Source organism: Crinia signifera, chromosome 1 (genome assembly GCF_055691185.1).
Source record: "Crinia signifera chromosome 1, ASM5569118v1, whole genome shotgun sequence".
In the NCBI taxonomy this organism is placed as follows: Eukaryota; Metazoa; Chordata; class Amphibia; order Anura; family Myobatrachidae; genus Crinia; species Crinia signifera.
Genome location: NC_139217.1, coordinates 324,133,250 through 324,247,936, shown reverse-complemented (window position 1 = coordinate 324,247,936; position 114,687 = coordinate 324,133,250). Strand labels below are relative to the sequence as shown.

At 42.9% G+C, this 114,687-nt stretch overlaps 2 protein-coding genes across 4 annotated transcripts; both read right to left on the bottom strand.

Annotated features, from left to right (window-relative positions):
• Positions 1-3,217: 3,217 nt before the first annotated feature.
• Positions 3,218-90,744, bottom strand: IPO4 (importin 4). Of its 2 annotated transcripts, XM_083188023.1 has the most exons (32): positions 90,543-90,744; positions 83,611-83,697; positions 82,379-82,458; positions 81,940-81,981; positions 80,459-80,588; positions 79,319-79,498; positions 79,136-79,201; positions 76,787-76,888; positions 64,720-64,803; positions 63,155-63,322; positions 63,017-63,070; positions 59,524-59,633; positions 51,839-51,947; positions 48,489-48,618; positions 48,074-48,187; positions 47,724-47,837; positions 47,450-47,573; positions 37,876-37,987; positions 32,165-32,274; positions 29,791-29,868; positions 29,355-29,412; positions 27,791-27,896; positions 27,087-27,280; positions 26,967-27,014; positions 23,589-23,801; positions 12,901-13,026; positions 11,809-12,017; positions 10,532-10,664; positions 9,928-10,032; positions 4,412-4,481; positions 3,647-3,798; positions 3,218-3,445 (listed from the first exon to the last, which is right to left on the bottom strand). In XM_083188023.1, exons 1-31 carry the CDS (start codon positions 90,606-90,608, stop codon positions 3,668-3,670), a joined length of 3,453 nt encoding a protein of 1,150 aa, XP_083044149.1. In that variant the 5' UTR covers positions 90,609-90,744; the 3' UTR covers positions 3,218-3,445; positions 3,647-3,667. The 2 variants fall into 2 exon arrangements, with proteins under 2 accessions (XP_083044149.1, XP_083044158.1); XM_083188032.1 differs by lacking the exon at positions 23,589-23,801 and having other exon boundaries at positions 90,543-90,742.
• Positions 90,745-104,774: 14,030 nt separating this feature from the next.
• TM9SF1 (transmembrane 9 superfamily member 1) lies at positions 104,775-110,309 on the bottom strand. 2 transcript variants are annotated; one of them, XM_083187991.1, is made up of 6 exons: positions 110,194-110,309; positions 108,771-109,087; positions 107,255-107,855; positions 106,958-107,143; positions 106,468-106,741; positions 104,775-105,873 (listed from the first exon to the last, which is right to left on the bottom strand). In XM_083187991.1, exons 2-6 carry the CDS (start codon positions 109,083-109,085, stop codon positions 105,480-105,482), a joined length of 1,770 nt encoding a protein of 589 aa, XP_083044117.1. In that variant the 5' UTR covers positions 109,086-109,087; positions 110,194-110,309; the 3' UTR covers positions 104,775-105,479. The 2 variants fall into 2 exon arrangements, with proteins under 2 accessions (XP_083044117.1, XP_083044109.1); XM_083187983.1 differs by lacking the exon at positions 110,194-110,309 and adding an exon at positions 109,720-110,094.
• Between the last annotated feature and the right edge of the window lie 4,378 nt (positions 110,310-114,687).

Sequence of the window (114,687 nt, the reverse complement as noted above, 5' to 3'; positions counted from 1 at the left end):
GAAGGAAATAGGACTCGAACAAGATAATAGTCAGACGATGACCACATTTGAGAGAATCAAAAATCCCAATCAGAAGAGTAGTCCTGGTTAGAGAGATGAGGAGAGAAAAAATGGATATGGGGTTTAGCCAAAAAATGTGAAAAGAACTAACAATAAAAATAGTATAAAAAGGGGGTGCGAGCTGGGGAAATAAAGTAAAAAAGATAGGGTAGCATTGAAGAGGAGTAGAAAGGAAAGAAAAGTAAAAGTTAAAAAGCGAGGGTAGTGGAAACAGAGAGCAAGTGGTCAGAAAGGGCCAAGAGGGGCTACACCTAAAGACCCATACCATGGCGAACATACTGCAAGAAACTTGTTCTCCATTTAGGGACTTTCTCCTCATTCTCAATGATCATTAATCAAAATGATCAATTTAACTGCCTTGATCAGGGCCACTACATATAAAAACTCATCTGAAACAACCTCAGAAGTAACAAACATGTCTGTCTCTGAGTCAAATAAGAAATCCAGCCTAGGGCATAGAGCTTTAGAGGGTCCGCTGGAAAGCTGACATCTGCGCCAAACCCTGCACAGTCTGCAAAAAATGACCACATCCAGGTTGGTTTTATGGGAACTGGTTGCACGTGCATTGGCATAACCCATGTCAGACTGGACCCCTGTAGCTAGACTATTCACCAAATATGATATCATGCAATGAATGTGGTGCCCCAAACCATGAAAAATGAGATTCAGCTGCAGGGACTACTTAAAATATCTATAACCGGACAACCAACAGTAGACAGAAAATTGTTGAAGAGAGAGACACCAGGAGAGCCTGTGTGACCCAAAGGGGAGAAGCATCAAAGGCTGCCTCCATAGAAGTTCTCCCATTGCCAGCATTCCTGGTGGTCTAGTGTGCATATGGGTGACCTGGATACCCCTTTCTTCACGCCACTGGTGGTCTCCAAACTGGTAGTGACAGACGCTGCAAGCAGGAAGCCACTTCATCTGGTCCAAATGTAGTGCCTGGCTTCAGCTGAGAATCCCCAAGGCCAAAGACAATAACCCACTTACCTGCGCTTCAGGTAAAGGTGCGCCATTGTGAGCATTCTACAAATGGTGCTAAAATATAAATAAATTATTGAAATAAAAGTAGAGTCCCCCCTAAAAGCAGTACCCTCTTCTGCAAGCACCAACCTAAAACTGGAGGCCTGAGGCTATGTGCGGGGTATAGGTCAAGCGCTCTGGGCTGCTGGGAATAAAAGATTATCTATTTGGTGCCCAGTCCTTTCTGCACTACCTATGCCCCTAGCCAGCTGGTGTCCCCTCTGGATGAAGGGTGAAATAATGATATATTGAAATAGCATATACTAACAAACAGCTCCAGCTACTGGAATACAAGGAGAGCTACTGATCCTGACCATAGGTAAAAAAACTTGCACGCCTATTGGTTTTGGTTGTTTATTAAGAGTAGGCTACATTTTCTGTAATAGGGGGCCGATGGCAGGGGGGCGCGGTGGTCATGCTGCAGCCACAGCATGGCCATCGTGAACATGGACCTCAGTCATCTGAACATGCTTAGACATCGTCAACATGGACCTCCCTCATCTGAACATGCTCAGACAAGGGAGGGGGTAGTTAATGACACGTGGGAGCACATTGTTAAAATGACACGGAGTGTTCAAAATATCGCTCAGAAAGCCCTGAGAACAACGTTGCCTATTGTGTTTGGGGCTTTACAGTGACCACAAATGGTAAATATTTTTACTTAAAAGAACTATTGAGAATAATGTACAATCAGATTACTATATATTACATATAGTTCCCAGTGTACCAATCGCTGCAACCTTTAGTAATGTATATAAAAAGTGTGAAGTTATCACCAAACATGTATACAAATACAATTAATCTAAATATAACAGTAAAGACTCCAAATAAATCAGGTGGCTGCAAAAGTGCTTCTAGTACCTTGTTTAGTGAAGCTTACAAGGATGCTGGATATACAAATAAATACTGTATATAAAAATTGGTACTTTGCTGCCACCATGTGGTATACATACATACATACAGTATACATTAATATATACATAATATTGCGAAATAATGTAATAATGTACATTGATAAGAAGATTAAAAAAAAAAAAATGATTCCTCACATTTATTTTCCTGTTCAGTTGGCTTATTTTCTATGCTACCACCACACAAACAGTTAGCAGAACATGAAACACGAATATACCAGGAAGCTTGCCCTATACCAGTGGTTCCCAAACTGTGTGCCTAGGCACCCTGGGGTGCCTCAGGACACTTGCAGTGGTGCCTTGGGTTGGTGGACCAAGATCAATTCATATTATTTATGGTCAATGTACCAGGCAAAACCAGTGCTAGTGGCTGCCAATCATAATGTATGTGGACAAACAGAAGCAAATGCCGGATGACTCCTCGGATCTCTAAGCAAATTATACTGTACATTTAAACAAATTTCTCAGACCCCTCGGATTGCTGGCTGAGAGATTAGAGGAGACATTAGCCTGATGGTCACCAACATTGAGTCGCAACCCCATGCTGAGATGGTCTGGACCGACTTTGACTAAGGCAGCGGTTCTCAAATTGTGGGTCACAACCCCACAGTCAGCAGTTGCGAACACAGTCTAATTTTGAAGACAGAGGTGCTGGGGGCATGGCCAGTGGCTCACAGAGCTGCTGGTCATGCCCTCACTGTGGCAAAAATGCCCCCAAAAGCATCAGGATAGCGCTTCCGGTCCTCCACAAGGATTCGGTATGAAATCCCGTCAGGGTCAAAATCCCGACATATAAAATCCCGACAAGGTCAAAATACCGACATATAGAATGTACAGGTGAAACAGTCAACATGACTGTGTCGACAGGTCTCGAGGTCAACATGGGTTTTTTCACCTTTTATTTTACCCGAATGTCGATATGGACACAGTTGGAAGTGAACCGCAGCCCCTCGCATCGCTCGCAATGCTTCGGGCACGGTGCCTCGCTGCGCTCGGCACACTATTTTATTCTCCCACCACTCCCCAGTGGATGGTAGGGCATGAAATACCGCCTGTCAGCACATGTCGGGTCAAAAAACAGTGAAAAAAACCACGTCAACCTCGCGGCCTGTCGACACAAAGTCATGTTGACTGTTTCACCTGTATGTTGGGATTTTGACTGCATCCCATTCACAAGTTGGGAGGTATAGTTTTACTCGCAAATAAATATCCAAAGACCTGAACAGAATAGATCACGTTTATTGCTTCAGGTTGAATGCAACAGACACGGCCTTGTGGCAATGTAAATTCATTAAACTCAACTCCATCAAAGAAGTTGAAACTCATGCCTCTTTAAAAAAACTAAAGTACAGTCCCAAACAACAGGTCTTATACAGTCTTCTGTGTCCAATGTGAAGCTCCAACAATAAACTGCAACATTAACAGCATTTGAAAGCATCCTGGGAATTGTCCTGAGATTAAGAAAAACATGGGAGGTAAAAGATAGTGGTTAAAAATAAAAATTGAAGATGAGGAACTTATTTAAGAAGAGACTGAGCAAGATAAAATAGAACAAAAGGGAGTAAGCAAGCAGAAGCATGATGGTGACAGGGAACGCAGGAGAGGTTGAAAAAGAAAAAACATAAGAGGTGAACAGAATTGGGAAAACTCACCTAAACATGCAAAGATGCTCCTCACGCTAAGCTTAGGACTGATCTAAGTTTTGAAGCAGTTTCATCCGGAAGTGACATCACAGCATTCCAAAAATCCTGAGGGAAACTCTGTGTCATGCTTCTTAATAGCACAAGTATAATATCTTCTGTGTCTGCCATTGGTAGCGGAGTTAGGAAGAAAAAAAAAAAAAAAAATTTTTCAGAATCGTCAAACATGCTCATCGTCCAACATACACAATGTGAGAACGCAGAAAACAGCTCAGCAGTGGCAGAACTCTGGGAGGACATTGAACATTGGCCTCCAGATGGTAGCTGTCAGGGGGGGGGGGGGGGGGGGGGCACATATAAATACATTTATAACACACAGTGGGTATATGGATATATCTGTGTGGCAAATAATGGTGACATTCTGGTAAAAAAAAATAATTTTGATTGAGCTATACATTCGAGATGTCAGTACATCAGGCACCAAGAGTAGAGATAGGGGAGTGGGTACTTTTGACCCGGAACGGTTGAATGGACAGGTAGCTTCACTTTAAGCAGGGACACAGAAGAGTTTGTTGGGGGGAGGGGTGGCAGGATTGCTGGAACATTACGACCTCTTTTGCCTGAGATCCCCCCCCCCTCTCCATACTCTGCTACTGCAAGAAGGGGGAGCACTACCAGTTATATTATCTGCAGGCATCTGCTATGAACGTTTTGGCTTAGCAACAATATGGTGTTAAGTAACAAAAACAAATAACTGATTTAGGTTAATAATTGTACCTGGCTTAATTTCTTTGGTCCCCAATACATGGCCAAATATTCTAGCAAGGTCAGGGATGTGTGTGGCAACCTGCATTACAGAAACATACTTTACACAAGGGAAGGCATACATTAAACAGAGATGTAAGGTATGAGGATCCTATATAGATTCTTGGATATAGCTGTCACATTATCTATCTATATATGAAATATAGCTATACACACACACACGTTACTTTGTGTAGGCTTTTTTTTTAAATCTTTGCCCTGCAGAGAACTACAATCAATTGTGGCACAGTATAAATAAATGACAATAATAATAGTGTTCCATACAAATTGCAAGATAAAGGTAATACTTGGCAGTACGCACAGTGTAATAGACCATACACACTTGCCGATTATGCCCAGCGTGTATGGACAGCGATGACCTTTGTCATCGCTGGGTGAAAAGCAGCTCAGTGCATAGACAGTGAGCCGCTTTCCCCCTGCCCCGCGCTGTCAGCGGGACAGGCGGCTTTGCATAGCGCAACGCTATGTAAAGACGTCTACAAAGCTGCTCATCTACTGGTAATTCAAGCAGATGAGCGGCTTTCCCGGCAATGATAGGGGAGCGCGTATCGCCGGGCCATACACACTGGGAGACTTTGAGCTGAAAGCCACTCAAACTTGGTGTTTTGAGCGTCTTTCAGCTCAAAATCGCCCAGTGTGTATGGGTCTTTATGGTTAACATTACTGCCTCACATCGCTGAGGTCATGAGTTAGATTCCCACTATGGGCGGTATTCAATGAGCCTGATTCGCCAGGTTTTTATGGTGAATTTGTGCTGTTTGGCGAATTTCTGACTAAAAGGGTGAATCACCCTAGTCAATGACCAGTTGGCGAATACATTTGAAGGTTTTGGTCACCATGATTCACCGAGCAGCAATCGTTATCTTTTTATGGTGAAGTGGAATGTGAACTTTTAAAATAAAGTGTTCTGTTTTTTACATTTGGTGTCAAAAAATCAGGAATTTTCTTCTGAGGAGGGGCATGCTATTTTTATTCATGTGCTGTAAGCACATGAATATATATTTAATTTTAAAAATAATATTTTTTTTTATTATTTTTTTTTACACAGCAGCCAGCAGGTGGCGCCAGAGCGGAGCCGCTCATTACATATTCATATATTCACTGCACGATCATTACGATCCTGTGTAGTGAATATACGCTTGCCTGCTGGCAGCCCCGGGGGGGCAGCCTGTGCTGCCTGGCACCCGGGGAGCACACCTAACCCCCCACAAAGGTCTGGGCTAGGCAGAGAGACTACCATCTCTCTGCCTGGCACCGTCCTGAGGCTCCCTGCGGCAATCGCCGCAGGAGCTCATATTCGCCTGTCAGGGGCAGCGAGCCCCTGACACGTTGAATACCGGAGCCCGCTGGCTCCGGAACGTGGCGAATGTGCAGCGAATCCTAAAAAGGATTCGCTGCACCTCGCAGGTATTCACATTGAATACCGCCCTATGGCTCTAACTGTGTGGAGTTTGTATATTCTCCCGTGCTTGCGTGGGTTTTCTCCAGGTGCTCCAATTTCCTCCCACAATCCAAAAATAAACTCGTAGGTTAATTGGCTCCCAACAAATTAACTTGTATGTGTGTATGTGTGTGTGTGTGTGTGTGTGTGTGTGTGTGTGTGTGTGTGTGTGTGTGTGTGTGTGTGTGTGTGTGTGTGTGTGTGTGTGTGTGTGAACATGTGGTAGGGAATATAGACTGAAAAGACAAAGATTTTATGAACAATCCAATCAGTCACCCAATTTCCCTTGAAATCCAGAACACTACTGCCCAAATTTATTTATTTATTTATTAACAGTTTCTTATATAGCGCACACAGATTAGATTCCGCAGCGCTTTACAGAGCATAGTTATAATCAAAAACACATAACAAATTACAGTACAAGACAGTTTAGGACAAGTACATGGTTAATATGGATAGTTGCATCAGGGGACAGGACACTGAAGCAATCATCAGGGTGGCAGTGGTTTATATATTCTAAGAAAGGCACAAGAGGAGAGAAGGCCCTGCTCGTGAGAGCTTACATTCTAAAATGGGAGGGTTAGACAGACTGGGGTGACACAGAAGGCGAAGAAGTGAGCTTAAACAGGTTAGGTTGAGAGATTGTCAGGTTTTATGCAGGAGAGTGGGAAGAGGTCAGCTTAGTCTTTAATATTTTAAGTCTAAAAAAGCGCTGGGTCATCCAGGAGTAGACAGCAGAGAGACAGTTGGAGATATGAGTGAGGATATAGGGAGAGAGATCAGGAAATGATAAATGAAATGATATAATGCACACACCCAGAGCGACCAGAGTGTGCAAACGATCAGAGAATTTGATAGGTCACTTAACGTCTGCAAATCATTAACACATCATTCATCATGACTATACATGGAACATTGGGGCAGATGTATTAAGACTTAGCAAGAGATAAATGCAAGGGTGATAGAGAGATAAACGTCTAGCCAATGCCATGTTACAGGCGGTTTTGAAAAAAGTCAGTTAGGAGGTGATTGGCTGGATGTTTATCTCTTGTTAAGGCTTATACATCTGCCCCATTATGTGCCAAATCCTGCAAAACACGTCATTATCTTTCTGCATGCTGAAGGGATCAACAAGCAAGATGAACGACCAGCTGGTACATGCATTGCGTTGTTATCATGCCCCCACACGGACAGTTTTAAAATGATAGGTCATCACAACAGGTTGAAAACTGCCATATATCATTTAAAAAAAACCTGGGATCTGATCTTTCATCATTATTTAGAACATGCTACACCTTTGCACATCTATGGGAGAAACAGGAAAAAGGGGTGTAGTCAAGTGGAGGTTTATAAGCCCCCACCTGGCTTCACAGTCCCGGCGCTTGTTTAAATTTTTGGTAACCAAACACTAATGGTGTTTCATATATAGTAAACTAGCTGCAGCAGGCATCCAATGAGTTCACCACAAACTCATCAAAAAGACAGAAAAAGCTCAAACAAAAAAGGGTACTTGTTTCCTAGCAGGGCGCCCATCGCGGGCATCGCATGCCATTATAATGACATGCGATGCGACCGACGCGATGACCGCGATTTTACATAGGGAACAATGTTAAATGTCCCAATTGACCCGATTTCACATAGGGAACAATGTTAAATGTCCCAATTGACCCGATTTCACATAGGGAACAATGTTAAATGCCCCCCCCCCCCCCCAATTGTTAACGCCACTCCACGATCAACGTCAACCCGAAGCGTGGCGAGCGCAGCGAGCGGCGGCGGTACGCGTCCTCCGACCTTTTCATACCCCTACTATCCACTAGGGCGTGGAGTGAGAATAGAATAGTGTGGCGAGCGCAGCGAGCCACCGAGCCCTCGCGTGGCGAGCGCAGCAACCCAGCGCTCCAGCGCTACGGCGCATCTTGCTCCGTGAGTATCAAGGATAAAAGCTAACACCTTGCTTTGTACCGGTGACTAACCTTACAGCCCTCATAACTTTTATTTGCGTGTTACTTTACATGCTAATGGACTGGCTTTACACCCAATTACCGGCTCATTTAACTGCCCTATACAACATCGAGGCAATTACGGATCATACTATTGCTCCCTAGACTTGTCATTTTACTGCTGCTAACCCATCTTTGGTTAATATAGATTATTAATAATTGAAGACTCCATTGATACTAATATCACAGTGTTGCTTAATATATAGCTCTATTTTAAAGCCATTTGTTGTATTTATTTTTACTATATTAATTTTTATGTAATAAATTGTATGCTTTTTGATATTTTCATAAATCAGTGTGTCAGGCTTCATCTTTTCTGTTCAGCAGACGGTCCTTTACATTAATAGCAGTGCAGTGCATCAACACTTTTTTGTTTGACCTTTGCACCCTCTGCAGCAAGCATCCCTCCTAGGCGAACCTTTTTCTATATGAATGCTTGTGCTGTGACAAAGCAAAAAGAAATGAAAGATGCAACACTGCTTGGTGCTGCTCACTTGCACTTACTGAGGGTAGAACAATGAGGAAACATATTTGTACGAATCGTGCAAGTACCAAATATACTAGTCCAAAAAAAACCAACAACTTAAGCATTAAAACAATTGTACATACTGTATCCATATTATATAAAATGGAATAGTGCATTTGAGGTAGATAAAAGAAGGTGCACACCTGACACATAGATAGGGTAGAGTGGGCCCTGCCCTTACTTTCTACAGTCTGATATTAATTCCCCAATGTTTGCATACCATTTCAAATGTCTATATTTAATTAATGACAGAGTCTATTTGAATAATGACAACTGTTTGCCCTGCCAGTCCCGGTGTAGTGTACATGTGTGTGGTGAAAGCGGTTACAATGCCAATGCTTTTCTGTCTCCTGATTCAGCTGTGCTTTTTAAACTATGGAGAATAATGGCATTTGTGTACCTGGAAGCCTGAAGTTGGCAATACTTGGACGCAAGATTTATTGACTTAATTCGTTGTTTGTTTATATTACTTGTAGTGATGAGTGACTGTTTAAAAGCATTTGCTACCATACTTATTTCACACACTATGGGCCGTATTCAATGAAAATATTCTCCGTGCATGGCGAGCGTTTTTTTTCGCTCGCCATACACTCGCCGTGTTTTTGCGGAGATTCTCCATGTTTGGAGATTCTCCGCCACGGCACTTTAGATAGTATTCAATGTGACTGATACTCGCCACCCCTCGCGGCGAGTATCAGCCAACCCGGCGTATGAGGTGATGCCGCAGGGAGCCTTAGGACGGCGGCAGGCAGGGAGATGGAAGTCTCCCTGCCTGCCCCAGAACGAATGTGGGGGGGGAAGGTGGGCTCCCCGGGAGCCAGGCAGCACAGGCTGCCCCCCCCCTGGAGAGCCAACAGGGGGCCGGGTATTCACTGCACCCGATCGTGCATATGTAATGATCGGGTGCAGTGAATATATGAATATCTAATGAGCGGCTCAGCTCCCGGCCCCCTGCTGGCTGCTCTGTGTAGAAAGAAAAAAATATATAATTAAAATTAAATATATATTCATGTGCTATAAGCACATGAATAAAAATAGCATGCCCTTTCACAGATTAAAATTCCTGATTTTTTTACACCAAAATTAAAACAAAAAACCTTTTATTGTAAAAGTTCATATTCCACTTCTCCATGAAAAGATGGAGAATTGCTACACGGAGAGACACGGCGAAAATCACTTAAAAAGACGGCGAGAAGTGCACCTTGAATAGGGTTGCTCGCTTTTTGAGAGCAAAAGTCTCCGTCCAAGGCGAGAAAAGCACAAACTCGCCATAAAACACGGAGAATTTTTCTCATTGAATACTGCCCTATGACTTGATCTGCAGGTCACTTCATGTTCATGCTGCCAGTGTCACTAACCTGGGGGTAGGGTAGCAATGTGACACTGCCAAATTATGCAGCTCTTAGATATTTCCATGTCACACAGTACCTGCATAACTTGCTTTGACTTTTATGCTATGCTATGTGACATCTACATTAATTGCTCTCGTATAGAATACCTGTAATGGTTTATTCTCATACAGAAATGCAATGCATTTAAACACTATACAGTTCTCCTCAAAATCTTCTTTAAGTGGCAGAGAGCGGAGCATCACTGGAAATACCTAGAATGGGTTAACACAGAAAATTAGTAAAACAAATCAAGTTATGACTACCTATAAAACATAGTAAAACAATGAATTGGGAAGAGCTAAGTTGCAGATGAGCGGTGGTAGCCGGCATCAGTGCTCACCGCTGGCACAAACACAGTGGGCGGTTTTTGTACAGGAAGCAGTTCAAGCGGCAAAAAACATCACCCAGCGTGTATGGGCCTTAAGAGTGTGAGTGTGTGTGTGTGTGTGTGTGTGTGAGTGTGTGTGTGTGGAGTGAATATGATATACGTTTGAGAAACTGCTGATTTCTCCGATTTTGATGCCGATTTAAAAATGACCATGTTAAGTCCAGCATTAGAATGACTTCATATTATTAAGAAAAGTCAGGCTACCTGGGCAATCAGATCTAAAATGTTTGTGGACAAGGTTATTCAGAATGACAAGTAGACAGTGGGGGACATTCTACTTTATCCTGTGACCTGTAATGTGTGCCGCATTCATGATCCCCTACCTGTTCCACAGGTACCCCTGCTGGGTCGCTCAAGATCATCCGACTCACTGCTCCACAAACATTGTCTTGAGCAAGTGGGTTTTTTTCAGAGCTGATTATAGAGGACAGAACAGAAAGTAGCTTGGGGTAATGTCTTCAGATGTGTCAAGGAAAAAAGTATTTAATATATATGATTAAATATAGCAAAACCTGAAATATATATATACACACATACATACAGTATATATATATATATATATATATACATATACATACAGTATATATATATATATATATATATATATATATATATGGAAAACGCATAGGTAAGCAGTGCATCTGGTACCCTTAATGTTATTGTATTTGCTTTTTTAACTAGTTTATGTTGCGGTTCTGAATGAGGCGGTGCCTCCTTATTGTTCCAAAAACAGCATAAATAATCCATTTCAAAATGTTATTACTGGGAGTAGTGGATAGCTTTGTCCCATGTTCTGCATACCGCATACAACTGATTTTCTGCTCTTTAAGAGAAACGAATTACTGGCCTGGCAAACGGACAGAGCAATGTGCCAGTGATGTCAGCGCTGGTGGCTGTGCATGTCCGGACAAAGCAAAACTAGAATTGCTCTGTTGGGTGCCATCTAGTGGCCGCTGGTGCTCACAACACTTACATTCCCCTTATGGTGCCCACACACGCACCGATCCCGGCGGTGCGATGCTGAACGATGGGGTGCGCGCTCCCGTGGCACCTCATCGTACAGTACAAAAAGTATGTGCTGCACATACTTTTTGTACAAGCTTTTTCTAGCATAGCATCGCATGCACATCGTATTCACAAGGCATACGATGCGATGCTATGTGTGCTAGTTAAGCCCACAACGCACGCCGGGATCGGTGCGTGTGTGGGCACCTTTACATAGATGTGAGGAGCTGTGTTAGCCTTTAATTATATGGTGATTGCCTATACATAGAAACAACTTACTGTAACCGTAACCCTTATTCAGAAACCAGAACATTCAATTATATAAATTCACATTCATTTATACGGAGCTAAATGAATGAGGGACTGAGGGACTTACCCTACTATAAAGTCCCTGTTGGTTTAAATATGTTCACAAGTACCAGAAATGTACAACATAATATGGGCAATTAAATATTTGGAGGTCTCGGATTTTTTAGATATTCTCGACATTATCATGGAATACAAGAGTCACATCAACAAAAATCAAAATCTGCATATAAAAAGGTAAGAGGAGAGTAGCCGTAAACAGCATGAACACAGACATTATGCAGGATACTTGTGCACGGCAGTGCCCCCATGCTCTGCCAGGACACCAAGTCCATACACAGAATTACTTCGGACTTCATCATCTTCATCATGTGCTCCAGAGAGGAGTGCAGGCAGTAACTGTGGTACAAACTGAACAGTTGCTTCACCCAGACCTACTATGGATTCAGCCAGAGTACCTCCAGCAAATGACTTCTCAGCAGGACTGCAACTGGACTTCTGTGTGGAGAAGAACATTTAGAACAAATAAAAATGGTTATCACAGCAGTATAAGGATATAACCAATGGAATTACGGTTTAGATTGAAAAAGGATGTACATCTTCAAACAAAACTTTATCCTACAGTATGTGCAGCAGTCATGTGTACTTTCCCTCAATATTTCTGAATGCCTCCAATAAAGACTAACAAATCCCAAACAGGTGCAGGGAAAGAAGTGCTTTGATCATTTTGGTCCCGGTTTATAGATTGACAATCAATGGGTCAACCCCAAAAGGTCAAAATGTAGTAGGTCGATATTTGCAAAAAAAAAAAGGTTGATGCGGCAATAATCAACACATGAACAGATTGACATGAGTTTTTCAAATTTCTTTCCTTTTTTGGAGACTCTTTCATGCTTGACGATCCACACGAGTTACAATTGGGAACAGTAAAGTGTGCGGTAGTGGAGCAGGGCACCATGCCCGAAGCATGGCGAGCCATGCGAGGGGGGCGCGTAACACTAATTGGGGTCCATGTCAAAAGATGTTGACATGGACATAAAAAAAAAACCTATGAAAACCTCCTGTCGACCTTTTCCATGTCGACCTAATGACTACCTAGACACTGTAGACCTTTTAATCCACACCCGATCATTCATGTGCCAGGTTTACTGTAACCTTAAACTCAAATGTTAAAATACCCTTTACAAATCTATACTTGATAGTTGGTTAAGCTTATGGAGAAAATGTGAAAGTACCCCGAGACACTACACCACACTAATACCCCAGCGTATCCAGTGACAACAATAGGATGGAAAACTAATAACTTATGCAAAATGCCATACAGACTGTACACATACATACATACATACATACATACATACATACATAGCACATCTCTTACCATTTTATTAAGCAGCAGAGGAAGAAAACCTGCAAAGTATGAAGAGAAAATGACACCCCCAACTGCAGTAGCCACCAAAGGAATCCCCTCTCCTGCATATTCCATCAGCATCGCATCCATCTCTGCCTGTAAGTAAAAGACTGTAATAAGCACATTCTCCTTCTCTAGGCATATACAGGGTACAATATAACGCCATACATTGTATGAGGCATAAATGTGGCTACATGGTCAGAAGGTTCTCCTACTGTAAAGTGCTAGGAAATGTCTCTGGTTATTTCTAGAGAATACAATTAATACAAGTTCTAGGCATATTATAAAACAACAAGTTATTTGACAAAAGTATTGAGGCTACAGAAAACAGTGTAACTGTATAGGTATTGTGGCTGACTATACATTTCCAGGAATGAGCGGGCACATGGAAGTCCTTTCTGAACAGTACCCAGATGTGAAGACGTTTCCCCATATGACTGTCCCAATGACTGGAATGAGAAGGCCCTAACACTAAACACTGGTTTCTATAGCCATTATGGCTTCTTGTCTAACCCACTATAACATTGAATGAATCAGTGAATGGAACCAGTTGAAAGACTGACGTGGCTTTGGAACTTTTAAACAATTCAATGAGGCACTACCTCTGGTGGTGGAACTACAAATGGGTAGCCTGCAACTTTGCAAGATGTGCCACTCACGAGTATACTTATTTGCAGGATTATTTACTTAGGGATGGAAAGAAACATTTGGGCTCATGTCTAGGGAGGTCTACTTTTTAGACATCTGTACATACTGTATCCATTCACTACCTAAGAGAGGTGGCCAGCAGAGACAAATGGGACGCTCAAGTTATCCAAGAGACCTGATCCATGAACAGAGAATTGCATTTTGAATAAGGCCCATAGTGTGTAATGCTGGGTACACACCAGGACGACTAGGGCCCGATCCCCACAATCTAGATCCAATTCCGATCAATTGGATGTAGATTGTGTGCTGATTGGGCCCTTTTCTGACCTGGTGTGGCCCGATACCGATCCGATGCGCGTCCCCGCGGGTCGGTCGGTCGTTATTGAGATCCTACCTGCTGCAGGTAGGATCTCAATGACGACCATACAGCCGGGTGCGGGTCGCCATCGGATCGGACCCGCTCACAGTGCACATCATGAGCGGGTCGTGCCCCCCCGCGTCATCGTGAGCGGGTCGGACGAGACACTGACGACCCGCTCACGATGTGCATCGTGAGCGGGTCGTCCTGGTGTGTACCCCGCATAAGGCATTGCAGTCAGAGGTGGTCTAGTCAGATGGTAGAAAATTAACACCCAGTGAATTCTATCTTTGGATCAAAACAGAAAAGTCCAGTAATATGATAAAGGCTGATGCAGGTAATAAAAATAGGTATCATTTAGGATTCAATCATTTGTCTCCAGCAGTTATACTCTAAAATGGACATGGTAATTGATCACCTTTCTACAGTATGTCAGGCTTCGCAAGATATAAAATAAACAATAGTCCTGACAATGAAGAAACAATGTGATAGATGCCATGAAGATCCACAGAGCTGCCAACATTTTAGGAGGGGAGTAAAAAATGTTGGTAAGAAAAGTCTATGGGGTGGTACCATGGACGGACACCATGTAGGTATCCCGTACACCTGGGTCTACCAGAAATTCTTTTACCCCCATGGCCTCAATCTCTGACTGAAGCAACACTAGAACTGAAACGCTTCCATGAAGGAATGTGTTATGTGCTTTCCAACAAAGTGTCCCGAATGGGCGTAGGAAAAGTTTGGGTACTTATATGCTAGCCCACTAAGCTATTTGCTTAGTTTTACGCGTCCTCTCGCGAGGCTCACTACGCTTCGGGCTCGCCACACTATATAAAATTGACTCCATGCTGACATGGCTAGTGGGGGTATGAGCGTAGTAACTATAGTGGGTGCCCAACTAACATATAAGTACCAAATATTGCCGTAAACTAGAGATGAGCAGAGTTCGGAGCTACACGGTTCTTATTGCCAAATTAACTTAAGTTCGGATTTTTCCGATTGGATATCGGCTGTCACGTGTTTTGGATAGCAAAGAAGACCCACTTTGAGATCCGAGTAAAACTGAACCCGCACATCTCTACGGTATGGATCATATGGTCGATCTAAAGATGGAAGACAGTCATTAGGTCGACATACTGCCACGTTGACATGTGTCAAGGTCGACAGGTCACTACGTCGACACAAGCATGCAGTCGACATGGTCTAGGTCGACAGTGAAATGGTAGACATGGGGTTTTTCACCATGTGAATCGACATGGACACAGGATTAAGTGGCATGCTGCGCTCGGCACACTATTTTATTCACCTACCACGCCCTAGTGGATGGGAGGGCATGAAATACCGCCTGTCAGCACATGTCGGCTCAAAAAGCAGTGAAAAACCACATGTTAAACTTTTGACTGTCGACCTTGTCCCATGTGGACCGAGACACATGTCGACCTTGCAGTATGTCGACCTAATGACTGTCAACCATCTTTAGGTCGACCAACCGACCGTATCCCATCTCCACAGTAAACCCTCTGATGGTCTGGGTCATGGCAGGTGACTGCAAAAGTCAGCAGCACTTAAAGACTCAATTGTTCCAAGTTGCATCAAAAGAATATCTGGTATTATCATATTTTATTTATATAGTGCCATAAAAAATGGAGTTTAAACACAAGAATATGTCAATAGATGAGATAATATAGGATATAAATATACACACCAAAAACAAGGTGGAGAATGGAAGAGACTCCGACTCTACTTCCATAAAGTTTTATAAATGCAGTAATATGTTCATCTTGAACTTATATCAAACACACACATTGTATTACTGAAGAAAACACCCACAAGAGGGGATTAGGGTGGGGGTATATTTAACAGGGAAGGAAGGTGCAGCAAAGATGAAGGATTTCACAGCATTGTGCATAAAGTATTTTGCAGAAAGGTATATGATGCAGCACTAAACACACACTAAAGTAGATATCAGAGCAACATAATGGAGATCTTCACAAAACCAGACACTTTCACAAAAATGCCTTGTTCTGGATTTTCTCACTGACAGGACCGATGAAGTCACCTTCACTGAATTAATGACAGGTTTTTTTGATTTCCTATTTAAATATCTATATTTAATTTTGGCCAAGGTTGCTGCATTAAATAAGATAAGTGAGGAAATCGGGAGAAAAGGATAATGTATGGAAGCAGGTCACTTCGGATAGTCAGCAATGACAATTTACATACAGTATAGAGTATATATGGTATATGAGAAACATCCTTTACAATGTGCTCTATAATAATAAAAAGACAGCCCTAAACAAGCCAACAGAGAGAAGTGGTCCTGCCAAGAAAGTGACAAGTCATTTTATAGTGGAGGAACAATAAATAACTGATAAGAACTGTATGATAGCTTGTAGAACATGGTTTCAGTATGTCCCTGAATAAGGTGTGCTAGGGACATGTAAGTGGGTGTATCCCCAACAGATCACTACAGATGAAGCGTTGCTAAAGACTGCCCTTACCGGATCTTGCAGATTTACCTGCTCTACAGGTTAATTACCTTATGTGCAAATATACACAGAGGATAAAAGACAGTGACAGCAATTTACAAGCGGAATAGAAGCAGAGAACACAACTGCAGAGAATACTCTAAAAACAAAACTCACAACTTTCTCTTTGCAAAGGGGATTTGACCTAGAGAAGGAAAAAAAAACTAGACAAAGAAGTTTGTGTTACAGAACAAAACACAAATGTGAAAGGTGACGCTGAACAAGTAGTGAAAGCACCTGCCTCTGAAGACTATCCCAAATCTAGGAGGGCCTGCCAAATGTAGGAGATGCAAAACAATTGACATTATGCAGAAGCAAGTCTCGCCTTAAGTATTCACAAATGGGTATTCAAGAGCCTATTCTGTGTTTGCTGGCTGGAAAATGCCTCTTCAATTTTCTGCCATTCCTGTGCTTTCCAGGGGCTCACAGTCAAGCGTCTGCTGTTTCCCTACTCATCCTTCTGATGACGGACACATCAATCACAGGTGAGAGCAATGGGTGACCTAGAAGTTTTGTCTGGACTCATGTTACCTGCTGTGTGTACCATAAATACAGTATACAATAGTCTACATCAGGTGTGGACAATAAGTGGCCCTCCAGCTGTTGACAAACTACACATCCCAGCATGCCTTGCCTTAGTTTTGATATTTGGCTATGCTGAAACTAATGCAAGGCATGCTTGGACGTGTAGTTCATCACCAGTTGGAGGGCCGCTTATTGTCCACTCCTGGTCTACATGCTGTATAGTATATATGAAGCAGTGATTTCCCAGGAGGGAAAAGCTGGACTGCCGTGTTCCTTTGTGTATTGTATCTCTCCATTGTGCACAATGAAGGCACCTAAATTTACCTAAATATAAAACACTGACCTGTGCCGCTTGCTATCAGCACTGCAGAAACATTCTGCTTAAAGCATTGTTTCCCAAAATACCTGCATTATCCCTAGGATTTTACAGTCTGTCCACTTTTCAATGCTATTTTGGGTGTGTTCACCCTATACCAGTACCAAACTTTTTTGGATCATGGCATCCTAGAGTATCAGAATTTTCTTCATGGTGCCCCTAGGGCAAAAGTTTCTTATTGAGAAATATAGAAAAAATATGAAATTACGTAAATTGTGTTTATACGGTATCCGTAGTGTCAGTTATGTGGTGAGTAACAGGATTCACTTCTGTTTGTCCACATATGTTCTGACTGGAAGCCATAAGCATTGGTTTTGCGTAATACATTGACCATAACTGATTTCAATTGGTCCTGGACCACCATCCCAGGGCATCCCTGAAAGTGTCCTGAGGCCCCCCAGGGTGCCACGGCACACAGTTTGGGTACCACTGCCCTATATGATGCCATTACCAATGCTGTATGCATTTAGGCACACAACCTGAGAAAACAGTCAATGTAAGTAATGTATCCCTGTGGCAGCTGTTATGTCTCACGAGTAAGTTACTATATATATTTGTATGGTGACATCTTGTTATCCTCAGCAGCTGATAACATTATCTGCGATTATGTAGCCACAGTTGAACATTTTCCTTTAGCACGGAGACCTTGTAGGACGTATGCTTTATGTTCCCCTACCTCCACTATACCCATTTATCTAGTAACACACACTGCTCTGGACTTTGACTCAGGTCTAATCTTTATTGACATATGCACTAGACAGATCTATACCATAGTAACATCAGACAAACAAATTAATTTACATTTCTACATCTGTGCAATTATACTCGAAAAGTGGTGTCAAACTCATGGCCCTACAGCCGTTGTGGAACTACACATCCCAGCATGCCTTGCCACAGTTTTACCAAATCATTATATTAAATCTGTGGCAGGGCATGCTGGGATGTATAGTTTCACAACAGCTGGAGGGCCAGGAGTTTGACACCACTGTACTAGAACATAGCTGTGGTCAAAAACCATCATTGCACGAGTCGCGAAAGCATGCTCCAAAGCAGAATCTAAATATTATTTGCAATTAAAAGCAATCATTAATGTAACTCAAATGTTATATATTGTCCAGGTGCAGTACTAGGACTGTTAAAAAAAAGAGCAATTATTATTAACAAATAGGTGAAGTTTAAAAAGGGGGTTCATGTCAGAAACCAAGTGAAAATAAATATGAGAATTAAAGCACAAGATTTCCAGCAGATACTGAATTGCACACATTTCACAAGGACCCAGGATCAAGGGCGTAACTACCATAGGTGCAAAGGGTGCAGCTGCTATGGGGCCCAGAGCTGAAAAGGGTCCATCTTTTCTGTGTAAGTAATATGGTTTACAAACATTAATCACCATCAGTTGCTAATAAACTTTTGCTATGGGGCCTATGAATATCTAGTTACACCTCTGCCCAGGATTATCTCTAAAGTATTCAATTGTGCACATAATTTGCTCAGGTGTAACCATACAGACTGTCAGCATTAGCTTTTCAGTGAGAGCTCACACTACTTAAACCAACTTTATTGCACTCATTTGAAACAAACGTAAATAAAAATGTTGATATAGAGCCACATCCAAAGATAAGAGTTTCGTTCAGAAAAATATAAAGTGCATAGGGTGTGTCAATATGAGAGATTAGGGGGGTAATATAAAAAAACATGTAAGACTGCCTAATAACTACTTTATACAGTGCTCCTGCAAACCAGTTTCTGCTCCCACAGTACACCAGTTACAATGCAGCACTACCACCTCATACCAGTCTATGACCCCAGATACCAGACTCTGCCTCTAAGTGAAGGTTCATAGAACCCGAGTCTCCACTTATAGAAAACAGTAGTAAGCAAACCTTTGTGCTTCTACATGCAGCACAACTGAACAGAATACCTCAAACCGCTTCATCTGCACCATTCACTGATTAGGATGCATTTTATATTCATCATACTGATCACAGGGGATACTCTTCATAAGAAGATTTTCTAAACAAAATGATATATAGATATGGGATCCCACCTTACAATAACAAAATTAAAGTTACAATATTACATTGATCTTAGGAGGGAGAACAGCAGGTTGAGTTTTCCATATCCATAATGCTCAGGACCAGAAGTATGCTGGGATAGCCTATATTTTCTTATTTGGAATATTTGCATACTATAATGAGATATCTTAAGAGACGGGACCCAAGTCTAAATAAATAACGCATTTGTTTCATATACATCTTAAGGTGCCCACACACAGTGCAATGTGCTTTGTGCAGTTTGTACTAGATCGCATCTAGTTCAAAACCTTGCGATACACTACAACAGCATGCGTATTCAACTAAAAGCGATGTGATCTAGTTCAAAAGGTACTGCCTGTACATTCTTTTTGTGCTTTGCAACATGTGATGCATGCATCGCAAGGTCAAAACTCACTGTGTAAGACATGTAGACTGAAAATTATTTGATAGAATATATAAGTACACAAACACGCACATAATTTATATGAAGTCAAAAGGAATGGCCTGAAGACCTCCAAGACAGGATTGTCTTAAGGCACAAATCTGGGAAAGGGTTCAGAAAAAATATCTGCCATTTTAAAAGTCCCAATAAGTACAGTGGCCTCCATTATCCGTAAATGGAAGAAGTAGTTGAGAACCACCAGGACTCTTCCTGGAGTGATCGGGGAAGAAGGGCCCTAGTCAGGTAGGTGATTAAGAACCCGGTGGTCACTCTGTCAGAGTTACTGCATTCATGTGGAGAGAGGGGAACCTTCCAGAAAGACAACCATCTCTGCAGCAATCCACCAATCAGGACTGAATGGTAGAGCAGCCAGACTCCTTAGTGCAAAAACAAACAAAAAAACACACACAGAAGCCAGCCTGAAGGACTCTCAGACCATGAGAAACAAAATTCTCTGGTCTGATGAGACAAAGATTGAACTCTTTGGCATGAATACCAGGAGTCATGTTTGAAGGAAACCAGGCACCGCTCATCACAACAACAGCCCAGCTTGGATCGGAAGAGTACTCTGTTGTTGGCTTCATCCATCTTGAAAAAGACTTGTTTAGGGTCCAAATGTCGAAAAGTATGTGCTTATCACAATTAACTTGGCCCTTGATTTGCATCTAAATGGTGAGTGCCCTCTTCAACTTCTTTTTGCTGGACTTCAGTTTGAGCATGTAAATATCAGGTTGTAATCTTGATTTCAATCCAGTAGACCTTTAGAAGGGTAAAATGATTCTTAAATTCATGCCAAACACCATATAAAGGTCCAGACACACTAGGCGATTTTGAGCTCAATGTAGCTCACTTTTCCCATTTTGAGCTCCTTTGAGCTAAAAATCTCCTAATGTGTATGGGCAGGAGAGGAGTGCTGATGCGCGGTCCCGCATCATCGCCAGCCAGTATCATCGCCAGCCAGTATCATCGCCAGCCAGTACTACAGGCCAAGTGAGCCACTTTCCACAGTCTCGTACTATGGAAAGTGGTTCATCTCCCGTGAAAAAAATATATAAAAAAAAATCAATCAATAAATCGTTTACATCAGGTGCATTTTTTCTGCTTTGTTTTATGTGTGATAATTACATTTTATTTATAAAGGCACCAAAAGTGGTTTGCAGCACCGTCCATATGGCAGACATACAGGGTGCACAGGACTTAACATAACAGCAACTTAAAAACTAAAACAAAGCACAGGTAACAATCAGCCATACAATTTTCAGTACACAGTACAGCTAAGATGTAGCAAAGCATTCTGCGCATTACAAGGGGCAAGCTGTCATAGGAAGAGAGTAATGGTCACAAGTGAGAAGAGATGCGGGTATAGACGTTAGCTGTCAAAAATAGAGCTGTAATTAAAGTGCTAGAGAAGAGGGCTGTGAGAACAGGAGAGAAGAGGGCCCTGCTCCAAGGAGCTTACAGTCTGGTAATGGTAATGAAAAATGTCACTTGTATAACTCATATTCTTAGGGCAGTATCCAGTGGCGTAACTAGATACATGTGTGCTCCATAGCAAAAGTTTGTAAGAGTCCCTATTAATCACCTGCACCTAAAAATGGATTCACTGGGAGCTTTCCAATTTCCCCCAATGCCGGCACTTATCGTAAATTAGGCTTTAACTTAAGCATTATCCATAATTAGCAGCGCTGAGTGCTGTGGCTGAGCATGGCCAGGGTTATAGGGACAGCGGTAGTGAGCAGTTTTCTAAAATGAGCTTGGCGCCTCAGCTACAGGATCTCACTCTGCATCCCACTTCAGTGACAAGCCTGCCCCAGGGTGAATGAGGACGACGACTCAGCCTGCAGCAATGCATCCAGGTAGGCTGGCGTCTGCACCCTCTCCTGTCTCCCTGAATTAGTGCCATGCTACCTGGCTGAGGCATTGGTGATTATGCCTCAGGCACCCAACAAATAATCTGCGATAACCAGCCGTGATAACACTTGTGATTGGGTACTTAGCCTAGATTTAATTGGATAGCCCGATAATGACCAGACTTTTAGGGAAAATCGGGATATTTGGATTCCGTCATAAAAACAGATACATATAATGGCTGACACTGTTAAACCAGTATTGCAGTTTTCATATATACCACTATTTTGTTTTTATCTACAGTAAAGTTGGTGTGTGGGATTAAATATTGCATTACTGTCAACTGCCAGATCAGCCTGATGAAGTAGAAAATAAACTTAGAGTGTTCTTCATGTCCTTTCATAACAAACATTTTTTATGTTTTGAGGATGTCTGATCTCACTGAAGATAACTTGTACATTTATTTACTCGAAAATTTTTTGACAGAAGTGAAGCATGTGGTTAATTACAGATGTGAAGTATGTGGTTAATTACAGAAGTGAAGTATGTGGTTAAACTGCAATTCAGAACAAGGCTATTTACTATAACCTTGTGTAGCAAAAAAAGAAAAAAAGAAAACTGCAGATATGAAACAGCAAAAAAAAAAAACAATTTCATTCCTGCAGCAGAATCATTTCAATATTGGGGTTGGTTAAGCTCTTATGCCTAATCATAACTTCAATATGAATGCCATTATAGCAAATCTACTTTTAAAGAATGACCTTTCTTAGGCACTGCGATATGATCGGTCTGGGGAAAAAGTAAACTGATTGGAATGGACAGGGATTGGTTAGTGCACCGCAGGCCAAGAGCAAATTGCAAGTGATATTAGCCACATAAATTTCCCTAATTTCAAGCATGGTGGTTGGTAAAAATAGCCCCCGAGAGAATAATGTTTCCTGGGATTGAGAAAACTCCTCTATATCCCAGCAAACTAGCATCTGCAGTCAAACTGCCTGACCTGAAACACCAAACTCTATTTTACATTGAGTACATGGAGAATTGCAGGTTTGGCCCTGTGTCCAGGGTTAAGAACACAGTTCCTTTCTTCATGTGATATAACAGAGCTGTTCACAGAGAACTCAAGAGTGGAGATAATCACTCTTGGAAGATGGCAATCCTTATCCTGGGGAAGGAGTACTGTGAATTATTACCTAAGAATGTAAGGTATATTCTTAAACGTGCCTGGAGCTGACAACACAATTCAGTGACTGCAAAACAGGCAGCACTGGGAGTTAAAGGGATATAGGGCAATAATAATAATAACAACACTAAAAGGACTGCAGATTGTCATAGCAGTGCTAATTGTTCTACAGTAAATGTATGTAGGCATAGGCTACTGCAACATCACTTTTGATATGGATTCCTAAGTACTGATCATGCTCAAATTGTCCAAAGCAAATAATGTATAAGCACTACCCTGCAAGTTATAGAGCATAAAAATATAAAAACCACATATACACTTTCCTAAAAAAAGTGGAGGGTAGAAGAAAGTTGTTAAAACCTGGAACAATTGCTGTTATGGGGCTTCTGGTATAAGCACATACTGGACATTCTGACTACATAGGAAATACGGTTATCCCAGCATTCCTGCTCTGTTAGGTATCCTCTCATTAGTAATTCACTGTGCAGTGGTGCCTTTCAATCTTGAAGGAGACTCTCCGTCCAGTGAATTCGGGGGTTCCCTGAGCTCCAAGGGATGTGTGATTATAAAAGAGCAGGTACTGTAGTTAAGCTCTCTTATAGTGTCTGGGATCAGAGAAACAGGCATGCTTTAGCGGTCTGCAGCTGTACATAACGCCTTCTCAAATATCCAAAACCAAATAAATAATACAAGAGCAGAAAGCCATCGGCATACCTCATATTCCGTGTATTGGAATAATAACGGAGGAGAAGTCAGCTTTACCAGCTTCCTACACATATGCCACCATCTACGTTGAAGTAGAAAAAGAAGTTTCCGTATAAACCGCATAATGGCGATAGGTTCTTTTTTCAACCATTGTGTGCCACACCAGGCAATGGCCAGGTCACGTTTGCGTGGACTAAAACATACGCCACCTCTTGAGCCCACCTTATTGAAATATAAATTAATAATTACACAGAGCCTTCTAAAGCAAAACATATGCTTATTAAATCCAGCCAGTAACAAATACAATTCTGTGTTAGTAATTATATTTTGATCCAAACCTCCCCGCCTCCATACACATAGATACAAAAATGCACACATTTCAAAGATGTAATCCCAATCTTCAAGGCCTTATATTAAGTGAATATACAAGGAGCAAATGTCCTGATTCTATGAGTTGCACCATACACCTAAAATGTTTCCACGGGCCAAGTAACTCATACAATTCAATTTATATCCACTAATAACAATATACACATCAGCAAACATCCAGTCGAGCAACGTACAAAAAAAGACCTCTGCTGTTAAAATCAAAGCTGCCCAAAATGATGCTCACTTCTGGCCAACTGGGCACTAGTGTAAGACTGAGCTCAGTATTGGGCATATTCAATTACCCTGCAGCTAATTGACAAGGAAAATGTGAGGAAAAAGGTATTTAATTAAACTGCTTGTATTTACAACAATAAAGGGCAGGACAAACAACTAGTGACATTCTTTTATCACTCGTTACTAATCTTAAAGAACGCTCAAATTCAGCTCATAACTTAATTTTCAAACACATGACAGTAGCAGGTTGGTGGGAGCGCCATTTGAAATTAGTAACAAGTGATAAAAATCTCAAAAGCTAAAAAGTAAATCACACAAAAAAGGATAAAGCACACTTCTATGCAATCAAAGCAAAGGAATAAGCTGTACGACTGTCTACTTGTTTCAGAAGAAGGGGAACTGAAGTTGCTTTAGTAAAAAGTTTATGCTTTAAACAGAGGTGTCTGCTTTGAAGTTCATAGAAAGTTCTACATAGATAGACAGTAACAGATTCACACATGTACATTATAAAACTTAAAAGGTTTCTTTTTTTTTTTCCACATCAATGTTGGTGCCATCCAGCATTTTTATTGTCTTATAGGTACTTGTTTCCTAGAACGGCGCCCATCGCGGGCATCGCATGCCATTATAATGGCATGCGATGCGACCGATGCGATGTCCGCGATTTTACATAGAAATGCATGGTAAAATGTAAATCGCGTCGGTCGCATCGCATGCGGCCAAAAAATCGCATGCGATGCGACCGACGCGATTACCGATTTTACATAGGGAACAATGTTAAATGGCCCAATTGACCCGATTTCACATAGGGAACAATGTTAAATGGCCCACAGACCCCAAATAGCCACCCTGAAGTGTGAAATGGCCCCCCCTATTGTTAACGCCACCCCACGTTCAACGTCAACCCGAAGCGTGGCGAGCGCAGCGGTACGTGAGGGGCGGCAGTACGCGTCCTCCGACCTTTTCATACCCCCACTATCCACGTCGGCGTGGAGTTAAGAATAGAAAGTGTGGCAAGCGCAGCGAGCCACCGAGATACCTGTGAAGGTATCCGCGTCCGCTCGCCACGCTTCGGGCTCGCCACACTTTCTATTCTCAACTCCACGCCGACGTGGATAGTGGGGGTATGAAAAGGTCGGAGGACGCGTACCGCCGCCGCTCGCCACGATTCGGGTTGACGTTGATCATGGGGTGGCGTTAACAATTGGGGGGGCCATTTCACACTTCAGGGTGGCTATTTGGGGTCTGTGGGCCATTTAACATTGTTCCCTATGTGAAATCGGGTCAATTGGGCCATTTAACATTGTTCCCTATGTAAAATCGCTGTAATTGCGTCGGTCGCATCGCATGCGATTTTTTTGCCGCATGCGATGCGACCGACGCGATTTTTTTCCTTGCGATGCCTAAGATCAATATCGTGGGCGCCGTTCTACGAAACAAGTACCGTCTTATACAATTTATCTGCTGTAATGATGTGTTTGCAAAACAATTTATCAGTATTCCTTTTTTGTAGGGTTTTTGCTGTTTTTATGGTTTGGGGGCTGGACCTCACCTGCCAGCACTGAGACGTTATATCTACGTGTTCTTAGCTTTCAAAATGAGACCTACAGATCTGCCACTCTGCTACTTCCTTGGGTATGCTTCAGTGAAGAGTGGAGTCGATCCCGTATGTGCAGATGGGGTGGCATCCCCAGAGCTGGCGGCAATCTCTTCACACAGTCTTGTCTTCTCAGTCTCACTTGCTGGCTAATTGCTGCTTCATTTGGCAAGCATGTCACATCTGAACTTCTACAAAGTCCACCAGTGTGCGACACCTGGGACTGGAAGTGCCTCATCATGTATATTAATGGACACAGGCCGATTGACTGGTTGGTTCCAGCCATTGGAATTGCTCTTGGTGCCACTTTATTCCATAGCACAATGGAAAACAGAGACTATATTACAAGGACAAAGTTAAATATAGTAAGCCCTCTGAATGAAGTAATAATAGCTCTGCTGCCAAGTATAGGTACTGCAGTATCATTTTATGTCCTGCCTCCATTTATGGCAGTTAATTCATGGTCCATTCTGGCCTTAGACTGTCTCTGTGGCATCTTTTGGGTTCAAACGCCTGAGCCACTAATCACAGTGTACAGTGCAGATGAATGTAATGCACAAGTAATAGCGGACATAGAGATTAATAGACACACGATGATAGTTCCAAAACAGGTGAGGATAACATGACAGAAGTACAATGTTCAATTAAAAAATGTTTTATTGCATAAAGCAAAAGTAATGGCCAAGGTGGAGGATAGATGACAAAGGTAGCAGAAAAGAAGACCGGGAAGTGGAGTGAAAGATGGACAGGGTGTAAGAGAAAAGTGCAATGCACAGAGAGGAACATTAAGTGATACTGCAATGAAATGTTAAATATGATACTTAAGTCGTAAAACGAGAAAGTAGAATTTGCCCTTGGGCACCCAGCTTCAAAGGAAAAGCCCTATGGACACTGACTGGCCAATGCTCTAATATACAAAGGTTATTCTCACTATACCTGTTAATTTCAGTTTGTACACATTTTTTACTGTAATTATTTTAACATGAATATTAATCCAGTAACGTACAGGCTTTTTCACCCCTCCTCCTTCCCTCGTCACCCTGTACCCTATACCGGTGTAAAAATAAACTGAAACTGTTGAATTCATTGTCTTGAAATAATAAAAAGTTTTTCAAAAGAATATTGGTACAGATATTTAGAATGTGGAAAGTCATGGTACAATGTAAAAGAAAGGAGAATATGCCAACCTGCTGCTCGTCCTCTTCATCATCTGCCTCAGGATCTTGACAAGCGGTCTGTGGATAGAGAACTAGGTTATGCTCCATCGTGTCATGGCTGGCCCAGATATCCATGTGTATGTGTTATACCTTGCTCTGCAGTACAGCTTTGATGACCGCACAGATTTTATCTAGCTGCGCCGGCTCTCTCACACATGGGTACTTCACATCTTTCAGTAAATTGTTCAAAGACTCTAGTACAACCATGACCACTTCACGTTCTTTCTCATGCATTGCCGCATGAAGATAGCAGGGGATGAGGAGATCCAACATTTGAAGCAAAACTATAAGAAGCGGCAAAGATGTAAAGTTGAAGGGAGAATAACAAAAAAAACACAACAACAACAACAGAGTTGAATGTTCTTATCAATGCACCTTGTTCTTCTCATCACTGCACGTTTGCATTTCTGCCATGTGACAAACATCTTTTTTATTGTTTGATTCCTCTAGAGCAGTGGTTCTCAAACTCTGTCCTCAGGTCCCCACACAGTTCACATTTTCCAGGTCACCCGGCAGGTGCAATCATCACTCATTGATAAAATATCCACAGGTGGAGCTAATTATTTCATTGATTCAGTGAGGAAACCTGCAAAACGCACTGTGTGGGGTCCTGAGGACTGACTTTGAGAACCTGTGCTCTAGAGCTCCTCTGCTCTGATAGAACGACAATCAGTCCTCTTTCCACTGTGACCTCTATTTTAGGTCCTCTAACAGATTATTAAATGCTTTTCTATTCCTACCACTAATCTTTACTTCCAATGGTGAACAAGCACATATAATACTGAACAACATACTTGCAGCATTACGCTCACTAGGGTTCTTCTGACAAACCAGATTCATTGAGCGAGCAAATTCTCCGAGAGCTTCATAAGCCGATTTCCGGACACTAGTGTGAGGAGACTGAGAAGGAGGAGAAAGACAGAAAAATCACATCCATATAAAAAAAAAAAAAAACAAAAAAAAACACAGAAGAAACCATGTAAAAAAAGAAAAAACACCAAAAGCACTAGAAGGAAACACCTTACAAGGCACAGAGACAGAATAGAGAAACAAATGTAATCCCCTGTGAAGTACATGGGAAACCTAGTTCCAACCACACATCCTTCTCACACAATACTGACATTGGGATCAAATTAGGGGGAGATACTGTTAGGTGCAAGTCACTCACAGCATGAAAACAATTGCAATGCTAAGTCTTATTTAACTCTGAGCGCCAACATCTGTGAGCGATGTGCAAAATATCCGCTAAAAATGCCAGCGTAGCTCACATTTGTTATATAAATGCAAATAAAAATAAGATTATATTACTTATAGAAGGTAAACATTACAGGTCATTATGATGAAAAAAAAAGTTTATTTAGCAATTTTCAATTGACACTCAAAGGGTTAATGGTGCAATGTTCACTGCAGTTCTTCACTGACGTTCAACACCCTCAAAGGGTGGACATGGGTCTAGGTCGACAGGGTCATTATTTCAACATGGGTTTTACATGGTTTTTTTTTTTTTGGGAGCAGACAGGCGGTATTTCATTCAGTACCATCTACTAGGGCGTGGAGGGAGGACAAAATAGTGTACAGGGCGTAGTGAGCCATGCGAGGGGACACTGTTCACCTATATCAGGGATGGGGAACCTTTTTTGTGCCAAGGGCCGTTTGCATGTGAAAAAAATCCTTCTGGGGCCATATGTACAAATTTCTCTTACAAATTGTCCTGCTGCAGCTGTCCCACGCTCCGGCCGCTGCCGCTGAATAGGGCTGACAGTCTCTGGCTGCTGATGATTAAGAGGAATCCCACGGGAACTACTGACCTCTTGTGAAAATTCACCTGTACTTGACTCCCGGCAAAGCCACCGGGTGCGCGGGCCACTCAGAACGGCTACGGGGCCGCATACGGCCCCCGGGCCTGAGGTTCCCTACCCCTGACCTATATGGTGTCCATGTCGACATTTGGAACAAAAATATGAAAAACCCATGTCAACCTTCCCCATTGACTTAATAACTGTCGACGTAGATCCATGTCGACCGTTTGAGGGTGTCCACCTAAGGCCTGTAGACCGTTAGTGGTCGATCCAATGTATGTCGACCTTCCTGTGGTCCACCCAATGATCCTTACCCATTAATTGGGGTAAAATGCTGTGCAAGGTAACTCTCAGCTAATGGACTGGCACCCTGGGAATTTGCTTCAGACTATTATTAACAGATGAATAATTGGAGATAGCATAACCTTACTCATACAGTATGTCCTTTTATTAATATAATAAACTTAAACGTCAGTAGTAAAAGACCATTTAAAAACCAAGTGAGCTGCATCATAGGGAGAAGCGGATTAACCCTGTCAGGAAAAATAGTGGTCCTTACCTCAATATGCTTGTGTACTTCCTGGAAGCATGAGTCAAGATAAAGGAAAAATGAAGAGCTGAAGGAAAAATTGAAAGCAAAACATATATATAAAAAAGAAACCAATAATAGAAAATATATAATGCGCAATGAACCAAATAAATAAATCAAACATTCAATCAAGCAAACGTTACATGTAGAGAAAAAAAAGTAATGAGAGAATGGGAAACTAGTTAGAATGTAGAGATGAGAATGTGTACGTTACACATTACACAGGATAAAGGTCACAGAAGACAATAAAACAAGCGAAACATAATGGAACGGGAAGAAAAACCTTATTACCACTTGCACAGTTCCATCTAGTAAGATTATGAAATAATCTGAAGAAAGGGAGATAGAGCATAAAGGATCACACATAGGTTGTTGAGAAAAGGAGGTGAAGGTGAGCAAATATTACCTGGCGTTTAAGGCAATCTCTCCCAGAGATAAGCATGCTTCTTCTTTCTCATCTACAAAGGCATTCTCCACACTAAACCTGGAGACATGCAATGATCTGAGTAAGACAAGGTGAAACAGCATACAAGCATTTTCCCATATGTTATAGCCATGCTTTAAACAAAGGAAACTCAAGGCAAAGTACACTGAACTAAAACTGGTTTCATACAATGGCCAGCGTAAACAATGCATTTCTATTGAATAGGTTATTTAGATGGCTCAATGAAAACCCCATGTAAGATGTATTTTTAACCATACTGTCCATTTTAAAGTTCTGATCCAAAAAAATTAAATTTAAGGAAGCACTTAACTGAAATTGGTACTTATGTAGTATCTGGGCGTCCGATTTAGAAATCGGATCGGATCGCATCGCATCTCATCGCATGCGACCAAATCGTATGCGATGGTCAAGATTTTTCCATAGGATTCAATGTTAAAATGGTCTGAGTCCATTTTAACATAGAATTCAATGGGAAAAAGGGGTCCTTTTCCTTTCCCCACTATCCAAGTGGGCATGGAGTTGGATATAAACCTGTGGCGAGCGTAGCGAGCCACCGAGCCCGAAGCGTGGCGAGCATAGCGAGCCCCGCGAGGAGACACAGAATACTTTTTAAGAAATATGCGTCCCCTCGCGGGGCTCGCTGCGCTCGCCACGCTATATAAAATCAACTCTATGCCCACTTGGATAGTGGGGAAATGAACAGGACCTTCTTAACATTGAATCCTATGCAAAATCGCATCGCATCTGATTGTATGCCTTAAGGTAAGGCATACAATCAAAAAATCGGCAGCCCAGATACTACATAAGTACCCCGAAATTTAACTCAAATAAAAACAATGCACAGAAAATCATGGTGGTGGTTGGCAAAATCATCTCTTGAGGCAGTGCTGAAGGCCACAATCACATAATTGTTTTCTAGTTTTGCCTCCCTATTCAGTCAAGGAAAAGACCACCACAAGTAAGTACATGTTAGTATCAAACTCCAGTAGTCCAATTTGACAGTAAATGGGGAACAAAACAGGGAGCAAGCCTCACTTGCTTACCTCACTCTCTGTACTATCCAGAGATCAAAAGACTAAAAAGCTCTCCAAAAACAGAAATAGCAGTTTATGAGGAAGAGAGGATCAGACATTAAACATTTCCTTCCTCTAAGGGTGGCCATACATCAGATGGCATGATCATACGACTGATGGCAAATTCCCAGATTTTGGAAAAAAAACTTGGGATTTTTAAATGTGTTATTATCCCCAGTTCCCCAACCCAACTGTTGGGGACCGAAACCCAGGGAGCACTCATAAGCAGGCAGTACGTGTTCACCTTCGATGGTTCCCGTAGCAGGACAGTGAAGCGGGACTTGAAGCTCTCCCCGTTAGACATGGTGCAGCTGGGGGGCGGCAGACCCTCTCACAGTCCGGGAGCTCCCTCCTCCTCTGAAGCTTGGTGCGGGGATCCATCCCTTTGGGGCGGAGATCGCTGTCCCCTCACCTCCACCTCAGAGCCGGGCTCTGCAGTAGTGTTTTGGGCCCCAGCATCATCCTCCACATAGGCCACAGGACACATATACACAGGCTCTCCACTCCCGGCCTGCCCTGGATGAGCCCCGGTGACAGCTGCTGCAGTGCACTGGGAGATTAGGCCTGTGGGGGATATCCTCCACCTCACTATCTTCCACACTGGTACTATTTTTAAATGCTGAATCATTTGTTTGGCTTTTTCCAAATATTGGAACTCATTAGGCTGTGTTCCAGTAGAGATGAAACAAACACTTTCTTAATCAGCAAGCATGTACCCTCAAGGTGGCTCTTGGATGCTCAACAGTGCTCTACTATTCAGTCCAGCGACTGACTATACCAAACCTAGGCAATAAGAGAATTGGGATAGCAGTATGTAGGGTTGAAGAAAAGATCCTATTCATGCTCCTGGGCAATATCGGAGACTCAAATAGTGGAAAAGTAATACTTTTAAGGCTACAAAACACTTGACCCTCATTCTATGTGGAGCACTGAAAAAAAGACTGGAGTAGGATCAGGAGATCAGAGGAGACCATAACCGGGAACTGTCCATTTAAGTGACCCGTCTCCTAGGGGTAAAACACAACTAAGCTCCTCTTACTACTGTATGAGAAATACTCTTTCAGTAATGTCAGGTGGGACACAGACCCTGCCATTACACACTAGAACAAAAAGCTCCCAATTCCTTCAGAAATACCTTTCTCCTTTCTTGTTACTATACCATGGACTTGCTTACAAGTTAACACTGAAGTAGCTTTCCTTTCAGCAGATCTATATTTGCATACATTCCAATAAACAAAAGATATTTAATGATCACAGTATACCCCTCAATGTCAGGATCTTCCTCCTCATCATCATCATCTTCAATTAAAGTATCTTCCTCGTCAGCCTCATCATCAAACAGCATGAAGGAACGATTCTCATTATAATGAAGCTGTTGAATAAGAGAGAAAATGATACTGAGTGTTAGAGTGATTAATATCAGGCCCATAACTGCATGTGCCCTACTAATTACTCAGGATGAGGGGGATATGGGTCACAGTGCCGACTGTATGAAGGTCAAAATACATTCGGTCGACCACTAAAGGTCGACAAAGCTTAAGTCGACACATGTAATAGGTCAACATGGCTAGGGTCGACAGGATCAGAAGGTGGAAACAAGCATTAGAGCAAGATGAGGAAGAGGGGTGAAACTGTGCTGAACCTGCGGCTGGATTAAGGGTTGATGAAGGGGAACCTGGGGTGTACTACAGTCACCCCTAGTATGGAGGTCTAAACAAGAAAAGTGTGGATACTCCTGCGCATACCCTTTCCACTAAATAACAATAAAACACTGTAGTAAATGGTACGTTTATTTACTCCTCCTCAAAGCGGGCTTTGGTAATAAAATGATGCTTTACATATAAAAGAAAAAGAAAGGAGAAGGGAAATTGTGTGGTCTTTTATACCAAGTGACCACAGTGTTTTATTGCTATTTAACAGAAAGGATATGCGCTTGTCATGCTTTGGGCACACTATTATGGTCTTCCTCCATGCCCTAGTGGATGGTAGGTTATGAAATACCGCCTGTCGGCACAAGTAGACTAAAAAAAACGTGAAAAATTCATGCCAATCTTTTGACCTTCCCATTGTCGACCTAATGCTTCTGTCGATCTTCCTACCCATAACATGACAGTTCAGACAAGTAAAACAATGAGAAAATGGTATGCTTCATGGCACACCCTTTAGTAGATACAAGTTTTTGTAGACGTCCTATACTTTATTGAATCATATGAGAAGGCTATATACAATGCCGGAACTACTTTGCATGGAAAAAGATTCTGTGTACATAGTCAAAGATTAAAAACACAAGTGAACTTGGAAAAAGAAAATCTGAAGACGCAGCTTATTCAGATTCAGACTGATTCAAACTGATGTACAAATGTCACATATCATATTGGTGCACATTTTGAGCAAGAAATGTGCCTGGCTTAAGGTGAGGTGCCATTTGGCACAAATAAAGACAGTGTATGAGGGCATCGCTGTAGATAACCTGTACATCTCAAACTGCTGTGGAACTACAAGTCACAGTACTGTATGTCCTGCAAGCAAAAAATGCCGGCTATTGTAAGACTTCCTAGTTTTGTAGTAAATACTAAAAAGACAAAAGGTTCACAACATATATTTTAAACCAAGATAACCACCATAACAATACTCCAACATTTCTACCTAAACTGCTAATCTCCGCTCTCAACAGTTTATCCCTCATGAACTCTGCTTCAGCACAGGTAGTAAGGCCTACCACGTACAGTGCCACATTGTCCACAGATGCAGAAGATGTGTAAAGCCCTGCTGCTCACCATATTATATATGGATATGTCTTTCAGACATTTTAAGTAACATTTTTCCTGTAAAAATTAAAGATTGGCTGTAGCACCCATTAATTAGTGTAATACACCTCCAGCTACTGGACACATCCATAGCTTATTGGGATGCAGTCAATTGGTCTACAGCATTATGGTAGACAGTCATTAGGTCAACACCATTAGGTCGACATGGTTCTAGGTCGACAGGTCATTTATTCGACAGGTCATTAGTTCGTCAGTCTAAAGGTCGACATCCGGTTTTCACTGTTTTTTGGAGCCAACATGTGCCGACAGGCAGTATTTCATGCCCTACCATCCACTACATCATGGTGGGAGAGTAAAATAGTGTACCGAGCGTAGTGTACCATCCCCCACACATTGTGAGCGCAGCAAGCGATGCGGTGCACTTTAAACTGTGTCCATGTCGACTGTGTTGACATTCAGGTAAAAAAACAGTGAAAAACCCCATATCTACCTTTTCACTGTCGACCTAAACATTGTCGAACTAATGACCTGTCGACCTACACCCATGTCAATCTAATGACTGTCTACAGTGCATGTTATGGCTAATGACTGCATGGTGTTAGCATTTCCACTTTTAGTTGTATGTAGATAATATTAAATGTTAGACAAAAGGTAGTTTTGCTTTGACTACTAGAACTGTAAGGTATTTGTGTTGCAACAACAGTGTCAATCACTGTAGGTACCAAGTCTCAGAAAGCAGCCATGTTAATCAGAAGCTGAAATGCTGCCTTTCTCTTCTCTACAGAAAGCTTTTAGTGGCGTTGGAAATCAGAATATGTTTCATTATAAATCTAGACACACAAAGGATTCCCGCACCAGTTTAAATTATTTTCGGACTCTCTTATCTCCAATCAGTGAGCATATCTGGGATCAATGCCTAATTTTTGACTGCAGAGGTGCTACCCACTACTCAGAGCAAATCCACAAGAAAAGTATTAGTGGGTACACTAAAGGTCCTGTATTTCTGTTAATAAAATAGAACTTATTTATTTAAGATGAAATAGGTTAAATATTGAAACCTAGTAAATAGAAGTGAAAAAGAAAAGAATAAGTGTATTAAAATATGTAGGGCCGCTGTCTAATAGACTCCTATATTAGCAGGGATAATATGTCCCTGTGTGTTTCACCTCTGTCCCTGAACCAGCTAATAGCTTGTACAGTATTTGAATCTTCTGTCTCTAATAGACATGCCAAAAATAAAAGAAGTAACAATATGTTTAGTGAAGAGTATTATCAAACAGTTATTTGTATCTTATTTGTATCATTCTCAGCTTATCAGCTGTTTTTTCGAATATGTAGCTATATGTATCCCAATAGAATAGTATTTATTCCTTTTTAAATGGGAGTGTTAATATTTCTTACTGAGAATACACACAACGCTTTAATGAACGGATATAATGTATTGCTGCACTGCAGACTATTTGTAAAGCCTGCAGTTACTTGTGCAGTATTGTAATATTGTTACCAGGTCCCACCCTGAGCAGAAATAGAACGATATGTGATTCCTCAGATATTATGTGATCTGTATGGCCAGTTATATTTGCTGCCTCAGATCACATATTGCAAACAATAGTCATTGATTAATATCAGACTATAAAGCAGGGGTGGCCAAACCTGTCCTCAAGATCTACCAACGGGGAAGCGGTCATCTATTAGAATGAACTTAGGTCTACAGTCATTAGGTCGACCCCACTAGGTCGACTGGCAGGAAGGTCGATCTGACTTAACCCCTTCCCGACATTTGACGTACATTTACGTCATGGTCGGGATGTACTTCCCGACACATGACGTAAATGTACGTCATGACTTCAAAGTGTCACCGCGTCTAGAGACGCGGTGACAGAGGGACGATGTCTGCTGTCCCTGACAGCAGACATCTTCCCTCATTGCCCAGGGGGGGCAGCGATGCCCCCCGCCATGGGCGATCGCTGCGATTGGCTGTTCAAACGTGAACAGCCAAAAGCAGCGTTTACTGTGAGATGTGTAAAATTTAGACTCTGCTGCCCCCTAGTGTCCAAAAAAAATAAAAGAAAGTTGAAATAATGATGTAATAATAAAGTTTAGATATGGTCTATGTTAGTTATTAACTATTTTGAGTGGTATGATTATTTGTCTCACAAGCAGAAAATTTTACATTTTGCAAATAGCAAAATGTTCAATTTTTTTACGACATTTTGGTATTTTTCACAAAAAAAAAAAAAAAAACTGTATCGACCAAAATTTACCACTAATTTAAAGTACAATGTGTCACGAGAAAACAATCTCAAAATCACTGGGATAAGTAAAAGCAAAAAAAAGTTATCCCCACTTAAGTGATACATGTCAGATTTGAAAAAAAGGGCTCTGTCAGGAAGGCAAAAACATGCTGCGTCGGTAAGGGGTTAAGGTCGACATGGGCCAAGGTCGACATGACTTAAGGTCGAATTTGCATAAAGGTCGACATGAGGAAGGTCGACTGGTCATAAGGTCGACATGGGTTTTTCACTGTTTTTTGAGCCGACGTGTGCCGACAGGCGGTATTTCATGCCCTACCATCCACTAGGGCGTGGTGGGAGAATAAAATAGTGTGCCGAGCGCAGCGAGGCACCGTGCCCGAAGCATCGCGAGCGAAGCGAGGGTCCGATTCTCATTGCCAACTGTGTCCATGTCGACTGTGTCGACATTCGGATAAAAAAAAAGTGAAAAACCCATGTCGACCTTATGACCAGTCGACCTTCCTCAGGTCGACCTTTATGCAAATTCGACCTTAAGTCATGTCGACCTTGGCCCATGTCGACCTTAAGTCAGGTCGACCTTCCTGCCAGTCGACCTAGTGGGGTCGACCTAATGACTGTAGACCTAAGTTCATTCTGACAGATGTACCGCTTCCTACCAACGGTACATGTTTCCCAGGCAACCTGGGGATCTATAGTAGGAATGAATGCAGCAGGTTTTAAAATGTGACAGTTAGTAATGACTACAGCTGTGCACCAGCTAGGTAACATGGAAAACGTGGACCGTTGGTAGATCTCGAGGACCGGTTTGGCCACCCCTGCTATAAAGGCTTAGTAATCCCTTGGATATTATAGTAATATCCTACACTTCATTGCCATTATCATTAATACACTCATAAATGGATTCTTTAATAAGATTCACAGATGTACCGTTTAATAAGGTGAGACATTGGTATTCCTAAACACATTAGTATTAGTGTTTCATTTGAGCAACCAATTACATGTCCGCACTGTTCTTCATTAACATTGCCGCTCTTGGATCTCAGCTACTGCGGCATATCTCAAACAGAAAGAGATGAGAGTGAGACTAATGGAACATGTGAGAGGGATTAAGAATGCAGACAGAGACCGAACTAACTTTAAAACCTTAACAAGTGTCTCTAAAACTGCTAACTTATGGATTGGAGAAGGTCCAAATGAACATCAGAGGGGGAGATTTGATGAATGAAGTCCTTAAAAAGGAGTCAAGATGGATATTCTTGATTAATAGTGTAGAACCTTTGGGGATGAACAAATTCTCATCCTTTCTATAAGTTCCAACTACATGGAAACACAAAAGATATTTATCTGAAACTAAATAAAAATGGTATTCAAGAAGGCTGCCAATAAGATCCTACATAGGTCTTTCCCTCCTATATTTCTCCATTATTTCTCCCTCACCTTCCTCTTTCTGTAATCAGTAGGTAACATGTTTTTTTCATATTATCTTAAAACAAGGAAGGAAAATCATATATGAGGAGATAATACCAAACAATATAGGTTCGACTATTCAGGACATATTGCTACAACAAGCTTAGATGAATACACCATTCAAATTTCAGCTGGTTCACGGACAGAGGGAAACAGACAGGCAGAATATCCCTGCTAATATAGAAGTTTATTAGACAGCGGCCCTACATATTTTAATACACTTATTCTTTTCTTTTTCACTTCTATTTACTATGTTTTAATATTTCACCTATTTTATCTTGAATAAATAAAAAGTTATACTTTATTAACAGAAATTCAGGACCATTAGTGCACCCACAAATACTTTTTTTTCCTTGTGGAATAGTTCAATATAAATCCAATTGTATGAGTCTAATTGTTGCAATAATTAACAGTTAAAGCACTGTTACAGACAGTTTTGCAATGGAAAAGAAATAAAAAAAAGAAACATTCACTAGGTCATACCACTATTCCTTCTTTTGATTTCAGGGACAGCAGCATCATTGTTGTCAATTTCTCCAGGTGAATAGAAATACTTTCTTCCATCACCACCGATAGAGCAGCAAACAGGTGGTAGCTGTAACAAAAAGTTTGTTCTCTATTAAAATTTATGGGTTTCTGTGGTTGGGCACTTTTCCTCAGGTGTCTTACCATGATACATACAAAATCAAGGCAAAGGTTTCCCTAAAGAACTTTTGTAACAAAAACTTGCTTTTAGAATAGAGAGGTAGGAACCTCCCACATAACCCCTACATTACCTCCTAAATCTCATCAGCATCTCATAAGCAGAGACAAAACTACAACGTAACTTAGGGGATAGCACAGGTTCTCCATCAGGACCAGACTACGTTTATGATGGGAAAAATCCATGGTTACTCATTTCAGACAGTCCTTGATAGCGCAGAAGAGGGCAAGCATGGTGTCTGTGAATGGCGCCAATGCCTTTGATTCAGCAGAAAGGGGGTACTTTCTAAAGTAAACAGAAAATATAGCAGCGCTACTACTACAACAAAGGACAAAAAAAAAAAATATAATTGCAAAACTTTACTTTAAAGACAAATACCACTTAAAAACATTGAGTGTATAATAACATGAATAAAACATTAAAAAACGGTCTCACAGTCAGGTACCATTTCGGGGAGTATTTGATGCAAAAAAATGGTTAGGTGGATGGGTAAGTGCACTTTACCATAAATTGTGGTGAATGCTTCCAATAGAGGTGGGATGATACCACCCTCAGGGGGGGTGCTAGAGTCCTCTCTTGTATTATGGTATTGGTTGGTAAAACTGCTGGAGGATGTAGATGGAGATGAATGGAACCCCCAAGGAACGGTTACCAGAGTCCTCTCTAGTTTTACAGCATTGGAGATATGCTGGTATGCCTTGATGTAAATTTTGGGGCGTCCTCTCACATGGATGGCTGTAACCAACTTTGGCCGCCAAGAGATGTCCAAGGAAGGAAATTCAAGGGGAGGTCACCAATAAATATTGCACCAAAGTAATGATGAGGAAGCTTTTTCAAACCTACAGCAGGTAGCGAAACGCGTCAGTCGTTTTGGCCTCACTTTCAGGACCAGTCTTTTGCTACAAGGAGCTGATAATTTCCTCATTATTACTTTGGTGCAATATTTATTGGTGACCTCCCCTTGCTTCCATGACCATATATATTTATTTGCGTGTGTGTGTGTGTGTGTGTGTGGGGGGGGGGTCCACATAAACCCCCCATGAAAATGCTGCATTTGCCCCGGCCCAGCAATGTTGGCCAGGAATCAGGAGGAAGAGAAAGTGATGAAAGAGAAAATGTGAGGATGTTTGCACTCATCATCATCTGGAACATTACACAAAGGCATTGGCAAATGTACACAGGTAGAGGTGGTTTTATGTTTTTTTACTTCAGGGCCACTACTAATATAGCAGGGTTACTAACAAGCTAATCCTTGCATGCAGTATCAGATATACATTCAAATTCTTTTCCATTGTTCACAGGACAAATCTCACACCAGTCTGACTCATTTAGATATGAAGCAGTAGCACATTCCATTGTTAATATGTATTGCTTTCCGGGTGCCATTTATTATACAGTTGTCCGATATTACATACATTCTGGTAATTAGATGGACTTTGTTTTAACTAATGATGCGGCAAACAAAGGGCACTAAAATCCTAGGCCTCTGTTCATAAATCTAAGATTGTAGTGCCCTCTAATGGGTTTTATTTAGAACTGTAACTAACATCAGTATAACATATTAGAAACAAGGGTTATCACTCCAACTGCTCATTTGTTGTATTTCACATTTAGGTAAAACTCGAATGTCCTAAAAAGGAGTCCTATATCTAGCACCCTCTACTGGGAATACTTTGCCGTATGGTTTCAGAACCAAGTGGCATTTTAGAAGAAGTGTCTCATAAGAAGGAAGCAAATTTTGCTCCATTAGACATAACACTCCTCTTTCTTCGTTTAAATGGTTTAAATGGTGATTATCCACACAAACTGTGTGCACCAGCACCAACCCTAAAGCACCGAGAAGTGATATTGCTGACAGGTGGTGCAACATGCAGGTCTGTTTTAGTTCTCCATTACAGGAACATGTCCTTATTATACTCAGTCCATATTTGCCCACCACTTCTCTCTCTCCTGTTCCACCTCTACAAGATAAGCAAACACAAGTACCAAATCTGAAAGTAAACATCAGTTGGGTGCAAATTTTTATCTAGATAAACTTAATAGCTATGTTGAACACTTTAAAATAGGTTATGCTACCACTGAGTACTCTGGAATACTCAATTTACTGTACAAGCTAAACATTTGTTGTATATAGTATATATGACAGAGCGCAATATATAGATTAATAACTTAATTTTAGTATAGTATAAAACAAACCAATTAAAATAAACACAAATTAAAATGTTTCACACAGAGTGTCACCCTTTGATTGCACTACCAAAATAGCTGCACTTCTATGGAACCTGGCTGTTAATAGAGGAACAAGTGAAAAGATGAAAGAAAAAGAACATAGAAGTGCGCTCTATGGCATATATTCAATGCCGTGGGCGAGCGGTGACTGCGAGCAGGACTTTTTGCTCGCAGCCACCGCTCACCCTGTCAGTATTCAACTGACCCCCCCTCATTCGCAAATTCCCCCTCGCTCCGTTTTTTGAGCGAGGGGGAATTTGCGAATGTGCCTCCAAAAGCTGCGAGAGCCGAGGCTAATTACAGCGAGTTTGCTGCACTAGCCTCGGCTCTCGCAGTTTAGGGGAATCCTCGCAGTTCTGTGACTGCGAGGATTCCCCCGGAACGTTGCATAGTGCGAGCGGCCGGCGCGGGGGTTAAACTGCGAGGATCACTGGTTTTCTGTGATCCTCGCAGTTTAACCCCCTCGCCGGCCGCTCGCACCGGCATTGAATACTGGCCTAGAGGTTCACCAAACAGTATATACAATGGAAAAATAAAAAGTGTCGGATTATACTTACCAATAATTCCCTTTCTTCCTAGAGATCCCATAGCAGCCATTACTTTGGGATTTCATCCCCTTCCTTGTAGACGGGCTACTTTTTTCCAGGGTCCCTCCCCGAGGGTATAAATCCCAGCTACTCCCTATCCTGTTTTCTTTTTGAGTGTCTGCTTAATTCAACTGGGAAAAAAAGAAAACAAAACATAACAACATGGGAGGGATTATAGCGGCTGCCATGGGATCTCTAGGAAGAAAGGGAATTATCGGTAAATATAATCCGACACTTTCTTCTAAGATCCCCATGGCAGCCGTTACCTTGGGAAATACCAAAGCAAAAAATTGAGGGAGGGACAATATTGAACTGCAACATATTTTTGCTCGTAAAGGACACTCTTGAGGACATGCTCCCCAAACTGAGGTACAGACACATTTAATCCATAATGTCTGGAGAAAGTGTGAACGGAGGACCACATGGCAGCGTTACATAAATCCTTAATTGAAGCTTTCGCCTCCCAGGCCCAAGACATCGCCATAGCCCTAGTAGAGTGTGCCTTAATAATAGATGGAACCTCTTTATCTTCCAATTTGTCTGTTTAGTAGGAGCTAATACTTTCTTGGCTCCTTCTTGTATCACAAACAAATTCTTGTATCTTCTTATTTCCTTACGTCTTTCCAAGTAGATAGTAATACCTCTTACTACTTCAAGTTTGTGCCATAACTCCTCCTCTTCATTTTCAGGGTTAGGATAAAATGCCGGCAAAAAATTTCTTGATTAATGTGAAATGCTGAAACAACTTTGGGTAAAAAAATTTGGGTTGGTTCTTAGAACTACTTTCTCTGGCAGTATCTTCAAATATGGCTCTTCTGCCCAGAGGGCTTGCATCTCGCTCACCCGTCTTACAGATGTTATTGCCACAAGGAAAAAATTTTCCAAGTCAAATGTTTTAGAGATATTTCAGACAGAGGTTCGAATGGGCTCTTCATTAATGCTTTCAACACAAGGTTTAGGTCCCACGGCGCCAATTAAATTATTTACTGGAGGTCTTAATCTCGTTAGCATTATTACATTTTATTATGAGAGATTCTTCTGCCAATTTCCTATCTAATAGGACACTTAGGCCCTTATTCAGATTCGAGCGGTACGGCCCGCGTGCGGCCGTACCGCCGATGTTTTCCGTCTGCACATGCGCAGAGGTCAATCTGCGCATGTGCAGGCGAATTCGCCGCACATAAATTTACTACGCCGCAAAGGGGGCGTATAGGGGAGTGAGGGGCTTCATGCCCTCATTTCCCTATGTATACGCCCCGCGTTTCATGGGCGTTCCCATGCAAACGCGGGGCGTATGCATGGTAATGAGGCTATGACGCCAGTGATGGGGGCGGAAAGCTGACATCGCCGGATGTCAGCTGCCCGCCCCAATACAAGCTTTCACACGGACGATTGTCCGTGTGCTCTAAGCTTGCGTGAGCGGGGGGAGCGTGCGGCCCTGCCTTCGATGGTCATCGACCATCGAATGCAGGGGGCAGCTCCCAACATGGTGGAGGCGTACGCCCCGCCATTTTCATGCGGATCGGCAGCCGTCCGTGTACGGACGGCCGTGCCGATCCGTCTTGTAGGCGGGGATTCGTCTGGTGCGGTCGGAGCCGCATATGCGGCTCGACCGCACCAACCAGAATAAGGGCCCCAGTGCTGAAATTTGTACTTTTAAAGTTGAGATAGCCAGTCCATCAAGGAAACCTTTACTTAAAAATTGAAGAACTTTAGACGTGGGAACTTCATTGACCATCTCCTCTGAACCCCTCCAGTTAAAGAATGCTCTCCAAGGGGGCGTGGCTATGGCGGCAAGAGGATAGGATGTGAAGCGCTGGAGCTCCCCAGACACCCATCCTGATAATTCATCCTGTGCCAGGGTAAGGCTTTTATCTGCCCACACACTTCTACCCCAGTGTTTGCTGCACCCAGTGTACTGTCTGCGCCCCGTGACAGCCGTCCCCGGAGCCCGAAGAAGCGGACTGGGCCTACCTCCTGCAGCGTTCTACACACTTCCGCCCGGACGCGTCCCCTGAGGCTGAAACCGGGAAGATGGGTGTGAGCCGCGAACCGGTGAGTGATAAAGCCTGCCCTGCCTGTCCGCTGAATGGCAGCCTCCACCCCAAGCCGTCCTGTGGTTGCCGCATGATCTGTGGAGCCTCTAAAACACATGAACACCGAGGCTCCGGCGGCCATCTTAGACGCGGTGCGGCTGCATGGAATTGACTGCAGGGGCTACCCACCACTCTGCTGCTCCTGTTTTAGTCATTGTGAATGCATGGATGTGGCTGTAGTCTGCTGCCTGCCCACCTACAGCAGCAGGTGAACAGACCTATACCCTTGGGTGAGTGTTTATACTGCAGAGGTATCTGCTAATTGACATTCAGCATACTATATCCACTATACACAATACTGTGTTGCACCAAAAACAACTGCAACTTTGCCTCTCTCTGCTTACAGTTGTGAGAATAATCCAGCAGGCACACAAGGGGATCTATAATCCTATCTCCATCTAACATGGTGAAACAACATCATCATAATACCCCTGCAGCAAAGCTTGCAAATTGCAAAATAAGCAAGGGGCCCTGAGGCACAGAGCCAGTCTGCATCTAATGCAGCAGATCCACCTGGCCCTGAAGACCCAATCGACCCCAAAGACCTCATTACTGATGCTCCACCTGCACCTGCATCATTTCAGCAAGTCTTAGATGCTATTTCTGGCAGTGAAAAGAGGTTAACAGACAAAATTGAAAAAGTACAGTGTGATCTGTCATTGCTTAGAAAGGATGTGCAACACATCCGTGAGCGGGTGGGAGAAGTGGAAACTCGTGTATCTACATTGGAAGACGTAGTTGACCCCATAAAAAACGAGGTCTCTACCCTGACACAGCAGGTTACCAACATAGAGTAAATGAACATGGAGGGCCGCTTGAGAAGAAACAATGTAAGATTTGTCGGTCTCTCAGAGAAAGAAGAGGTTCAGACGCCTTAAGTCTATTATGGTCCTGAAGCCACCTGTGCTCTTTTCCACCAGGAATAGACTGGAATAAAACCCCTTCTTCTCTTGGGAGATAGGAACTACTTTGATGGCCTTGATGGTAAAAGTTATACAATCTTCCTGAGTTCCTTCCTTTCCACAGGGTATTTCGGCATCCTTGATTATAGGAACTAATTGTTCCTGGATATCTGTAGAAACTCTATTCTGTATCCTTCTTGAACAATGTTCTGTACCCATTTGTCCGCAACCTCCCAGACGGTTGCAAATCGTAAAAGGCGAGCCCCTACTAATCGGGAACTGTGATAGTCATTGTCTTGAGTAACTTATATAGTTCTGTCGAAAGGACTGTCTAGAAGTAGCAAACAGTCCCCTTTGGCTGTAAGGTCTACCCGGTCTATAGGACTTAGCTTCCCTGAACATCTGTCTGGATGAAGCTGGAAACAGGAATTTGTTCTTCTTATCTTGAGGCAATCTGAGAAATTTACCCCCAGTGAGCCTATGAATCAGGGTATCCAACTTAGACCCAAAGAGGAAAGAACCTTAAATGGTAAGGAAACTAGCCTATTTTTAGAATGTGCGTCTGCTGACCAGAACATTAGTCATAAGGCTCTAGGTGTAGCTACTCCAGACCCATAGATCTAGCCGCAAAAGAAGTGACATCCAACGACGCTTCACACAGGAAATCTACCGTCTTCTGAATTGTTTCTAAACTCTTCAATATGTACTGTCTGGAAATCTTCTCCTCTATATCTGTAAGTAGGGTAGAACACCACCTTCTTAATGCTCTGGAAACTGATGCAATAGAGACTCCTGCTTTAAGAGATACCGCTGAGGAATAATGCAATTTCCTGAGTGAGCTCTTCATTCTCCTATCCATAGGATCTTTAAATGAAGCTCCATCCTCTAGTGGAATTGTAGTGCGGGAAGATATTTCAGCAACTGCCGCATCTACTTTTGGTAAATCCCACCATTTCAAACAACTCCTCTTTAAACAGGATACATACGATCCACACGAAACAAGTTCCCTTGCTTCTTCTCTAGATTGACCCATTCTTTAGAAATCAAGTCTTTCATAACCTGATGTTCAGGAGACAAAGGGCTGTACTGTATTTGCTATGTCCTCAAATTACACATCAGCACCTTCCACCTGTGCCAATGCATCCTTTAGGGCTATTTTACACACTCTGGCTTCTGCCGGGCGGCGAAAACCCGCACGGCAAGGAAGCCGTGCCGCACTAAGAAGTTTAGAATGGAGGGGATGGCCACAGCCCGGCAGCCCCGTCCCTTCCGGTTGCAGCCGGATCCCACCACTGGATGGCCGGGCCGTGGCCATCCCGTGTGAATGTCCATTGACAACTACTTTGCATGGCACGGCTTTTGGCCGTGCCGGATTTCGCCGTCCGGCAGGAGCCGCAGTGTGTGAAATAGCCCTTAGATTAATTGTTATATATATATATATATATATATATATATATATATATATATATATATATATATACATACACAGGTCGAGTATCCCGTATCCGAATATCCGTTATCCGAATTATTCCGAAATACGGACATTCCAGAAAGTGAAAAAATTTATTTTTTTTGCTAAAAACTCACTGGGGACATATGTAACAGCATCACTGGGGACATGATATGTAACTGGCACTATATATGTGCAAGACAATGATTGCTTGGCATTCAAATTCAGTGCTGAGATAGTACACACATTTTGTTTCACGTTTTGAAACCTTGTTTTTTGAACAATTAAAATATGTTTGTGTGTATTTTATGTGGTAATAAAATATATTTGTGTGTATATTATGTGTTTATACAGCATAAATGCAAGATACTTCAAAATACATCATTGAAATAATAAAATATTCCGAAATACGGAATAATCCGTTATCCAAAATTCTCCTGGTCCCGAGCATTTTGGATACGGGATACTCAACCTGTATATATATATATATATATATATATATATATATATATATATATATATATATATATATATATATATATATATATATATATATATATTCTTTAATATGTATTCAACAGCCTCAAAATTGAAAGATCAAGCGTCCCCTTTAATTTCTCCAGCTTCATCTGAAGACCCATTGCCGTCCTCCAATAATTCATCAGAGGATACTGCCTCCTCCTCGTCAAAACCAGCTTGATCCGTAGACCTTTTAGGGGTTTGCATTTGTAAGAATTCTTCTTTGGACAAAAATGATTTTTTCATCTAGTCCATAAGATCCAATAACATTTTAGGCTGATCTGTCACAGGTGCAGGCTGAAATTCACAATCATTACAAACAGCAAGGAACTCAAATTTTTCATTGTATATACTGTTTGGGAAACATGTAGGCAAGTAGTCAATGCCTGGGTCGACGGGGACGGAGTGCACTCCTACGTTCTTTTTCTTTCACAAATAAAAATGTCTCTTACGTAGAAGTCATTCCAATCATGGTTTAGGGCAGGCATGTCCAAACTGTGGCCCTCCAGCTGTTGTGAAACTACACATCCCAGCACGCATTGTCATAGTTTTAGCATTCCCAAATTACAAAACTGTGGAAAGGCATGATGGGGCTTGTAGTTTCACAAACAGCTGGAGGGCCATAGTTTGGACATGCCTGGTTTAGGGCCTTGATGGCTAACCTTGACACTCCAGCTAATGTTGAACTACACATCCCAGCATGCCCTGCATCAGTTTTAGCATGGCCAAATAGCAAAACTGTAGCAGAGCATGCTGGGATGTGTAGTTCAACAACATCTGGGGTGTCAAGGTTAGTCATCAAGGGTTTAGGGCTTCAAATGTGTACATATGCACTTTGTGCAGAGATTTGCAGTATTCACTGGTTATAGAAGATGGCATGGTTCAATTGTTCCAAACTGCAAATATGATAATATTGTAGATAAAGTATATATTTAGCAAATAGTCACCAACACAGTGGATGCAATTGTGTATCGCTATGCTCTGCCTCCACTATAGTGCAGGTGACTCAACGTTTTGGTTTTGTGGAATCAGTGCTTTTTGCATATCGGCTGTCACAGTGTTTTTGACAGCCAATAAGATCCCACTTTGAGATTCGAGTAAAACCAAACCCGCTTATCTTGAATATTTACACATTTAAAGAACTAAACCATGATTGAAATGACCTCTACATAAAGATGAGACATTCATTTGTGTTATTTTAAGTGGTTATAGCTTCGGCCTGTGGTTTTTGTTATACAATGTTTATAAACTAATGTTAAATTAAAAATACTAATCTTCTATACAGTATTTTGCGCTCTCATTATATACTAAACATGAAAGAATGCAATTAAAAAGTTATTATAACTATTGATATTTTCTATTTCAAATAATGTAAAAAAGTTAAATTAGGGTATAAATCAATAGATGGAATTTGGAAGCACAAATCACTAAAATGGTATTGGAACATTTAGTTGTATTTGCTGAGTATGGGGTAAAATTTTAATTTTCCTCTGAAAACCAAACGATCATAAATAAATGTTATGTTGGCTATACACCGCTCTACAGCATCTCTCTATTGTATTATGACTTACGCGCAGCTTCTCATATTTGGGTCATCGATGCTGTCACACAGGTTGAGTCCTAGGAGGCAGCAGTCTTCTGCCAAGTTCAGGAAAGATTCTTTACCTAGTGAGTAGACCAGAACACCAAGGGTTTCTGGGAAAGGAAGGGAACAAACGGAGGAAGAATAAATATGAAAATTACAACAAGGATTGAATAACGCTCTTTCCATTTTATTACATCAATATTTAATAACAAACAATGCAACTGGCACAATTGTTTTGTTTATACATTATCTCCCTTTACCCAGACATTGGAGCTGAACAGGTCTTCCCTCTTCTCCTGTCTGCATCAGGTGAACTTTCAACACTTCCATTACAGGTGGGAAATAAGGACGGAGCAATTCTTTTGCGCCTTTGGCTGGGAAAGAGAAAAGCATTGGAGTGGCGAATAAATATGAAGAGTGAAATATGATTTATGAAAGCATAAAACGGACAAAGACAAGTCCCATGGCTACAATTCGCAAAGAAGAGAAGCCACTATTGGTAGACAGAACACTCAGAAGAGAGAAAAAAAAGGAGTACATAAACAGTGTAAAAATAAATAAATAAAAAAATGAGGAGAAAAAAAAAGAATCATAGCATGTGTTCCCTCACCTATAGCACCGAGGGCGCTCACTGACAGCTCCTTAAGTCTGGTATTATCGCCGCTGTTCAGAGTCGTCAAAATCCGTTCCATCAAGGTGGGGAGGTAGGGTTCAATCTTACTGCCTGCAATAAAGTATATCTTCATATTACCAAATACTGAACATTGCCAGGTCATAAATATCCACAAAACGAAACCTCTCATACATTCAATGTAAAACATTCTGAACACCAAGGAAAAACATGCAACTTCTAATTTCAGTAAAAGATACACACTCGACAAATTTGGAAAAGAAGAAATGTACTAATTAATTTGGTCTAATTATTACATTTAAAAAACTCATGCCAATTTTGGCACTTATACACCAATGCAGTGATTTGTACTACCCCCTAATTTATTTTCCTAATCAGTTGTTTCAACCCTTACCAAGGTTCTCCACAAAGTTCTCAAGGGCGTAATAAGCCTTAGTGAGGTGAGCAGTCCGAGATGAATCCACAGCAGACAAATAATCCATGAGCAGTGGAAGTACGGATTCTGCATAGCTACTGATTTCCGGCTAGAAGAGGAAGAGAAGCAAAAGGAAAAAATAACAGTTAGATTTGCTAGAAGGATGTATATATGAGAGATGAACGCAAATTAAGATAAAGGATGAAATTCAATTCCTGGCAAAAATGATCAGGTGAATTTTCCTGATGTTTTTCCATTCTCTTTTTGGTACTTGTGTATTTTGGCGGCGCCCATCGCATCGCATACCATAACGCATACGATGGTATGCGATGCGACGCGATATCGTACGATAGTGCACGATGGCATACAATTTTGAAATTGTATGCCATTGTACATGGCATACAATGCCATACGATGCGATGAGATTAAACATTGTATAAGCACCCTAATGGGTGCTTACAACGTTAAATGCACCCCCACGCCACCCCCCCACTATAAACGTGAACCCGAAGCGTGGCAAGCGCAGCGAGCCCGCGAGGGGCGGCGGTACGCGTCCTACGACCTTTTCATACCCCCACTATCCACGTCGGCGTGGAGTTGAGAATAGAATAGTGTGGCAAGCGTAGCGAGCCACCGCGCCCGAAGCGTGGCGAGCCCCGCGAGGGGACGCGGATACCTGTGAAGCCCGCGAAGGGACGCGTTTACCTGTGAAGGTATCCGCGTCCGCTCGCCACGCTTCGGGCTCGGTGGCTCGCTGCGCTCGCCACACTATTCTATTCTCAACTCCACGCCGACGTGGATAGTGGGGGTATGAAAAGGTCGTAGGACGCGTACCGCCGCCCCTCGCGGGCTCGCTGCGCTCCGGGTTCACGTTTATAGTGGGGGGGTGGTGTGGGGGTGCATTTAACATTGTAAGCACCCATTAGGGGGCTCAAAAGCACCCTTTAGGGTGCTTATACGATTTTTTATCGTATAGGGGGTCAAAATCGCTTCGCATGCCATCGGGTACATGGCATGCGATGCGATACGTTCATCGTACGACGGACATCGGGGGCGCCGCCAAAATACACAAGTACCCTCTTTTTTTCAGGCTTTCAAAAACATAAAAGACATATGGTTTCAGTGAAACCGGTGTATATTTTCACTCGAAAAAGCCCCTTTTTTGTTTTCGGGGATTTTGCTTCCCCTGGTAGAGGTCCTGTGGCGATACAATTACCCCTGATCATTGATCAGAGGTAATTGAATATCAGCCAAAGTAGTTGGAACAGATTAATCTGAACATAGCTTTAATACACCAATAAACTTAAAACACCTGACCCATCAAACAACGTTACCTTTATATACTGGCCTAGAGGTATTAAAACTTAGAGTGCTAAAGTACCAGAAAAATTAGGCCCTAACTGTCATGCCACAGGCTGTGTTTGAAAAATGACAGTTGGAAGCTGTTTGTTGATACTTTATCATTTTTCAAAGCTTAGTAAACCTGCCCCACTATTTATTTTCTTCAGTACCAAATTTTACTTGAAAATTGTTCAGAAAACAAAGTAGAAATGGGAGTGCAAAGACAGCCAAACAGAGATATGCACAAGAGATCAAGATAACAATTATTTGGACAAACTCCAATCGCACACACATGAGAACAAATAGGTGCTAGTAACAATCAATAGAAAGCACAGGAACTATGATCCATGTAACATAGGTTGGGGGCATTGTAGAAGGACCGCCACAGGGAACAGGTGGAGGAACAGAGTGTAGCATTATTATCCACTATACTAGAAATCATTTTCACTTCCGCTATGGAAGTTGGGAGGGGGGCCATCGAGTAATTGGAGTTGAATGCTGGCTCCTACACCTTCATCCTGGATGTTAAGGTCCAAATACACTTGGCGATTTTGCCCAGCGTGTATGGACAATGATGATCGTTTTCATCGCTGGGGGGGGGGGGAAGCTCAGTGCATACACACTGAGCCGCTTTCCACCTGCCCCGCGCCGTCAGCGCAGGGCTATGCAAAGCTGTCCTCAAAGTCACTCATTTGCTGGTATTAACAGCAGATGAGCGGGTTTCCCGGCGATGTTGCGGGAGCGCGCAGCAGCGCTCGTCGCTGGGGCATACACACTGGGCGGCTTTGAGCTGAAAGCTGCTCAAAACATGCTGTTTTGAGCGACTTTCAGTTCAAAGTCGCCCAGTGTGTATGGGCCTTAAGATTTAAGAAGATCTATCTATAATACAGGTTGAGTATAACTTATCCAAATTATTCCTAAAACCATAGGTTTCCACAATGTACTTTTCTATGTTTTTGCTAAACACCTACTCGGGACATGATGGGTAACTGGCACTACTGGGGACATGATATGTAACTGGCACTAATGGGGACATATGTAACTAGCACTAAATATGAGCAAGAAAATTATTGCTTGGAATTCAAATTCAGTGGCTGAACTAGTGCACAAACTTTGTTTCATGCACAAATCAAATATGTATGTGTGTGTGTTTTATCTGTTTGATGTTATTATACTACATGAATGCAAGATACCTCATTGAAATATAAAAATATTCCGAAACACAGAATAATCCGTTATCCAAAATACTTCTGAAGTATTTTGGATAGGGGATCCTCAACCTGTTTATCTTATAAGCATATTTCTTCACCAGCATTAACATAGATGTTTTAGAAACATTCACACATATGTCAGTCCATTTGGGTGGAGGAAATAAGTCCCATTCCCACTAGAGTTCAAACAATGGAATAGGAAGCCGTTTAGGAGAGATTGATTGATTTATCAAAGGTTGGAAAGATATAAAAATTTTAAGAAATAAAATACCAATCAACTTGTAAAGGAGGGTATTCAAACTGTGCCGGGTTTTTCACCAGACAAAAATTAGATTTCATCCTATTCAATCTCCGTGCTTATTTTTTGCCTTAGTGAAAACCACATGGAGCGTCGAATTTGCTGCCGATCCATGTGTTTTGTTGAATTAGCAGGGTTTTTCACCAGCTCGCCCATGCAGATTCTAGAAAAAATGAAGTGAAAATGTACACAAAAACGCCTGTGACTGAATACGGATTGGTGAATCATTGGTGTTTTTTCTCCTGTCAAACCCCCCCCCCCAGCAATTATTGAATACCCCCATAAAAGCCCAGGAGAAAAAATTGGCACAGAGATTGAAAAGGGTGAATCTAATTTGCCCTAAAAACGGGAAAAAACAGGCATGGATTGAATAAAATTAAAATTAAATTAAATAGTACATTTCAAATTATGAAATAGACACAAACAATAAGGAGAAAATAGCTAATAGGTAAATATGGTAAAATAGAATATCACTTTACCTGTAAAAATTCAGAAAACTGCCCCAAAGCAAAGAGTGCGGCATTCCTGACTACATGACTCGGATCAGTTATTCCCTGACAAACCAACTGTAGCATGGACTGGAGATGCCTGCCAAACGTAGAGAAATATTTTGGAAACCAATAATACTTTAATATAAGGGTCAACTTAAAAAGGCGAGAGTCCTACACTAGATACCTTACACTGGGGGAAAAACAGGATTTTGGTAATCCCCATTTAATCCATTTCTCCGAATTCACAGGGGACTTTACAGTGGGTATATAGAAGTGTAGTAACTGGGAGCTGGCACTCTAAACAATTTGAATAGTGTGTCAGCTCTCTATACCCCTCCCAATAACAATGGTGGGTGCAAGCGGAAGCTGTGGCTGAGAGCAAGGCAGGCGGTGCAGAGCCACATAGCTGGGGACAGGAGAGCAGCAGACTACGCATGTGCAGTCTAATCCCAAAATCCTAGGATTGGAAACTCCAATCCTGGGATTGAAATCCCAGCAATTTTAGGGCCAGATCCCGTATTGGCCACCCTAGTAATAACTGAATGGCAAGTGTGGTGGAGAACTTGAGAATAAGGATGGCATGGGGAGAATATATTTCAAGGGAAAGAGATGCATTACAGGGAGTATGGTAGGAATCAGTGATAAAGGTAATACGAATGTAGCCATGTTCATCCATCCTGCAATAGTTTGGATGGTACAAATAGTGTGCTGATTGATGAGCAGCGTGCACCTGTACACCAGTCCTTCCTGTGGGCATCTGCTGGGCTGTAACAATGCAGCATGCCACTTCCGCTTCCGGCTTCAGGCAGGACGGCCGCGTGAGGGGAGAGCTCCGTGGACGGCGAGGAGGGCGGCACCCCTAACTCGCCGGATCGCGTTCCCCAGCAGCTCAGACCAACGGCAACGTCCACCGGGAGAAGGCGTGAAGTGCATGGAGGGGTCTTTACCTCCCATGCCTAAACGACAGACCCGCCGCAGCTCAGCAAAGCCGCAGACGCAGGCTTCCAAAATGGCGGCCGCACCTTCATCCCTAGCTGACAAAATCCCAGCGGAGAAGCAGTCAGAGCAGGGACAGGCAGCCCAGCAGCAGCACCAGAATAACGAAGCCCTAGCAGAGGGGAAGCGGGCACCAGTGCAGCTACAACAATTCCAGTACCAGCCACAGCAGAAACAGGTACCAGGCACCCCACACTCCCCTATCACTGACTACCAAAGCACCCCTGAATGCCTAGTGCAGGACACAGGCAGTGGGGAAGAGGAAGACACAGATGCTGGGGCATATAAGGGGATGATGAAGGCTATCAAGGCAACGATAGCACCTATGTTCAAGGAGCAAGTGGAGGCATTTAATTTAAGCTTTGCTGACCTGAAAGGACACATGTCACAGCTCACACAGAGAGTATCACAGAATGAGGTGCAGATTGGGGCAACATTTCATGATGTACAAGAGTTGAAAACCCACAATGCTGAACTGCAAAAATCTGTATATGCTTTAACCAATAAGGTCGATGACCTTGAAAATAGATCAAGGAGATCGAACCTCAGATTAGTGGGACTCCCAGAGACGGTCAGAGGCCCTGCACTGCATCATTTTGTTCGCAACACCCTGCCATCCCTGCTGGGAGTAGAACAGGACTGCACGGATATGGTGATAGAAAGAGCCCATAGGCTGGGGCCTGAAAAGGAGGGAGTAAACGTGAGACCAAGAGTCATAATATTTAAATGCCTAAATTATTTACACAAGGAGACTTTATGGACAGCCTCGCGAAAGCTAAAATCATTGCAGTGGGAAGGTCACAAGCTGCATTTATTTCAAGACTATTCGGCGGAAGTGACCAGGGCGCGGAAAGAATTTACCAGCATTTGTTCAAAGCTCATTGCAGATAAAAAGAAGTTCGCCCTGTTATATCCCGCCCGTCTTAGGGTGTTTGAAGGGGACTCATTCAAGGATTTTTCTACAGCAGCAGATGCCAGGGCATATCTCCGGATGGAGAATGCAGAATCTGCCCAGCCGTAAGAAATATAAGTGGAACAGCTGACTAATGTATCAGCCACAAGGCTTTGGGGGTTGATATTTAATAGTAATTTGCATGTGGTTAATTCTAATAGAACCTTCATAGCTCGAGGCCTTTATATGCACTTAAGTACTTTAAGACGTAAAAGCTAATAAGTGTGATTTATGTATGGTTTACATGGGATACTAAGGGGAACGTGAATTACATGTTATAAATTCTGTTTCAATATTAGGGGTGCCGACCCGACTACGCAACCGGGGAGATTGGTTGGATCTGGTCAACCCGGGTGCGTAGCGATAGACGGAGGTAAGGCAATAGCCGTTAGAAGGTTGTTGGGGAGGGAGGAGCCACAACATTTAGGCTCACCCCTCACTGCTAAAGGTGTGAAAGTTAAATTGCACAGTATGAGAGCGATTTTATTCGCAGGGGAAAATTTTTGGGGTCAGGGGGTGGGGGGTGGAGGGATGGGAAAGTTGCGGGTATGTTTTTCTGTTTTTCTGTGGTTTGTTCAGGGGGGGGGACGGGGGGGGTGGGACTCAGGGCCGAGTGCATCTTTAGTAGGGAATATTCTTACAATAAGTTAGATGTCTAATGTGAAATTGTGTTCTTGGAATGTGGGAGGGATCAATTCCCCGATAAAGAGAAAGAAGCTACTGTTATACCTTAGAAAGCAAAAAGCAGACATCGTCCTGCTACAAGAAACACATCTCACTGATAGTGAGCATGAAAAACTGGGAGCAATGGGATTCAAGGTGGAAGCTTATGCTTCCTTTAATTCAAAGGCAAGGGGGGTGGCGATATTGTCGAGGAGGGTATTGGGGGCGGAGGTTACCAAAACAATTAAAGACCCGGAGGGGCGCTATATTCTTGCAGAAATGACAATTCAGGGGGAAAAGTATGTAATATGCAATATATATGCACCTAATGCTTACTCAAAAAAATTCTTTACTACTTTATTGACAAAATTGTACCCGTATGCAGATTCACGATTAATTCTAGGGGGGGATTTTAATATAGTTGCCAAACCATCAATAGATAAATCCTCTAAACCCAAACGAAAACCCACTATTCCAGCATTAGGCATTGGGGATATTTCATCACAACTACAGGTAGTGGATAGTTGGAGACTACTACATCCAACTGATAGAGAATACTCCTGTGTTTCCGCAGCTCATGGGTCACTGTCACGAATTGACTACATGCTCGTGTCTGCTGGCCTCTGTGGGCGTCTCCTAGAAGCTGGAATGGAACCGATAGTTTTGTCGGACCATTCCATGATATGGATAATGCTAGAAACGGAGCTGGACGTCGGGAAACACCGCCAATGGCGGTTTCCCTCGTACCTAGCGTCGTCAAAAACGTTCAGGGATGCCCTGGAGGCCAAGTGGATGGAGTACCAACATAATAATGGGGAGCACAATTCAGACCCACTGTTGAAATGGCAAGCGGCAAAGGCAGTTCTCAGAGGAGAAATCATTTCATACGTAAATAAATATCGCAAGGACAGGACGGTGGATTTGTTTAGGGCTCAAGAGCTATTGACCTCTGCTTACGCTAATTATAGTGCATCCCCTACCATGACACACAAAAATGACTACATGCAGGCAAAAACTCAGTTTGATGCGTTGCTGGAATCCCAAACTCTGTCAAGTATAGATAATACTAATTTTCAATTCTACCGGCACGGCAACAAAAATGGACGTTTGCTGTCCAATTTAATAAGAGGCACAAGAACATCTGCACACATTAAAACCCTACATACATCAGGGGGTGATAGGGTGCACAAAGGGCCAGATATACTTGAAGTATTGAGGGGATTCTACTCTAAACTTTACTCCCAGGGAGAATTAAATCAGGAGGAAAAAAATAAATTTTGGAACTCTGTTTCCATGCCACAGATTTCTACAGCTGCGGCGGAACGAATCATGGCCCCCATAACAGTAGAAGAAGTGACACAGGCTATAACCAAATTAAAACCCCTCAAAGCCCCTGGGCCTGATGGTTATTCAGGGGAATTTTATAAAATTCTAAAACCTAGGATAAGTGAAAATCTGACAGCAGTCTTTAATGCCATACTTGCGGGACAGCAACTACCGCTGTATTTCAACTCGGCAGTAATTAAGGTGCTCCCGAAGCCGGGAAGGGACCTAGAGGAACCGGGGTCTTATAGGCCCATCTCGTTATTAAACACTGACTATAAGTTGTTAACCAAAATTATTTCTGAAAGGATTAAGTACATTTTGCCTACAGTTATCTCCGAGGATCAGACCGGATTTATACACGGCCGCCACTCGGTGGTAAATGTACGCAAGTTACTGTCGGTGGTCCAGAGGCTAAGGGAAGAGGGGGGCTCGGGTGATCGGGTCATAATATCTATGGACGCCGAAAAGGCATTTGATCTGGTCACCTGGGACCATTTGTACGAAACGTTGGCTAGATTTGGATTCCCTCAGACCTTTATTCAACTGATAAATTCCCTATATACCTTACCCTACACACAAGTTGCATGTAATGGATATATCTCACTCCCTTTCCTTATTCAAAAGGGGACGAGGCAGGGGTGCCCGCTGTCCCCACTCCTATTCGCAATGGCTCTGGAGCCACTTGCAGTGGCACTTAGGGCCAATCAGGGTTTCAGGGGGATTACGGTAGGAAACACAGAATTAAAAGTCAGTCTCTTCGCAGATGATATGCTGCTATTTGTATCCCAGTTATCGGAATCCCTACCGGCCATTAAGACATGTATTAATGGATTTGGATCTTTTGCGGGTTATAAGATTAATTATCACAAATCAGAAATATTGCAGGTATTAGGACCTCAGGTAGCAGAAATACCGAGACATGTCATAGCCCCCTTCAAGTTAAATTCCAAAGCCATTAAATACTTAGGCATAAATGTCCCAGGCAATATTGGCGATTTATATAAACTAAATTATTCACCTATTATTGGAGAGTTGGAGAGAATGCTGGGGATTTGGAAATCATTACCGATATCAATGCTGGGAAGGGCGGTAGTCATACAGGTTATTGCATTCCCAAAGCTCTCATATAGCATCCAGATGCTTCCAATTAGGCTATCCAGAACTGATATACAGAAAATTAATAAAATATTTTTCTCTTTTTTGTGGCAGGGGAAAAAACCACGTATCTCCAGACATAAAACATATCTTAAAAAAGCTGATGGGGGGTTAGGAATACCAAATGTTCTGGCCTTCAGCCAAGCAGTCCACATGAGGTATATATTAGACTGGCTTCAGGGGTCTGATGCATACACACACAGGGCACTAGAGGGAGACATAGTCTCACCATATTCACTAGCAGGCCTGCTTCATGTCCCTAGAACTAAAATTCCACAGCAAATATTAGCAAATATATTGTTTAAAGACACATACTCCGCATGGCTATTTATTAACAAAAAATTGGGCCGCAGCCACCAGAATACAAAATACGATACATTATGGGGAAACCCAGGATTTACTCCAGGAATGTCAGAATTAGGATACGATAGATGGAAAAAGCAGGGGATACTGGCGGTCAAGGATGTATTTGACCCTGGAGGAAAGCTCCTATCATTTCAGGACATAGCAACTAAATATTCACTGCCCAACAGAGATTTTTTCATGTTTCTGCAGGTCAGGCACTTTATTCAATCTAAAAAGGGTCCTATGCTGGAGGCTGGTACTCCAGATGTGATCCAACAAGTGTTTACTTTGAGCTCCACGGGTCCTTATAGGATAAAATATATATATGGGGAAATTTTACCGATCTCACCTGAAAAGGTTTGGAACGCCATGGTACCAAAGTGGCGGACAGACATTCCAGGGGTTACGTCAAGTGAAATACTCCATGAACATATGGGAAAAACACTTAAAGTTTTACATTCCACTATGCTGCAGGAAGTCCACATAAAAACTTTGCATAGAGCGTACATCTCGCAAGCCCAGAGAAAATACTTTATACCTGGGGAACTAGGAATGTGTCTTAAATGCAGGGGCTCTAATGCTACATTCTTCCATCATATGTGGGACTGCGGGAAAATTAGAAAATTTTGGGACAAAGTAATGATGTATATTAATACCACATGTGGAATAAAACTTACAAAAGACCCTTTGGCAATGCTTTGCGCGAACTTCTCCAACTGGAGTGTACCTGGCCGAAAAACTGAACTGTTCCCTCTTTTGACCATAATTGTGACGGTTGCAAAGAAAGTAATTCTGCGCAGCTGGACTAGCTCATCTCCTCCATTTCTGCAGGATGTGAAAGTAGCACTAACACAATTGCTATATTTTGATAGGAGAGCTACACTGCCGATGGTGGAGGAAGGCGTTAAGAAATTTTATGCAAAATGGGGAACATTTATAAGATCACTGGGTGAAGACACACAGAAACATGTCATGAAAATATTTGAGGGCACATCTTGGTACTTACTCAGATCATTGTCAAATAACTGAGATGCACGGAGTCCTAGAGGGGGGAGGGAACGGGAGGGAGGTTGGGAGTTTATGGGGTTAAGGTTAGTTTGGATTGAGGTAGGATATTTGTTTTGTTCAAATACTTATAGCTATTGTATAAGGAAAAGGTATATTTAGTGCGGTAATGGAAAGAGTTGGGGTCAATATAGAGACCCAGGCAATTTATAATATTATGCCCGCATAGTTCTGAATAGGGGATAGAAAATCCAGGTAACATGTTACAGTAAGCAAAATAATTGTGACTCAAGAACCCTTTTTGTATACAATTGTTATGCTTTATTTTGTAATTTTTTGAGTTGTTCTGCGAAACAAATATTACAATGTACAGGAAATGTTTAACTATTGAAATGTTTTACATTGAAAAATTTAATAAAAACGTTTTAAAAAAAAAAAAAAAAAAAACAATGCAGCATGCCTTGATACGTATGCCGATGCATATGCATTGTGGAAACTGTGAGTGTGGCTTCATCTGTAGGAGCCTCCAATCTATTAAATGCTGTGCTGCAGTGATTGTGCAGCTAGGAACGAATATAATCTTTCCTGAATGCATTCTCGTTACCATGCAGTTACCAGCTCCACTTGTATGTGGCCAACATAAGTACAGATGTAGCCTCACCCACCTCTGCTGCTGAGCACCCTAGCAAAGATGGCGCAGCTAGTGTGTATACGCAAGTGCACACACCGCCACAGGAAATACATTCTGCGGCAATACACAGCCAAGCATGTTAAGTCACACCTACCACATGGTACACCATGTGTGCCAGTGCGGCTGTGATGAGGGTGTCTATAGTTTTTAAGGCAGTGTTTCCTAAACTATGCCATTACAGTCCAGGGTTTAAGGGTATCCATGCTTAAATCTAGATGGTTAAATCAAACTGATGGACATACTATTTAAGTCATCTGCGCTCAAACATGGATATCCTTAAAACCTTTAATGATGAAGTTTGTGAAACTTTGACCCAGTCCCAGTGGGAGAGCAAATAATAATAAAAGTGGCAAAGAGTGGTGTGGGCTGTTTTATCACTTTCAATGAACATCACAATTATGTATCCCTTAAACATTAATAGTATTTGCGGTCCCCTTTGCACACAAACATTGGAAAACACCCATGAGAACTACAACAGCATGATTCATCATGGATAAGGAAAAAAGAACACTATTCATTACTATTGCTTATTATACATACTTGTTCCGGATGTGATCAGCACAGCCCTCGCTGAGAACAGCAAGACACATAAGGCCAGCTTTCCGCTGATAGGGATTCGTACTAAGGAGACATGGCTCCATGAGCGGAGTCTTTGAAAGAAAAGATACAGAAGAAAAAAATATATTATATAATATACAACAAGACATTCAGAGACAAAGAGAGGACAGTGTATAATATAAATATGGATTTTGTGAGTACTGTTTAACCTTTCTCACCTCTGGTACACTGCATAGGTTGCTAAGGGGATCTGAAGGAGCTGGCACTTATTAGATACTACTATAACTTTAAAATAGAAGCTTCTCCCCTCTGCAACCCCTTGTCATAAGTACAAGCTAAAGCCCTAAACCATAGCTAAATAACATAGGATCACAAACAGATGATCCTGAGTGTCTGGTCTATGGGTTTGGCCCGCCCAACAGCATGTTATTGGCTGCTGTGCTGTCCGATATGTTTTCCCAGTCAGGCGTGCTTCAATAGCAAATAGGAATCCCAGGGATTCTCAATTCCAGCACAATTGCTGGGGTCATGTGGTGATCGGTTTGAATCCTACTACGGCTTTTACTGTGTGGAGTTTGTATGTTCTCCAAAAACAGGACATGCACAGAAGATGATTACTTTTTCCTCAGCGCTCATATCCTGCCTTATTATACTCAATCAGGCAATGGGCTGGTAGTCCTCTAGTGCTATGCTGTCAGTGTCTACTCTCCTTAGACAGCGACTGCTGGCAAACACAGGGGAGCTGCCGCTGAGTGAGTCCTTGAACCACATGCGAGTGAGTCCTTGAACCGTATACTATGTGTCCTTGAACAGTATGCGATCACCTGTAGAATGAAGCTCTACTCTATGCTCTGTACCAGCAATGTTCAACTGTAGTACATATCTCACCCCCTTTTGTATCTATCTGCACTGCATGCAGTAGATAAAAGGCAGAAACAATGTTAGCTATAATGAGTGACACTGAAGCGTTTCGCCTTGTTAAAGTGTGAAACAATTGCAAAAATAAAGTTAGATTCTCTATTTTTTTTTACAATGTTTAACCTTTTGAGTGCCAAATGCCAGTGTTGCACACCTTTGTTATATAAATTCAAATAAAAAAAAAAGGAAAAAGAAAAAGGATTAAATTTCCTATATAAAAAGGTAAACATTACAGGTCATTATGATGAATACAAATATTTGCTTGCCAATTTTCACACCAATTTTGAAAAAATTCACTTGGCACTCAAAGGGTTAAAAGACAAATGCATACTGTATGTATGACTTTCTGGCAAAGAAAGGGAATTTGCAGAGACATTATTCAAGTCTGTATACAAAATATGACCACGGTTTTCCACCTTTCAACAAAAGTGAAAGTCATAAAAATGTAGTAAAAGATAACATTCACTAAATCTATTTTACAGCCACAGGCAGTGGCTGAAGCATCTTTCACATACTTAATAAATAAATAAATAATAAGACATTTTTAGTGAAGCACAAGGGGAGAAGTCGCCACTGTGTATGGACACCTTAAATCTTAAATAAATTGCTAGCAAGTATCTCACCCAGCCAAACTTGTTCAACACCCGCCTTAAAGTAAACTTTAAGGCAGGATTTCGCCCAAAATGTTCACTACCCCATAAGGTGTGAGCACTTTTGGGCAAAAGGGGTCTGAATCAGGGAGGCAAAGGGGTTGAATTGGGCTGTCATTGCCTGTGTTTAAATGCTGCAGCAACAGCAAATCTTTCCCTTTACTGGAAACTGAATTACCCCTAAAGAGCATCAGCTTCACAGGCAAGAAGCTGGTGTCTTAAAGCAGTGCTCCAGAATAAAATGTCTGAGACAGAACCATCCCTCCCTTGGCTGAAGCACAAACAGGCTGGGACTCTACTATCAATAATGCTGAACTTTACTAGGAAAACCAATGTCTAGCCCAGCTACAGATCCACTGGCTGCCTTTATATTTGCACCGTTCCACTCCAAACAAGAGGAAAGCGGCAGTATAAACCCTCAAGACAGTGCAGTAAACTCGCAGATAATGAACGCAATATGTAGGATATCCATGATACTGGTAAGCCTTGCCAAACTCAGCGAGCAGGACACAACTGGAAAGCAAGACTAATGGCAGAGATAGGTTACCGGACAGGGTTTAAGAACAAGAAGTGCTATGCCAGGATAGTGACACTTGTTCTTCATCTTCAATTGAAAGGATCAATTTAAAGGTGCATACACATATACAGATTTTTATGTCTGATCTATCCGGAACAAAAACCTGGAAATGTATGGGAGCAAATGACAATCAAATATTTTCATCCAAATGCAGGAAATATCTGCTTTGATAAATTTGTTATATCAGAATGATTTAAACAATTTGTCTGACTGATCATTGTCTGTTTTCAAGCGTTTGGGAACAATTTTTTGGTTGTCATTTGCTCCCATACATTTCCAGGTTTTTGTTCCCACCAGATAGATCAGACAGAAAAATCTGTACGTGTGTACGCGCCTTTACTGCCTGATTATGGGCTACATCCGCTAACAAGAATCACCCCCCAAGTAAGATGGCAGTGGTGTATAAAGTACAGAGCCCTGAATGTAACCGACGCACAAATTAAGACATAACCGGGGCATAGCATAACAAAGGGGGATTACAGTAAAATCAGTCATTCCAAGACACTAAAAAAAAGAACAGAGACAGGGCATATACATTAAAAATGGATAAAACACTGCTAACAGAAACAGGCACACAGTAAATAAAAACTGTCTAGTTATAGCTCAACAGTCCAGACCCCAAATCGGCAGAAAGGAGCAAACTGTATGACCTGATCGCTTGGGAGGAGGTCTGAAGCCCACTCTCAGGAGACTAGATGCACCAGGCAATGCAGCGAAAATAGTTGCTCAGCATCTCACCTAGGATGAGGAACAACCCTAGTGGCAGGATGACTGCAGAGAGAAAGAGCCAAAGGGGCTGCAGAGGATCTAACGGGGAGAGCTCACTTCCCCTTTCCGACATGGACAATAGCCATAATTAAAAAGACCTTGGTTGCCTGGGCTCTAGTGGTCTAGCACGGGTCCAGGCAACTTTGACATTCAGTCAGCACCACATTTAACATTTATCCAGCTATGGCACGGTGTGCTTCCAGGTACCCGTCTGAAAACGGCAACTATTTCACTTTGCTGCAACTGCCGTGCAGGGGGTGGAAGAAGAAGCAGCAAAGGCGTCCTGCAGGACTACTAGCGCTGCCCACTCTAAAAAGTTCAAATTAACAGAAATAATTAAATGAAAGAGTTGAGGCTGCCCCTGTTTAACAACGCCAATGCCAGAGCTACTGCTGGGAAGGAAAAAAGTTAACTGGTTGGTGCATGTAGAAGAAAAATAAATGAATAACAAAGTAATTTTTGAGATGGCAATCGAAGGACACCTATTACAGTAGTAGATTCATGAGAAATGGTCAACCAAGCAACTTTTGATGAAACAATTCAAAATGAAGGACATACATACCAGTCGAGGAAACAACTTCTCAGGCGGAAGATGAAGCGCCAATATGTCAATCACCTGTAACACCAAACACATAAAATAATATTTTCCATCTTCTTAGAATGTACATGCCACATTAGATACAGGTGTTCCATAGCTGACCTGAACTGCATAGTGTTTGGGTGACTCTACTTCAGCCCCCTCTTCCAACAACTCCTCATCTTCGTCCTCTTGGTCTTCTGGGTCCATTTGCCCAGGTGGAGGCTCAGCATACATGATGGGGAAAATAGCATTGAGAATTGGAGTCAGCAGCTTTTGCTTCAAGATGGACTAAAGCGACACAAATATTAGATTATAATGCATTTTGCCAAGTCAAGCTAGCATTTTTCCCCTCACATTTAAACTGATAAATATAAAAACGGAATGAGCACAAGACTAAGGTACCCAATGACTGCTTATTTGTGCAATCTGTACTCCAAGGAGAAGAGAGTTACAGTAGGATATTCTGCAACATGTCCTAATTAATGACAAGTTGCTACTATCAAACAAATAGTAGATTACTCCACTAGTGTACTTCACACTAATTTTCAGGATGCCAGCAGTCAAAATCCCCATAGAGGGAATCCCAAAAAGTCTGGTATGTATACTTACATTCCCCCTACCCCTCCCTGCTAGATTTGAACTTGCGAGCAGGGCCCTCCTACTATCTGTAGCAATCCAGTTTATAATTGTAAAGTACAACGTAACCTTCTGCGCTGTATAAGAAACTGTAATAAATAAAATAGTGCTAAATAAAATAGTGTCTAAGCTGCCTAGACCTATTCACGCCCCCCCCCCCACCCCACACACACACACATACACAATACATTTCAGAGAGATCCTTGATAACATGACAAGCAGACAATACTGTCAGCAGAACAGAAGATGGAGGAGTATTAAAATCAGTTCTGTTTTTATGCATAGCTGAAAAAAAACACCTTAGTAGATCCCAGACTATAAGTCTCTTTTTTCACTGAGGCCTTTTCACTTTTTTCCAGCAAAAAAGTCATTGGTGAAAAATGCATAAAAAGGGTGTCTTAAGCCCCCCAGGGGGGGGGGGGGAATATATCGCTCAGTGTCCCGTTTGCATCAGCGACCAGAGATGGTCGCTGATGAAAAAGAAACTGCCGGGGGAGCCCGGCAGTTTAAATCAGCTGGTCGCAGGAGCATGTTCCTGCGACCAGCGACCACTACGGGGGAGAAAACGGGAGCGTACACCCGGCAATATATACCCGGTGCACACTCCCATCACGGGCAATATGGTCGCTCAGTGACCATATTGCCCGCGATATTAGACAAAATCGCCCCCGTGTGTACACAGCCTAAAAACAGGCACAATTTCATCAGCAAAGTGACAAAAACTTGTGGCTTGGGGTATAATTCGACAATCCAGGTGTATTTTGCCATTTAACAATTTTTTTACTGTGTGAAAAGTCCAATTGATAAGGGCAAATCCACATTTACTTTAGGAGAAAAGAGCGGATTTTTCACGTGGCCAATACATATTCATATTTCAATTTATGGAACAGTAAAGTATTTAATATTTACAATATTCTAAATATAATTAGTATCAGATGTGCCATTCTGACCAAATTTATTTTCAATGTACACTGCTGCCTTATTTGATATAGTATATTTTCTGGAACTTTCTACATAAAAATTACAGAAACCTAAACAACATTACTCACTTTGCTCTTGAGTTTGACGAGGAAGCGAATGCAGTAAAGTGACTTCACACGGAGGTTATCAGACAGTGATGTGTTTACAGCAATCTGCATAGAGACAAGCACAACAACGTCATATTTACCATGTTGCTTCTTTTATTATTTATGCTACATGTCTGTTACTTTTAAATGCTTAAGCCAACAATTATCGTTAGTTTGTGTAAAGGTGCCCACACACGCACCGATCCCGGCATGCGTTGTGGGCTTAACTAGCACACATAGCATCGCATCGTATGCCTTGTGCATGCGATGCGATGCTATGTTATAAAAAGCTAGTACAAAAAGTATGTGCAGCGCATACTTTTTGTACTGTGCGATGAGGTGCCGCGGGAGCGTGCACCCCATCGCATAGCATCGCAGCGCCGGGATCGGTGCGTGTGTGGGCACCATTAATCAGATGGGATCATTTAATTACACAAAGAAAAAGGTCCAATCAATATCAGATAACACGCAAAAAAAAAAAAAAATGAAACAATGTCCACCACCTATCAAGAATTTTTTTTAGTTAAGATGTCAAAAATTATTTCTCCCAAATATCTTGACTTCAACATTCAAGCAGAATGGCAAGACTCCGTGTGGTGGCTATGGAGGGCCAGTGGAAACCCATCACATCACTTGACACTTTTGGACCCGTAGAGCTGTGCACATTAACCCCTTCCCGACATTTGACGTACATTTACGTCATGGTCGGGAAGCACTTCCCGACACATGGCGTAAATGTACGTCATGGATTTAAACTGTCACCGCGTCCCTGACAGCAGACATGTCCGTGCATGCCCAGGGGGGGCTGCGATGCCGCCCCCCCGTCGGCGATCGCTGTGATTGGCTGTTCAGTGTGAACAGCCATTCACAGCGTTTTCCTGTGTCACCGGCGAATAACGTTCGCCGGTGACACGGGATCAGAGGTGATTGGTGCTGTAAAGTACAGCACCAATCACCGCGGGGTGTAAGGGTGACACTGGTGTCACCCCACCTCACCCCGCCCGCCCCCAAAGGCCGTGATTGGTCCGTCGGACCGACGGACCAATCACAGCCAAGGAGGGGGATTTAAACTAACGGTGACTGCACTGCAGACGCCATTCCGGTCTGGAATAGCGTGCAGTGCGGTCACCGTACCCCCCTGCCGCCATACTGACCAGAACCTTGCTCCATACTTACCTGATCGCTGCTTCATCACTGCTTCCTGGATCCTGTTGCTACTTGTGCCTTCCTGTGCTGTGAAATTGTGCTGCTGCAGTGTAATAGCTAGATAGAGAGATAGATAGAGAGATAGAGAGAGATAGAGAGATAGAGAGATAGAGAGAGATAGAGAGAGATAGAGAGAGATAGAGAGAGAGATAGTGTCAGAGAGTGCTATATTTTGTGCTGCTGCAGTGTGATATAGTTATAGATAGAGAGAGAGAGATAGAGAGATAGATAGAGAGGCCTAGTGACAGAGTGCTATATTTTGTGCTGCTGCAGTGTGATAGTTATAGAGAGATAGAGAGAGATAGAGAGAGAGAGATAGAGATAGTGACAGATTGTGCTATATATTTTTTATATAACTGACTGCTGCCCCCTCCTTTTGTGCTGATCAGTATAAATTAACTGATCAGCAACTTTTTGGGGGCGCAGGTTTTTTTTTTATATATAGATATACCTGTCAGTGCTGCTGCTGCAGTGTCATAGAGTGATAGATAGTGAGAGATAGAGAGATAGAGAGAGATAGTGACAGAGAGTGATAGAGAGTGCTAAATTTTGTGTCTGCTGCCCCCGCCTTTTGTGCTGATCACTATATCTGAGGTGATCAGCAACTTTTTTGGGGGTACAGAGGTTTTTTTTTTTTTATATATATACCTGTCAGTTGCACCAAAGGTTGTGCACCTGCTGCACCTCACTGGTAATCAGTGTCGCATCACTGATCACCTTTTTTTTTGTGTGTGTGCTGTGGGGTCTTTTTTTAATTTTTTTTTTACACACACTGTGATTTTGTGGGTGTCCTGTGGCCGCTGTGCGCTGATCAGTGACGTACATCACTGATCATCTTTTTCGGCACAGGGTTGATCTATTTTTTTTTTTTTTGGATCAAATTCCTGTTGCCTTTGAGCGCTGTTCAGTGACAGACGTTACTGACCAACATCTGTGCTCAATTTTTGGCGCAGGACCTTTTTTTTTTTTTTTTTTTAACCCCTTACATTTTTTATTTTTAACCCCTTCATTTTTTTTTTTTTTATTGGTATAAAGTATTTTTTTTTTTCTGCACTACATACACACTACACACTACATACCCCCCGGATTGAAATAAAGTTTGTACCCCCCCCTACACTATACACGTGTTGAAACATTTCACTACCAGTAACACAAAAATAAAAATGGCATCCCAAATGTCCTCCCAAATGTCCTCCCAAATGTCCTCCCAGTCATCCAGGAGAATGTATTCAGTGGAGGAGGCATATGCCATGCTTGCTTCTGACTCTGACACAGCCAGTGATGCAAGCGGGGAATTTGAAGGATTTGCCTTAAGCTCCTCTTCCTCCTCTGGTGATGAGGGACCCCCTCAAAGACGCCCCCGTAGAGCAGCTGAGACCCCCCCCCAATAATTGATCTCGTATGGACCCCACCACCAGACAATTTTGAGCCCCAGGTTCCTGAGTTTTTGGCCATGCCAGGAATCCAATTTGATTCCACAGGTCTCAGAGAAATTGACTTTTTCAAATTATTTTTCTCTGATGATTTTATAAATTTAATGGTGGACCAAACTAATTTATATGCCCAGCAGTTTATTGCTCAAAACCCCACGTCATCATTTGCTAGGTGGACCCCTGTAGATGCAGTAGAGATGATGACGTTTTGGGGTCTGGTGTTTCATATGGGCATAGTAAAAAAGCCAGAAATTAGGCAATATTGGAGTACAGATGTTCTGTACAGTACTCCATTTTACCGTATGGCCATGACCCGGACTCGATTTGAGACAATTCTTAAATTTATACATTACACCGATAATGCACAGTGCCCACCCAGAGATGATCCCACCTTTGACCGGCTATTCAAAGTCAGGCCGGTCATTGATCATTTCAGTGCCAAATTTGAAGAGGTGTACATCCCTGAAAAATGTATTTGTATCGACGAGTCCCTTATACATTTTAAAGGAAGGGTTAAATTCCGCCAGTACCTTCCCAGTAAGAGGGCAAGGTATGGCATAAAAATGTATAAACTGTGTGAAAGCACCTCAGGGTACACCCACAGGTTTAGGGTTTATGAAGGGACGGATTCAAGAATTGAACCGCCAGAATGCCCCCCCTCCCTCGTAGGTGTTAGTGGGAAAATTGTCTGGGATTTAGTGCACCCCTTCCTGGATAAAGGTTATCACCTCTATGTGGATAACTTTTACACCAGCATCCCCCTGTTTAAGGCCCTTGGTTCAAGAGGTACAGCAGCTTGCGGTACTGTGCGCAAGAACCAAAGAGGCCTCCCAAAAACGCACATTGCCCAAGTAATGAGAAGGGGTGAAAGCAGGGGAATATGCAACGAAAATATGTTGTTGGTCAAATATAAGGACAAGAGGGATGTCCTTATACTGACAACAATTCACGGAGACAGTACCACCTCCATCCCTGTACGAGGTACCAGTACCCACACCTCCAAACCTAATTGTATCCTGGATTACAATAGGTACATGGGCGGAGTGGATCTTTCAGATCAGGTACTGAAGCCGTACAGTGCCCTGCGGAAAACAAAAATCTGGTACAAGAAGGTGGCCGTGTATATCATCCAGATGGCACTGTATAACGCTTACGTGCTATTCCGTTCTACCGGCCAGAGGGGGACATTTATGCACTTTCAAGAGGAAGTCATAAAGGGCCTAATATTTGGGAACCAGCAGGCAGAGGGCCCCAGTACTTCTAGTACTGGTCCCCGTATTGTACCAGGGCAGCATTTTCCTGATGAAATCCCCTCCACTGGAAAAAAGGGCAGGACACAAAAAAGGTGCAAAGTTTGCTATAAAAAGGGAATAAGAAAGCAAACTATTTTCCAGTGTGACACTTGCCCCGACAAACCCGGCCTATGTATAAAGGAGTGTTTTAAAATATACCACACATCTATGGAATATTAGGTTCATAATTTCACCGTGCTTCGGGGGTCTTGCTAATGCCACATAGCACCCACCATTCATTCCACCAGAATCTGAGCCGCAAAATCCAAAAATCACTCCTTCCCTTCTGAGTCCTGCCATGCACCCAACTGGTATTTTTTGGTCACATGTGAGGCATTGCCGTACTTGGGAGAAATTGGGGCACAGATTTTGGGGTGCTTTTTCTCCTTCATTCCTTGTGAAAATGAAAAATTTTGAGCCAGAACTGCATTTTTGTGTAAAAAAATGTAATTTTTCATGTTCACTGCCCACTTGTATCAAAATTGGTGAAACCCCTGGGGGTTTGAAATGTACACTATACCCCTAGATGAATTCCCTGAGGGGTGTACTTTGCAAAATGGGGTGACTTGTGGGGGGGTTCCACTGTATTGGTGCAACATAGCACCCACCATTCATTCCACCAAAATCTGTGCTGCAAAATCCAAAAAGCACTCCTTCCCTTCTGAGTCCTGCCATGCACCCAACTGGTACTTTTTGGTCACATGTGAGGCATTGCCGTACTTGGGAGAAATTGGGGCACATATTTTGGGGTGCTTTGTCTCCTTCATACCTTGTGAAAATTAAAAATTTTGAGCCAGAACTGCATTTTTGTGTAAAAAAATGTAATTTTTCATGTTCACTGCCCACTTGTATCAAAATTGGTGAAACCCCTGGGGGTTTGAAATGTACACTATACCCCTAGATGAATTCCCTGAGGGGTGTAGTTCGCAAAATGGGGTCACTTGTGGGGGGGTTCCACTGTATTGGTGCTTTGGGGGTCTTGCTAATGCGACATAGCACCCACCATCATTCCACCAGAATTTGTGCTGCAAAATCCAAATATCACTCCTTCCCTTCTGAGTCCTGCCACTTTTTGGTCACACATGAGGCATTGCCGTACTCGGGAGAAATTGGGGCACAGATTTTGGGGTGCTTTGTCTCCTTCATACCTTCTGAAAATGAAAAATTTTGAGCCAGAACTGCATTTTTGTGTAAAAAAATGTAATTTTTCATTTTCACTGCCCACTTGTATCAAAATTGGTGAAACCCCTGGGGGTTTGAAATGTACACTATACCCCTAGATGAATTCCCTGAGGGGTGTACTTTGCAAAATGGGGTGACTTGTGGGGGGGTTCCACTGTATTGGTGCAACATAGCACCCACCATTCATTCCACCAAAATCTGTGCTGCAAAATCCAAAAATCACTCCTTCCGTTCTGAGTCCTGCCATGCACCCAACTGGTACTTTTTGGTCACATGTGAGGCATTGCCGTACTCGGGAGAAATTGGGGCACAGATTTTGGGGTGCTTTTTCTCCTTCATACCTTCTGAAAATGAAAAATTTTGAGCCAGAACTGCATTTTTGTGTAAAAAAATGTAATTTTTCATTTTCACTGCCCACTTGTATCAAAATTGGTGAAACCCCTGGGGGTTTGAAATGTACACTATACCCCTAGATGAATTCGCTGATGGGTGTAGTTTGCAAAATGGGGTCACTTGTGGGGGGGTTCCACTGTCTTGGTGCTTGGGGGGTCTTGCTAATGCGACATAGCACCCACCAAAATTCCACCAGAATCTGAGCTGTAAAATCCAAAAATCACTTCTTCCCTTCTGAGTCCTGCCATGCACCCAACTGGTATTTTTTGGTCACATGTGAGGCATTGCCGTACTCGGTAGAAATTGGGGCACAGATTTTGGGGTGCTTTTTCTCCTTCATTCCTTGTGAAAATGAAAAATTTTGAGCCAGAACTGCATTTTTGTGTAAAAAAATGTAATTTTTCATGTTCACTGCCCACTTGTATCAAAATTGGTGAAACCCCTGGGGGTTTGAAATGTACACTATACCCCTAGATGAATTCCCTGAGGGGTGTAGTTTGCAAAATGGGGTCACTTGTGGGGGGGTTCCACTGTCTTGGTGCTTGGGGGGTCTTGCTAATGCGACATAGCACCCACCAAAATTCCACCAGAATCTGAGCTGTAAAATCCAAAAATCACTCCTTCCCTTCTGAGTCCTGCCATGCACCCAACTGGTATTTTTTGGTCACATGTGAGGCATTGCCGTACTCGGGAGAAATTGGGGCACAGATTTTGGGGTGCTTTTTCTCCTTCATTCCTTGTGAAAATGAAAAATTTTGAGCCAGAACTGCATTTTTGTGTAAAAAAATGTAATTTTTCATGTTCACTGCCCACTTGTATCAAAATTGGTGAAACCCCTGGGGGTTTGAAATGTACACTATACCCCTAGATGAATTCCCTGAGGGGTGTACTTTGCAAAATGGGGTGACTTGTGGGGGGGTTCCACTGTATTGGTGCAACATAGCACCCACCATTCATTCCACCAAAATCTGTGCTGCAAAATCCAAAAATCACTCCTTCCCTTCTGAGTCCTGCCATGCACCCAACTGGTACTTTTTGGTCACATGTGAGGCATTGCCGTACTCGGGAGAAATTGGGGCACAGATTTTGGGGTGCTTTTTCTCCTTCATACCTTCTGAAAATGAAAAATTTTGAGCCAGAACTGCATTTTTGTGTAAAAAAATGTAATTTTTCATGTTCACTGCCCACTTGTATCAAAATTGGTGAAACCCCTGGGGGTTTGAAATGTACACTATACCCCTAGATGAATTCCCTGAGGGGTGTAGTTTGCAAAATGGGGTCACTTGTGGGGGGGTTCCACTGTCTTGGTGCTTGGGGGGTCTTGCTAATGCGACATAGCACCCACCAAAATTCCACCAGAATCTGAGCTGCAAAATCCAAAAATCACTCCTTCCCTTCTGAGTCCTGCCATGCACCCAACTGGTATTTTTTGGTCACATGTGAGGCATTGCCGTACTCGGGAGAAATTGGGGCACAGATTTTGGGGTGCTTTTTCTCCTTCATTCCTTGTGAAAATGAAAAATTTTGAGCCAGAACTGCATTTTTGTGTAAAAAAATTTAATTTTTCATGTTCACTGCCCACTTGTATCAAAATTGGTGAAACCCCTGGGGGTTTGAAATGTACACTATACCCCTAGATGAATTCCCTGAGGGGTGTAGTTTGCAAAATGGGGTCACTTGTGGGGGGGTTCCACTGTCTTGGTGCTTGGGGGGTCTTGCTAATGCGACATAGCACCCACCAAAATTCCACCAGAATCTGAGCTGTAAAATCCAAAAATCACTCCTTCCCTTCTGAGTCCTGCCATGCACCCAACTGGTATTTTTTGGTCACATGTGAGGCATTGCCGTACTCGGGAGAAATTGGGGCACAGATTTTGGGGTGCTTTTTCTCCTTCATTCCTTGTGAAAATGAAAAATTTTGAGCCAGAACTGCATTTTTGTGTAAAAAAATGTAATTTTTCATGTTCACTGCCCACTTGTATCAAAATTGGTGAAACCCCTGGGGGTTTGAAATGTACACTATACCCCTAGATGAATTCCCTGAGGGGTGTACTTTGCAAAATGGGGTGACTTGTGGGGGGGTTCCACTGTATTGGTGCAACATAGCACCCACCATTCATTCCACCAAAATCTGTGCTGCAAAATCCAAAAATCACTCCTTCCCTTCTGAGTCCTGCCATGCACCCAACTGGTACTTTTTGGTCACATGTGAGGCATTGCCGTACTCGGGAGAAATTGGGGCACAGATTTTGGGGTGCTTTTTCTCCTTCATACCTTCTGAAAATGAAAAATTTTGAGCCAGAACTGCATTTTTGTGTAAAAAAATGTAATTTTTCATGTTCACTGCCCACTTGTATCAAAATTGGTGAAACCCCTGGGGGTTTGAAATGTACACTATACCCCTAGATGAATTCCCTGAGGGGTGTAGTTTGCAAAATGGGGTCACTTGTGGGGGGGTTCCACTGTCTTGGTGCTTGGGGGGTCTTGCTAATGCGACATAGCACCCACCAAAATTCCACCAGAATCTGAGCTGCAAAATCCAAAAATCACTCCTTCCCTTCTGAGTCCTGCCATGCACCCAACTGGTATTTTTTGGTCACATGTGAGGCATTGCCGTACTCGGGAGAAATTGGGGCACAGATTTTGGGGTGCTTTTTCTCCTTCATTCCTTGTGAAAATGAAAAATTTTGAGCCAGAACTGCATTTTTGTGTAAAAAAATGTAATTTTTCATGTTCACTGCCCACTTGTATCAAAATTGGTGAAACCCCTGGGGGTTTGAAATGTACACTATACCCCTAGATGAATTCCCTGAGGGGTGTAGTTTGCAAAATGGGGTCACTTTTGGGGGGGTTCCACTGTATTGGTGCTTGGGGGGTCTTGCTAATGCGACATAGCACCCACCAAAATTCCACCAGAATCTGAGCTGCAAAATCCAAAAATCACTCCTTCCCTTCTGAGTCCTGCCATGCACCCAACTGGTATTTTTTGGTCACATGTGAGGCATTGCCGTACTCGGGAGAAATTGGGGCACAGATTTTGGGGTGCTTTTTCTCCTTCATTCCTTGTGAAAATGAAAAATATTGAGCCAGAACTGCATTTTTGTGTAAAAAAATGTAATTTTTCATGTTCACTGCCCACTTGTATCAAAATTGGTGAAACCCCTGGGGGTTTGAAATGTACACTATACCCCTAGATGAATTCCCTGAGGGGTGTAGTTTGCAAAATGGGGTGACTTGTGGGGGGGTTCCACTGTATTGGTGCAACATAGCACCCACCATTCATTCCACCAAAATCTGTGCTGCAAAATCCAAAAATCACTCCTTCCCTTCTGAGTCCTGCCATGCACCCAACTGGTACTTTTTGGTCACATGTGAGGCATTGCCGTACTCGGGAGAAATTGGGGCACAGATTTTGTGGTGCTTTTTCTCCTTCATACCTTCTGAAAATGAAAAATTTTGAGCCAGAACTGCATTTTTGTGTAAAAAAATGTAATTTTTCATTTTCACTGCCCACTTGTATCAAAATTGGTGAAACCCCTGGGGGTTTAAAATGTACACTATACCCCTAGATGAATTCCCTGAGGGGTGTAGTTTGCAAAATGGGGTCACTTGTGGGGGGGTTCCACTGTATTGGTGCTTGGGGGGTCTTGCTAATGCGACATAGCACCCACCAAAATTCCACCAGAATCTGAGCTGCAAAATCCAAAAATCACTCCTTCCCTTCTGAGTCCTGCCATGCACCCAACTGGTATTTTTTGGTCACATGTGAGGCATTGCCGTACTCGGTAGAAATTGGGGCACAGATTTTGGGGGGCTTTGTCTCCTTCATTCCTTGTGAAAATGAAAAATTTTGAGCCAGAACTGCATTTTTGTGTAAAAAATTTAATTTTTCATTTTCACTGCCCAGTTGGACCACAATTGGTGAAACCCCTGGGGGTTTGAAATGTACACTATACCCCTAGATGAATTCCCTGAGGGGTGTAGTTTGCAAAATGGGGTCACTTGTGGGGGGGTTCCTAAATTTTAGCATCTTATGGTGCCTAGAAACCTACATGGTGCCTAAAAAATAATCTCATAAAAAGGAGGCTCCAAAATCAAGTAGTTGCTCCTTCTTATATGAAGCCTGTGGTTTGGTCAACGTGCACACTAGGGCCACATATAGGATATTTATGAAAACAAAAGAATTGGGGGAATCAATTTTTAGTCACATTTCTCTAGTAAAATGTACTGTGTTCCTTAGAAAAATGTATTAAAATTGCAAATCTGCAAAAAAAATGAAATTTTGAAATTTCACCTACACTTTGTTTTAATTCCTGTGAAACACCTAAGGGGTTAACAAACTTCCAAAATGCTGTTTTGAATACTGTCAGGGGTGCAGTTTTTGAAATGGCATCATTTATGGGGGTGTCTCACATACAAGTCCCTCAAAGTCACATCAGAACTGAACTGGTCCCTAAAAAAATCAGTGTTTGAAATTTTCTTGAAAATTTGAGAATTTGCTATTCATATTGTAAGCCTCCTAGTGTCCAAAAAAATTAAAAGGAAGTTGAAATAATGATGGAAACATAAAGTAGACATATGGTCTATGTTAGTTATTAACTATTTTGAGTGGTAAGATTATTTGTCTCACAAGCAGAAAATTTAACATTTTGCAAATCGCTAAATTTTCCATTTTTTCACGACATTTTGGTATTTTTCACAAAAAAACACAGACTGTATCGACCCAAATTTACCACTAATTTGAAGTACAATGTGTCACGAAAAAACAATCTCAAAATCACTGGGATAAGTAAAAGCAAAAAAAAGTTATCCCCACTTAAGTGAGACATGTCAGATTTGAAAAAAATGGCTCTGTCAGGAACGCAAAAACTAGCTCTGTCAGGAAGGGGTTAAAATGTACATGGTATAAAGTTTTTCTAATTGTTACAAAATGAAATATAAGACTGCAAAACCAAGCTGCATAGCCGTTTAGAAATGCATAGCCGTTTAGAGACTGAGGGGTGAATTTATGAAGCTTGGAGAAGTGTTATCTATCCCCATAAAGAACGTTATGAGCAAGGTGATAATGGTTCAGCCAATCAGCTACAATATGTAAATTGACAGGTAAGAGCTGATTGGCTGAACCATTATCACCTTGCTCATAACGTTCTTTATGGGGATAGATAACACTTCTCCAAGCTTCATAAATTCACCCCTGAGGCAGGAAAATGTACTTATCACAGATTTCAGCCTATTGGTCATGATGCGCTACATACAGTATACTGCATATCAATTGTCATCAGACAAGATGAAGACAGTCACTATAACAACGGTCACAAAAAATGTAGACAAGAATAATCTGCAATCAGGAGGGTACATAGCACCAGTATACAATAACTGCTGGTACACTGTGTATATTAACCAATGTATTGAGGAGGAACAAGATGTGCTGGTACACTTCATGAAACAAAAACAAAATCAACAAATGTGTTGTCCTGGCCTTCAAGAGATAAATGTTTTGTTCCATTTATTGACATCCTCTGTGTAACGGAAGGGTCATCTATCCAAGAAAGTACTGCTGACACTTAAGGGAAATTACAGACCATTACAACAGGTTCCAAAGAAGGGATAAATAATGTGATTGTTGACTTAACATAAATTATGTTCAAATTTTAAAGTTTCTTTGTTAATGATGTATGAGATTAAACGGAGTACCATGCTGATTTTTGTGTGTTAGGAATGTATACCTTTCTTAAACACCTATAAAAATTGGTATATCTAATGTCAATTGAATCTAGTGTTTTTAATTCTGTTAGAAAAACCTGCATTTTGGCCATAACGCAAAACATGAGGCAGATAAAGTAATTTGGTTTGGATTTTTGAATGTGGGAGGAAAAAAGTTACCTTAGAGGTTTAAAATTTTGTGGTGATTGCTTAATAAATACCCGTAATACTGACTGTTTATCACTCTCCATTTTATCACTTTTGAAGCTTAGTGCATCTGGCCCAATGCCCTTTAGCAACTGCATACACATACGTTGCATCGATGCAATAATGAGGAACATTGACTGCCAAAGCGAGCCTATGGTGATGCAGACTGGCCACAGCTGTAGCGACGTTTCTCTCCATAGATGATTGCAGCTGAAGGAAGATACATGCCCTGAAATGGCCGTCACTCCTGCAATTCTGTAGTCTTTCCGTTACCTCTAACAGTTCTCTGCCTGTCAATCACTCTGCAAACAAAGCCTCCTTTTGAGCCGCATTGCAAATGGTACATTGGCATGTGCGCTGCAATCTCTTGCATAGTCAACATAATAATGCACACGCAGTTGGCAGTAACTTCAATAAGGAGGTGTAATTTTGCACCTTGGAAAACCCATGAACTTAAGAATTTAGAGATTGGAGGGGGCTGCCTCATAGCTAAATTATATATGCTCTCCTTGCATTCAGATTGTTATGTTCAAGATACATAGCAGGCATAAATGATTATAATGTAAAAAGTGCCTTCGAAGTAAAGAAAAAATATATATATATATATATATATATTTAAAGTTAAATAAGTACCTCTAGACAGAAGTGAATGACCTCTGCCAGGTAATGAACAATCACTGACACTTCACTTTCTATCATCTCATCAAAAACTTCCATTGCTTCACATGCCTGCACCTGAGAAAGAAAAAAAATGGTAAGACAAAGGTTACCAAGATCCATCAAATTAATACTCCTGTGAAAAGCAAGGTGTGCAATAAGTTTCTGGGTGCACAAAAAAGTACTATATTATAACATTATATTTTTTTAAGTATTCCCCAGAGCAGTATATGCCCATGTCTTTTACATGCTGGATGAAGATCTCCCCCGCAGCTTTCCTAGACACAACACTAAACCCTTTCTTCACGTGCTTGGTTTGTGGAAACCAAAGAATTGCAGGGCACCAGGTCTAAACTGTGCTGCAAATGATCAAACTACTGGATGTGTTCATGGGAAATAAGATCCACCACTTCCTAGAACTGTGGGCAGGTGCATTGTCATGGTGGAGAAGAGCAACATAAGACAGCACCTAGAGATGGCTTCCAGTGCTTAGTGGCACTGGTTGGTGTACTAGTTTCCAGTGGTGGTACGTTTATGCACAAGTGCTATGGTAAGCTACTTGACCACAAAAAAACACTGAACTGATGTGGCAGTGCCCCTTCAAATGGAGACCACAGTCTTGTTATCGAAACTGTAGATCCAAAATTCAACGCCACTAAAGATGATCTCCCAGATCGAGTTTGAGTGACTGCCATCAAACCTGGCCAGCATGTTTCAACACTAATTCACCCAAGCCTCACACTGATAGGGCACTTAAAATACAGAACCCATGCTCAGGCCTACCTTTATATGGAGTATCGAGTAGATGGATCCCAAGCATTTCTCGTTCTATAACTGTGCCACAATCAATCTGGAGTCCACTTAAACCAGAGCCCATTCAGCAACAATGTGGTCCTTTGTGATGGTGGACAAAGGCAAACCCCAGCACTCCTATTCTGGGATACTTCACCATTTAATACTGATATTCACATTTTATATAAAACTTTCTCTATATGGTTTTATCCATGTCTTTTTTCACATTTTTTATTTTTGTAACACTGAATAGCTGCTTTCACTTACCTGACACTTCATTGCTATCTTTCATTTGTGCAATGCCCTGCACCCCAGATTTGAACACCAGAGTGCTATGGACTTGCCCAACAGAGTTGACTTGGACGTTGGTAAACAAGCCCATATCTTTGAACAAATTTATACCAACACACACTTATATGATATTTATTTGCAATATACATTGTAATTTTGATTAGTACTGACCGCAAAGTACAATATACCTGCATCACCTTTTGTGTAATACTATAAATATCAGAAAGTTAGTACCCTCTCTATACAAGCAGTTAGGGTGTGCAGTATAGAACCTCTTTTCCTATACAGTCGAAAAGATGATTGCGGTCACAGACAACTCTTGTACTTCTAGAAGATCATGGCTCTCCAGATAGCTCTGTTGAGCTCCATGAGCTTGTGAAAGAAAGAAACATGCTGAGAAGGTGTGCAGAGTTTTTTTATATACGGTTCCGCGCCTTGACATTTCACTAGAACTTTAATCAGCAATTACAGTTCACGATCGGTCAGAGTCTACGCTACCTATGCATTGCACATCTAGAAAAATGTATTGCACCCCTAGAAAAGAGTGAACATTTCCAAATATATAATTGTACCAAAATCACTGGTTTGCTTTTGTAAATGCCTAATTATATAACTAACACACACACACACAATGTATAGTAAATTGTTGTAGAGCTTGCCTAATGTTTGTAAAATATATCTCCAAACGTTTAGAAGCCATAGCACCAATCATGTCCCAGAGTAGGGCCCCAATATCAAAGCATGTCACACAGTAGGGCCCCAAATTGAAAGCATGCCACTCATAAGGGCCCCAAATTCATAATATACTTCCCAGTACAGCTTCTCATCACAAGAACAAACTGGAGAAGAGCAGTAGCCAGACAATGGTAATGCGAAGGCTGCCATGCAATGGCAGGGAGACAGACCAGAAAACAGCCTGTTGCCGACATCTGTCATAGGCACAAGACAGAGCCAAACACTCCTCATGCAATTAGCATGCCAAGCCTTTCCTTTAACTCCAACTTTAATTAGCTTTTATTGGGCTATTGTAAAACAGACATCGGGACTAAAACCTTGGTCGCTGTGGCAAACTTAAACTCAAAATATTCGAACCCTGACTTGCTATGATGATTGTTTGGGTAATCTTTATGAGGCAGTTGATGAACTTTCAGATGACTAGCCCTGCTCGACAATGAGAACTTAAATAAATTTAGTAGATAACAAAGAACACCAATAAGCAAGCAATCAGTTTTAAAACGTTACCTCATTGGTCTGTATTAGTTGCGTGATAGCAGTTACTAACTTTGGCACCAAGGGCCTCAGTAAATTCTGTAACAAAATACAAAATATAAATAATACAGTAATTTAAAATAAAACAGTCAGAGTAGTAAATATTTATCTCAGACATAGAAAAAAAAAAAAAGAAGTGGGTTGGATGGCACTTACCGTTTCATTACCAACCAGTTCATGAACTATACTGGTGACAGACTGGATGGTATAAAAGAGAACTGGACCATTCTGAAGATCACACAGTGTCTGATTGAAAAGTTTGATCAAATCGGGGAAGTGGGGCCGGAAAGTGTCAGCATTGATATCCACTGCGCAGCGAAGAAGCAAGAGACCAACCTGAAAAGACACACTTGAATTGTGAAGACAAAATACACTTAAAATAATGAGCTACAATTAGTATCATCAAAAATGTGAAATGAAAGATGAACCTGTGAGAGAAAGCAGGTAATATGCAGTCAACATTCACTGCTTACTGGGCCTAGCAAATGAAATCTGAAAAAAAGGTCACACACACACAATGAATGGTGTTGGCAGAACTTTGAGTGTGAAATGTTATTTTGGGGAATTGAAAATTCTTTAGACTGGTTTTCCTTTGATTAAACCCATGTGCCTAGTTTAGTTCAGCACGAACAGAGACATATGAAGGTAAACAGAAGGTAGGGAATATGAGATCCAAAAACAGATGAGTCAAACAGCTACTTACATATGTGTTGCACAAAGATATGCAAATGCCTCCACACTTCTGGAACCCATTAATATACTCATAGACTCTCCCCTAAACTTCTTTGAAAAATTTTTTTTTAGTAAAACCATGTTTGCTTTTCCCTCCATACTTCCTTCAATGGCACCTAAGCTTTAGACATTTTCTTGTTCTGCTCATTCATTTATTTTGTTAGGCACTGTTGCACCATATAAATGATATTAATAATATTATTTAATACTGCATAAAATCAGAACACTACCAAAAGGAAAAAGAACGGTAAAAAGATCTCAAGATCTCATATTCAATGGTAAAAAGGAAGACAAGTTGGTAATACAAATGTGAGAATAAAAACAAGTTATCTGTCAAAATACAACACAGAGAAAGACTCCAAAACACATGGAGAAAAAACACCTCCGACCAACTCAAGTGAAGTGGCAAGTGATTAAAGGGGTAGAAGTATTAATCCTGGTAAAGTGATGAAGTGGTGATAAAGAAGTACATGATAACGTACTAGCCAATCAGCTGTGTTTGAAAAATGACAGTTCTCACTTTACCAGGTTCAATAAATCTGCCACTAAATGCTAAAAACTCACCTGTCTCTGCTCTGGGATATCACTGCGGGATGCCTGCAGCACAAACTGGATGAACTGTGGCCAGCGCTCTAGCTTCTCACTCCTCAGAACCACTGCAGATAGCTGTGCAAGAGCATAGCGAACCTTCTGCCTGAAACCATCAAGGACATATAGACATAAATGAATGAAACAGGATCCATCCACAGGAGGAAAATCAGAGAATAAATGAAAACACACAATTTGTATAAGTAGCTAACCAATAAGTAGCGTGGGGCGGTCAAAGGTACACTTGAAACCAATTCACTATAAAAACTGTTTTTTGTTTTTTTTAAGTACAAAAACTATTTACACAGTGCGATAATAAGAATCAATTGTATCACAATCATGAAATTAATTGGTTAATAACCACTTAGTTGACGCCTCCCGGGAGACATCAACCATACAATATAGGGTATCTAGATACTCAAGAAAATGAATAAGTGCTAAAACAATCTTAAATTAAAAAAATAGTCCAGCTCATACTTTTTTCTAATGACCATTGATAGTGAAAAACAATTGCTATATGAAGGTAGCTGAGCTGTACTTGATGGCAATTTTCCTTTAAATAGGCAAATATTGAATGGTTGGCAGGCAATGTAACTTTTTGGTAGGTAATTGCTCAAACAAGGTCACATTAAAAAGTCTCCCGTTAAATGAGTAATTGATTGTTACAAGTTTGTGGCATCTGGAATTGTCTCAAACGGTGCTTGTATAAGATTGCCTCCTGTCTGTGGTGGGACTCGCACGGTCCGGCAGCAGCAGCTGCAGAGCGGTGTAGTTGCTGCAGCGCTTACACCTGGCTGTCTGTCCTCTGCCCGGCTGGTAGCTGCAGTCTGATAGCGCTTTTTTTAGCATCAGGTTTAGCCACATAAAGCTGCTAAACCCGACTAAACTAACAGGCGCATCATGAAAAGTTTCAAATGGGTAACTTCGCACATTTCAGCTTGTCACCATCATGGGGTGCAAGCTGAAATGCTGACGTCGGCAGCTGGTCGCAGTCGACAAGAGCAACAATTGAATAGCTCCGTTGGATGCTCTGGAGAGACAGCTTCTGCTTCGACTGGGCCTACTAGTTAAAAATAGCCTCTTGGCGAGACCACCTACAATGAAACAGGGACTGCAAAATCACTGCATAACTTGCTGCCATTTACTCCTTACACCTCCCTGTCACCGTGTGAAATCATGTAATTGAACCCCTAGACAGAAGTAATTCAATTGCTGTTGCCAGACGATGCCAGACGATGTTGCCAGACGATGAATACAATAACTCTGTGGGTGGCAATGATACATTAAACCCCCAACCCTCCCAAGAATAAGAGAAGTACAATTAAAAACTAGTAGCTCTTAATGTATAATTTTGTCCAAATGGTTTGTGCCACTTGAATAAACGATCCCATTGAGATTGGCAATGTACCTGACAGCCATCAGTGCAATAAATGGGTATATGTATGAATGAAACTTACTCTGTTTCCCTTGTAATAGCTTCTAATAGAAGAGACTTCACACTAGAAGGAGATAAGGAGTTGAAGGTTAAGGAAAAAATATATAATGTAAAGAAGCTAAAGCAAAACATGTAAAATAGAAGTAAAGTGAATAACTATTGTAGATTTGCATCTGGGCTGCTTTAATGTTCACTGCCATTTAGAGTGGACATAAGACTTTTGCTAAAAAAATAATTGTGCATATCGTTTAGTGTGTAACCACTAGTTAAGGTGTGCTCTCGCGGATCATTAACGATAATGCTGGATCCTGACGATCCCTGGATTAACCACCCTACTACCAATCTACATCCCATTGTAAGTATACACTCCAGTGTCCACTGCTGGATGAAGGAGAAACATATGATTACATAATCGATAGAAGAGGGGGACATTACAACACAAAGGAGTTCCTTATACTTACGCTTCTTGCTGCTCCCCAGGCATCATTTTCCATCTTTTTGTTAGCCGCCTACGCAACAAAACTGCTGCGAACTGCCGAATCTGAGAAAATGACACATATGATCAGTTTTCACATACTGTAGGTTTCAGGCTTGAAAACATTTTCAACACATTTTGTGCCCTTTTCACATCATGGAATCAAAATTTATTTCTTTAAGATTTCTCACCAGTAATCAACACAACCAAAACAAAAAAGTCCTTCAATTAAATTTTTCTGCAATCAAGTACAAATAAAAAAGGGCAATAAATTTCACAAGTATTCCAAAATATGGCTCAATTACACCTAAATAAATCATTGCGTAATCAGACATTTTCTAAAGTGTTATAATTAATTAGGAGTCCGAGAGTTGTGTAGAGCTGGTTTTCACCATTTGAAAACATCTTTATGTTAAAAAATAAGTCAATAAAACATGGTAATGCAATAGATTCAATGCACTTTTTGTTCCAAGTTACATGGAAAAAGTTTGAAGGCATCTGCAAATCTGCTTATTTTTACAGAAGTGTGAAGTGTATTGGATGAAGGGGATGCCTTTAATAAGGTCATCACACCCCTTGTTGTGCAGTGTGTCACCTAGACTCTTCCCTCAACTACCACACACTTATTTTTTACTGAAAGTGTAAAATCAGCAGTACCAGCAGACAGGGCCGTACTACCAATGTAGATTAGATTAAATTAGGACTTCCACAAGCCACTGTAGCAATGCTGGATCACCTGTTAGGTGATCAAAAGGTCTAGAAGCCAATGTACAGTGGTGAAGATCCTACCCATCTTTCCCTCTGCATATTATGCTAAGTGGCGCTGGTGTCTTTTCTCTAATACCTGAAGGACTGACTAAAGAACACGGTGAGGCCGTTTAAGAATACTCCATTAAGACATACATTTAAAAATATATATACAAATTTTCTTTAATCAAGATTCAATAGTAGATGTTTTACGTGTAGGGTAGATCTACCTATTTAGTATTTTATATTATGCCAAGATTTCACTTGTAGGTCAATATTAAGTTTCAAATCATGCACATTTTTTTGTTGGGTATCAAATTATTATATTCCAGTTATAGGTTTAATTGCATCATTATAATAAGCCAAAAGTTCTGTGCAGTTCAACTTCCAGGTAATACAGATATAACTAAAAGATGCTAAACAATATCTGAAAATCTTTAAAAGAAGTTGATTATAGGTTTTTGCAAATACCTGTGGGTCTTGTGCACTTCGTAGTACATCACACAATGCAGGGATTATTAATGGGTCCTTGGCGGCTTCTTTCAGCTGAGCAGTGGCCTACCAGATTGGAGGAAGAATGAAGTATGATATACCAGCTTACAAACAGTGACAGAAAATGGAGCGTGAATGTAGAGATGTTTCATTAGCACAGCTTTCTTAGTATAGACACATTCATGAGTAAAGAAAATTAAGTAGTATGTTTGGGATGGCAGATGCTTTTTGGCTTTGGAAGTAGAAGCCAACTCCAGAACATGGCGCAGAGCTCTGTACCTTTACGCCAGTGGCAGAGTTGGCATAATGCAGTTGAAGCAAGGCTGAGGTAATTAGCATCCCAGAGCTTCTATAACAGCGCTCCAATTGGTAATTGTTTATATACACTTATGATCGATTAAAGAATCAGAATCAACTTTATTGGCCATGTGTGCTTGCACTAGGCATTTCTTGTGGATTACAGTGTTGCATCAAGCAGGGATGAAATGGGGGGGGGGGGGGGGGAATAGCATACATTCCATTGAGACATTATACACATTACATTGAGAGCCTTTAGACATCACATGCCCGCCAAGCTGCACAGCGCCTAGTCAGCCATCATCAGCGCCACTGGTCGTTGCAGCAGCCAGGTAGGTAGCAATATAAGCAGGGACAGTATAGTTATCTCACCAGGAACACGTTAAAGCATACCAGTACACCAAAGCAGATTAAACCAATGTCAACAAAAGTTACTCAGACATCATACATAGGTCTGTGATCCCATAAGGGATAAATTCTGATTGCCTATGTATTTCATACTGTAAGCTAAAGCTTTACAGACATGTGAATGTATACTATCCCTAAATCAGACCATATAGCCCCATTTAGTGCATACCAGACACGCAGAGGCTAAATAGATGATTGGGTGACCCCTTTCTACTGTTTTCTTTAAGGGCACATTCACTATTACAAAGTATCGCATCATATGAGGTCATTTTGCATCCGATGCATGCGATTCCACTCACCGATGTTGGTACAATAATTCCTAATTGCAGCACTGAACATCTCCGGATCCAATGCACAAGGAGTCGTGCACGAGATCAGTATCATAAGTAAAGGACATACGATTTGACACTTCTCACATGAGCTATCTGGCCGATGCGTTGAAATTGAAAATGTAGAAAAGGACCAAATTGCACTAGTGTAGGGGGGGGGGGGGGGGGGTGCCTTAAAGGCTAGTTGTTAACATTTCTAAAACAGTACATTGCACTATAACTCATCTAAGATGTTTATAAAGGATGCCATGTACAAAGTATAGCTGAAAGCAATGTTAGATCAGATCATCACTGAGCTCAGGTCAGAGTGTGGAGTGGAGCTGCTGCCCAGAAGTAATGGAGAATGTCGGGCCGGGTGCCCCCTTCAGAACTGAAGACTGGCGGTAACAGACTCCATCGCCTCCAGTTCCTTAGCTGCATCAAAACACTAATCCTAAGTACTTCACACACCCTGAGCCAAATGTAATAGGATGAGACTTTCAAAAAGTGAGAGATTTTGGGGGAGTTTTCCCCTTTTTTTTTTAAAGCAGCAATCAATTACACAGGTGGATTTTGCCATGTAATTGATTGCTGCTTTCAAAAAACATAAGAAAACTCTCCCAAAATATCTCACTTTCTGAAAGTCTCACCCTATTACATTTGGCCCTTTGTGTTTTTTTCTGAATATTGGGTGTAAGCTCACAACATAGGGAAAATTAGCAAGGAAGGAACAATATGAGGGATGCTTGCTATGCAGCCTTATGCTTATGTGACAAAAAACAACAACATAGTACACTATTTGCATATTAAGAACCCTGTTTGAGGAAATAGCACAATAGTGGTTGGGCAGAGAAGCACACCAGACTTCTCATATTACCTTCAAGCTTCACTAATCCTACCCTCAGCCCACCTCGCTCCTCCTTGTGCCCCCACCCCCATGTGGGCCTGAAATGATTTAATGGTCGCCGACCATCAAAGGATTTCTAACTTGCTGGCAAATCTAAGTGAGTCTCTGCAGCACCCAGCTCCGATAAACAGACGGGCAGCTGATGTCTGGTTAGGCCAGTCGCACACCCCCAGAAGCCAGATGCCCGCCCGCGTTCTCATGGGGATGCCCAGCATTTTCCTGAGGGGGAACCCAGTGTTTTCGTCACTCTCAAACCCCCCCCGGTGGTGCGAAACTATGCAAGTCTCCGAAGGTGCCCACACAGAAGAGGGGTCCGGAAGAAGCAAGTGGGCGGCCCCCAGCCACAGGGGGCCCCTGGAAGCTAGAGACGGCACCCAATTTTTACATAAATATACCAAATATAAAATATGCAAAGTGTCCTGCTCCTTTGAGGTCTTACTATGAACATTTGAAATCCAAATAGATAGCATATATTGTAATACCTTGATGGAGACTGTGTGGGCTAGAAGTGTCAGCATGCCTTAGGAGCCTAGGCCAAGGTAGGTGGAGTGTTCCACTGCAACCAGTAGCAGCTGCAGAATTATAAATATGTGGGATGCAGTGAAACGCCATAATATATGGTGTCTCCCCACTGATGGCGAGGACTGGTGGTGTATTGATAAACGTTCCATGAGGATATAGTTGGAGAACAACGGTGTAGAGAGAGTATAGGCAGCCATCTACCATCTTCTACAGGCAGCACTCCAGATGCTGTGGAACTACACATTACAGCATGCCTTGCCACAGTACTGCTGTTCGGGTATGCTGGGATGTGTAGTTCTACAGTAGTTGAGGTATGCATTTGATGTTGAGGGGATTCCTAGGGTTAAAATAAAAAGGACATAATATACAGGTGCACAGTATTAAGCTGGGTACACATAAGACCAAGCAAGTAGCTCACCAGCTGTTGTGAAGCTACAAGCCCCAGTATGCCTTGCAACATATTTGCTATTAGGGAATGCTAAAACAGTGGCAATGCATGCTGGGATGTGTAATTTCACAACATCTGGAGAGCCACACATTGTCCATGTCTGCACTAGGCAATATATCAATAGATGTCAATTCAGTAGTGTGGTGCAGACTGTAATATACAATGCAATGAAAACCAATGTAGCAATAAAGATAACTGTAAACAGTGTATCAAAGAATGTGTGTTTATTTATCAAATAAGTATATATGGTGTTTGATATATATATATACACAATGTTAATGTTTTGTTCTGGATTATAAATCAACAGGTGGACCTACCAGGTATCACTCTGGAAGGACCCTTAAGGGGTATAAGGGTATCTTTTAGTGATCCCTTTTACCATAAATCCCTCAACCTGGGACCTATGTCACTGTCAGGTGACCGCAGTGGTCTCATATTGGACAGTGGATGACAGAAGGGAAGGGATATTGATGGGATGTTGATAGAAGTGACTTGCCGGTGAATCTCTGTAGGAATAGGGATTTTTCTGGATATACAGTACAATTGAAGTCTTTAAATGGAAGGAGTTTGTCAGCAAGGAGCCATGTCCCGCTAGCTTGCCGTTTACCCTTTTTGATGTCAAGTGTAGCATTTGCCTGATTCTGTAGGCCACTGTGTGGTCCATGCAGCCGCACGTACCCAGCCCGGCTCCACAGGCACAGGCTGGGATGTGACTTCTGGGACACCGGTCTCGCAAGATCGCGGCCATTCCGGAGCGTGTTACCACTGTGCCTGTGTGCTCAACTCCTCTGACAGAGGAGACTTTGCCGTATACTGGTAGATTAGTTGATTAGGGTGCTGGTGGGTTAATGTCGGTCCCCAACACTTTTCAGCCTTTGCGGTCACAAGGTCAGAGTAGTTGAGTTACATTGGTTTCCATTGCATTGTATATATTACAGTCTGAACCACACTACTGAATTGAAATCTATAAATATCCTATTGTTTTGAGATAAGACCCCTCCACCAAGCTTTCTGCACTAGACAATACGCCATTCAATACATCTAGTGTATACCAGCCATGTCGCTGATGACCCACACTCCACACGTCATTAACGACATCCTCCATTGGCCCTGCATGCCGGGACGGTGGAAGACATTGCTAGTGAGGGTCAGTGACAGTGCTTCACAACAAGAGTAACTTTGGACTAATTAAGAAAACTGGAAACTTCATTAACTAGTTATTGGGGTGGAGGGAAGGGGGGTTGGGTCAGTAGTTCTCATTGTTCATACAATAAATATTGATGTGCAAATGGTTTCTCGGTGACAAGTGTATGCTATGCTACGGTGCTATGGTGACAAGAGGGCTGTCACTGGAATTTATAAATGGTGTTTCATAAGCTCCTCCTACCATATGGATTGTCTCTTGTTTTTTTCAGTGTAGAATAAACATAAATTTTGTACAGTCAAGTGTTTCCGCTAATATCTTTTCAAAGGGTGCCACACCCTGTACATATTAGACTATTGAATTCCCCCTGCCCTTTTGCCTGCAGCCTTCAGGACCACTGACCCCCGCTGTGCCAACAGATGCTGAGCTCTATGCATACTGCGGCTGTCAGCTCTTCCAGGTGCCCCCAGTGTCACCCTCCCCTGTGCAACCGTATGCAGTTAGTGTGGAGGAGCCGCCAGCAGCCACTTTACTGACAGCTTGGGAGGAGGAAGACACCCATGAACTACACAATGCGAATGCCCAGCCAAACCCAGACACAGCCAGCTCACCCTACCCAGTAGAGTTATTAACAAGCTGGGGCAGTTGCCGCACTCCTGCTAGGGTCAGTCACGAGAGGTGGCATGCACTGCATACTGCTGGTGGTGCTCCTGGGAGCATACAAGTGATCATGGCTAATGCTGCTCTCTCCCCCACCACTGGAGAGGCAATGTGGGCAGTACAGCAGGGTGACACTTCAGTACATGACTGGGGATGTTTTCCCACACATTCTGGGGGGGGGGGGGGGGGGGCAGTTTTGTTACAAGTGATGTGCATCTCCTCCTGCCCCTCCCCACCAGGGTCAACTGACAGATACCCCTTTCCTGTGACCTTCCTCACCCTTCATTGCACCCCCATCACCACTCTCTCTTCCAACCCCATCCCAACCCCACCCTGGGCCCTGAAACAAGGAGTGCATGGCACTGCAAGCTTTTTTAGCTGGAGAGAGCAACATTTATAGTTGTGACCATGTGCAATGTGTGTAATCCTGGTGCAGTGTGCAATTTTTTTTTTATACATTATTATGTTTTTGTTTCCAATGTTTGGTTCCAATGCCCTCCCCATTGAAAACTGTGCCCTGCACGGTGGTCAGCCTCCTGCCCAAATAGATAGACACTCAGTGGATGTGCAGACAGAATAATTAATCACACCCAAAATAAAGAGAAACACATGTAAAAAGGAGAGTTAAGGTCCATACACACCGGGCGATTATGCCTAGCATGTATGGACAGCGATGACTGCTGTCATCACTGGGGGGAGGAAGCCGTGACGCTGATCAGCTTTTTTGCTTTACATGCTTTAGGGGCCCATTTATCATGATCGCATTTACAATGCGATCTGGGCGGAATATTACCGCCCAGGATCGCATTGTAAAATCCAATCATTTCAGAGGAATGTATCATAGGAGTCCGTCCCTGCGAAGCCCTAACCCGGAAGGTCAGCGCATGCGTGGTTATGCGCTGACCCCCGCCGACCCCTCTTACCGCACTGCCCTGCTCGGGCAGTGCGAAGTGTAGCCATAGGCTACAATGAGCTATTGCCACATTACAATGGCGATAGCCCAGGGGTGCGATGCCGGGCTGACCGATGTTAATACATCGGGCAGCTTCGCATCCCCCATAGAGTCCTATGGGGGATGCGGCCGGCGGCACAGCAGGGAGGATCGCATTTGGGGGATACTAAATATTTGCGGTGAACCCCCGAAAACATCCAAATATTGCTTGATAAATGTGGCCCTTAATCCTCAAACATATTGGGCGGGATTCTCTAACAACCAGCGCAGCACATCGCCGGCACTTGCAAGAGTTAATAACCGCATATGCAGTAACATATGCGATTATTAACGCCAAGGCGATGGCCGGCCATGTGCTGCGGGTCCCCACTCCCTCCCTGCACCCACAGCCAGCTGTGTGACAGCTCCTTTTCCTCCTCCCTGCACCCGGAAGCGGTGCAGGCAGGCAGGAGATCACTGGTCCAGGCAGCACAGCAGGAGGCTGCCCGGACACAGGTGAGGGAGGGCATCGCGGATCGGCGGGGGGCGCGAAGGGAAGCCCATAGGCTTCCATGGGGTTACGCCATCTAGAACTGGCATAACCCCCGCAGTGAACCCCCGGCGGTGGGGCTTTGCTGCATATGAAAATGCGGTAAAACCCCCGTTTTTTTACAGCATTTTCAGTTTGGTGAATCTCGCCCTGTGAGTTTGCGAGCAGGGCCTTCCTACCTCTATTATGGTTTGCCCAATTGTAAAGCGCAATGGAACTTGCTGTGCTACAGTATATAAGAGACTGCATAAATAAATTTAGTCAATAAAGATAAGAAAGTAAACATTGTAGTACATCATAGTAACATACTTCAAAAGAAGGAAGGCAATTGTTGGCATCTCATGGATGTCAAAGCATATTACATAATGAGTAAAAATTCAAAACAGTGGGTACAATGTCCTAATAATATGTAAACATACTGTAATATACAATCTCAGCAGACTTTATACCACATACTGTATATGTATATATAGTTATGGTAAAAGGTTAGCGCGCCCCAGCTCTAACCACCAAATAAACACAAGCTAGTAATCACGCATTGTAGGCGCACCGACTAGTACGGAGGAAAGTGAATATCAATTGGAAACCGCGTAGAGGAAGCCCATTTCCGTTATACTGCGTGTCGGTATGTGACAGCGCCGTCCTCCCCATGGATTACACAGCATCCCTGCGGCCCCGTCCTTCTCTCCCATCATCATCCCAGGACAGACACTCCCCTCACTCCGCCATCCACTACCTGCTGTATGACAGCGTTATCCGGCTGCAGAAGGTTAGCCAGGATGGTCTCTAGTACGTTCGCCATGATGGTAGTGAGAGCGCCGCCCTGGTTACGCGGATCCAAGCGCCCGGCTGTCCCGTCCCCCTGAGCCAGCAGTAACCCGGCAGCTGCGGTTGCTAACTGTCTCCTCTTCTCCACGTGGGTGTCAGACAGAGTAAGACTGTGCAGGAGCGCCACCTGCTGGGCAGGAGGAGCCTAAACACTATTGCCGCTGGACTTCATTCAGTGGTAAATCTGTGTACTGTGTATTGTAAACTATCTGTGCTGTAGTTATATTTAGAACAGACAGTGGCGGATTCAGGGGGTGCACCCGGTGCTGTCATTTTATTTTGTAGCTGAGGACCAGGGCTTTCCAACGAGCCCAGCCCCGTGTCTCTAGGCCCCCAGGAACCGGAGACATCGCCTGGCAAAGCTGTAACGTTTTTCCCCCCCATAGAATAATATGGGACCCATCAATTCCGACGGCTGCCAGTTCCCCCCCCCTGGCATCACAGAAGCTTGTGGCTGATCCCATTCAATTCCAAATCGCTGGGCCTTCAATATGATACCAGGCTGGTCCATATCGGTCAATCAGTTCCAGAGATATTGCATGTAAACCAATATTTTTATTTTTGAAATGTAATTTCATGGCTGTTCATGTTATTTGAGGGCAGATTACTCTGGAACCAAACGTTCCAGTTTCACTGGACCAAAATCATTCAAAGCCCACTCAAAAGTTTGTCAATATGATACTTGTCTCATGTAAATGGGTCAGTTGGTTCCGAAGATATAGCCGGTTAAATGAGATAACTGGTTAAATTGTGGAGGGGGGGGTTTTCTCTCCCCCCTCACACCAGAAAATGCAGCGACTAGGCTGGTGTAAAAGGGGCCAACCTGGGAATGCATTTTCTGTTGTGAAAGGGGTATTATTTCAAATAGCCGTAACCTGCAGTGCTCTGAATACAGCCAGGCTCTGCCACTTTCAGTGGCTATCACTTCAGCTTGGTGGCAGCTGTCCCCATTTACAGCGAGCATTTATTCCCCCTTGGCAATGAGCATGTAATCCCACATGGCAGTGAGCATGGAACCTCTGGCAATGAGCATGGAACCCTTGGCAATGAGCATGTAGATAAGCAGTACTTATGTAGCATATTTTTTAATAGGCATTATGGTGTTTGGCATAATACATAATGGTGTGTAACTTAACGTGTAATGGACATTATGGTGTAAATGTTTAATGCGCGCGTTTGGTGCACAATGTCCCTGTTTATGAAGCGTATTGTGAATTTTGGCTTAATCTCTGTGGCATTATGTGAATTCTGTCTCAATCCGTGTGGCATTATGTGAATTTTGGCTTAATCCGTGTGGCATTATGTAAATTTTGGCTCATTCCGTGTGGCATTATGTGAATTTTGGCTCAATCCGTGTGGCATCATGTGAATTTTGGCTCAATCCGTGTGGCATTATGTGAATTTTGACACAATCCGTGTGGCATTATGTGAATTTTGACACAATCCATGTGGCATTATGTGAATTTTGGCTCAATCCATTTGCATTATGTGAATTTTGGCTCAATCCGTGTGTTATTATGTAAATTTTGGCTCAATCCGTGTATCATTATGTGAATTTTGACACAATCCATGTGGCATTATGTGAATATTGGCTCAATCCATTTGGCATTATGTGAATTTTGGCTCATTCCATGTGTTATTATGTAAATTTTGTCTAAATCCATGTGGCATTATGTGAATTTTGGCTCATTCCATTTGGCATCATGTGTAAGGGGCAAGTATAATGGGGTCTAGTATTTTGTTGCATAATCTGTAGAAGTTGTATATGGTGTTGTACACTACACTCAAGAACAAGCCCCCTGTTGAGTGGCCACACCCCCTTTTCCAGAGCGCGCCTTTGGCACGCGTACAACTACGTCCTTCGCTTCTGTCGCCATGGTGGGCCTGCGTACTTTAAATGCCAGGGCCTATTTTTAATCCCATTCCCACCCTCTCTCTGCCACTCTCTTAGCATGTACACTGGCACCACTAAAACCACCCCTCCCCCACATAAACCCTCTTTTATCATGGTGCCCCCCCTGTCATTTTATGCTGGATCCGCCCGAGAACAGATGTAACAAAATGAAGCATGTGTAATAACACAAATGCAAGAATGGTTTAAAGATCTCCCTACGCCTGGGTGGGCAACAATGGAACACGATAACTGTGTGGGATTTTCACCAAAAGGTCTTCTATGGGTCCCACAATTAATGAGACCAAGTAGGCTGCAGCTTCTACCTACCTGTCATGACCGCAGGACGTCAGCGGCACTTACCGGTCCGGGTCCGATGGCGGGGTCTTCGCTCCCTCCTCGTTGGTACCGGCCGGGGGAGGGCTGCTGTTCCGTCCAGCCGGCCGCGTCTGTCTCCTCCTGCCTAGCTTCTGCAGGCGTCATGTGGGTGGTGTCCTGTCTCCTAAGGAGTGCAGCCATCTTCCTGTAGCCATCCAATGGCTTTCACCGGACCTCCCTGCTCCTCCAATCAGGAACATGCCCTGGAGATTTAATCCCTCACCTGAGATCTGGCGGGCGCCAGTGCTTCGCTATCTTATCCCTAGGAGGTATCCTTCGACCTGTGCTCCAGTTGTTTCTGAGCTTCCCAGTGTTAACCTTCACCTGCTCCTGTGTGCTTCCAAGTACCTGCACCAGTGTTCACCTACACCTGTGTGCTTCCAAGTACCTGCACCAGTGTTCACCTACACCTGTGTGCTTCCAAGTACCTGCACCAGTGTTCACCTACACCTGTGTGCTTCCAAGTACCTGCACCAGAGTTCACCTATACCTGTGTGCTCCCAAGTACCTGCACCAGCATTCACCTATACCTGTGTGCTCCCAAGTGCCGGCACCAGCGTTCATCTACACCTGTGTGCTTCCAAGTACCTGCACCACCATTCACCTACACCTGTGTGCTTTCAAGTACCTGCACCAGCGTTCCCCTACACCTGTGTGCTTTCAAGTATCTGCACCAGCGTTCACGTGCACCTGTTTTTCCAGGCACCTGTGCTTCCAGGCACCTGTGCTCCTGTGGTCCTACTCCGTGCTTCCAGGCACCTGTGCTCCAGTGTCTTCTACTCCGCGCTTCCAGGCACCTGTGCTCCAGTGGTCCTACTCCGTGCTTCCAGGCACCTGTGCTCCAGTGTCTTCTACTCCGCGCTTCCAGGCACCTGTGCTCCAGTGGTCCTACTCCGTGCTTCCAGGCACCTGTGCTCCCGTGGTCCTACTCCATGCTTCCAGGCACCTGTGCTCCTACTCCGTGCTTCCAGGCACCTGTGCTCCCGTGGTCCTACTCCATGCTTCCAGGCACCTGTGCTCTAGTGTCTTCTACTCAGTGCTTCCAGGCATCTGTGCTCCAGTGTCTTCTACTCCGCGCTTCCAGGCACCTGTGCCCCAGTGTCTTCTACTCCGCGCTTCCAGGCACCTGTGCCCCAGTGTCTTCTACTCCGCGCTTCCAGGCACCTGTGCCCCAGTGTCTTCTACTCCGTGCTTCCAGGCACCTGTGCTCCCGTGGTCCTACTCCATGCTTCCAGGCACCTGTGCTCTAGATTCTTCTACTCAGTGCTTCCAGGCATCTGTGCTCCAGTGTCTTCTACTCCGTGCTTCCAGGCACCTGTGCTCCAGTGTCTTCTACTCCGTGCTTCCAGGCACCTGTGCTCCAGTGTCTTCTACTCCATGCTTCCAAGCACCTGTGCTCCAGTCGTCCTACTCCGTGCTTCCTGGCACCTGTGCTCCCGTGGTCCTACTCGGTGCTTCCAGGCACCTGTGCTCCCGTGGTCCTACTCCGTGCTTCCAGGAACCTGTGCTCTTGTGTCTTCTACTCCGTGCTTCCAGGCTACTGTGCTCCGGTGTTTACTACTCCGTGCTTCCAGGCACCTGTGCTCCGGTGTCTTCTACTCCGTGCTTCCAGGCACCTGTGCTCCGGTGTCTTCTACTCCGTGCTTCCAGGCACCTGTGCTCCAGTGTCTTCTACTCCGTGCTTCCAGGCACCTGTGCTCCAGTGTCTTCTACTCCGTGCTTCCAGGCACCTGTGCTCCAGTGTCTTCTACTCCGTGCTTCCAGGCACCTGTGCCCCAGTGTCTTCTACTCCGTGCTTCCAGGCACCTGTGCCCCAGTGTCTTCTACTCCGTGCTTCCAGGCACCTGTGCTCCAATGTCTTCTACTCCCTGCTTCCAGGCACCTGTGCTCCAGTGTCTTCTACTCCGTGCTTCCAGGCACCTGTAATCCAGTGACTATTACCTCATACTTCCAGGTACATGTGGATGCATTGACTTCTATGAGAAGGAATTATATTAGGTCTGCCTCCTTCTGTCCCCCAGTCAGCCTGTTAGCTCCTGATCAGCAGACGGACTCACAAAACCTGCGAGTCCTGACACTACCATTATAGATACATTAAAAGTTTGGGACAAAAGATCCCTCTACTAATTCTTCCTGCATTAAACATACCTTTAAAAATGCTAAAAATCCTTGAGGGAGGAGACTGATATCGTTTACGGAGCTGCAGACCCGTTTTGATTTGCCTGGCACAGATTTTCTACAATATATGCAAATACAATATTGGATATGGAGAGCGAAGGGCACATCAGAGATATTGGGCTACGCACCATCCGCTCTCTTAGCCCAAATGAATAAGATTGGAACAAGGGGATGTATCTCCTACTGGTATAAATTTTTAATAGACATGTCTCACCCTTAAGTCCTCAGCCCAAAAAAAGTGGTAAAGGGACATAGGCCTCCAGATATCCGATAAACGGTTTGAAGCAATCTATACCACTTCTTTTAATATGTCAGAAATGCTATAACCACTCAGAAATGCAGGTTAAATTAATAAATAGGATATATTTGACTCCCGACAAACTACATTTATTTTGGCCTTCATGCTCACTGTTTTGCTGGAGGGAGTGTGGAGAGGTGGGGAACATTTACCATGTGTTTTGCATACCTCCCAACAGTCCCGATTTTATCGGGACAGTCCCGATTGTCAGGGCCTGTCCCGATGTCCCACCCGCTGTGTGGGGGGGCTGTTGGGAGTCCCCCCGTCAGCTGCTAAACAGCGGGGAATAAACGCTGTGCGCATGCACACAGCGTCTATTCCCGCAGCCAGGGGGCTGGGGGCATGGCTAGAGGCTCACAGAGCCTCTAGGTCATGCCCCCATAGCGGCAAAATGGGGGTGTGGCCTCACGGGGAGCCGCGAGTATAGGCCACGCCCCCAAATTAGGCCACACACCCCCCCCCCCCCCCGAAAATTTCGGCACACCTTCGGCGCGCAGCAGCAGCGTCCCGCCGGCAGAGGTACCAAAGTTGGGGGGTATGGTTTTGGCTCTGTCCAAAGATACAACAATATTGGAGAGAGGTCTTTGTGCTTATTAGCAAAGTATTGGAAATACCAGTGGACACCTCTACTCAAGTGGCTCTTTTAAACATATATCCGATGGAAATGTCAGTGAACCAACAGTATGTGGTGGGACATATTTGTATTGCAGCACGAGCGGCTCTGGCTCAATGCTGGAAGCAGGCTACTCTCCCCCCTATTCAGAAGGTGATATTTAAGATATGTTACAGAAGAGTAGGGAAGGATCTAGATCTATATATAAAATCAGAATAGATTGGATCTCTAGCAATCCAATTTAATTGAAGTGGATGTACCTGTCTGAATAAGAGGGGAACATAGCGTGCAATAGGATGTAGGAAGTGTGTGTGTGGAATATGGACAATAGAATCTCCATGAATATATAGGAATGAAAAGCTAATGTAAAATAATAAAGAACGTGTATCAAACATTTTTAAGGTTCCCTCCTGGAATGTACCCTTTCCTTACCCTCCCCTATATCCCCATCCCTTTTATATTCTGTATCCCCTTAACTTAACTTGTCTTGTTTGGTGTTTTTTTTCTTCCCTTTTTAAGGACTTGTATATTTGGAAAAAATTAATAAAGAAATAATGGTTAAAAATAAAATTACCTGTTTTAACACTCAGGGGGATATTCATTTACCAGCGACTAATTGCAGTGCTTTATCAATTCAATGTCGGACTGAACCTCGCAGTTCCTGAGCTGCAACCTAACGACCATAAGAAAACTGCAAAATTGGGCATTCAAGCATGAAGCGCACACACACACACACACACACACACACACACTACATCGGTTTTTCGGCTGATCGACCTATTTACCACAAATCATTCACAATTGCGAATGATCGCTATCCAATGCACTCTCCCGCGGATCTTTAGCTGGATCCTTTAATCTTAAGGTCCCCATACATTAGGCCTGTTTTACAGATGTTGTGCAGCTCATTCAGCTGGGGGCTGGCAATAGAATCACCAGCTGCCAGCCCCCGCTAGCCGCCGGAAGGGGGCTCATGTGCCCTGTTCCGACTGAGCTCTCTGCCGACTCCCCGTCGATCCCCGCTGCCCCATCCTTGGACCCCCCCTAACCCTGCCTGTCTCCCTGAAGAAGACCGTAGGGCTTCCATTGTGCATCCCCGTCAGATGGAGCACCTCTCCACCAGCGGAGAGGATCTGGCGAGCACTGGAACTGTATGAGAGGTGCTCTATCTGTATCTGGCAGCTCCCTGGGCCTGGGAGAGCTCACTTATGATTAGGCATTTGATTTTTTTTACATGTACTAAGGGCCTGATTCTGGTTCATTTGCAAAAGCAAATTATCTCTCTAATGGACAAAACCATGGACCTTATTCTAGTTCACTCTTTTTGACAAAATCCTTCTTAGATGGACAAAACCATGTGCAGAGAGAATTAGATTTGGGTGAGTTATTTTGTTTCTGTGCAGGGTAAATACTGGCTGCTTTATTTTTACACTGCAATATAGATCTCACTTTGAAGTAAATCCCCACCCAAATCTAATTCTCTCTGCACAAGTAACATCTTCCCCACCTGCAGTGCACATGGTTCTGCCCATACACGGAGCCGTTCGCCGGCATCCGTTCTGTACTATGCGATGCGTGCTCCCGCGCATCACATAGTACGGTACAAAAAGTATGTGCTGCACATACTTTTAGTACTAGGTACACATCGTATCGGATCGCAGTGCATGCACAAGGGATGCGATCCGATCCGATGTGTGCTGTTTAAGTCCCAAACGGATCCGTTAAACGGACCGTGTATGGGCAGCTTAAGATGGATTTTGTCAGAAAGAGTGAACTAGAATAAGGCCCCATGTGCATTGCAGGTGGGCAGATGTAATGTGCAAAGAGAGTTAGATTTGGGTGGGGTTTTTACTTCAGAATCAGAATCAACTTTATTGGCCATGTATACTTGCACATACTAGGAATTTGACTTGGATTGCTGTGCAGTGCAACAGCCAGTTAGTTACAGTTAAACAGTGACAGACATGTGAACACACTTCAAACTGATATACTTCATGTATATTGCAGTGTAAAAATAAAGCAGCAAGTATTTTCCCTGCACAGAAACAAAATAACTCCCACAAATCTTACTCTCTCTGCACATGTTACATCTGCCCACCTGCAGTACACATGGTTTTGTACATTAGAGTGGGAGAATTTGCTTTTGCAAGTGAACCAGAATCAGGCCCCAAATCACATGCCAATAATCATATGTCAAATCGGGGGGAGCAGAAGGTGGAGGGTGGAGGGACCAAGGGAGGCAGGCTGCAGGAGAGCTCTCTCAGCCAATCAGAGGTTGCCTATTCAATTTTACTTTTTTATTATTTGCCTGCCTGATTTCCTCAACCGTCTCTCTGAGTACACCCCTGAATCGGATGCGATAGATCATGGGTGCTAAAAAGCAGAACGTATGATTTCTGGATCTAATGTGCACGGGAAAGCGCATTGTATCGGAAGTCATACACATGCGATTTTGCCCGATCGGAAATTGGGCCCCTTCACCTGCTGCAAGGAAGATCAGAAGATGCAGCTAAAGACCTGTGGGACTCAGGGCTTTATTCTAGTTCACTCTTTCTGACAAATTCCTTCTTAGATGGACAAAACCATGTGCACTGCAGGTGGGGCAGATGTAACTTGTGCAGAGAGAATTAGATTTGGGTGAGTTATTGTTGTTTCTGTACATGGTAAACACTGGCTGCTTTATTTTTACACTGCAATATAGATCTCACTTTGAAGTAAAACCCCACACAAATCTAATTCTCTCTGCACAAGTAACATCTGCCCCACCTGCAGTGCACATGGTTTTGTCAATCTAAGAAGGATTTTGTCAGAAAGAGTGAACTAGAATATGGCCCTCAGGTATTCGGGTCTTCGTGCGTTCAGGTATTTGTGAGTTGGGGGTGCTCAGTTGCCTGGGTGCGTTTGGATGCTCGGATATTTGGGCACATGGGTGCGGTTGGGTATTTGTAAGTTGGTGCTCTCGGGCACCATTTTCACGCTATCGGGTGCTCAGGGACTCAGGTGCATTTGCGCACTCGGGTACACTCGATCGCTCATGGATTGAGATGTACTGGTGCGTTTCGGGTGCTCGGATATTCAGGCACTTGGCAGCGTTTGTGCGGCTTGGGATTTGGGAGCTAGTGCGTTCAGCACTCATGGACTCAGGTGTTCTGGCACGTTCGCGTGCTTGAGCACTCAGGGATTCAGGTGTTCGATGCATTCAAATGCTCAGTAGAGTTTGGGTGCTTGGGGTCATTCTCACTTGGGCGCGTTCAGCCACATTCACGCAATTGGGCGAGTTCGGGTGGTCATGGATTCAGGTACATTCATGCCCTCGGGTGTTTTGGCGCATTTGGGTGTTCAGACATGTTCATGCGCAGACATTCGGGTGTTTGGGTGTGTTTATGCGCTTGGGAAAGTTCAGGCACTCATGGATTCGGGTGTTTGGGCACTTGGGTGCGTTAGCATGGTTGGGTATTTGGGAGATTGTGTGCTCTGGCGCTTAGGTGTTTGGGCACGTACCCGCACTCAGGCGAGTTTGGGCACTCAGCGATTCAGGTGCGTGTTGCCGCATTCACAGTATCACATAGTCGGGTGCTCAGGGATTCGGGTGTTTTCACACATTGGGTGGTCATGCATGTTTGGACGCGCTCGGGCACTCATGGATTTGGGTGATTGAGCACATTTGCATGCTCGGTAGAGTTTGGTTGCATTCGCACGCTTGGGTATTCGGGCACGCTTAAGGGCTCAAGAATTGGGGCGCTCGGTTGTGTTTGGGCGCTCAAGTGTTTGGGTGTTCGTGCTTCTAGGTGAGCGATGGGGGAGCAGCGGGGGAGCAGTCAACTGTGTAAGTGGCGTGACAACAGCGCACACCTACATGTCAGTGCCATGTGCCAGCAGCACAGCTCAGTCCGGAAAATTTCTGGGCATACCATCGAAGGGATTCAAATTTTTATGGAATCTTAAGATAAATCTTTGGCATGAAATCTTTTGTCCATGACTGACGGGGAGTTTAAGGGAAATCCTAAGATCACAGATCTTTCTACTGTGTGTGGGCCCTTTGAGGATTTTTACACAATGGAACGCCTCAGCTAATTCAATAATTCACCCAAGAATACTTCCCCCCTTTGGGAGGACTGTCTACCCACGGGCAGCAGTGTTACTTGAAAAAATATTTGCACTATTTCATACATTAACTAGTTCATACATTAACGTCCACATGGACTCTGATTGGGAATGGTAAGAAATGACCATGAAGTGAACCACGCAATGACACACACTACACTAATTATGTGGTCCACATGCTCAGTGACACAAAAAAAAAACATGAAAAAAATCATGTCAACCTTTTATTTACAATGTCTTATATTATTTATTTAGTTTCTTATATAGCGCAGCATATTTTGTTGCGCTTTACAATTGGAAACTTGTCTGTCCACCTTGTTCATGCCTATCTAGACACTGTAGACCTTTTATTCTTGTAATATAAATAACAAATAATCATAAATTTAAGTGCATATTTTAAATCTTAAATAAAAGGTAAATTGAACCAATAAACTCTGTTATCCAATCTATCCAATTCCTGTAGAGGTACAGTGGTGAACTACTGTAGGTATGTTTTCTCATTGCAATGCATGGCATTTCAAAACCATTGATTTGTACGGTAGGCGTAAGCCTCTTAATGACTGATCGTCCTTGACTTCCCAATTACTAATTTTCAGATGTGTACTTTGTCTGCTTTACATACCAAAAACAATTGTGTTTCATACCCTCCAACAGCAAAATGACCCCCATTCCATTAGGTACAAAATGCTCTGCTCCTGGACTGTCCCCTTGATGTAGGTTTGCCATTGCCTGTGTTACATACATTTAGGGGCCCACTTATTAAGGATTGCATATACAATCCGATCTGGGAATAACCAGCGAATAAAGACGCTGGATTTTATCGCACAGAGGTCTGGCCGTATGAGCGCTACGCTCCGTGAACATACACATCATCCACAGTTGATGGAGGGAGTTGTTAACAACATGTGGATATACAGACAAGGGAGCCGATTGGTTAATGAGGACCATACTTCCACCCTCTTGTCGGCAAATGTGTGTAAGCACTTGCCAATGCTGGCACCTTGCCAAGTCCTCCCGGCTGAGGATATCAACATTGGCGGGTATCAGCAAGTGTGTACAGATCTTTAAATGCTTCTTTGATAACTCCTTCTTAGGTTCCACTGCCACAGACACGATAGATTAAGACTTGCCAGTAATATCCTACACTAATCAATAATGATGACAGTGTTGTCGGGATGCAGAAGACTACCGTAGTCAGAATGGTTTCTAGTACGTTTGTCATGATGGTAATGACAACACTATCCTGATCCCACTGCTGCAGACACACTGTAGCTTACATGCCAGTATTTTTATATCCTACACCAGGGGTGGCCAAACCTGTCCTCAAGATCTACCAACGGTGCATGTTTTCCAGGCAACCTGTGGATCTATAGTAGGAATTAATGCAGCTGGTTTTAAAATGTGACAGTTAGTAATGACTGCAGCTGTGCACCAGCTAGGTAACCTGGAAAACGTGGACCGTTGGTAGATCTCGAGGACCGGTTTGGCCACCCCTGTGACCAGATGTAACCTGACCTTTTGTACATTCTGCCTACCAGTAATCGTTTCTCTATAACGAAGGACAAAGGCAACTCCTTTACAGTATGTGATTGCCTGGCCAATCGGTATGGGCGCATATTTTATTTTACATATACTTATTCTTTCAAATCATATCAATTATTGTATATTACAGTATGTATTCTTTAGGATAGTACAATTTCTCACGTAACAGTGTGAATATCTCAATTCAATTTCTTGTACGAAAATATATTTGATTGTGTAGGTGATTGCTGCGGAGATTTCTGAACATTTGTTTTATTCAAGGCTGCCTGTATACATCTTTGTTAAATGTACCTGTTTACCTGTTGATACAATAGTCATACACGTATCAATGCTTATGTAGAGATTAGCGTTTTTGTCTCTGCAGGTGGGTATGGGTCCTAGGGTCAACAAGAAAAATGTCAACTTGCATTAGGTCGACATTCATCAAACTTGACACCACTGTTCACCTTCCCCATGTCAACCTAATGACCCTGTTAACCTAACTCCATGTCGCTCTTCTGGTGTCGAGCTTGATGCATGTCAACATTCAGTGGTCTTTCCAATGCATGTCAATTTTCCACTTGTCGACCTAGTGACCATATACCCTGCAGACATGGTTAACAGCGGAGATATGCATAGCTCAAAGGTCATTGGGTCAACCAAATTAAGGTCGACATACATTGGGTCAACCACTGAAGGTCAACACAGGCAAAAGGTCAACATGCCTAAGGTCAACAGGGCCAAACAGTTGACACACGCATTAGGTCGACATTGGATAGGTCGACGTGGGTTTTTCATGGGCTTTTTGTCCCGATTGTCGACATGGACACCACGTCCCCACACATAGCTCGCCATGCTTCGGCACACTATTTTATTCTACCATACCTAATGGATGGTAAGGCATGAACTACCGCTTGTCAGCAAAAAAGCTGTGAAAAACCCATGTTGAGGTTTTGACTTTCAACCTTAGGCATTTCAACCCTGTTTCTATGTCGGCCTTCAGTGGTCGACCTTTATGGTGTTGACCAAACAACCGTATAGCAGCTGAAACTGCTATATTAGTTGTTCTAGCAAAAAGGTTTACAGGTTAAATGCACACAATGGCAGACAACAGCATATCGAAGTTCCCCATAACCACATGAGCTCAGATAGCAAAAAGTGAAGGCCAAACAGGCGACCATGTTTGGTTCCTATGTGGGAACAAGACAGATAATGCAGAAATAGGACAATATTATGTCTAAAGGCATATGTGGCCAATTAGGACTGCACATGTACAAAACTGGATTTATAAAATAAAAAAAGCTATACATATGACAAGAAAAAGTAGGCGAGAAGAGCAGTTGGGTAAGAGAAGAAAACAAAGAAAGAAGGTCAGAAGTATTGTACCATATGTATGAAGTATTGCTTTACAGCAGGGGTTCCCAAACTTTTTGAATCATGGCACCCTAAAGTATCAGAGTATGTTTCACGGCACCCCTAGGCCAAAAGTTGGTTACTAATTCAGGGAAAAATATTAAATAAGTTGTGATTTAAATTTTTCCTTAGGTCCAGTTATGTGGTGAGAAACATTAGTCACTTCTGTTTACCTACATATTCTTAATTGGAAGCCACAAGCACTGATTCTGCCTATTTCATTGGCCATACATAATTTGAATTGGTTCTAGACCACCAACCTGAGGCACCCCTGCAAGTGCTCCAAGGCACCCCAGGGAGCCTAGGCGCACAGTTTGGGAACCACTGGTTTACAGTATTCCTGTTATTTTGTAAATGTAGTCTTTCTTTTAGAAGTATTCACTACTGCTGTTATAACAATTATTTTGTATTTGTCTGCATTGGTAATACATGCATACGATTATGCGGTCTTTAAGATAAAGCACTGTCGTTCATGTTTAGTCTGTCTTGGAGTAGAATTATTTCAATGTTTTCCATTGCAAGCAAAGGTTGTAGTATGAGAATTAGCAGCATTTCACTGTAAACTATTGTCCCTGCAATCACTGGAGCATATAAACAAACAAGGATAGGACAACAATGAAAGGCATGACTAAGGAAGGCAGTTACTGTAAATCTTTCACCAATCGGCTGATTCACACCCCAACACAGGGGCTTCTTTGCGCTCGCCCCCTTTCGGAGCACCGGCAGTCAGGAGGCACATACGTCAGAGGAGGTACATACCAAACCCATTTTGACTACATGCACTTGAGATTCTGACTATGTGCAATTTGGCCTATAACGATATACACAGTAAGTACCATAGTCAAAATTGCGTTGCTCTCAGGTATCGCAAGCAGTGCAAACAAAGTGCACTAACTTTTCTCACGATTTTGAATATATAGTCAAAAGCATAAGCTAAAATTGCACCGTGTGTGCTCATTAACTCTCAATCTGGGGGTAATTATAGTTCATCTGCAGTATACACACATAAGACATGGCCAGGAATGACGCTCCGGAAGCTTTACATACACTGTTGCGCTTCTTACCAGGGCTTTAGATGATTTCTTGTTTGTTTTATTGTATAAAGCACTGCAGCCTTCTATCTTGTTTAACTCTGCTCAATAAAAGCACTATATTACACATAGTCTGTAGCATATTTGTACTTTCACATAATAAGCTTTTTTCTCCTAAAACACGTAATGCTATTTTTAAGTTGGATTGTCATTACTAAAGAGAGGTTTAAAATCACAATGTCCTCTATCGATTTTTACTCTTTTCAATAATAAATGACATTAGGGAGTAATCACACACAACTTCTAGGTATAAGTTTATAGTACAACAGCTATAAGGTCTATTTATTTGTGAAGCAACTTGTTTCATTCAGGTGTATATTTTCAGTATCTATTAGTGATTTACTCTTCAAATACTGCAGGTCTACTTACCAGTTTCCCTTGCAGTTTTGTTTTCTAGAAATGAAGACACACTGCTCTACTAAAGATCCGTACACACTGGGCGATTATGCCCAGCATGTATGGACAGCAATTTGAGCGACTTTCAGCTTAAAGTCGCCCAGTGTGTATAGGCCTTTAGACCTTAATATAAACAGCTCTTCTGAATTCCAGGTTCAATGGTTCAGTAATACTATAACAAACACATACACAAAAGCAACTACAGTTCTGTTAAAAAGAACCACTAACCCTGAAAGCTTTCATATAGACCATTTGAATGTTTTGGTAAATGTTTTTTTTTTTATTTTGTAAAAAGGAAACCAAAAGATATAAATATATTTGTACAGAAGTCCGGTAGAGTGCAGGAGACTGTCTGACAGAAAGTAGTCCACAAAGCGCCCAGGAGACCATCTTACAATCATGACAGGTTAAAGATACCAGTAAACCACCCTAACACACTGTACAGGCAAGAGTGAGTGCAGACTCTGCCATACAGCAGAAAACATAGGAGACAAGGATTGGTTTCGTATAAAAGGCAATCTAGCATTCCTATATGTCCAAGAATGAGATTGCTAGACAGAGCACAAGATCTGCAGCTGCAACAACAGCTCAAATAATGAGTGGAAGGCAAAGGGAGAAACCTTTACAGATAGATAAAACCAGCAATTGGAGAGAGATAGACATACGTGGCGACACTGACAGCAAAGTGAAACTGATGCATATTAAATCATGTAAAGGTCTGTGCAATTTCCAGATTTCCTTGCAACTCAAATCTCTCACTCCATAAGCCAAAGGTTATTTTCCTTGTCCAATATAATCCCTCATGTGGATCTTCCTCCCATCTCCACATTTTGGTTATTTTTCTACCTGAATTTGCCACCCTTCGGTTATATAAAGTCCAGCTGTCTGATCTTCTGTTCCCAGTTCATTAAGCTTCATGTAGCTTTTCAGCACTACAATCCTTCAAATCTTGTTAAAATATCTCAGTCCATCTTGAAATTGACATATATATACCTAATGAATCGAAGTGATGCTATGAAGCTGACTGTTCCAAGCATGAGGAAGAAGACATATGCAGTAAGAAAAGAATACCCAAAGAACTCTACAGTTTGAACGACCCCAGACATGTTAGAACGACGCCAGTAGTAGAAGACAGAGTAAAGAAATATAAAAGCTCCAGTGGATCCTGTGCTCAGAACTGAACGCCACCACCAGCGATAATCTTCACCCGATAGCTGGAAGTAGGTCAGTGCCACGGAAATGCAGGCACCAACACTTAGCAGTATTGCAAATACAATAAACAGAATTCCATACAGCGTGTACTGCTCTCTTCCCCAGACAGTAGCAAAAATGTAATACAGCTCCACAGAAATTGCACTGTAAAGAGAAAAACAGTTAGTAAAAGGCACAGGACAATGGAAGCTGCAATGCAGAATGAGGACAGTTACAGTACTAAAGCACAAGGAGGTGGGAAAATAAAAAATAACTAAAAAGGGGGAAACAAAATACAGTAAATTTCCCAAAAAAAAAAAAAAAAAAAAAGAGCAAGCAAATATCAGAAACATTAGGCCTGATTCAGGTTCATTCGCACATATGTTTTGCTAATGAACAAAACCATGTGCACTGCAGGTGAGGCAGATGTAACATGTGCAGAGAGAGTTACCTTTGTGTGAGTTATTTTGTTTCTGTGCAGGGTAAACACTGGATGCTTTATTTTTACACTGCAATTTAGATATCAGTTTAAAGTACACACCCCAGCCCAAATCTAACTCTCTCCGCAAATGTTACATCTGCCCCACCTGCAGTGCACATGGTTATGTCCATTAGCAAACCAAATGTGCTTTGCAAATGAACCTGAATCACCCCATAGTGAAGGGCAGTATGCAAGGAGTAACATCACAGAAAATTAGGTAAAACCACAACAACTTGTGAGAGATATAGTAGAGAAAAGGAGACAAAATGCACAAATACCTGAATGGTAGGAATCCACCAATTGCCATGTGGATGGGAGCGGACTTATACCAGGGTTGACGAGGAATTTCTCGGGCAATGTTCTTAGTTCTACATGGAGCCTCAAAGTATCCTGCGCTATTTTTACCAAAAATACCTCCGATTACAGTCAGCGGAAATCCAACCAATAGCCAGACAGTGAGGAGGAGGAGGATGGTGGTTGCTGGAAGAGCTTGAGTTGAACCATTGGCCCAATGAACTGAATTGACCACACTCCAGGTTAGGAAGAATGGTGCTGAGTACAAAAACAGGAGAGTGATTATGAGGTAGGATCAAGTATGCACATAGTAAAAAAAAAAAAATACATAAAAAAATAATTCAACATTTAACCAAGCATTAAAATTCACAATTTGGAATAGGATTATTTAGAATAGATATGGATTGCAGACAGAGTAATACAATGATTTTAAATGAATTCATTTCAAATACAGTATAGTAGGGAGTCCACTACCTGAGAATAGGCTAGTAGTCAGTACAATGTTCCACACCCAACGATCTCCACCCATCTGCCGATAAAAATTACTAGACACATAGCCGGAAACACAACAAGTGAGTGCATACAGTAGGATTGCTGCTGAATTGATAGCACCATGTCTGTGAACATTAAACAGGCCCAGAAGAACCATGACTATAATACCTAAGGAGAGAGAATAGGACAACATAAATAAACCATTAATAACGCATAACACAAAACAGAAAGTGAAATGCACATATAAGTAAAAGAGCGTACGCAGAGTTTTATCTTTACCTGTCCCTAGTGCCAGAAATTGGGAGCCTACACCAAGAATTGCACAAAGTAAACTTCGATATGGTGGAAAACGGAAAACGTCGGTGTGAATAATCTTCCACCCATTATCTCCCTGTTCCATGTCATCTGTTCCTTCCTCATCTAAATTGTAACGTGCCATGTCACTCTTAAGAACACGCATGAGTATGATGACCACAAATCCCAGAAGCAAGAAAACCAGCACCATGGAATTAATGATGGAGAGCCAATGAATCTCCAAACTTTTCGGAAAGAAGCTGGAGTCTCTGAGTCGGTCACCGCGACGTTCATATGTCACAGTGGTTGGAAACCAGCGTACACTGTATGTGTGAGTCAAACTGAGAGGCTCTGCAACGTCATCCAAACTAAATGGTTTCACATCTCGGACGCTGACATTAGCAAAAATAATACGGTCCTCATTATATTCAATGTTGAAGTCCAGATGAGACCACAAGCCGATTTTATGCGTATGTGGTAGGAATCCACTTTCCTCCATGTAGCCCACAAATCCACGAATTGGTATATCATCAAGTACAAACTCAAAATAATAGAGTTCCTCAATGGCTTCGCGCAGTTCCTCTACCTTAAAGAAAAAAAGAAATATGCTGTGTAGCTAGCCAAGATGGCATTACATTTTTTAGACAAATAGAAGTGCTCTTAAATGCAAGCATAATGATTTTATTAGCAGACTCACACATTGTAAACTTGCTATATGGTCTAACTATACTCAGTAGCTATGCACACGTGTAAGAGTTTAGTATATATGAATGACTCAACATTATATTTTAGAATATGTTGAAATAGCAAAAACCCTTTAAATAAAAGATCAATGTTGTATCTTAACCCTGGATCAGTGTGTAGTGGATGACCGACTTACAGGTACATCAGTAGTCCCATTGTCCAGGAACCACATCATTAAGCCTGTGCCAAGCCTGTGTTGCAATTCCATTTTTGCACAAAATCAACATTTGTGTTGTGGATAGTATCCACAATTACAGTCACAAATACAACCCTACCTAAATTTTAAAACCACAGGTTTTTTTTTTTCTTTCTTCCGATTAAGCTAACAGGTATACAGAATGCGAACGATTAATCCACCATATTAATTTATTTGCTGAAAAAACTTGTTAAAAATTAAACAAAGAAATACATTTACCTAAAAAAAAACATCTTTTTTTTTTTGTTTCAGCAAATGGATATCTGATAATTCTGAAAGATTCAAGAGTTAAAACGGGCCAAATCTGACTAGTGGATGAGGTCTGAAATGGTCTGCAAATCTGCTGACACTAGTCATCTAGAGCCCCTATTGATCTGTGAAACTAGCATGTTGAAAAATCTGATCCCCATCAATTTGGTGAGAATCTGTGAATCCTATACATTGCAGATTTATTTGCACAATTATCTAAAAAACACCAATATGCCCCAAGTGATTGCTGATTTATGGGGTAATCTAGCATATCACAATTTCAAAAGAGATTAAAAAAAAAAAAACATTTACCTGATTGACTGACAGTTTCAACTCACAAAGAGTTTGTCTTTCCATATTAACTCGATATGAGAACTTGTACAGGGACTCTGCCATTCGGTCTCCATCCAGGACCTCTCCCAAGGTCAGGCTCTTGTGGCGGATTTGTGCGGGGGCACACACTGGCAGCTGATAGTAGTGATAGGTTTCTTGTGGATTGTGGTACGGCCCCACTTTATTCACATAGAGCATCACTGGATCATTTTGCTTGTACTGAACGCCCCCAGCTAATGTTGATGGTACATAAAGCCACACACAAAGGAGGGCGAAAGAGTGCAAGAGACACATGTCTGGAAAAGGAGGAAAAAATAATAATTGTATAATCAGCTTTGTATTTCCAATAGAGGCGTGTCTGCGGTATTAATTTAAACCAGAAATAATGCACTATGTTCTAATGGGGTCCCTTGAAAATATTTACAGACAAGTTTGTGAATATTCTTCAAAATGGTGGAAATATAAGATATAACTTCCAAACCTGGATAGCAAAAAGTGATTTGGCTCAGGAATGGACATTGCATTTCAATGGTTTGATACCAGCGAGTCTCCTGCGATGTTGGTGTTTTTACCATTTGATGACAGCTACCATCAGATGATGTGGAAGCTATAGTTTAACAATGAATGACCGTTGCTAACAGTTATTTAACAGCGAGAACAGCCGCAGGTTGTTTGTGTGCATGCAGAAACATGGTGACATCACAGTATTTATTTTAGATCATATGTTGTGATAATGGAAGCCCTGCATATGTACATCCATAATTTGGGGTATATATGCCGTGCTTTTGTAGCTAATGGACATAGCAAGATTTCCATCATGCATTATAGAAGAGCCTGACAGATTCCTACTGTTAAGCTACAAGGAAGGGGAGGCGGGGACACAGTGCTGCCAATTTACTTTTGTAGACTGCCAGGAATGGAAACTTACTGAGGTGTCACCGCGGGTGACGGGGCGCCAGTGTTGGGGTAACAGCGGATACAGCCTTATTGTAGGAGGATTCCCGGGTTGCCAGCGCAGCTCGGTCTGGGGAGGGGGGGGTCACTGTGGAGTATGCACGGTGAGTGATCACTTCCTCATTGCTGTCCCTGGTGACCCCTGTGTTGTGCAGCGCCCGGTTGCTGGGCACACAGCGGTGATCCTGCACAGCACCGGACCGCCCACCCGTGCCGCAAACGCTGCCGCCCACCTCCTGCCCGCTCACTCTACGTCTCCGGGTTAGTTCCTGGGTCCTGACAGCAGCAACAGCAACAGCGGCTGCTGGGGGGCCTCCGCTCGAGTCCCGTGACGTCACCCGTGCCTGTAACACCAAGTGCACACAAAGTCGCCGCCACATCCCTGTAAGCACCCCGACACCCACCGCCTGTGCCGCATCTGCACCGTGCTGCCCCTAGCCACCCGTACCTGTTACTGTCACCCGCTGCCGCTTCCCTGGCACAAGGCTGCTGAGCGCAGGGGTCCTTCAGGCATTGCGCTAAACACCCTGAACACGTCAGCAGTCCGGGGATTGGGCAGTGAGGCACTGGGTGGGTTGAGGCGGCACTGGGTACTGTTGCTGCTATGTCACCAGGGGGAGCGGGTGCTGGACGGGGTCCCGACAGTCGGGGTTCCAACAGTCATTTACCCGACTGTCAAATCTCCGACAGACGGGTTCCCAACGGCCACCGGCTCTTCTCCCTCTTGGGGGTCCACGACCCCCATAGGGCGGTATTCAATGAGCCTGATTCGCCAGGTTTTTATGGCGAATTTCTGTCAAAAACGGTGAATCACCCTATTCAATGACCACATGGCGAATACATTTGAAGGTTTTTTTCGCCATGATTCACCGAGTAGCAATCGCTATCTTTTTATGGCGAAGTGGAATGTGAACTAAATAAAGTGTTTTGTTTTTTACATTTGGTGTCAAAAAATCAGGAATTTTATTCTGAGGAGGGGCATGCTATTTTTATTCATGTGCTGTAAGCACATGAATATATATTTAATTTTAAAAATAATATTATTTTTTTTTTTATTATTTTTTTACACAGCAGCCAGCAGGGGGCGCCGGAGCCGAGCCGCTCATTACATATTCATATATTCACTGCACGATCATTACGATCATGTGTAGTGAATATACGCTCCACTCGCTGCCCCTGACTCGTTGAATACCGGAGCCCGCCGGCTCCGGAACGTGGCGAATGTGCAGCGAATCCAAAAAAGGATTCGCTGCACCTCGCAGGTATTCACATTGAATACCGCCCACAGAGGGAAAATAGAAAAGGTTGCGAGCGTAGCGAGGTGTCACCTCGCCAGCGTAGTGAAACACCGTGCCTGCACCGCAGCGAGCCCCCAAGGTGTTTTGTTGTGCTTGCCCTGGGAGTCCGGGCAGTCGGATCCTGACGTCGGCACCCTATACCACACCCCGGGTGGGGGTCCCGGGATCCAGACAGTCATTTACCCGACTGGCAAAACTCCGAAAGATGGGTTCCCGATGACCACCATCTATTCTCCCCCTTGGGGGTCCACAACCCCCATAGAGGGAGAATAGATGGCGAGCGTAGCGAGCCACCGTGCCCACAGCGTGGCGAGTGCAACGAGCCCGCAAGCGGCTTTGTTGCGCTCGCCATGCTGTCTGAGTTTGGGCAGTGGGGCTAATTGCTCTCAGGATCCCGACTGTCGGTACCGTATACCACATGCCGGGGGAGCTGCTGTTGCTTCTGAGTGGTTATTATGCGTAAGTTTAGTACTGAATTGCTCCTCCTGCCTCGGTAAGGACTGTAGAACATTATGGGCCTGATGCACGGAAGGGCAGAAACGGCGCAAATTCGGAAAGTTTCATATACTTTCAATGGACAGTTGGAGACCCAGAAACTCGGTATAAAGGGCTTGATTCATACCTGATCGCTGAGCTGCGAATCTTCGGAGCTCAGCAATCAGGTAAATGCTGCCCTCACACACTTATTCTCTCCCCTGTGCAAGGCTGCAAATTTGTTTGCAGTCATGCATACAGGGGGAAATCAATTCACCATTGAATCGATTTCCACTATTGCAGTTCTGAGTAAACTTCAATGGCCGTGGTGAGGAGGCCGCTGACAGCCGGGGAACAGGTGGTACGCCCCAGACAGGTGCCTACTTGCTGTCAATCACACAGCGTGTGGCCAATAATCACAAGCATTTGGCGCCTATGATAGCACACAGGGTCCTCTGATAATCGCCAGGACGACAGCCCTGCAATCACAGCTGAATAGGACCCAAAGCCCTTTTTGGCTGGGGCAGGCCATAAAAAAAACAGTACTGTAACGGCCAAAAAAGGTACAGTTGGAGGGCATGGTGATGCTTGGTCGCAAGTCAAACATTGGCACTTTGTTAATAAAATGCCAGTACGCCAATTGGCACCTTTCTCGGCATATGCATTGCGCTGTGTGCTAGAGTTTATGTCCAAAGTTGCAGCTGTTATCCCCAGCACGGATTCAGTATGAAATCCCGGCGGTCGGGATCCCGGCGTTCAAAATCCCGACAAGGGGGGGACGTGGATCGCCCCCCCCCCCTTGCGGGCTCGCTGTGCTCGCCACGCAGCGGGCCCGGTGCCTCGCTACGCTCGGCACACTAATTTATTCTCCCTCCAGGGGTGTCGTGGGTCAGCCTTCTCCCAGCTCCGGCCGCATCGTCCTCAGATTGCGGTGCACGCTTCCTCCTCTTCCACCGTCCACCACTGCCTGCCCGCCTCCTCTGCCTCTGTCCCCTCCGCCGCACGCTGCTCCTGAGGCCGGGGATGGTGGAAGCTCCGTGGATGGGGACGGAGCTCCACATGCGTGCGACCATCCCCGGCCTCTTCCGGAAGTAGTAGGATGATCCTTTGTTTCTTAAGCCAATACTTACCGTCCAAGAGAGCTACACCAACCAACAAAGGAAACTGAAGGGGAATATCCCTAGAATATAACGATCCAACTATACCAATATGGTACATAAGAGATTCATCCTCCAACTCAGAATTCTTACAAGTAGTACAACTGGAGTAACTTACCTCTCCTTCCCTTCAAGTCCAGTTTCAGCACAGAATTGTCACTTTTTGAGGACAATGATCCTCCTCCATTCATCATCACATTTTTCACTTTTTCACCCCTTATCCCCCTTCTTATGGTTATTGATTGGATCAATGATCACCCCCAATACCACCCAATCATATTAACTCATACTGATCAAGATTTTGATCAACCAACACCCCAAACACCACTCTATCACAGCAACCTACACTAATTGATTTATTTAAGCTTCCGTCTTTTCTCTTATTACTAATTTTCCCATTTTCAAATCACCATCACCACCATGCAATATTTATCATCACAATCTCAACACCATGAGTGCCTCCTATATAAATGCACTCTTCTCACACTCAATTACCCGAACACACTTGCCCCCAAGGATATTATATCCATAGTATAAAAGAATACCCCCCAATTAAATTATTTCGGTACTCTTTACCTAGAAGGGCGGCCATCGCATGTACCAAAAAAATCGCATGCGATGCGACCGACACGATTACCGCGATTTCCCATAGGGAACAATGTTAAATGTCCCAATTGACCCGATTTTCCATAGGGAACAATGTTAAAAGGCCCACAGAGGCCAAATAGGCACCCTGAAGTGTGAAATGGCCCCTCCCATTGTTAACGCCACCCCACGATCAACGTCAACCCGAAGCGTGGCGAGTGCAGCGAGCCCGCGCGGGGTGGCGGTACGCGTCCTCCGACCTTTTCATACCCCCACTATCCACGTCAGCGTGGAGTTGAGAATAGAAAGTGTGGCGAGCGCAGCGAGCCACCGAGCCCGAAGCGTGGCGAGCGCAGCGAGCCCCGCGTGGGGACGCAGACACCTTCACAGGTATACGCGTCCCCTCGCGGGCTTCACAGGTGTCTGTGTCCGCTCGCCACGCTTCGGGCTCGGTGGCTCGCCACACTTTCTATTCTCAACTCCACGCCGACGTGGATAGTGGGGGTATGAAAAGGTGATAGGATGCGTACCGCTGCGCTCGCCACGCTTCGGGTTGACGTTGATTGTGGGGTGGCGTTAACAATTGGGGGGGCCATTTCACACTTCAGGGTGCCTATTTGGCCTCTGTGGGCCATTTAACATTGTTCCCTATGGAAAATCGGGTCAATTGGGACATTTAACATTGTTCCCTATGGAAAATCGGGTCAATTGGGACATTTAACATTGTTCCCTATGGGAAATCGCGGTAATCGCGTCGGTCGCATCGCACACGATTTTTTTACCTTACGATGCCCACAATCAAAATCGTGGGCGCCCTTCTAGGTAAAGAGTACCATTATTTCTCTCCTTTTTCCCTTAATGATAATTTATATCCAATTCACTAACAAATCCCACCAACTATACCCGAGATATAACAACATTATTCCAATTAATCCATACAACAATTTATTTTCCTTTAGAAAAATGGTATAGTGAGGTATAACCACAACCATTATGGATTAATATCCATATTACATTACATTACAAAGAAATACCCCCCAATAATTTCCTTCAGTAATAATAGCCATCATTAATCCAATATCATACCTCTATGTCTGGTTAGTATATGTCAATTAGGACCCTCTAACGACCTCTTACTAATAATTCATATAATTATTATGGGGTAAATCCCATAAAATATATACAATAAGGATTTACCATAACTATAATAGAGACAGGGATAATAAATAATGATAAGACACAATCGGAAGTTTTTATTGAATAGCAATGCACAACAAGTAATATATCCCTTACATAATTCATAAACCTGACATATCTAATCGGAAAGCTCAAATACAATAACCAGAAAAGGTTTTATAACGATTATAATCCATTAGGTTATTAGGTATCCTCAATACAGGGCCGGGGCTCAACACTTAGGCATATCTT

Bases quoted from the DNA above. Each gene is read 5' to 3' on its own strand.
- IPO4 (XM_083188023.1), bottom strand. From the start codon at position 90,608: ATGGCGAACGTACTAGAGACCATCCTGGCTAACCTTCTGCAGCCGGAT. The intron at 80,589-81,939 runs GTAAGTTTCATT...TGATGGTTTCAG, and splicing joins GCTATTACAAGGGAAACAGA to GCAGAAGGTTCGCTATGCTC. The intron at 59,634-63,016 runs GTATGTATGTCC...TTTCTTTCAAAG, and splicing joins AGAAGTTGTTTCCTCGACTG to ACTCCGCTCATGGAGCCATG.
- TM9SF1 (XM_083187991.1), bottom strand. From the start codon at position 109,085: ATGTGTCTCTTGCACTCTTTCGCCCTCCTTTGTGTGTGGCTTTATGTA. The intron at 107,856-108,770 runs GTAAATGTTTTT...TTTTTCTTTAAG, and splicing joins TGAAACTGTCAGTCAATCAG to GTAGAGGAACTGCGCGAAGC. The intron at 106,742-106,957 runs GTAGTGGACTCC...TTTTGTACTCAG, and splicing joins GACTACTAGCCTATTCTCAG to CACCATTCTTCCTAACCTGG.